Source organism: Dysidea avara, chromosome 3 (assembly GCF_963678975.1).
Source record: "Dysidea avara chromosome 3, odDysAvar1.4, whole genome shotgun sequence".
Taxonomy (NCBI): domain Eukaryota; kingdom Metazoa; phylum Porifera; class Demospongiae; order Dictyoceratida; family Dysideidae; genus Dysidea; species Dysidea avara.
In genome coordinates, this window is record NC_089274.1 from 33248716 (window position 1) to 33392894 (window position 144179).

The 144179-nt window shown below is 38.0% G+C and overlaps 3 protein-coding genes and 2 long non-coding RNA genes across 5 annotated transcripts; 4 read left to right on the top strand and 1 right to left on the bottom strand.

Annotated features, from left to right (window-relative positions):
* Positions 1-13856: 13856 nt before the first annotated feature.
* On the top strand, positions 13857-74909 carry LOC136250777 (uncharacterized). Its single transcript, XM_066043064.1, has 7 exons — positions 13857-13947; positions 18729-19096; positions 41898-42472; positions 57917-57972; positions 61824-61937; positions 65913-66259; positions 74468-74909. The coding sequence occupies exons 2-7, from the start codon at positions 18731-18733 to the stop codon at positions 74852-74854; spliced, it is 1845 nt and encodes a 614-aa protein (XP_065899136.1). The 5' UTR covers positions 13857-13947; positions 18729-18730; the 3' UTR covers positions 74855-74909.
* Positions 14252-15083, bottom strand: LOC136250778 (uncharacterized). The gene is made up of 3 exons (XR_010698715.1): positions 14814-15083; positions 14703-14753; positions 14252-14655 (listed from the first exon to the last, which is right to left on the bottom strand). It is a non-coding gene; the product is annotated as an uncharacterized lncRNA (long non-coding RNA).
* A 4726-nt stretch (positions 74910-79635) lies between the features above and the next one.
* Positions 79636-129821, top strand: LOC136251914 (uncharacterized). The gene is made up of 7 exons (XM_066044307.1): positions 79636-79715; positions 95853-96231; positions 97102-97667; positions 97997-98052; positions 103663-103776; positions 112860-113203; positions 129328-129821. Exons 1-7 carry the CDS (start codon positions 79711-79713, stop codon positions 129736-129738), a joined length of 1875 nt encoding a protein of 624 aa, XP_065900379.1. The 5' UTR covers positions 79636-79710; the 3' UTR covers positions 129739-129821.
* On the top strand, positions 113713-117225 carry LOC136251913 (uncharacterized). Its single transcript, XR_010699259.1, has 3 exons — positions 113713-113808; positions 116089-116138; positions 116194-117225. It is a non-coding gene; the product is annotated as an uncharacterized lncRNA (long non-coding RNA).
* Positions 129822-131468: 1647 nt separating the features above from the next.
* Positions 131469-133874, top strand: LOC136248469 (52 kDa repressor of the inhibitor of the protein kinase-like). The gene is made up of 4 exons (XM_066040248.1): positions 131469-131576; positions 131855-132118; positions 132574-133315; positions 133417-133874. Exons 1-4 carry the CDS (start codon positions 131469-131471, stop codon positions 133872-133874), a joined length of 1572 nt encoding a protein of 523 aa, XP_065896320.1.
* The last annotated feature ends 10305 nt before the right edge of the window (positions 133875-144179 follow it).

Here is a 144179-nt window from a genome sequence, read left to right on the forward strand (position 1 = left end):
CATGGGTGGAGTGCACAATGTCCTTTCAGAAAAAAAATTATAGATAACCAAAGCAAATAGGATGTGAATAATTAAACAGCCAGCCATTTAAAGCTCTTTGCAGAAAGATCAGAAGCCACAATGCAAAAAGAAAAAAAAAAGACTAACAAATAAAATGAAAAATTTATTTTACAAGTGCTTGATTTGCTGGAAGGCGCTGGAGAAGCAATTTTGGGTGATTTTGCAATAGTAATTTGAGTAGTTTAAACAATAAAGGTTGCTTTGGATTAGTAAAACATGGATACAAATTTCATTAACATGTATATAATACATACATTAAAGTACGATATCAATCTTCAACTCACCCTATAGTATGATGAAACAACAAAAACGCTGCTTTATTCAAAAGGTACAGTAAAACCTCACTTAGTGGCCACCTCTTTAATAAGACCACCTCGTTACAGTGACCACCTCTAGTAGGTCCCAAACATAACTAAGCAATACTTTATGATCTCGTTATTAAGGCCAAATTTTTTGGTCCCAGAGCTGACCCTATTAATGAAGTTTCACTGTATTGGTAAGCCAGAGTACCATTACATGTAAAAAAGTATCATTTGCCATAAACCTCAAACCTAATTATGTATAATTATGTTATATTACAGAAACCATTGTATTAATAAATATTGCAAACCACTTCACCACATCGTGTTCTATGATTCTACTACTATTGTGTACTATAGGCAGTACAGTGTAAGGATGGTACCATTGATCTATGTAACACTATAATGTTGTGGCTGCACATTCACTGTTATGCCAACAGGCTGAACTGCAGTCAAAACATATTTGCATTCATGATGACAAATGAGGTGCTATGTATGTAGCTAGTATACTCAATTATAAGTCTTTGCCAGGTCCACAGCATGAACTAACCCACATATATAGCAGAGTAAAAATTTCAGCATACGGCAAGATCTGTTTTTAAAAGATTATGGTATATATAACATTAATCACCAGTATACTAACGGATTTTTGTTAAAGCAAACATGTAGACAATTAGACAGACAACTCTTTGAGATAGCTATTACAATAATTTGTATCACTGCTTGTAGAGTGTGCTTTTCTATTTATATCATATTGAAATCCTGTAGCTGGAGCTTACCATAATAGTTGTAATGAAACATATGTAAAACTCATAGCTAGTAACTTTGTGAAATAGTACTGTAATTAATAGACAATGAGTGTTATTGCACACATGTACTTTAATATAAAAACTGTGTTAGTGCATATTTCCGGGTCACATTATATATGTGCACGGTAACAGGACTGTCATATTTTGGTGCAAACTATCTTAACATGTTAAGTTTCATCTGCCATCCTGTACAATTTCACATTTTCTCTACCCCGTTTGCAGTGAGTATATATATACGAATGTATTACAGTTGAAAGCTAAATTTTACTTTGCATTTAAGGATATGAACATAGTCGCAGACTGTTTAGGGTGCTTGTTAAAGGTGGACTTATTATTTGAAACAAACAGAAAACACCAAACCAAGGCGTGACATAATTGGTAGGTCATACAGATATCAGTTATTGTATAATAGCTGCTCACACATAGAACAAAGAAATACAGTGCAGTCCAGTCTATAGCATGCACCACACACGAGACTACAAATACAAGAGAGTTCATGTATTGTGACAATTGTAACCAATCATGATGATACTGAGGATTATAAGTGCTGTTTTCCTAGCCCTACTCTTAGGGGATACAGACAGAGTGGCTGGTGTTATGTATAATGCTACCAGTGGTTCTGGGATTGAAAGTGATGTGGATAAAGCGGCCTGTTGTAAAATTGAAGATCACTCCTTTGGGTCAATTGTTGATGCGCTCAATTTTATCTCTAATAATACCATCCTCTACATAACAACTGATGTTGAACTGTTTTCAAACATATTACTTGATGGTCTTGAAAACATTGCAATAATTGGGCAAAGAAATTCTACTGTAAAAATTGGTGGATTTGGATCAGTAAAGTTCGTATCTTGTATCAATATGACAATTGAAAGTATCAATTGGGAAAGGTGCAGCAACTTTAACAATGATTCAACATATCCAGGAATAGTTGAGTTTTATAATTCATCCAATGTTGTCATTCAAAGCTGTTCCTTCCATAATTCAACAGGGCAAGCTGTTGTATTGTCGGAAGTGTCAGGAGAAGTGTACATTAACAGATGTCAGTTTAAACACATTAACCAATATGGAGACCATGGTGCTGCTGTGTATTACTTAACTACTGCAGATAATCATACTCGATCTCAGTTGATGATAGACAAGTGTATTTTCTCTTCCAATGCATACACAAAAAGTGTTGTCTACTGCTCAGCTAATCGATACTCCAATTCTCTTCACATACAAAATTCTGTATTCACTCATAACCAGGGTGTACCAATTTACATTTCAAATCTCAGTCTACAACTTCAAGATGATGTATTGTTTGAACATAACATAGCAATGAATGGTGGAGGAATTTTTGGCAATAGCTCATTGGTGACATTTGCAGAGAAATCTAATGTGACATTCTATAATAACTCAGCAAGTGCTGATGGTGGAGCTATCTACCTATATAATTCCAAAATGAATTTTCAAGGAAGCTTGACTGCAACATTCAAACACAATCAAGCAGAATTAAATGGTGGGTCAGTGTTTGCTAAGAACAATTCTTTCATCTTGTTTAATGAAACTTCAATAGTACAACTTCAAGAAAATCAAGCTGGTGAACATGGGGGAGCATTATACTGTGAAAACAATAGTGATATATTATTCAGTGGAAGCACCATCACAACATTTAGAGGTAATAGAGCTAGAAGAAATGGAGGAGCTCTATGTATTATTGAACATTGTAGTTTGCTGTTTTATAGTAATTCAACATTGATATTTATAAATAATAATTCCTCTAGTGGAGGAGCAGTATTCTCATTATTTTATTGCAGGATGTCATTTAATGAAGTATCAAATGTGGAATTTAATAACAATGAAGCTACATATGGAGGTGCAGTGTATTCTAGAAATTACTCTGCCATAATATTTGATGGAAACTCAAAGGTCACATTTGATAGAAATATAGGTGAATATGGAGGAGCAGTTACTTCTAGGACATTTTCTACTATTAAACACAAGGGAAACTCTGTAGTGACTTTCTGTGGAAATGTGGCTAGCAGAAATGGAGGAGCAGTATTTACTAAAGACTACTGCTATGTCACAGCCAGTAAAAATGCTGCAATCAATTATACTAATAATGCAGCCTTAAATGGTGGAGGCATAATTGCTGTAAGCTATTCCAGTGTAATGTTTGATGACAGCTCAGCTGCAACCTTTAAATACAACAGAGCAATTGACGGTGGTGCTGTGAACACTAGAAGTCACTCTAATATATCGTTTGTTGGAAACACAACAGTCGTATTTGAAGAAAATCATGCCATTGAATTTGGAGGAGCTGTACGTTCTTATAACAACTGTGTTATTTTATTTGGTGACAGCTCACAATTGATATTTCATAATAATGCTGCTAAGTTTGCAGGAGCCATAGCTTTTGTGCTATATTCTGTTTTATCATTTAATGGAGATTCAACTGTTATGTTTAATTTAAACCATGCAGACTACGGAGGAGCAGTAACCTCTAAAACTAACTCTACCATAACATTTGACAATGACTCAATAGTAACTTTTAAAGAAAACAATGTTTCTAAAAATGTTGGTGCAATTACTGTTAGAGACTTTTCCACTGCCTTAATCAAAGGAAATTCAAGAGTGACATTCACTGACAACGCTGCTATAAAAGGAGGTGCAATAGGTTGTTTCTTTTATTCAATTATATTACTTACAGAAAATTCTAAAGTAAACTTTAATGGTAATAGGGCAGAAAATGGAGGAGTTATATACACCAGAGAGTATTCCAATGTATCATTTGAAGGAAATACAACATTACTATTCAAGACTAATTATGGTAGTAAAATTGGTGGTGTCATCTATTCTTTTGACAATTGCTTTGTCTCATTTGACGAACAGTCAACAACAATATTTCAAGGAAACAATGCCAAATATGGTGGAGTAATAGGCTTTAGGCTTCACTCTACTGCATTGTTTGCAGGTAACTCTATTGTTGTCTTTGTTAATAATTTTGCTAGTGAAAATGGAGGTGTTATTAGCTTTGGGAATAGCACCATAGCATTTGATGACAACTGTACAGTAAAGTTCATTGGCAACTACGCTACACACGGTGGGGTTTCATATGCTAAAAGAAATTCAGATTTAATATTTGGTGGGAACTCAATGGTTTCATTTAAAGGCAACAAAGCTAGTGGCAGTGGAGGAGTTATACACTCAAATATCAAATGCAGTGTCTTAGTCAATGTAAACTCAACAGTGAAATTTATTGATAACACAGCTCAGTATGGAGGAAGTGTATACTCCACACATCATTCTGATATGTTGTGTTATGGAAACTCTACAATAATCTTTGACAGTAATAGTGCAGAAACGGGTGGAGCTGTCCATTGTAATGACAACTCTGATTTGTTATTTAAAGGTAACTCAAAGACAACATTTTCTAACAACTTTGCCATACATGGTGGAGGACTACACTCTGGTAATTCTAATTCCACATTCACAGGAAATTCATTGGTGTTGTTTTATAATAACACAGCTAGACAAGATGGGGCAGCTGTACATTTGCTTTCTAATGTTCACATTCTGTTTAGTGAAAAAAGTTCTGTTACTTTTAGAGGCAACACTGCGATGCAACATGGTGGAGCATTATATTCATTTGACAACATTGTGGTAAGACTTAAAGGGAACACCACAGTAATCTTTCAAAATAATTCAGCCATACAATTAGGTGGTGCAGTATACTTGAATGATAAAGTTAGTATAGAGTTTATGGAAAACGTAAAAGCAAATTTTTATGTTAACAGAGCTATAAGGAGTGGTGGCGCTCTATATGCTGTTGACAAGTCAACTGCCATTATCACCGGTCACTCTTCCTTAATATTTGCTGACAATAAAGTCACACATTTTGGTGGAGCAGTACGTTGTGATGATAACTCTAAATTGATTGTAAATGGAGATGCTTGGGTAACTTTCACAAGGAACACTGCTGAACATGGTGGCGCTGCTTCTATCTTCCATTCCACTTTTTTGTTAGCAGAAAATTCCTCTACCTATTTTTACAACAATACAGCTATGAGGAATGGTGGAGCAATACATCTTGTGAGTAATTTCACTATAACATTTGATGATGGTTCCAATGCTGTATTTGACAGCAATTCTGTTAATCGATATGGTGGGGCAATTTATGGTGACTTGTCACAAGACTCTAAGAGCAAAATTGCATTTCAAAGTGATTTTGTTTATTTTCATGGTAACAATGCCTTTGTTGGTCCTTCTGCTTACATTGAAATACCATCATCATGTGATGAAGTTTGTCTGAATCAAAGTGTTTTGGGGTTTAATAAAGAAACTTTACAGCATAGTGACTTTCATGAACACATCCATACTCCTCCTAGTAAACTAGTTCTAGGAGATCCAGCCATATGCATTGATCAAGATGATGACGCAAACTGTAAAATGTATTTTGTAAGTAATATAATGCTTGGTCAAGAAATTATAATAGATGCCTGTGTACTTGATTATTATGATCAACCAGCTGATGGAACAGAATTTCTTGTAATTGGTGAGGATCAAGATCACCATTTTGATGGTTTCAAATCTATGCTGATATTTTGTGATACATTTAAAGGCATTAGTATAGTTGGAAATGAAATTTCCCAACCTGCCAACTTCTCTATGACCATTTCTTCGCATGAAGGAAGTGAGTCTAAGCTGAAGACAATCTTGACCACTGAGCTATCACCATGTCATCCAGGCTTTCACTATGATAATAAGACACAAAGATGTGTATGTTACAATGACACTGATACAGTGTTTTGTTCTGGCATAACATCTTTTATCAAAAGAGGTTACTGGTTTGGTAAGATTAACAAACAATCCACTGTATCCACTTGCCCAAAGAATTACTGTAATTTCACCTGTTGTGAAACTACTAATGGATTTTACCAACTCTCACCGGTGAGGATTAATCAGTGTAATGCACACAGATCTGGTACTGTTTGTGGCAGTTGTGAGGAAGGCCATACTCTGTCATTTGATTCTGTTGAATGTATAAGTGTTAAAAAATGTACAACTGGACAGACATTGTTGGTAGTCACACTATCAATGATATACTGGATAGTCATAGTAATGCTAGTGTTCATTATGACATACTATCATATTGGGATCGGCTATTTGTATGCTATTACGTATTATTACAGTATGCTGGATATTGTACTGGGACAAAATTTATATGCATCACATGAAATGTTTACCACTGTCAGCATTATTTCCAGCATTTCGAAAGTCACTCCACAATTTCTAGGACAACTTTGCTTGGCAGAGAATATGAGTGGAATTGACCAACAGTTCATCCATTATGTTCATCCGCTAGCTGTCACCATCATTGTAGCAATGATCTGTCAATTAGCAAGGATGTCTTACAGGTTTTCATCTTTTGTAAGCAAAGGAATAATTCATGTTATCTGTTTCCTCTTGCTACTGTCATACACCTCCATAACAACAACTTCATTACTAATATTAAGGCCAATGAAATTTCCTAACATGGATAAGGTTTACACATATCTATCACCTGACATAGAATATCTTCATGGTCGACACTTAACATATGTTATTGTTGCAGTGTTATGTATAGTAGCAATTGTAACTGGTCTACCACTTTTGCTTCTACTTGAGCCATTTGCCAATCGGAAAATCAACTTTACCAGGTTCAAGCCATTACTCGATCAGTTTCAAGGATGTTACAAAGACAAATATCGTTCATTTGCAGCTTATTACATGATTTGTCGACTAGTAATGATATCAATAATCATTGCTGACTCATCCAATAACAACACCACCCAGGTTTTACTAGTCACCACAAGTATAGTAATTGCATCTGTTCATGTAACGGTCAGACCATATTCCAGTAAAATTCTGAACATCTTTGAGGGAATTATCTTACATCAAATGATTTTGGTTTCTATGATTCCACTTGTTGAGAATTTCCATCATTATTTAATGATGACTGTTACTCTTACTCTAGTGGTGTCGCCACTTGTAGCATTCACTTCAATAGAATTAATGCTTAATAAAGAATTCATCAGAAAGATTATTATATATTTTACACCTAAACCTGACACTACTAGGGAAAATGAGTTGACACACATGAGTGATATTGGCATTGTTGTGGATGACAGTATGAGACAAAATGCTACAATTGTTGACATGTAAGTTTACAAGGATTTTGTATTGTCAGTGTTAACCTCCATGATTACTAGGGTGGATCCAGGGTTAGGCAAGGAGGGTGACCAATATAGCTAGCTATATAAAGTGTGTGTGTGTGTGTGTGTGGGGGGGGGGGGGGGGGGGGCACAGCCCCTCAGAAGTTAAAGGTATCTCATATATTTCAGGACCAAAAATTTTGATGCATATAGAGTGGTTTTATGCACAAATAACCTAATAAAATTCTTAGCGATCTTCCTGCATGTATGGAACAGTGACAATCATGCATCAATTCAGTTCTGAGCTTAGACTAAATTATGTATATACCAAAGATCAAGTGCATATAATTTGCAAAAAACTGGACACGTTTCCCTGTAGCTACCCCCCCTCTGGATCCACCACTGGATCACATACATGTACATGGTCTTTAATGGACCTTAATATTGTCATTCATTTATCTTGTTTTCTCTCTTGTGACTTGAAGATCTTAACTACCTTACTGGAATGTACATCTATTATTTTGCACAACCATACCAGGTAACAATGACATGCATGACAGGTTTTGTGCAAGTAGTATTCTTAGTTTAAATACTGCATTTAAATTTTACCAAGAAGTTATGATATAATCAACAAATGCTGACCCTTGCAAACATCAATTGTATACAGAAGTTTTTAAACTTCATTGTAGGTTATAATTAGTGGCTAGCATTGATTATTACACAAATATAATGCAGATACTGTAGTTTCTTGCAGCTGAACAATAGTCAACACATGTAATCAGTTTATTAGTATTGTACCGTATTCATGAACATATTGTCACAGTGAGAATTATATTATTATTATTATTATTAGTTGTTAAAGTACAGAACTCAGTGTGAGTATGATGTGTAAATTAATTAGAGATAAGATAGTTCTTAAATTGATTAAAAGATTCTGCTCTAACTACTGATGTTGGTAGTAGTTCAATTTTACGTACTGTTCGATTATATGAACACCCTTTCCCCCCAATTAGTTTGGATAATCGAGGTTCCACTGTATATCAAAATATACATGTCATGAGGAACACTATTTACGTAGAAAGTTTTAAAAATGTGCAATCTGTATGTAGCTCTAAAATGTGCATAGCAATTGTCAGCCTAAGAGTTTGTTACTGTTCAATTAGAATCATACTTGAACAGTAGAAGCATTTGACTACTCTATTTGAACCATCATTTTAGCATAAAATTCAAAGAGAATGGAGGACCTTTTCATGTGTTGTAACAAAAGTTTCCCTATGCTGTATGACTTTAAAGCATTGTATTCCTTGACGTTTTTGCAGTCAGTAATAGTTTCTGTAAATGATGCATTCCATATTTAGTGTAGCAGTAGCAGCATATGTAGCCCCCAAAATTAGCCAAATCGTGCACTTTTTCATAATACCAAATGAAGCAAATCCAAATATAATTATTGCTTCCATAGAAGCATGAACAGAGTTGCTGAGTATAAACTGAACACGAGTTTGATGAAGACTATGAAATCTGTGCGCTGTAAATTAGATACTTCTCTTATCTAAAAATTTCACAAAGGAAGGAAGGATAGTTGAAATTTCCTATGTACGTATAACCATTCCATATACAGTCATGCATTAGAGCAATAAGTTTCCTGCAAAAATTTACAATTATTTAAACCACTGGTATGTGTATTTGTACAAGCTGTAATAACTATGCATTGCATGATCTTTAGGAACCTTGTAATTTATAGCTAATATGTAGCTCATAATCACTGCTCAAAAACAACTCTACTGTATGTATACATTGAGCATCACTGCATGATTTATCGCTGTCATTCATCATAAAATTCTAGCAATATTTACTCAAATAAATTATATATAAATTGTGTCAATAAGATAGAATAATGTATTATGCAAAATATTTTCATTATAGAAATATGTTGGATTATGACGAATCTACTGACTACCGTGAATCTTTCATGGAAATAATGATGGAGATCGAAGACTAATTATCTAATGACAGACAATATATAATAGACTGCATATGTTATTGATTGATACACACATGCACGTATTGTAATATAGTAAGATAAAAACTTTATAAGATAAGTTCTGACGTTCTGTACTACTCAATATTGCATTTCTAAAAGAGGAAAGTGTTAAACTGGCAGTAAAAACATACTACTCTGGATTCACCTTTGATAAAAGATTACTGCTGGGGTATAAAGAGAAGAGATACAGGAAAGGAACTGAACACACTATTTAGTTTGACGTGTGAGTAACAACATGCAGCACAGTGCAACATTTTATAGTAAATGTATATTCATCTCTCAAGGAAGAACGGATGATATTTGGTTGATTCTGAAGGTGTTTAAAGAGATCATGCATGTTGTAAGATATATGAATCATGGGTTATTGTGTTGTTATTCTTTCATTCAATTGGCTCTGTTGATCTGATCTCACTTACTTAACATTACCATGAATAAAATATTGTGTAACTTGATCACAGAATATAGTGAACTTGAGTTGGTAGAAGTAAAGATTGAGTCACCTCAGGGGAGCACGCTCCCATAGTGGCTGCCTGGCTAGCCATAGGGCTCTTGACCTTGCTTTGATAGATGGTCAGGTGCCTTTCCCTTAATTTGATCCTTTCCCGATTAATTTTCAGCCTTTCTTTTGGCTATAGCACTTCAACATCTAGTGCTAGGGGTGGTGGCAAGGGGTGCTGGATACCCTGAGAAAAAAAAAAGATTGCATGATATATTCTTGGGAGACATAAAGAATATAAACTGTAACCATATATAATGTAGTTTGTCGCCTCAGCAACAAAGTTAACAGGCTAGCTTCTTGGAGTGGTGGGTGTGGGTCAGGAGCAGGGATCAAGTCGTAGCACCATCTGTCATCTGGTTGCATAAGTGCATGCCATAATTAAACACCACAATCCCCATATTATAGTAACTGGATTGAACTGTATTTGTCATAATTGTCCATTTGTTTCTTCTGTTGCCTGATTTGAGTAATTAGTCATTCCTCAGCCCATAGAGATACAACTAGAGAAGTTTGGAGAAACCAACACTGCTGGAGAAATTGCATGCCGTTGAGAAAGTTTAATTGGCTACACCAGAGAAACCTTATTGCCAATCTGGATACTGACAGCTCCTACTGCTCTGCTACAAAACCAGCTAAGTCACTAATACTGTGTATAACTGTAGATGTGTGTGTTATCACTAATGGGACTCACCATTAAATACTCCATGACCTAATGTTCAAACTGTGGTAATGTTTGCTGCGACTATATGTGGTTATGTGTTGCAAATGTGGTGATGTTTGTTGCAACTAAATGTGGATATGTGTTGCGATTATATGTGGTCATGTTTGTTGTGACTAAATGTTTGTAATGGTTGTTGCAACTAAATGTTTGTAATGTTTGTTGTGACTAAATGTTTTTAATGTTTGTTGCGACTAAATGTTTGTAATGTTTGTTGCGACTAAATGTTTGTAATGTTTGTTGTGACTAAATGTTTGTAATGTTTGTTGTGACTAAATGTTTGTAATGGTTGTTGTGACTAAATTTTTGTAAATGCTTGTTGTGACTAAATGTTTGTAATGTTTGTTGTGACTAAATGTTTGTAATGTTTGTTGTGACTAAATGTTTGTAATGTTTGTTGTGACTAAATGTTTGTAATGTTTGTTGTGACTAAATGTTTGTAATGTTTGTTGTGACTAAATGTTTGTAATGTTTGTTGTGACTAAATGTTTGTAATGTTTGTTGTGACTAAATGTTTGTAATGTTTGTTGTGATTAAATGTTTGTAATGGTTGTTGTGACTAAATTTTTGTAAATGCTTGTTGTGACTAAATGTTTGTAATGTTTGTTGTGACTAAATGTTTGTAATGTTTGTTGTGACTAAATGTTTGTAATGTTTGTTGTGACTAAATGTTTGTAATGTTTGTTGTGACTAAATGTTTGTAATGGTTGTTGTGACTAAATTTTGTAAATGCTTGTTGTGACTAAATGTTTGTAATGTTTGTTGCGACTTAATGTTTGTAATGTTTGTTGCAGCTAAATGTTTGCAATGTTTGTTGAGACTAAATGTTTGTAATGTTTGTTGCGACTAAATGTTTGTAATGGTTGTTGCAGCTAAATGTTTGTAAATGCTTGTTGTGACTAAATGTCTGTAATGTTTGTTGCGACTAATGTTTGTGATGTTGGAGTGTTGTAATGTTGGGTGAGGTACTGTGGGCTGTAAGTGCTGTTGGGCGTGGGTACTGTTGCGTAGCCACAATTGGGCATAGGTACTTTTGGGTTTAGGCACTGTTAGGCATTCTTAATGCTGGTATGAGCTATGTCAAAGATAGCACAAAAGAGTGTGCATTGCACAACTGGGACAGTGATAACACACGTTGCCCTTTCTAGCAAATGCACCTCATCTCAATTGCCCTACCTCCCCCAAAAAGTTGTATGTATATATGCGTATACATGTGCATGTGTCAATCAAAGTGAAGTGATGTTTCCATGTAGTTATCATGTGCAGTAATGTGAATAGAGCTCGGTGCTTTGAAAGGATGGTTTGTATAGGGGATACCATAATGTGCCATTGTAATGGTTGTACGACAATGACGAATATGACTATGATGAATACAACAATGATGACACGTAATGTGTGTAACATTGTAATGGTTGGTGCATGATACCACAAGGCACTAGCAAACTAAAGATCTGGGTGGAAGTCTTCTAAGAAATTTGCATGGGCTATTTGGGATTGAATGTTATAATCATTCTCAAAACAAGGAAATTTTTTAAAATCAGGCTTTCTAATATTAAATCTGAGAGTATTTTTGCCAGCTGCTTTTGCTTAGAATCTAAAATTACATATTCTAAAATTAAATTTAAGGGCAATTTTTGAGAGTTGAGTGGTTGAGTGTGTTATTTTGAAATCTAAGGAGCTGGATAAACTTATGGATTTTGGTATATTGAATAGCCATCACTATGTAGGATTTTTTGATAGTTGTACTATATATATATGTACCCAAGGAAATTTTAAAAAAACTGTTTGATACTGAATCTGAGAGCTATTTAAAGTTGTGCTTGCAGTTTTAAACCTAGAAAACCGGCAGCATTGAATCTGAGAACAGTTTTGATAGTTTTGTGTACATGTGTCATTTTAAGAACAAGTGTACTGCGTAGCTAGTAGTCACTCACAAATTTTTGGGAAGAGTCTCAGATTTTAAGGGGGAAAGTTTCTCCCTAACTGCCTTAGAACAAAAACTGATACATATAGCAATGTTTCCAATACAGACCCTTGCAGGACTCAAAAAACTAGCTATTATAGCTAATTATTTTGGAGAATTTTATATAAATGCATCTACACCTTCCACAGATATGAAAATGCAATGTAAATACACAATAGGTGAGGCAAACCTCCCATAAAGAGGTTTTTGCACTTTCAAGAAAAGATGCTAAATGAAACATGAAAAACCTCAGTAGGTGTCTAAATTCTAATTAATGCACTCTAATCATTGCAAAGAGTTTCAATTAGGTTTTGGTATGTAGAGAAATGATCCTGCCATTTGCCACTCACCATATAATTATTTAACCAGGGATAAGCAGGTAGCACAACTTCATACTGACATATTAGTTTTATGAGAAAGCAGTTTCAAGTAGCTAGCTACTGTAGGTACTAACTTTTGTGCATAGTAATAAATATCTCATCATGGTTGATGAGGTGCACATATTAGCATCCCTTTACCACTCAGTACTGCCTAACACATTGATATGTCACATTCTGTAAAGTTCTACATTAAAAGCAATCATTTTATTAAAGAAACCCAAACCCACAATCAGTTCCTCAATGCAAGTCTATATAAGAGTAAGGTAGGATGCAAGGTAGCAGCTATACCATAGGATAGTTAAACTGACCATTGTAAAGAATTTTTGGCAAAAGTCTCCAAAACAGGCTTTTGTTTCCGGTACATTGAGCAGTGTAGTGGGTCATTAGAGGTGGTGAATCATTAACAACTATACTGGTTTTTACTAAAATGATCTTAAGAATCCACATATAATCATTGCATTGTAGCTACATACTTGTGTACAACTTATGCTAACAGGTATCTGCAATATATATAACATCAAAATGGCATTATATATAGAAACATTCAGTGAATACTGTGTTACTCTACTGTGCCAGTTTGCAAGTGAATGTACTAAAATACTCTAATAGAGCAGTCTGTAATTATTTAATAGTATGCACTCTTATATTTACATACATCCTATGATATTTACACTTTGACATCTACATCCTATGCTATTTACACTTTGACATCTACATCCTATGATAATATTATTTACACTTTGACATCTACATCCTATCATCTTAATTTTAATATGTATACATAAATATGAATACATGTATACAAAGCATAAATACGTATGTATACATAAAACAACGTTTGTAGAATTCAGAGACCAAGATAGCTCATCATAGCTACGATTTTCTACTTGGCGCGTGAATTTCTTAGAATACAAACACGATAATTACGATAACCGCATTGCCTGGTTGAACGCTTTGGATCAGGTTCTGGGTTGAACTCTTTTGATTACGGCTCGGATTATGGTAAGTTTTTAAAGAATATTGTCATTTGTAATTTAAGAGTAGCATTCTGCCCCGATCGGCGAGGGCCATCCAGGCTGCCCACTGCCTGACCGCCAGTGACTCTGTATCTCAGAACAATGACCTGACGTAATTTTAAAAACTCTTGGGCACTTAGCTAGTATATGAGTTACTTCTATCCCAATGAAGCCCTACATCAGAGTAAAAAGCTGGCAGTATAATAAATTATGGTAGTCATATTGAATTAATAATCATATTGAAAGTAGGCATTCCAGTATCCGAGATTTTTTAATAAAAAAATTCTCCGTATATTCCCCAATAGAACCCTGGCACAAAATGACAACTCGTGTTTAACTTGGGATTGCTCCGTCATCTGAGCTCCAATGAGGATGAAAATCGCTGTGGGGTTTGTCCACACGCTGACCATCATGAAAATCTTAGTTTTATCGTGTGCGTTACATATAAGTACGTTTTGTGTTGTTTTGTAATCTTTTCAAGCCTTGTAATATATGTAGAATACTTTAAAACTTAAAAAAACGTACTGTCGGGTGGAAGGTAGTCACTGGTGCTTACTTTAAAGTGCGTAGTTACTTCACTCGGGTTAGCGATTTTCAGCTCCAGAGCAATTTTCTGATGGTTGAGTCATCAGCTCAAAAGTATGAACCACTTCAAAGTCGGCATAACAATGCCATAATTGAACCACAACTCCACCTTAGGTATTGTTGCATCATTGTGGCACCTCCACTTTAGTTGTTTACCTTTATAAGTTGTTAACTTGATGTTTTTACCAACTTGAGATAGCCACTTGCCTATATGGGTATACACCATTGTATTGAGAAGTGTGCAATAGGTGAAGCATATTTGCTCACCACAAAGTATACAAAGATCGCTGAGATCCAATAAGACCTGAAGTTACTCTCATTACATGTACAAACTTGCAGCTAGAAGCAACTGCAGTTTCAAGATAGTCCAGATTGCTAGATGGCTTCCTGATTCAATTGTGCCATTTTTCCCTTTAAAATGTATGGGGAGCCCTGGAGAAAAAAATGTACCTTTTTTAGTTTTTAAGCACTGTGCATGCCAAAGTAACTAATTCCAACCCAACAAACTATATATTTCTGAGATCGGCAATCAATACTCTATCTATTGAGCATATAAAAAGCCTGTTTTTCCAAAATTTAAAAATCGGGCTGGAATGCCTATTGAAAGGGACACGCCCCCAAAAATGCTTAAAATGGTGTAAAAACTGATTTTCGTGTAGTTTCGAAGTGCCTACAACATTACATAGTGGTACCCACAAAAAGCGGTCTGCTAATTCAGTATTCACAAATACTCCACCTTATTTTCATGGCTGTAGCTGCAGCGGATACATGAGCCCATGCAGCACAGTTTCTGAACCCGGTTCGTCATTTTAATAGGGGATTCCACTCTGGAACATGGTATAAGACCACTGTTTGGCGATTTCCTGTTTTTCATCAGAAAATTCCAAAAGTAGCGTAAACTATCGATTATCGTCAACTTTTCATCAAAACCATCATAACTTTGTAAGTGAACAGCCAATCAAGCTCCAGCTTTCACTGTTTGCTAGATTGTTCTTCACTCTGAAACCGATTTTTGAAGTGCTATTGGAAATGATTAGCTCATTACGTCAAAAAGCATAAAACCAGAAATGAATCAATTATCGTCAAAATGAATCTATTATCGACCGCCCAATACGTTTATCCTTGATGAGTAAATGGCTGAGGTTTGGCTTTGTTGTGGTGTTGTATTATTCTGTAATTACGTTACGGATTTTTGCGGTTGGCGAAAGCCACCCAACTATTCGTTTAGGACTAGTAGAAATTATACAAGAAACACTTTCTAACACTTGCCATGCAGTAAAGAAAACCACGTATTTTGGTCCTTGTTTAATCCGTATACTACTAATCTTGTAATATTACCGTTTACGTTACGCATGCTTCAATATTGTCGATAATTGATATGCGTCAATAATTGGTCGCTTACACTAGAGTGTGGGCGGGTTGGTCATTTCCATTATCCATTATATCCCTGGTACTTGCCACAATATAGTTATTTTCATACCTCTATACTCTCCAGGGCTGATACTCAGGCAAAGTTTGCTAGCTAGTTTGGCAACTAGCTGTCCTTCATCTTGTGATCATGCAGTTCCACTCAAGGATCAACTTCTTACTTGTAAACATCATTGCACCAATCTATCATGTACAATGTGGATAGCTACTGTACAAGTGCAGCAATCTTGAAAACTGAACTGCAAATCCTCAATATTTGGTTAATCAGATGAAATGTTGGTTAAATCGTTAATAATGAGGAAATGCTTGCGGCAGTAAAAATACATGCAGGCGCTGATGAAAAACAGAAATCATTAAATAGTGCAGATTCAGTCTTTATTGACTATAGCTACATAGCAATAATATTTCATAGCAAAATAAATGCTCTCCAGCAATGTCTCACTGTTAAATCATATCATTTAGGCCTTTAGAAATGCAACTGAAGTCTTTATAAGTACTGCAATAGCTTTAGAACCATCAAAACGATATTTATTTTTAGAGGCACCTATTTTGTAAAGATGCTGAGGTTGCAGTTTCAAGTGATTTTGCAGTAAAGAAAGGTAAAATGAGTGTTTTGTCACTAGTACTGTTTGTAGTGAGCACTTATTTGATTGATAAACTGATTTTGGTGTTACTTGGCAGCAGCTCATCAAGTACCATATAGCCTAAATATTTTGAGGGGTAAAATATTTGCTGATTATGCAGTATTGGGGGTTACCAGCAAAAAAAAAATCTTTGAAATATTTAGACCTCTATACATTTTGGAAGTGTTTGCAAATCTGTGAAAATTTAAATTAACCTTGAAAAAATTGCCCCTCGATATATTTAGGCTATAATTATTATTAAGGCTCTTCCAAAAAGGGGTTCCATGAAACCCTTTGAATCCCCCTGGATCTGCCCCTGTATATTTACACATTCAGTTGAAAAAAGCGCCATAAACATTGTAAAACTACAAGTTCAGAGAAAATTGAAGTATACGCATTTTTACAACTACAAATTTAGCAAAAAGTGAAGCCATACACACTATAAAACTACAAGTTCAGCAAAAATTGAAGCCATCACAGCTGACATGCTTATCTAGCCTTATACATGTTGTTTGTGACTTCAAGGTGTGGGGATAGAAGCCACCTGCAATCAACACCTTGGCCTCAGCTTCACCATGGCATCGGGTTGATATCAGCAATATCCTACTCATGGTGGGGTTTAACTATAACGAAAAACCCTCAGGGGTAGGATTGAAACTAGAGCCTGTTGGATCATATGTTGCATGGGCAAAACCTCAGAAAACCAAGTAGGTAGGTCAGTTTGGTAATGATAGGAGCTACAACTTGTATGAAGCATAGTAGGGTGTTGTGCAGTACTACAATGTATTACTATGCTCGGTATGCTGAAACAAACCTATTGAGTGCGGCTAAGAAACTGATTTGTCTGGAAGATCTCACCTTTCAAGCTCATCTTTAAGACTTTAATCACCACTCCCAGTTGCTGCTTTCACTCACACACATGCATGATGCCATCTAAGTACACATGATCCTTTATCACGTGACTATCATTATTATTCCACGTCATAAAAGACAGCCAGTCGGGCCTGTGCATCATAAGATCCAATAGGTATGGCCTAGCTAATGTACAAACATTATGATTAAATCATATAGTATAGAGGGCCCTACACCCTCTACTGTATATGTAAAGTGTTTTGAGGTAGAAAACTTTCATGGGCAAATATGGCAAGATTTGGAGGAAAACTTTTGTAGCTATAGACAGTTATTATAGCTGATCATTTGCTGAATTCAGAGGAAAAGCCTGAATGATGACACATAGGTACTCACCAATCTACAACCATGGTCAAAGGGCTAACCCTTGCAGCTATAGACAGTTTCATTATAGGAGTTGAGATATCATATGGTAAACAACTTCTAGTTTGGCAAAACTCACTGTTGAAAAATTGGTAAGAGCAAAAATCATTCAACCCATGAGCTGGACCACTTCTTCATGTGGCGGACAATGATACTCTTCTCCAATAATGTGTTCTATGGAAAGGTTTTACATTGGAGCTTAACCGAACACCTTTCTGCTCTGATCATGGAGAAACTCACCATATTTACTAAGTCAACACTATGAAACCAATGAACCTACCACCTAACCCACGCAATCATTGTGTCACTCTTACTAAGCAATATACAGGAGAAAAATTCCACAATTTTGTGGGGTTTTGACATCACTACTATAGACTGTGTTGAGTAATGGCTGCAGTAGTGGAGTAACTGACTGCTACCGGTAACTGACTGCTGTATTAGATCTTGCATTATTGATAGTCTTGTACCACCTTGGCCACCTCCTGACCCTGATAGGGGCAGTGCCAGAGTGGTCCATTAAAGGTTAACTATGTCTAAACATATAGTGAATGTAGTTTTATGCACCAAGTTGGCTGCTAGTCTGCAAACTACATGGTTTCACCTGCCAGTGTCTGCTCTGTTAATTGATTTTGGGAGGTGTACTCTATTTTCAGAGGGAGTTTCAGTCTAAACCAATGCAACCCCCCTGTATCTGCCACTGCATATCACTAGCTCATTAGCTATATCTCAATTGCCAAACTACTCCACATTTTTCTATATAGTGTAGTGTGCAATCTTTTACAAAATATTATGTATGTAGCCATGTGCATCCATGTATGAATATGTACATTATTACACACGTGGGTATTTAACATTACAGGGATGGAAAAACTTGCAGATAGTTTGTCAGTTAGAAGCCCTGTTGATGTAATAGATTCTAATACCAATGACAGCAAAATTAAAAACCAAGAAGAGCTAGAATTAAAAGAATTAAAAGTCAGAAGCAGCAGTACTAACACTATATCTGATGCAACAGTCAATAATAGGGCAACTGAACAGAGAACCTCCCCTGTCCTAAGCCTCTTAAGTGTCAATTACATTAATAAAATCAGTACAGCATTTAAGTTGTGCTGCTTGATACTATTGGTGGTGGCTGTAAATCAAGTTTCAATCATATTGTATTTTACTGATCAATCAAACAGCAACATTGTGAAGATCAATGGTATAGTGGATTTTAAAAGTTGTTCTGTAAGTTGTGATTCATATGCATATGTTCTTAGTCAGTAATTTTGAATTGCATATAATCAATAATTATACGTAGTTGCCTTTTTACTTGTGTATTTGCTTTTCCAAACACCATAAGCTACTACATGTACTAATTTCTTGATAAAACATAGCTTTACACAGACTAGTAGAAATATATCCTAAGAAAGTATGTGCTTGCATATGTATATGTGACCCAGTCTGAGAAAACCGGTCTTATCGCATATTTAAAAATGCCGGTTTTAAGTATTCAGTGTGTTTTAGCTCGCTAATGGTAGTAGCTACGTGTACCAAATTTTCACATGTTTTACACTAATTTCTTACCTTTAAAAGCATCCACAGTAGAAGTAGCCAACACTTTAGTTTCCCACCATTTTAGATAGTTTTTAATTGACTCTACCAGGTGAGCTCCAGAAACTGTGGGAGGCAGGGGCTGGAGGTGGGCAAGGGACTGTTTGAAATATTAAAGAGGAAGGCGTAGGGATGAATTAGGCCAAGTTATGAGCCATTCAGGCCTCAAAACTGGCTAAAATGAAAGGACATTTACAGCACAGGTCTATATTTAATACCACAGAGCTGTACAGCCACACACAGCCATCCCCAGGCTGGCTAGAGCTCCATTGTAGCCCCAGACCACTCGTATGGATTGCCACTGTGCTTGGGAAAAGCAGCCAGCAAAAGTAGACCACTCAAGTCTAGCTCATTTTGATTATGAAATTTGATAGTTTATTCATGTAGCTTTGTGTTCTTGGTGAAAAATCAAATCTACTGTCATGGGCGATAAGACCGGTTTTCCCAGACTGGGTCACATATACAGTATCTACAGTATAAGAAGTTATGCACTTACTAACAAATTTATTGTAGTTCTGATTGTTATTATTGGCTATGGAGTGTACCCTGGAGTTTTTATGGATGCCAAAATAAATTTGGCTTTAGTCTAATTAACAATTGTAACTGCCATATGGCAGTAAGGCATTGTAAACTATGCAAGAATGAATTTAGCTTTGCTACACCATGTTAGTGTGTTTCACAGTAAGATATCCTAATGCTGAAATGGGCATGCCCACATTGGGATAACCTGATCCTTTTTGGACTAGTGTGCAATTCTTGTTGTTGATTAATTCATAGTTAATACTGGTAAAGCAGTCCCACACCATTCAAACCAAGAAGCTTGAAACTTTTGATGGTATTTTCATGGACAGTGCCCAATGCCCCAAACACTAATGGTACAACTTCAATCCTGCTGTTCCACAAACTCTGTAATTCTATTGCCGAATCTACGTATGTATTTTTACTTGTGTTTGTCAATAACATGTCTGCCCATTATACAAGCCACATCAATAAGTTTTGTGCAACTTGATTGTTTATCCAAATCAGGCGTTCTAGCTGTAATCAAGACACACAGTAGTGTATCGTGAGGCCCAAGAAGCTGGCACTCAACACCGTAAGTATATTGACAGGAAGAAAGAAAACGAGATTTCACGCATTCGAAGCTCTGTGCTACCTTTACAAAATGAAACGATTTTTGCAGTGGACACGCCCTAGTCCACATATCAAATTTGAGCAAAATCACTTTAAGCATTTCCGAGATATGAGACTTCAAAAATTGGCTTAGTTTCTTCTTTTTACAAAAACTGCCATAAACCCTAATGCCATATCCAATTGCCTTGAAATTTGGCACACAGAAGGAGGGTATAAAGGCACATCTTGTAACCAAGTTTGGCTGGGATGCGATAAACAGTCAAGGAGTTATTAGCGATTGTTCATGAAAAACAACACCAATATGCTGTCACGGCTACAGAGTAAACCGCTTATGGGAAGAAGCTGAAAATCGGTACATGGATAAGTTAACTATTGAACCTCAAACCTTTTGTGATTTGAAAGAAAGTGAGGTAAAGATCATGAAAATACAATGAAAAGACCAACAGTGTGTAACAATTACATGATCGAGATTAGCTAATAAAAAATGATTACTTGCCATGCCTACCAGAAAAAATGTTCAGGGGAATGATTTGAATATTGGTATACAGATGGATTTCATCTTAGAATCCCTTCAATGGTGTAGAAGAATCAGACTTAAAGCAGCAGAGTTATAACACGAAATCCAACTCGGTGTAGCAAGTGCCAGATCATGATACTCTAATAGAGCAGTCAGCTAAAAAGTAAATTGCTCTATTAAAGCGTTCATCTATGTCTTGTAGAGAATTTAACACTGTTATAAGCCACTTTGTATAGAGCTCAATTACAAAAAAATCACTGTGTAGAGAGATTAGCTAGAAACAAGTCACCCTGCAAAGTGTTAAACTACATTTCAAGTCACCTTGTAGAGTATTCAGCTAGAAATAAGTCACCCTGTAGAGAAATCAGCTAGAAACAAGTCACCCTGTAGAGAAATCAGCTAGAAACAAGTCGCCCTGTAGAGAGATCAGCTAGAAACAAGTCGCCCTGTAAAAAGATCAGCTAGAAACAAGTTACTATGTGGAGAAATCAACTAGAAAAAAATCATCCTGTAGAGAGTTCAGCTGGAAACAAGTCATCCTCGAGAGATGAGCTTGATCAAGTCACCCTGTAGAGAGTTCAACTACATTTCAAGTCACCCTGTAGAAAGTTTAGCAAGGAACAAGTCACTCTATAGAGAGTTCAGCTAGAAATAAGTCACCCTGTGGAGAGTTCAGCTGCAAATTTCTCAATAGAGAGATCAGTTAGAAACATATCACCCTGTAGAGAGATCAGCTAGAAACAAATTACCCTACAAAGAGTTCAACTACATTTCAAGTCACCCTGTAGAGAGATCAGGTAACCCTGTAGAGAGATCAGCTACATTTCAAATCACCCTTTAGAGGGATCAGCTGGAAATAGATCACCCTGTAGAGAGATCAGGTGGAAACAAGTCACCCTGTAGAGAACTCAGCTAGAAACAAGCCACCCTGTAGAGAAATCAGCTATAAACAAGTCACCCTGTAGAGAGTTTGCTACATTTCAAATCATCCTGTAGAAAGATCAGCTAGGTTCAGTTATATTTCATAGAGTGTTCAGCTAGAAATAAGTCACCCTGTGGAGAGTTCAGCTACAGACAAATCTCTCGGTAGAGAGATCAGCTAGAATCAAGTCACCCTGCAGAGAGTTCAGCTAGAATCAAATCACCCTGTAGAGAGATCATGCAGCTAGAAAAAAGTTACCCTGTAGAGAGTTCAGCTGAAAGCAAGTCACCCTGTAGCGAGTTCAGCTACATTCCGTAGAGTGTTCAGCTAGAAATAAGTCACCCCGTCAGCTACAAACAAATTTCTCAGTAGAGAGATCAGTTAGAAGCATATCACCCTGTATAGAGATCAGCTAGAAACAAGTTACCCTGCAAAGAGTTCAACTACATTTCAAGTCACCCTGTAGAGAGATCAGCTAGAAACAAGTAACCCTGTAGAGAGATCAGCTACATTTTAAATCACCCTTTAGAGAGATCAGTTTGAAACAAATCACCCTGTAGAGAGATCAGGTGGAAACGTCACCGTGTAGAGACATCAGCTACATTTCAAATCACCCTGTAGAGAGATCAGCTTAAAAGAAGTCACCCTGTAGATAGAACAGCTAGAAATAAGTCACCCTGTAGAGAATTCTACTACATTTCAAATCACCTTGTGTGTCTACAAACCTAAATCAGCAGAATGGGCTTCGAGGTGTGCAATACTGCATGGGATATCCACTATAATACCGCGAACACCGCCAGCTATCTATCTCATAATCCCATAGAGTCCCCATGCTGAAAAACTTTTGCAACTAATAGGTGAATGTCTGACAAGTATCCACAAAACACTCTAATCACTCTAATCAGCACTTTATGGTAGAGCAAAGGCCAAAGATTAGGAGACATGGTTAATTATCAACTTCATCAAATTAAGCAGTTAAATATACCAAAAGAAAGCTTTTTCTTTTGTGACAAAGGCATGCCGGTAATACAAGTTTGTTACTGATGCTGTTTGGTAGCAAAAGTCATTTCTTTTTTGTCATAGTACACACAACCACTTCTTGTCCTTGGATCTATGAGAGTTAGAATGTCATCCATTGGTATAGTGTAGATATGCTGGGGCTCTGGGTACTTGAATGAGCTTGATGGACCATGTGGATACAGAAATGTCAGCTTCACGTCCTTAGTGTCACTACAAACTTCAAGCACACTGATTCTCTTCATGTAAACAAGTGACAAATCCAGCAATTGATTCTGGTGAAGCTTCATTTTTTGCTAGAACAACTCTCTCTTTCCAAAATATCAGATTATGAGTAAAATTGTATTTCCACTCTGCTTTCTGAGATTGGCACAAAAGAGTGCAGTTTTCTCGTACCATGGATTGTATGTGATAGTTGAAAGCAACGTCCCTGTTGTCTTTATTGTTACAATACCCAAAGTAAGCAGCAGGTATGTTGCTACATGCTCAATTGAACAACTGGCGTGGTGTCATTAGCTGGTCATTGTACTGCCTTTGCAAGTTATATAAGCTGGCTGCATTTGAAAACTATACAACTAAATAAATTGCAGCACAAAGGTGGTCTTTCAATACAAGTGGTCACTAATACAGGTTGCACTGTACTTGGACACCTTCATTGTGTAAAAAAAAGTTGGCATGGCCTTATCAGGAGTGGTTATTAGAGGTGTACACTCCCATATAGCAATACTTGACTACAAAATTCCACTACATACCACAACATATTTAATTGTATCTCCTGAACCCATTGTGGCCCCACCACAAAAATTTTACCAACAATAGACCGTAACCTAATTATTATTTACTAAAAAATTCAAAGAATTTGAAGCAGCACTTTTTGAAATATTAAGGATTAAAGTTTTTAGTAGAGCCCTTTTGAACCTTAATTAAATTGATATCCCATAGTTTATGGAATACTTGAATGTTCAATTAACAGTCTTTAATTGCTGAAAATCGTATTTTAAAATATTAACACAGTGGTGAGCTACAATTGATTTTGTAACTCAATACGGACCAATTTTTCATGAAATATTTGTGGTCATAAATCAGAAGCTATGCAGTGTATGAGGCTAAAAATTGGTATGGGTGATGAGCACCATAGGTACTACAAACACACCAAGTTTCGTCAAAATCCAAGAGGTGACTCTACAATTTCTCAGTGATTTGACATGGAATGACCCATATGAGATAAGATAAGGACAACATGTGCTTGATATCTAGATAGAGGGATGTCTATACTTGTGGCAATTGAGACTTTACGCCAAAATGTGGCATCTGTAAGCAGCAAGCTGCATATCACTAGAGTTGAAGGTTACCACCAAAATAGTCTGTTTCCCTCTGATCAACGAAAGTTTTACAAGCAATTGAGCTCAGTTAGTGAGCCAATGGATAATGGATTTCCAAAGAGTGGTGACATTGTTAAATTTTGTGGGGTGACACTACCCCACACAATGTTGGATTACATCTGTAGACTTAACTCTTCATAACTTATGTACTCAGGAAAAGCTTGTTCAAGACTGGTTGCTACTACTGCTAAAATGCCGAACAATTGGAGATTGTCTGGCCCAGACAGTGTACGTACATAACTCTGGATCAAAGTCTGCATAATCAGCTATAGCTTCTCAGATTGGTCACAAATTATTGACCAATCACTTGTCTTTCCAACATTTGGAAGTTAGTAACACCAATTGCGTCTCATGGATCTTTATGATGCATGGCCTTGGAAGCAAAAGAGCTGTAGGCAGAATAGCAGAGGAACCAAGGATCATCAATGGTGGATAAGCTGATAATGTTTCTCACTAAGCGCCACCGACACAATTAGCAGATGACATGAATTGACTATTTTAAGGTGTACAACTCCGTGCCTCACTCTTGGATCCTGAAAGTTCTCACCATGTATAATACAGAGGCCTTTTACAGAAAGTACATATGACTACATGAAGAGTAGCACTCACCTCGAATGAACAAACACTTATTCACATCAATTTTAAAATAGGAATTTTCCAAGATGATGCATTATCACCTCTGCTCTTTGTTATGTGTCCATTTCCCCTTACAACATTGTTAACAAGGTGTTTATCATTGATGGTGATGTCATATCTTATTTGCTGTATTTGAATGATCTTAAGTTGTATGTCATAGGAGGACATGGCAACTTTGGTGAATACTGTGAGAATATTTTCCACTGATATAACAATGATATTTGTTGAGAAATGTGCAACTTTGTCAGTGAAAAGAGGAAGTGTAGTTACTGTGACGGTATTGAGTTTATTTACTGACTGGAAACATCAGGGCTCTGCTAATCGACCCTTTCTAAAAGGTGCCTGGGTGTGGATGTTTTTAGTATAAAGTAGTAAAGTCTAGAGTTCGAGAACTATATAAACAACGGTTGCAGTTACTGAGTCGAATTTCCAGAATCAGATTCAAGCCATAAAGAATTCTGCTGTGCCTGTCATTCGTTATACCACTGGAATTGTTGACTGGACCTCGCAGGAGTGCCGATTGGATAGATTGCCTAGAAAGCAGATGACACTGTTTAAGGTTCTGCTTCTATGTGCTGATGTTGATAGGCTATATGTAAACCGTAAGGAGGGTAGTAGAGGTTTGCTTTCTGTTGCAGATGTTGTGTGTTTGGAAAAGCATTCCCTCTCAGTTTATGTTGATAAGAGTAAGGAGCCGATTATGGCAAAGGTTAAAGATCATTTACATATTAATGCTAGTTGTGATACTGTCAATAAATCAACTATAGTTTCAAATCATGCAGAGCTAATGGAGGAGTAAGGCATTACATGGCCAGCTAATGGTGGAACTTGGTGCTGATTCATTTCGTTGGTTGCAGAATGCTTACCTTAAACCAGTGACAGAATCTTTATATTAGTGATGGCACTAAATACAAATTGGTTGAGCTTTCATATACATCATACTGTGAGTAGTAATCTCTGTAGAAGATGTCAGATATACCCTGACAACATATTGTTGCTGGTTGCCCTTCCATAGCTCTATCTGTTTATTTGGATTGTCATAATGCAGTGACATCAGCTGTACACTGGAGCATTTGTGTCCTTTGTGGATTTCCCATTCCAGTGAGTGGTGGCAACACCAACCACACTTGGACAATGATGATGATTAAAAACTCCTGTATAATTTCAATGTTTATACAGAAAGGAGAATCTAATCAAAAAAATTAAAAAAAACAAAAACAGCCTAGCTGTAAAAAAGGGTGCAGCCTCCAAAAAAACCAGGGTGAAAAGGATGTGAAATCCAAGGTGGCGGCCAAAAAATGACTGTGATGGTAGGTTAATCACAAAAAAATTTAATAATGACAATTCAGTTGAATTTGCATTGTGTCCGCCACCTTGGATTTCACCCCGGCTTTTTTGGAGGCCACACCCTTTTTTTACAGCTTGATTTTTTAAAGTTAGATATCACTTCTTTTTGTAATTTCATACCTAAAGCCAGCCTATGGCCAGCTTTGGGTATTTCTTTTAAGTTGTCTTTTTCTTTTCTACAGGAATGAGGATTATGAGGGAGAAGATTTGTTTAGCTGCTGTACATGTATTTTAACAATATTATTTAGTAACTATTACAATTGTGTTGATTAATCAAAATATTTTGTAACATAGCTGTACTCTTAGACTACATGGTGAATGGTTTGTAGTTGAACTGTTACTCTCCACAGAATTACTCATAACCTAACTAAACTCTCTACAGAAAGAATTGCAACATAGCTGAACTTTCTACAGGATAGTTTTCTTGTAGGTGAAATCTCTACAGGGTGACTTGTTTCTACCTGATCTCTCTACAGAGTTTGTTTCTACCTGATCTCTCTATAGGATGACTTGTTTCTAGCTGAACTCTTTACAGAAGGTAATTTGAATTGTATGTAGTTGAATTTACTACAGGGTTTCTCTGGTTGATCTGTGTACAGGGTGACTTGTTTCTAGCTGAACTCCTACGATGCTTTGAATGGTCACAAGCACAGCAAAAAATAGAATACCAAACAAGCCATTTCTGGGAAGTCATACAAGCAATGGGTGAAGGGACACACATGATCACTTGGGATACCCACACACCAATTTCGTCCAATTCTGTGGGGGTCATGTGCAAAACTTTGGTGAACTGATATGGAATTACCCATACAGTAAATCCAACTAAATAAATTGCAGCACAAAGGTGGTCTTTCAATACAGGTGTTCACTAATACAGGTTGCACTGTACTTGGACACCTTCATTGTGTAAAACAAAGTTGGCATGGCCTTATCAGGAGTGGTTATTAGAGGTGTACACTCCCATATAGTAATAATAGACTACAAAATTCCACTACATACCACAAGATATTTAATTATATCTCTTGAACCCATTGTGGCCCCACCACAAAAATTTTACCAACAATAGACCATAACCTAATTATTATTTACTAAGAAATTCAAAGAATTTGAAGCAGAACTTTTTGAAATATTAAAGATTAAAGTTTTTAACAGAGCCTTTTTGAACCTTAATTAAATTGATATCCTATAGTCTATGGAATACTTGAAAGATCAATTAACAGTCTTTAATCGCTGAAAATTGTATTTTAAAATATTAACACAGTGGTGAGCTACAGTTGATTTTGTAACTCATGACGGACCAATTTTTCATGAAGTATTCAAAATATTTGTGGTCATAAATCAGAAACTATGTGGTGTATGAGGCTAAAAATTGGTATGGGTGATGAGCACCATAGGTACTACAACCACACCAAGTTTCGTCAAAATTCAAGAGGTGACCCTACAATTTCTCGGTGATTTAACATGGAATGACCCATATATATATATATATATGTACCACTCTGCGTGGGCAGTTCAAAGGCACCGCCAGTGCCATAATTTGTATATTGCACTGCTGCAGACCGCAGCGAGTGCATTATAACTTATAACGCACTGGTTGTGGTTTTGTAGACCACAATGAGTGCATTATAAGTTATAATGCACCGACCGCAGTGCAATATACAGATATTGCACTGGCTGCGGTTTTGTGCAGCATAGCACAAGTGCCGGTGGCGAAGACCACTACGACACCTCACCTAATAGGTGGAAAGACACTTCACAGATCACTCGAATTCTTTTATAGCCTGACATGTAAAGGTCGATTGTGGGCCATAACGTCACCAATACGTATAATGTTTACAAGCAGCCAATGGCGATCGAAAAAGCCAACGCGGGTGGCCACAACTCTAGTCTACATATATATAAACGTACTTATACACCTTACTAGTCTGGTGCCATCTTAGCCCAGATTAAACTGTAGTCCACTTCGACAATGACTCAATAAAACAAATATATTCTAAATAATACTAACCTTTACGTTCGATTGTGGTAACCAGTTTTGTCATGCCACCAGATTCGAGTTTAGCCAGTGTGAATAGTAAGAATTATACTAGTATCGTTTAGTAGTTAGGTTTTGTTTACTTAAACCGTCTATTTAGCTGCTTTTTTTCGCTCGAGAGAATCACTATGGCGATTAGTCTGGTGCTTAGTCTATATGAGACGCTGAGCACTACATGATGAGAGTCGAACAGCGAATGCAGGTTAGTGATATAACCCATAGCGTACTAGCTTTCAATATCTCATCGCTTGTTTGTTCCACAGCTACGGACTAATTATGGGAAAAGAAGCCTATATTACAGAGGCACTATATTGTGGAACGCTCTGCCAGCTGCTTTGTATCACGCATCAACTTTATTTCAATTCAGGAGTAGCTATTTAGAACAATATAATTGTAGTTAATATTAATTTGTAAATGTATGTAGTTTTATACATGTATGCTGTATACAGGGCGTAGCTGAAAAACAGCTTTGCTGATGCTACCTTCCCTGTTTAAATAAATTGAAAAAAAAAAATCTCAGGTGGCTGCAATACTGCAAGGGGAACGTCATCACAACGTCCGGCTTGGTTACCCACAATCGATGTTAGAAACCTGGCCTTTATAAGTGTTACAGCTGTCTTGTGAGACTCTCCCCACCTATTAGGTGAGTGGTACATAACAGTTATACAACGTGCACTCGTGCTCTGCCTGTATAAACGCACTTGCCTTCGGGCCTAACGGCCCTCAGGCTCATGCGTTTATATCAGGCAGAGCACTCGTGGCCGTTGTATAACTATATAATGTACCACTCTGCGTGGGAAGTTCAAAGGCACCGCCAGTGCCATAATTTGTATATTGCACTGCTGCAGACCGCAGTGAGTGCATTATAACTTATAACGTACTGGTTGCGGTTTTGTAGACCGCAACGAGTGCATTATAAGTTATAATGCACCGACCGCAGTGCAATATACAGATATTGCACTGGCTGCGGTTTTGTGCAGCATAGCACAAGTGCCGGTGGCCAAGACCACTACGACACCACACCTAATAGGTGGAAAGACACTACACAGATCACTCGAATTCTTTTATAGCCTGACATGTAAAGGTCGATTGTGGGCCATAACGTCACCAATACGTATAATGTTTACAAGCAGCCAATGGCGATCGAAAAAGCCAACGCGAGTGGCCACAACTCTAGTCTACATATATATAAACGTACTTATACACCTTACTAGTCTGGTGCCATCTTAGCCCAGATTAAACTGTAGTCCACTTCGACAATGACTCAATAAAACAAATATATTCTAAATAATACTAACCTTTACGTTCGATTGTGGTAACCAGTTTTGTCGTGCCACCAGATTCGAGTTTAGCCAGTGTGAATAGTAAGAATTAGACTAGTATCATTTAGTAGTTAGGTTTTGTTTACTTAAACCGTCTATTTAGCTGATTTTTTCGCTCGAGAGAATCACTATGGCGATTAGTCTGGTGCTTAGTCTATATGGCACGCTGGCATGCTGAGCACTACATGATAGAGTGGAACAGCGAATGCAGGTTAGTGATATAATTATCCCATAGCGTACTAGCTTTCAATATCTCAGGTGGCTGCAGTACTGCAGGGGGAATGTCATCACAACGTCAGGCTTGGTTACCCACAATCGATGTTAGAAACCTGGCCTTTATAAGTGCTACAGCTGTCTTGTGAGACTCTCCCCACCTATTAGGTGAATAGTACATAACAGTTATACAACATGCACTCGTGCTCTGCCTGTATAAACGCACTTGCCTTCGGGCCTCATGGCCCTCAGGCTCGTGCGTTTATATCAGGCAGAGCACTCGTGGCCATTGTATAACTATATAATGTGACAGAAATGGCTATATTTTCAGCTTATATTTTGAGCATATCAAATTGATATCAACACATAGGAGCATGACATAATTATCTCACATAATCAAGGTTAACTATATGTACAGTGCATAGGATGTAGGGCTAGTATTAGTACTAAGCAGTACTGGCTTTAGTGGTACATGGTTTGTGTGGTTAGCACATAGATGAATTAGTGGATTGTGATGCATATTAAATATTGCACTTAGGTGTTGTAATGTTTGGTCCTATTATGTTGATAGCCTTTATCCCTTATAAGGGAGATGAACATTCAAGTAATCAACATGAATCCATCACACATATATGATGGGGCTCAGTAAGACTCGCCCCAATAATTTAATGTGGGCAGAGGACAGCATTTGTTATCCCACATGGCTATTTCTGTAGAAAAGAAACAAGACAGGGATACACAAAGAAGTGATATCTTTACTAACACAATCAAACTGTGAAAATGGGATGAGAACCCCCAAAAACCAGAGTTATGAAATCAAAGGTGGCAGCCAAGAAATGGCATCAGTTTTCATTAAATGATTATACCATTGGTAAAAATGATTGGCAGTGCCAAACAGCTTTTTTTCACAGCTGATTTTTTGGCAATTGCACCCTTTTTCACAGCTTGGCTGTTTTTTTACTATCCTTCAGTACAATAGTTATGTACTGTATATTAGGGATCATGAAGGTTGGGCTTTTCTGACCAAATTATCACCCTAAAACCAGCCTCACAATACCTTCATGGAATTTTGGCAGTATTGGTGTATAACCAAGCCCAAAAGTGCCTTCAGTACAACCTAAAACACTTTCAAAAAGTTGCTATGAAATTAAAAAAAAATTTAATTAGTGAAATTTGTTACTGACTGATGCCTTCAGACAAGTGTAACTTGATATCGGCTAAGGGTATGGGCTTGATTTTTTCACTCTCTTCAGCCCGACTGGTGCCTTTTAGCATATCGCAGTACATACAATGCATGCTTCATTTACTTACCTGTGTCCTTCTTTGTGTCCCATTTATCTTTACTGACAGCGCAAGGTGTCGATTCATGGTAACGCCACATGATGGCTCCCTACATTTGAAAGAAATCGTCCGAATTTTCCGTTGTGGCTGAACTACTGCAGAGGTAGTGTTTCTTCATTTGTAACACTGCGTAACAGGCTGAACATAACTGAAAACAAAGCGTAATAGCCACTTCACTATTTCAGTAATTGATATTTGAGGCACGTGTTCAGGCGAAAACAATAAGCTGGCACCATTCTTTTTGTTCTAATGCGTATGCGTGGGTTCACCATAATAATGTTACAAAAAAGTAAACAAACAAGTATAAGTAAAAAAGTGAGAATTTCAAGGGATCATAGAAATAAAAAGTAGTGAAACAAGGGAGATCGCCTACACCTGCAGATATACGAGTGGACTTTAAATCCCTACCTCAGTCTATACCCAAGACTGAAGTATGGATTTGATGTCCACTTGTATATCTACAGGTGTAAGCGACCTCCCTTGTTTCACTTGTACTTGTAGATATGTGGTTACTAGGTAATTCTGTGTATAGTAAGATTAGCATGACACACAATTTGGCAATTCATCCCAATCAATGGGTTATTAATTAATAAACAGTACTTGAAGTAAGAAATAAATGAGACCATGTACGTAGCTATCCACCATACACATACATGCTTCAAAATTTTATTGTAGGTTGCTTGTCAATCGATGGTTCTTAGAATCATTAATGTATGAAATGCTATTTTAAAATCTTGCAAATCCCCTTGTATAGGGCAAAAGTATGTGTGCCATGTTAAATTTTAGGCTCACATTTGATTTAGATCACTATTAGAAAATTATGTGGGATAGGCTTTGTACATTAGACTATTAGATTATGATTCTGTGTTCGTGGAGTGTTCAGGTAAGTGCGACATGTTTTGATACACATTTCTGACACACAGAATACATGGAACCAGGATTGTAGATGGGTCAGTACTGTTGCCCAATTGACCCACTGACCCAAATAGTAATCTGTATGGGACCCAGATTTGACCTAAATGTGACCTGGTACAGAGGCATAAATCAGAAGCTAGATTTAAAAAGTCCTCAAGTATACCAAGCTCTGCTAGTTATATAGTCCTGCATTTATAGCATAGTTTTACAGACTATAGGAAGAATCATCTGCAAGAAACAAGTAGCTACCAAAGCACACATTATCAATGATCGATAAGTGGATGTGCCTCCAAGTAAGTCTACAGGCAGCTACGTACAGCCACCCACAATTCCCATAAAGTGGGCTCACTTGATGCCAGAATAGTTACCTACAAGCAGCCCGCTAAGTGGGTGGGATGCCATGCTTGCCCACAGAGAGTAGTGTATGATCCCATTAAGTGAGCATGGCTTCGTGTATCCTACAGACCGTAAAGCACATTCCTGAATGCTGGGCATAGCTTCACATAAGTTTCTTGAGTAGTATTCCCATCAGTTTGTTTATTTATGATCACTCATCTGGGTCACCCAGATATTCAATAAAGCCACTTGACACAGACAAAATTCAACCCGATAATCCTGGTGACCGGTCCCACTTACGACACTGTGTTCTATCATAGATAGTATATACTACTAATATCTATGGTTCTATATTCACGTACAATCATTTTCAATATCAGAAAATATGTTATAACATATCTACAGTTCTCCTTAACATATCTACAGTTCTCCTTACCATAAACTTCCAAAACTTTCCAGCTAAATAACTCCAAATTTTCCTATAACACTCCCTTAGCAACCCATACATTTTTTGCATAATTTTTGATGGGCTATCGATTGGTATAGTTTTTTTTAAAAAGCCCGTTGCCACGTTATTCTATTTAATGTGCACCCCACGCTACTATTGTTGAATCATAGATAATACACGAACATGGATTGGAAACGCCTATTAAAATATTTACCCATCCTCGTTACGGTTCGGTTTCGCGGCGGTAACTAACCAATGTAGTTGTCGAAGACTAGCTATTGACTAGGAAAAATGTAGTGTGTATAGTGTATATTTCGCTGTTGTTTCGCTAGTTTGATATTTCATGGCGTCGTCACATTTGGGGGGTACGCCCACCACTACATTAGAAGAACGAGTTAGCGTAGTTTATAGTGCTGTAGTTAATGTTCACCAAAGGAAAGAGCTCCAGATAAACTCAGCAAGAGCCATTAATATCAAGCGACTGTCCAATGACCTAGTATCCAGCTTGCAGACACCAGCGTCACAAGAATCATTTAAAGTGTTTGCATCAAGGCTTTACCGGCAATTGTTTTCTCCATTAAAACATACAGAGCCTATGACAATGACAAAATTGCGAGAGAGGATGTGGGTGCAATACGCTCACCAGCGGGCAACTGTATTACCTAAACTATGGTGTGAATTTCTGCACCAAATAAACCATCATGGTTGTGCAGATGAGCCCATGTTAACAGAACTAGTGAATGAAACAGTGCTGGAACAAATTATTAAGCGGAGCTTTTCTTTAGATACCACTCTGGTGACCGTAAATGAACCATGCCCAATGTCCAAAGATGAGGAAAATATTTTAAGGTACGCATGCGGATATGTTGCAATGAAACTCAAGAAAAGGTTTACAAAGGTTTCAGGTGAAAAGTCTGCTAGATTTATTGAAGGCTTGAGCAAGATGGAAATAGATGGCCCAGAATCATCATTTTATGACTATACAAAGGAATGGATTGTAAAGGTAAACAGGGGAGGATTGTTCAAAGTGTCAGATGAAGCATACTGCTTATTTGCTGCCATTGAGAATACAATGAACGGGATGCTTCATGAACATTTGTATAGTACTTGTGTAGCAACATTCGGTGATGAGGTAGATGGAGATACAAAGCAGGTAATAGTAACAAGCATATGTGAAGATGATGATGTTTTATTTCGATGGAGCTTACTACAGATGGATGATGATCCCACCAGTTATGACATGGAACTACTTACTCACATAGTTACCATATGGCTCACTATCAGAGGTCATAGCATATCGAAGTGCTGGATGGAAAAGTATAAACAGACTGAAGCTACATCTACAAAAAAGAAAAAGGGATTACGAAAGGAGCTTAGCAAAAGTGCTGCTTGATTAAATTGTATAATGTTTCAACTGTATAATGATTATATATTTATCATGTTCAATACCAACTATTTTCTGTAGGTGACCCTTATACAGTAAGTTATTTGGGAATTAGTTATACCTCTTCCGCTTGGGAAGAGGGGTCTCATCAATTTCTAAAGTGCCATCTTTTAGGCGAAGACTTTTAATCATCTCAGACCTTTGCAGCCTTAAAGATACAGCTGTATCACAAAATTGCTGAACTGTTGGGTTATCATTTCTTCCACCCTTGGATCTATGCTGCCCATAATATGCTTCAACATTGTCTTGATTAAACCTTGATGAATATAAGTATTGTACTCCAGGTTGTTTCAAGAGAAATGGAGCAACTTTTAAAAAAGATTGAACTGCACACAATATGATAAAGTCAACAAAGCAATACCGTACAATACAAAATTTTGGTGAGATAAAATTTGGTGCAAATATTTTGCTTGCAACATATTGTGAATATCAAAGTCAATATGCCAAGTTTTCTACTGCCAAAATATTTTGTATTGTACGGTAGTCTATATAGAGTAACCCGCAATTTGCAATCCTTCAATTGTTGCCTCACTTAGCAGCATTCTTCTTTTCTGGTCAGCAGTGAACCCCTCCCTCTTGCTCACACAGCTCTTCCATTCATCTATGTAGCCCAGCATTTCTGACTTCAACCACTAAATTTCAAGCAAATTATATTCAGTAATATTAGTTTGTGTATTCATTTTGTATACCTCAAAACGTGTGTCATCAATTTTCCTGTATGCTTTCAAATCTGGTTTCTTTTTGCAAAATTCCTCTTCCAAGTTGCGTGAGTCCATCATATCAAAGAATCTGTCAAACTTCCTTACAAATCTCTGTGTTTCAATTGTATCAGCTTCAGAGTAGTAATCCAAGCAATCTGCGACAGACTTACTAAGTACCTACATAGTATACATAATCATACTATAATCATAAAGGCTTCATACTTGAGCAGCCAAGTTGACTCTCATACGAGAGTATGAATTCAGATTAATGTGCTCCAAAGTCAGTTTTGTCAAAAAAGACATCCCAGAATCAAACCGTCGGTTGTATAAACTTCTTAGGTGTTGCCAGCTTATGTAGTGGTCATTAATCTGAAAAGGAGAGTTAACTAATCAGTTATACAGTGATTATATGTAGCTATACAAGTCACATATTCATACTCACCCATAGAGCTCTAGAGTAACTGTGTCCAAATGAGTTGGACCAACAGTTCCTCACTGTTTTGACAAGATGTGGAACATCAACAAAGAAATAAATGTGGCGTTCCTCTTTGCTGTATGGATTTCGTATTTTATTGGTGGGCTTTGATGCATCTGTATTTCCAGCAGCCAATTTGTGCATACGGAAAAATTTCCTGTTAGCACTACACCCATCACCAGTTAGCGACATTACTTTAAATCCAGCACATTCTAAGGCTTGGATGTTTTCCCAAATAATTGGAAATAGCTTTTCACCAATGATTCCAGCTGTAGGATAGTGTGAATATGGAAAACAAAGGCTGGTAAAAATCCCTATCACCATAACTGAAAACATTTGTTTAGCAACAGGCAGTGTATTCTGTGGTTGATCGATAGAATTTTCAAAGGCTGATAGATGGTTGTTTGTTGTACCTAAATCAACAAATCCTATAATTTTACATTGGTGCTTGTTGTACACAATGCCTTCCTTAATCTTCATCTCATCAAATGCCACAGCAACAAACTTTTCCCATTCTTCTGATGTCTTAATCTTTGCTTCATTCATCAACTGCATGGTGACTTCACTTTGTATGCCTGTCTCAGACTTGATATAGTGAGTATAATCACGGAGTGTGCGGTTGCTAGGCAGAAGTAGGACATGTTGTACGGCATCATAAGCCGCTGGAGACAGCATGTGTAGGTGTAAACACCAACGTACCAACATGGGATGCCATCGTCGCTGGGTTGGTACTTTCTGCATGTTTTCTACTTGCTGTTGCCAAAACAAGTGATGAAAACTGTTTGGCTCATACTGTTGTTTGATTTTTCGTGCATAATCCCTCATAATGTGGCTCAAACCTTCATGTAACTCATCATCTACTTGGATGGCTGAACTATCATTGCATTCCTTGATCTTCTGTTTCAAATAATCCACTTTCTTCCTTTCTACTTGGTACTTTGATCTTGTCAATTGTAATCTGTCCCTTAATTGTGGAGGGTTTAACCACCTGTCATTTGTTTTTTCATGCACTGGATGGTCCTGTTGCTTTAACCATTTATGATACAAAACTCGTAGAGTGGTTCTGTAGCCAACACACTCAGGGCACTTGGCACCCTGGACCAAAATGTGACACTTAGTAGATCGAATAGTTTCATCATAAACATGCCCATTCAAACAATGTAGACCATTTGTATCTAAAACTGCAGATGCTGATTGTGGTGTCTGTGACATAAAGATACCCCCTTTTGCTTTTGCCATTTGTACAAATTGCTTATCAGGATGACCAGGGCACACTTTAAATGAATCTATTTTATGCAGCAACCTAAGTAGTGAGGTGATGGTAAGTCTTTCAGGATCTCCTACTAACGCTGGGCACTCAACAATCTGGCCATGGACAGTCAAAGACCAGGATAGATCTGATGTCACTTTTAAAGAGTGAGATATAGTTACAGCATGTTTAGAGCTACATTGTTCTTGTGTCTTAAATAAAATATGTTGACAGTCAGATGACGAGTTGGTGTACCAATTACACAGAGATGATGGAAGCTTTAATTCTTTCATGTCATTGAAAGTATCTGGTGTTACCTGAAAAACATGTATCTAATCAATGAAAGAACTACAAGTAGCTATGCACCTGAACATTTTTATGCTTCAGTGGACGTCCAACTGGACGGCCAAGTAAACTTTGTTTTATTCTTTTCTCATGTTTGCGAATCCTTCCTATTCTTGCCATCACCTATTTGAAAGTATATAATGACTTCATAAGTTTACAGAAGACCTACCACATCCATTCCTAACATATCTATAGGCTATACAAAAAATCTAACTTTTACTATTTTATAATGACTTCAGTTAACTTCAAAAGGCCTCACGCCACTACAGAGACACTGCCAAATCTATTTTAATATACTTAGAATTAAATTTACACATAGCCTTTACAAAACAATTGCCCAAAGTTAAGCTATTTTTTTACCCATTATTGAGTATAGTACAGCTATGGAACGAAATTGCAATAATTTATTTAGCTAAAGCCACCTTACCCATTACAAAGAAACAAACAAACATAATGGAACTGATATTCTATGCTAAACATCACCAGGAAAATTGCTCAAAGTTTTACACTGACCTTGTTCTGTATTGAAACGTGATGTTTGGTGGTTCCTTGTTCAGCTGTTAGCTATGCCATAGGCCAATTCAGAACTTCAATTTGTGCTGATAATTACTGTACTAATTAGAAACAACTAACACTAATTTGTTGCGTACAAGAAAACAAAATGTTCAGCTGGAACGACTACAATTTCGTTAGCAACAAATTGGCGCACCGTAACGAGGATGTTCTATGACGTCACTACGTAAATAATACGGGCGTTTCCAATCCATGTTCGTGTATTATCTATGGTTGAATGATAGAAACGTGTCTAAGTTCGCTCTACAGGTGATTGTTGTTTATTTGATGATTGTTATTGATGCCACCTAAGTCAAAAAGAAGTTTACAGCTGGGAGTAGCCAGAGCACACCGCCAGAAGAAATGTAAAACCATAGATACTAGAATACATAATGGATTGGAAACGCAATACATTTTACGGTTACGTGCTCGATACGGTCACGTGATTTATGGCAACGTTACCAAGTGTACAAACTGCAGTTGTTCTTAACACTGAGACTACTATTACAGGTTTTATAAAGCGTTAAATCATTGCTAAAGGATTCAGCTATTTACTGGTTCGTGACTGAAGGTTAGTCGTTTCGTACAACCGAAGGTGTGAAGGAAGGAACGCGAAATTTGTGTTCAAAAACTACTGTGGGGGTTTTAGTGCATAGTGCGTATTACATACGAAGTTTTAGAAGTGCTGAACAGTTTCGCCACATAGTAATGAATACAAAATAATTATTTTTAGCACTGTACAGCAGTTACTTTCCGTAAGCGAAGCGAAAGAATGGCTACATGACGGTAGTGGCTGTGGGGGTTTTCCTGGCTTTGTGAAAACAAGTCTAGCGATACATGCTATACTAAAGAAAAGTTTATACCTTCGAGAGTGTAAAAAAGGTATGAACGAATTGAACAAGCCACCTGTTTTCGAGAAAACTCTGGGCGAAATCGACAATAATGTATTGTGCCTATTGAAAATGCTGCTGTGCCTCGTAAATGTCATCACGTGACTGTATCGAGCCCGTAACCGTAAAATGTATTGCATTATGTTCTAGTATCTATGGTAAAACACAAGAATGTTCCTCCAAATCGAATGAAGGTATTTCTGAAGATAAAACAAGTTCTATTATTGAGGAACATATAACAGACCCTGCTCTTGAACTTTCTAGTACTTTAAACTCTGGTGACATGTCAGAAAATGAGACCACAGAAGTGAGTACTGTTTCAACTGAAAGCGTTGTGCCTGCAACTGGAGATCATAGTGAGACAGCTGAAGAGATTGTACCCACTTTCAGTGATTATGATTCCCAAGATGATGAAGACTACACTTCACCAGCTGAAACTGCAACAGAGGATGAATTAATCCATGGCCATGCAAAAGACTGGGTAAACTCACTTGACAGAGACGATCTAATGTCACTGTCTCTGTTGCTGCACTATCTAATAGTAAACATTTTAGGCCTTCAGCTAACGTTTGCTGCTAAAGTGATAGGTGATTTAGTTGGAAAAAGTGAACGAACTGTTCGTGAATGGAGGGGAACCTTTTTATGCAATGATGGATCATTTCCAGGTTCACTGCAAGGAAAGTACCAGCGGACTGGAGTCTTGGGACAAAATGAGGAGTTAAACAAGCATGTGAGAAAGTATGTCAGGGAAAATGCTAATGTAAAAGGTAAACCCAACATGACCATTGCTTCATTTTGCCAGTGGGTAAATAACGAACTTTTACCCAATAGTGTGCTCGAGCCTGGATTTCCTCGCAAAATAAGTGTTGATGCTGCAAGAAGATGGCTGCACCATCTTGATTTTAAAGTGTTAGATAAAAAGAAAGGTGTTTATATTGACGGCCACGAGAGAGAGGACGTAGTTGCTTATCGTAAAAAGTTCATTCAGAAAATGGTATCAATTGGATTTATAAACAAAGATAATGCCCCTACACCTCAAGCTGCCCAGTGCCTACCAGAAGATTTAAGATGTCCACCTGAAGAGCAATTACAGAAAACTATTGTGTTATTCCATGATGAATCCATATTTTCAGCTAATGAAGACCAAGGGACACAATGGGGTGAAAAGGATAATTTTGCAATTAAGCCTAAAAGCAAAGGTTCCGGTATAATGGTATCAGACTTTATTGATGAGTTTAATGGTTACCTTCATCTTAGTGACACAGAATTTTCTCTGGCTGAACACACATATGGGAACAACATTAAAAAAGAAGCTCGTCACTTTTTTGGAATATGGAGAGAGTCGAGAAGGTTATTGGACCTCAGACAAATTCCTCACTCAAATGGAACATGCAATAAAAATAGCTGATATTAAGTATCCGAAAGATCTAGGATATCGTGTGGTATGGGTGTTTGACAACAGCAGTTGTCACAATGCCTACGCCGATGATGCATTAAATGTGAACAATATGAATGCCAAGCCTGGGGGCAAGCAGCCACGCTTACGTGACACAGAATGGGATGAGAGACCCCAGCGAATGGTCTTTAATATTGGTATTCCAAAGGGCCTTATTCAAGTACTAACTGAAAGAGGCAAATACAAAAAATCAATGAAACTTGAAGACATGAGGAAAGAAATCTCGACTCATCCTGACTTCATGAATGAAATGACCAAACTAGAACATTTTCTACATGATCGTGGACACATTTGCATCATGTTACCAAAGTTTCATTGCGAGCTTAACCCCATAGAAAGATGTTGGGGTCAAGCAAAGCGATATACACGAAGCTTTACAAATTACACTTTACCACGATTACGTACTAATGTTCCCAATGGACTTGATGCTCGAGAATATCAAAAACTATTTCCGCAAGGTAAAGCAGTACATGTTTGCATACCTAGAAGGCTACACAGCAGGTCCAGACTTAGAAAAGAAAGTAAAAGTATACAAGAAAGTATATAAGTCACACCGAAAGATAGGTGTAAACAGCTGACAAAATCCATTTTTCCATGCATACATTATATCCCAAAGTAAACAATCTATCCTAAAACCCTTCTGTAATTTTATTCCATGATAATTGTATGTACTGTACAGTAAAAACTACTATGATAGCTATAAATATGTGTGGGTACATACATTTTTGGTAATAACCATATAATTGTTAATGGAAATTGAACTAAAGCAGCAATGAACAAAATGCTGTGTAGAAAGTTTTCATTACACATGATAATCACATAAAAGGTATGGCATCAGTCACTATCAATAGGTACATACATTTTAAAGAAACATGGCAGTGAAATGAAGTTATCTACCACATTCTCATTAAAATCACTGAATTGCTTGTCACTGTTAGTGCACTGTAGAGCATAGATTGAGTAATGTTACCTGAAAATTTCATTACAATTGCACCTATGTATCACTGAGTGATGAATTTTAAAAATTGTGATACCATTTTGGAAGTTTATGGTAAGGAGAACTATATATCAGTATGATATTACAGAATAGGATGACTTGCACAAATATTGACTAGAAATCATCTTCATATTACCTTCATGCCTTCATGTGCACCTTGGCAGTATTGGTTAGGCATAATCAATTCCAAAAGTGCACTATAAGTTGCTATGAAATTTTTGTTTAATGAATTTTCTAGTGACTGACTGACTGGCCGGCCGGCTGGCTGGCTGACTAACTGACTGACTGACTGACTGACTGACTGCTGACTGACTGACTGGCTGGCTGGCTGGCTGACTGTTCCTTCAGACAAGCATGATTAAGCTACAAGTTAAATATTTTAGCTGTTAGACGTTGTTTCAGCCTGACAGGTGCCTTTTTGGCATACCACAGTATGTGCAATGCATACATCAACTTACTTTTGTTCTCGTTTGTGTATCATTTCTTTTCGCTGGTGCCAATTTGTGATGGTACATCAGTGATTTTGTGTTGCCTATCACATAATGAATAAAACAGAAAAGCCATCCATGTGCTTCCAACAGCCGAAGTAAGTAGATTGATATCATACTCCGTGTGTAGGACTTTTTACATTGCTTGTTGGTAATTAGTATAGGGACACGTATTTTGTCGTACAATTATTATAGTCTCATATGTCTGGCGACTGTTATGTAGAAGTTCCACTGTAATTCACACATATATGATCTTATGATATTGTACATATACAGGTACATGCTGGAGTAGAACAAGATATTGCATCTGACAACATGCTACTGGAAGCATGTGAATCCATCTCAAATGAAAGCTTGTGCTTAACATGTGATGATTGTGATATGTCAGAGGTAACAGCCCTGTATTCGGTATATAATGTTGGAGCAATGCTAGGAAACAGACACTGTACTGAGGATGGATTAAATTTTTTCTGCAATGCAGTCAGTTTTCTCTGTCATGATTTTCTTAATAATAACAGCAATAGTACATTATCACTAAGTGAAGAATGTGTTCAGATTCATGATAATCAGTGTGCTGCAGAATGGAGGATTGTTGAAAATATGTTTAATCTTTCACTTACAGATTGCAGTAGCTTTGATGATGGTGCTAATTTGACTGTATCAGACGCTCCAATGCTACCATGTCCAGATGACTTTGGAGTGTTTTGCGGACTATGTCTCCCACTATGCGAAAACCCTTTACCTTCAGAAGTTAGGACTATCTACACTGCAGTGACAATTGTCTTGTTTATCATTTCTCTCATAGGAGGAGTAATAGCTTTGATTACTAGCATAATAAAAAGGAAAAAAATGTGAGTGTTTGTGTACACGCAGTATACTACACATATATGTACAAGTTTAAGGAAAAATTAGGAATTTTAAGTTCGATTAGGGATCATAGAAAAAAAAAGTAGGGAAACAAGGGAGGTCACCCACACCTGTTGATATACTAGTGAACATTTAATCCCTAATTCAGTCTTGGTCTTGGGGTATAGGGATTAAATATTCACTATATAGTATATCTGCCTTCCTTGTTTCCCTACTTTTTTTTTCTATGATCCCTAATCGAACTTAAAATTCCTAATTTTTGTTTGTTTACTTTATTTGTATCATCAAGACACACGATAGTGTGTTGTGTGGCCCAAGAAGCCGGCGTGCCACACCATAGGTATATTTACAGGAAGAAAACGTCATTTTCACACCTTTGTATCTCAGTGATCCCTTATCCGATTGGAACCAAATTTGCTACAGAGTTGCCCGCCAGCTATGGGAGTCTACATTCCGAATTTGAAGGAAATCGCTCCAGCCATTTCCGAGATACAAGCTGCCAAAGTTTCAGTTTTTTTTTCTTCTTCGTCTTTTTGCACACTTGAAAAAATTGCTATAAAATGCAAACACATACTCCGATCGCCTTGAAATTTGGCACACAGAAAGGGAGTCCAAAGGCGAATCCTAGTATCAAATTTGGTGGAAATCCGGTAAATGGTTCAAGATGACCAATTACTCGCATAAAACAAGATCGATTTGTTGTCACGCCTACAGGGTAAACCGCTTCATAGAATAAGTTGAAAATTGCTATGTAGATGGAGTAACCATCGTAGGAGTGCCTTTTGGTAGTTTGAAAGGAATCGAGATAAAGACCATGGAGACATAGATATTAGAGTACATAGGAGATATGACACAAAACCCAACCTGTATCACAATTACGCGATCGATTTTTATGAATAAAAAAGTATTAATTTTTATGCCTACTAGGCAAACCGCTTAGAGCAATGAGCTGAAAATCGGTGTACAGCTGGAATAATCTTCATAGAAAGTCGTTGCAGTAGTACAGAAGAATCGGAGTACAAACCACTGAGTTATGATTCGAAAGCCAACTCTGTGTAGCAAATGCGAGATCGAGATACTCTAATAGAACAGTCACCCTAATAGAGCATTCAGCTAGTTTATTTACTCCATTATAGGATTCTATTACATTGCAAGTTATTCTGTAGGGAGTTCAGCTGCAAACAGTTAATCTTATAGACAGTTCACTAAGAAGCAAGTCACCCTATAGAGAGTTCAGCTACAAATATATCGCTGTGGTGATTCAGAAGAATCAGAACATTACAAGTCACACTGAAGAGAGTTCAGCTATAAACAAGTCAGGCACCCTGTAGAGAGTTCGGCTACACTCTAGAGAATTCAGCTACAAACAAGTCACTGTGGAGAGAGTTCAGCTATAAAGAAACTAGAGTTCATCTATACTAACAAGTTATCCTATAGAGATCAGCTGCATACAAGTAACCCTGTAGAGAGTTCAGTTACAGACAAGTCATTTTATAGTTTATACAATGTTCAGCTACAAGTAAGTCACTCTATAGAGAATTCAGCTACAAACAAGTCACTTTGTAGAGAATTTTGCTACAAACAAGTCACCGTGTAGAGAGTTCAGCAACCAAAAAACCACCCTGTAAAGAGTTCAGCTATACAAACAAGTTACTCTGTAGAGAGATCAACTAGAAACAAGAGAGAGCTCAGCTAGAAGAAGTCACCCTGTAACTAGAGATCTCAGCTGCAAAGAAACCCTGTAGAGAGATCAACTACAAACAAATCACCCTGCAGAGCGTTCAGTTTAAACAAATCACCCTGTAGAAAGTTCAGGTACAAACAAATCACCCTATATAGAGTTCAGCTACAAAAAAAAATCACTCTGTAGAGAGTTCAGCTACAAAGAGACCATCCTATAGAGAGTTCAGCTGCAAACAAGTTACCCTACTTTGAAACAAGAGATTTCAACTACAAGCAAATCACAATGTAGAGAGTTCAGTTATGAACAGATCACCCTGTAGAGAGTTCAGCTATACAAGTCACCCTGTAGAGAGATCAGCTAGAAGAAGTCACCATCTAGATAGATCAGGTAGAAGCAAGTCGCCTTGTAGAGAGTTCAGCTACAAAGAAACCATCCTGTAGAGAGTTCAGCTACAAACAAATCACCCTGTAGAGAGTTCAGCTACAAACAAATCACCCTGTGGAGAGTTCAGCTAGATAACAGTCACCCTACAGAGAGATCAGGTCACCCTATACAGAGATCAGCTAGAAGAAGTCACCTTGTAGAGAGTTCAGCTACAATGAACCCACTCTGTAGAGAGTTCAGCTAGAAACAAGTTACCCTATAGAGAGATCAGCTAGAAACAAGTCACCCTGTAGAGAATTCAGCTACAAACAGATCATCCTGTAGATAGTTCAGCTGCATACAAATCACCCTGTAGAGAGTTCAGCTGCAAACAAATCACCCTGTAGAGAGATCAGCTAGAAACTAGACACAATATAGGGAATTCAGTTACAAGCAAATCACCCTGTAGAGAGTTCAGCTAGAAACAAATCACCCTGTAGAGAGATCAGCTAGAAACAAGTCACGTTATAGAGAGTTCACTGACAAAGAAACCATCCTGTAGAGAGATTAGCTACAAACAAATCACCCTGTAGAGAGTTCAGCTGCAAACAAATCACCCTGTAGAGAGATCAGCTAGAAACTAGACACAATATAGGGAATTCAGTTACAAGCAAATCACCCTGTAGAGAGTCAGCTACAAACAAATCGCCCTGTAGAGAGATCAGCTACAAACAAATCACCCCGTAGAGAGATCAGCTAGAAACTAGACACAATATAGAATATTCAGTTACAAGCAAATCACTCTGTAGAGAGATCAGCTACAAACAAATCACCCTGTAGAGAGATTAGCTACAAACAAATTACCGTGTAGAGAGATCAGCTACAAACAAAACTCCTTGTAGAGACTTCAGCTACAAACAAATCAACCTGTAGAGATTTCAGTTCCAACCAAATCACCCTGTAGAGAGATCAGCTACAAACAAATCACCCTGTAGAAAGTTCAGCAGTTCAGCTACAAAAAAAAGTTTAAAAAGCCCCAAAGCCGGCGGCTTTGGGGTATACAAATACAAAAAGAAGTGGTATCTAATCAAAAACAGCCAAGCTGTAAAAAAGGTGCGGCCCCTAAAAAGGCCATGATGAAAAAAGATGTGAAATCCAAGGTGGCGGCCAAGAAATGGCTGTGATGGTAGGTTAATGGTAAATATTTTAATAACGACAATCCAAGTGAATTTGGTGCCGAAATACAAATTCACATGAATTGTCGTTATTAAAATTTCTACCATTAACCTACCATCACAGCCATTTCTTGGCTGCCACCTTGGATTTCACATCTTTTTTCACCATGGCCTTTTTAGGGGCCCCACCTTTTTTACAGCTTGGCTATTTTTGATTAGATTATTATGACTGGTGAACCCACACATACTGCATCAAAAGAAAGGATGGCGCCAGAATTAATGTTTTCGTCTGAACGGACGCAGTCAAGCTATCAAATACTGCTTCGAAAGCGCAGTGGCCATTACGCTTCACTTTCAGCTATGTTCAGCCCGTTACACAGTACTACAGACGAAAAACAGTAGAAGAAGTGCCTCTGCAACAATCCAGTCACCACGAGAATATGACAATTCGTGTGCCCCCAACTATCAATTACTGCTTTGAAAGTGCAGCCGCATTTACGGATTGCTTTCAGCTATTTTCAGCCCGTTACACAGCGTTACAAACGAAGAACAGTGTTAGAATCGTCTCTGCAATCAATCCAGTCACCACAGAAAATACGGACGATTCCCGTTTACAAACATACTGTAGGAAAGTCATGCATCGCGCTGCTGTGAATTGACACCTTGGGCTTTTTTACCAAAAAGAAATGGACACAAAGGAGGACAAAGGTAAGTCCATGATGTGTGCATTGTACGCACTGCGGTATGCCAAAAGGCATGTCTCAGGACGAAACGACGTCGAACAGTGAAAAATCAAGCCCATAGCCATAGCCGTTATCGAGTTGGCCAAATGAAAACCTATAAAAGCCTCAGTACGTATGTACAAAGGTGGAACGAATCATGAAGTTGTTTTAATGGGTTATCTAACTACTTGTACTGTATAATTTCCAAATGGCTCAGATCATGCAATGATTGCATGCTATTTGGAATTATATGAAGAAGGTGAAGTCGAGCATATCAATGATGTTTGGCCTAATTCCAAACATCTACAGCTTGTTGGTAGTTCAGTTCTACTTAATGCGCACCGGAAACGGCTTGCGCATGCGCAGAAACTGCCTTATAAATACCCAACCGTATGGTCACACTTCGACCTTTTGAAAGCGAGTCCATACTGGAAATGGGTGGGTGGGACCATTGATATGCTTGACTTCACCTTTTTCATATAATTCCAAATAGCATGCAATAATTGCATGATCTGAGCCATTTGGAAATTATATTTCAGAAGGCTCAGTCTCACATATCAATGGTGTTGTTTGTAGCTTCCAAGCTACTCCTTGTGAAGTCGAGCTCCAGTACACATGACCTCTATGTTTCAGTGGAACCTGAAGTTAGTATCGATCTTCTAAAGGTTGGGTCATTTATCGGACGGTAGTAAAACCTCCTGAAGACAGAGTCTGAGCTCCAGTCTGCTGCCTTAAGGATATCATTGTGGTGATACCAGCACCTGCAGCAGCTGAGGTCGAGGCGCCTCAGACTGAGTGGCCTGAGAAAACACTCACATTGATGCCAGCAAGCCTAAGCCCATTGGGCTATGGTTGCTGAGGATACAGGTTTGTGAGGCTTGACCAGGGCAACGAGTAAGTTGCTAACATTGCGGGGTCTAAGTGTAGAGGTTGCAGCCTCCTACTGTTTGAGGGTCTCTACTGGACAGAGCTCAGAGTTATGCGGGAAAGAAGGAAAAAATGATTCTTTAAGTGGCTTTCTTGCCTTGATTGCTTCGCCAGTGCTGCTGGGAGAAACACCACGCTTTCGGGGCTAAACTGTTAGTGGTCTATCTGCAAAGAGGCCATATCTGCAGAACGAGATGGCCTGGTTAATGCCAATAGCATTGTCAGCTTGAAGGTGAGGGGCTTGAGTGACAGAGATGCAGATGGTCCCAAGTTCTCCAAGTAATGTAAAACCGTCTGTACATTCCAGGTTGCTGTATAACGTGGCAAGGGTGGTCTGGCATTGAAAGCTCCCTTGAGCACCCGGCATATCATGGGGTGCTTGCCTATCGTAACACCATCTACCTGGTCGTGAGCAGAAGAGATGGCAGACCTGAAGGCATTCAGAGAGCTCAACTCTGTGTAATTCTGCCAGAAAATTTGCTACATCAGAGGCAGGTCCTGAAACTGGATTGCGACCCCTTTTAGCACACCACACGGCCCATTTTCAAAATTGTGAGTCATAGGAGTGGGCTGACTTGGCCCTCCATGATTGTAGCAGGAGTTTAGTAGCTTCTTCTGAAAGGCAGCTTCTTGAGAATCTTTCCCAGAGATAGGCCACACAGCTGCCATCTCCATCCGGGAGCTTGACGGCCTGTCTGGGACTGGGGCAATCAGCCTGGGAAGGTCCCACAACATCTCCAGAAGCACTGGATACCAGGTTGGCCCTTCCACACCAGCGCTATTAGCACCAACTGAGCCTGCTGGTGGCGCACCTGGCTCAGTACTCTGCTGATTATGCACCACGGTGGGTTGGCAAACCCCCTCAGAGGGCCCCAGTCCTGCTGGAATGCATCTGCTGCTTCCACCACTCCAGCTGAAGAAGCGAGGTATCTGGTATGTCAGTCTGGAAGCAAATAGGTCCACGTCCAGCGGCCTGAAGGCTTCCGTGATGGCTTGAAATATGCATGGGCAGAGCATCCAATCTGACTGTCTGGGATTCTATGTCTGCTATAGTGTTGGACACGCCTGGAATGTGTTGGGCTGACAAGGCAATGTCCCTGTCTAGAGCCCACATCCATAACTCCTTCGCCAGTCCTATCAGCTGACACGACACTGTGCCTCCTATGTTGTTGATGTATGCCACTGCTGTGGCATTGTCCAGTTGAAGGAGTACTGAGATCCCTGAGGCATGCTTCAGGAAGGTCGTCACTGCAAGTGTGGCTGCTAACAGCTCCAGGGAGTTGATGTGCATAGCTTGTTCCTGTACAGACCAAGCTCCCCCTGTGCGTGTCTCTGCACAGGTTGTCCCCCAGCCCATCTGTGAGGCATCAGAGCTGATGGTCACGTGCTCTGGTTTCTGTTTGAGAGGTTTCCCATTCCATTTGGATAGATGTTCTCTCCACCAGGACAGCTCTTCTAGAGAAGCTTGTGAGAGTGTTAGGTGGGCCTCGTAGTTCTGATCGTTGTCTGCTAAGGCTGCTTGTAGGTCTCTCTGTAAGCAGCGGTAGAATAGTGGGGCTGGGGGGATAGCTTGGGTTGCTGCACTGAGCTTCCCCAGAAAATGAGACAAGAGGCGGGTTGACAAGGTATTCATGTTGGATATTCTAACTGCCTCTGCCCGGATCTGCTTCACTTTGTCTGCTGGGAGAGAAACCAGCAGAGTGTTGGTGTTCACCATCTTGCCTAGGAATTCTAGTTCCTGATTTGGCGTCATTACCAATTTTTCGGTGTTGATGATGAAGTCCAGGCTTTGAAGGATGTGAGTTAATACCTCCAAATGCTGTCCTGCTTGCACTGCAGACTCTGATATAATCAAGATGTCGTTGATATAAATGACCATTCTGGTCCCCCATGACCTGAGCAAGGCCACTACTGCCTTCATTATCTTGGTGAAGGCCCACGGGGCACATGTTAGCCCGAAAGGAAGGCAGGTGAACTGGTAGTTTACTCCCTCTGTACTGAACCGGAGGTAGCATTGATGATCTGGATGCACTGGTACTGTAAAGTAGGCATCCTTCAGGTCCACCTTTATCAGCCAATCTCCGTGCCTCAGCAGGTCTCGGAGAGTGGTTAAGCCTTTCATTTTGAAGTAAGGGGTCTCTACTTATTGATTGAGGGCTTTAAGATTGATTACTGGCCTCATTTGCCCATTCTTTTTGAGGACCAGAAATAGGACAGAGTAGAACTCTGCCTGAGGGGAGTGACTGTCTACAATGGTTATAGCCCCTTTCTCCAACAGGGAGAAGACTTCCTCTCTTATTTGAGCTAGTTGCTCTGATGGGAAGGAAGGCACTCTTGGTTTCCTCTCCTGTACTGGCTGCCCTACAAAGGGAATTTGAAAGGCTGTGACTGCCTGTGGTACCCAGCTGTCCTTTGTCAACACCTTCTAAGTGTTGACAAAGTGGGCCAATCTGCCTGCCACCCTCAGAGAACTCTCTGTCTGAGGTGGCAAAATGAACCCATACCTTTTGCTTTGGCCAACATAGGATTGACAATAACAATTGACTTTGGCAACATTACAACATTCTGTGTACAAGGAACAGTTTTTAGTCATTTCTTCGGGGAGCTCTCTTCCCCAAAGGATGAGTCTTCTTGAAGTTGGCCGGTCGAGAGTACTGTGGCTGCTTCCATGGCTTTGGTCCTCTGCCCCCTCTTCCCTGACTCGGTGAGGGGGCCTGCCGAAAAACCTGGGTTGGCTTGGACTTTACTTTCCTAATCCGCTGTAGCTGTTGTAGGCAGTCTGCTGCTTCCTTTAGGAAATTCGGACCAGAGAGTCAAGGGGCTGCACTGGTCCAATCTCTCTCCTGAGCTGCAGCAAAAGGTACCAGTTCCCTGTTATACTCCTCCAGGATCCTGGATCTCCTCATTAGTGAGGTCTTGTTAGCTACATTAGCTAGGAGGGTGATCGCTGTCTCGACAGCGTCACCTATTTGATCCATTGATACGTTTAGCTCTGGGTCATTCTCTGCTTCTAGAAGCTGATTGAGTGGGCCAATGACCTCCAGGGTCAGTCCTTGTAGGGTGAACAGGGAACGGTCAGTTGACTTTACTTTACTCGAACACTCCGAAGCCATCATAGTATCGAGGAAGGGAGCTCTTATCAGCTCGTTCTGGGGTAGAGTGTAGTGGCTACGCAACTCGCGTCTCTCAGCACCAGTCATCTTACAGGTGAAGGCCTCGGTTAGAAATGTATTAGTCCGCTCAGTCACTGGGATGACGTTGATTGGTTTAGTTCCTGCCTCTGGATCATTGTCATCTAGCAAAGGGTCCCGGTTGTCCATTTCCTCGGCCCACATGGAGCTCTGGCTACTGGCAGGTCCAGTGTTTTGAGTCACCAGGCTACTATTGTTACTAGTGAGTAGCTGGTTAGGGGGCGGGACAGAATCATCTGCCGTTTCATCCGCAGCCCTTGTGTCAACTGGCTCCTCAGAGTTGTTGGGCTGAAACAAGCTCGCACGTTTCAGCCTGTCGACGTCTTGGCATATCAACGCAATTCCATCAGTCATCAGCTTCAGCTGTGACATGATTTCACTAACGGTAGCTTCCATCGAAGATAATAGAAACACAACAAACTTCATGAGCTTGAAAAAAGGTTGAAGTGTGACCATGCAGTTTATAAGGCAGTTTCTGCGCATGCGCAAGCCTTTTCCGGTGTGCATTACTGAACTACCAACAAGCTGTAGATGTTTGGAATTAGGCCAAACACCATTGATATGTGAGACTGAGCCTTCTGAAATATAATTCTTCAAAATCATGTATTGTAGCTATGTAATCTAAAACTGTATTGAAAATTTTACATGTACAATGTATTAACAAATGTATAGCTACAGTGATACGTACTATGCAAGTACATATTTGGAAATAATGTATTTGGAGGAACCAAGGCATATTTTATTTACCGTCAATTTGCAAGGGTGTGATATGAATAATATGTAACTTGGTTAGTGAATGTGGCTTTTAAATAGTAAATACTAGCTAGAGTTATATGGCTGAACACCAAAGCAATTTAGTCAATGAGATAATAAACCAGAACTTTCATTTATAAGGTAGAAATTAAGTGAGGTGAGCAACTGACGGTAGTGGCAGAGTGGTAAAGGGCTTGGGTATATAGAATGGAGGTCCCTGGTTTGAAATCTGGAGAAATTTTTTTCCGAGGTTTTTTGCACACGTTTTTTACTTCTCGACCACAACAGGTTTGTAACTTCATGTACAGACTGATTTTCAAGCTATTCCATCTATCAGATTATCCTGTAGGCATGGCAACAGATCACTTTTGCAGTTTTCAAAATCGTGCATAATTCCTTAGTTCGATCTGTACAAAAATTGGACTGTACATTTGCTGCACTATGTTCTAACTGCCCTCCAAATGTAATGTCAATCAACTAAAGCATGCGTGAGTTATAGTGAGTGGAGCAAAAAGAAGAAAAAGAAACAAAAGATGAAGAAAAACACAAACAAAATAAGACGAACTTTGACACACTATCGTGTGTCCTGATAATTAATTCTTTTGTTTTAATTATGTTCTATATAAGCAAACACACCATTTGTTATGTAAAGCACTGTTTTCAAAGTTGTACGGAAAATGAAACAAGAGCGGGCAAAGTCAAGAGGCTAATACGAATAACATGAGACGAAGGAGTGCTGCATAATTACGTGTCATGTATTTAGACTTCTTTGTGACCATCCATGAATCTATTGACACTGTTGGTTACATTACGTATAGCAGCTACGATGTGACCAGGACATGTATCAAAATTGACATATATTAATAATGCAATTCTTATCTTATCCAAAGGTGCAGGTTGAGAAGTATAGGTCAAAAATTGTGTATGTTAAAAATTGTGTATGTAAGACACACCTTCTGGAACAAGCACACTTCCCACTGCAAAGAAATCTGAAACTTTCAGTCAGCTAGACCCACTACTACACTGTATACCTACAGGAAGCCACACCTCCTGTCTACACAACTGTAAGCAGCGACAGTCCATGAGTGACACTCTGTCTACACTGCCGTTTAATACACAAGCTAAGAAATACAAGTTATATGGAGCTATACATGTTAGAAAAGGAATTAGTTTTTCAGACCTAAATAAATATATAGAAGGGGAAATTCATCCGGTTTCATACATAATAAAGAAAAGTTTAGGCAAAACACAAAAAAAAACACAAAACTTCTGTGACTCACACCTGGACCACCAGTGTAAAAGATTCGAGCCACAGAAAGACCAGGGCCCCCACAGCAGGCTGAAACCATTCCATATTTCTAAGTAGGTATGGCACCAGGCTAGGTCTGACCGGAACTCTACTTCTAATCTTGTGAAATAGTCGAGCTGCTTTACTTTGGCTGCTGTAGCATACATACGGGCAACAAAGGACCGGCCACAGTGTACGACTTCTGTGGCATGTTGAAGGAAGCCAACTAAGGAAAAATCCATTTCTTTGTAGCTTTTTTCCTCCCCATCCAATAGTTAAGGTCTTGACATATGCAATCAAGTTTCTTCTTTGGAGCCTGATGTCCATTCTGCTGGTGTCAGTTTCAATACCTAGGAAAGTTAAAGCTGTTGAGGGACCTTCTGGTTTTTCCATGGCCAAAGGAACACCCAACTCTTCACAGGTGCGCACCAGTATTGCCAGGTTGTCCTGGCATGAAATTGATTCTGGTGATCCCATAAGAAGGAAATCACCCAGGTAGTGCAGGCAGTTGGAATCACCTTGGTCCTTGGCTATCCAGGTGAGGAGGTCTGCTAATATGTTAAAGAGTTTGGGTGCCCAAATGGTAAGCATGTGTCTAAATAAATTTTGTCATGCCATTTCATGGCAAGAAGGTGCCTGTCAGCTGCGTTAACTGGTAATAGCCTGAAGGCACTCTTTATGTCCAATTTTGCTAGTAGTGTGGTGGGGCCTAACATTAGGATTCTTTAAATTGCATCATCCACAGTGATATACGACAAACCACACAGGTCTTTGGTATACCATCGTTTACACTGCTCCTTCTTGGGTAGGAGGGGTCAATTATTAATCACAGGTTGATGGTGCTTTGGTATTACACCAAATCGACTGATCTGGACATTAGGCAACTAATACTTTTCAAATAAACCTACCGCTCTGCAGAGTGTCACTTCTTTTTGTTCACAACAGCAGGATGTTGTAGGGTTCCTTGCAAATTTCTTCTTGCTGACTTGAGTTTCTTGCTCAAGAAGTGGTTATATCCAATATGAAAGCCTCTAGTAGAATGAATTGGGTGAGTTGTTGGTTAGGTTGGTGTGTGTTTGGATCATACAGCTCTTGAAGGAGCTTGAAGGGTTGCAGGGGTATTTTGGAGGTGATTTGTCCATTTTGGTAGCCAAGATGAGTAGAAGAGAGTAGTTGCCTCAGGCAGATCATTGTTTAATCCCAATGCTCTGACAAGTGGGGTACTAAAAAAGAGAAAGGGGTGTAATTTTTTGCACACCTATCAGGTATGTACATCAAACAAAATGAGGTACTTACCCCATACATGTTTTCCCACTGGTTTACATTCTTTCACTATTAACAATACATTAAAGCAAAAAACATTGGATGAGTGAGCATGTCTACATATGCCTCAATATGGGTACAAGTTATCAACCAACAATAAAGTTAAATATAACACATTATTAATCACAATACAATATGCGGTGGGGAATCTGGCCAGTCTCACTTAGGGAAGAGCGGTTGGGGCTGCCCATGGTTGCGGGGACAATAGATTGCCTTATGGTGTACATCTGCAGCTTGGGGGTCGGAAGTACAAAGTGAGCACTTATGAATGAACTTGCAGTTCCTGAAGGGGCACTGGGGAACTGGATCAGCATTCTGTTGGTAGCATACTTGGGTAGATGAATGTGTTACATGTGCTAATTGTCTGGTTGTAGATGTTGAGTTGGTATAGTGTGATTGCCAAAGTCCCAACTGCATTCAGCAGAAGTGTGGTGTAAGCTCAAGCAGTGCTTGCGTCTGCATATGGAAGAGTTGCCTTGAGCTGAAAAGCTTATATGCCATAAAGTGTCAACCCACTTCAGGTTCTTCCTAGCTGCTGCTTTTAATCGAAAGGTGCAATCATAGCCCAGCCAATCGTCATCATAACTGGATTGTGACACTTGGATTATCAGGTCAGCTGCTCGCTTGGGTTGAGATTTTGAGACAATGGCTGTTAGGTCCCAAAACATTGCACCCATTCTAGAATGTTTGTGATAGTTTTGTAAATGACCTGACTGTATCCTGTTAGCTAGTTTCCCAGGAACTTGAGGAAGACCTTCACCAATCATCAGAGGTGGTGGATCGGGGTCCTGGTTGCTCTGTAAGGTGGAGTTGAGAAGGTCATTGTAGTCTGTGACCACTTGAGCAGAGCCTTGCTGCTGTGATTCCATTGATTTTGGTCTTGATGGAGGATTATCTTCAGTACCACCACTTGTTTCAGCCACAAAATTGATTGATGAGAGTTTTGGTAGACTCCCTACAGCTGGATAAGGGGAAAAGGGGATGGCCGGTTTATTTATTACTCTATAAAACTGCCAACGAAGTGTGGAAGGTGGTGGTTCTTGTAGCATTACCCTATGATTCCATACCCCCTACTCTTATCTTATACCATCTTGGACTATTATTGCTCTATACCTAAAGGCTACACCACCACTGACTCATTTACCAACTGACACATGGAACGAAAGGAACAGGCAAAGCCTATTAAATTGGGTGTACTACAACAATTAAATACCAATACAAAGTGCTTGTTACAACAATTAACCTGGCAAAGCATCTGTGGGGTCTTGTGCCTGGGACTCCTTCTCGGGTACGGAGCTTTTCTGCAATGATCCACAATAACTGGAAAATATCCCTGCGAGTTAACAGGATGTCCTTCTCCTGTTGCATACCATCATTTAGCTTGTCGGCACTTTGAGGTGTTTCCTCTGCTGCTCTACTGCTACAGGTTTTCTTTGTGCTTGGACCCCTCTTCTGTGATGCCTGTCTTTTTCTTGGTATAGTAGAAATGAAAATCACTTGATTTCATGAGGAATAACTAGAATTAAAGAGCACATGTTTGACACTCCAACCCAGGCACTTCACGCAAAAAGAATGAAGTTGCGCCACTATTACTCTGTGCTAAAAGCAAGGTCATGCAAATATTCCCCACGCCAGAATTTAAATCAGGTCACTAAACGCATGCATGGTGGGTGTGCCCAATTCTAATACTCCATCTCAACATTAACTGTACTTAAAGGTGTTCAAGTTTTTATTAAAGGATGATGCCTAGTGGCACAAAACATTATATGAAGCACCATCCTTTCAAATGCCTTACTAACTGCGATGAATGTTTATTATTCATTGTGCTCCAACAAATCCATTAAAACTGTGGATAGACCATCAGATAAGCCTTTGCAACATTTCTCCAACTTCAAACTCTGCAGCAATGCTAAGGGAAGTTTCTCTTTCATAGTACATGTATATGAAGCATCGATGGTACCACTACATGCTATGCCATAGACAGATTAGTACATGATATGACACCGTGTTTGGAGGTAAAGCATTTCTTTGGAGAGGTGCAAGGTTTCATCTCACAAACATGAGGGTAGAAGGTGACGAAGTTGAGTTCTCTGAATAGTTGTTGAAGATGGGTAATGATGAATTACCAGTCAAGAGAGATCAGCCATTTGGAGAGATGCATCACCAGTTCAGTAGTGACATCATGCAGTCTTTGGTGACTAATTTAACAGACACTCTTGCAGATCATGTGATACTGCGTCCAACTAATGATGAATTGAGGTTAAATAAAGCAATTCTGCAGCATATTTCAGGTGAGACTAGAACCTATTTTAGCTCAGATGACTACTGACGATGATGATGAGGAGAGGGCACAGTATACTATCCAATTGAATTTTTAACAGTTTGACACCATCTGGAATGTCTCCCCATAGGGTTTCACTTAAAGTTGGTGCAGTTGTGATGTTACTGAGGAATCTCAACTTACATGATTGTCTATGTAACGGTACATGCTTATTGATATGCCATCTAACATAAGAACTGTACTAACTATGAGTGCATTCCCTCTGTGTTTGTCATATTCTATGACCATCAATAAGGTGCAGGGACAGACATTTGTGAAAGTCGGCATTACATGGAGTGTCCATGCTTTTCACATGGACAGCTGTATGTGGAATTCTCTATAGGGCCTGTTTCCTTGATGACATTTGTGTGCAATTTAAATTATACTATCTTCGCAGCAGGGAAAGCATCATGGTATCATACATTGTGTATACAACCAGATTCTTTGCTGATATTATTCCTATATTTATGTGTGCATGTACTAATTGTATTGAATATAAGTTTTTGTATAATTAAAGTAAGGCATATTTAGTGGCTATATACACGGGGTAATATTAGAGTTTAATATACCTATCATTTGTAACCTCCAACCCCAGTACATGCAAGCGAGATTAATATAAATAGGGATATTACAGACAAATTTTCTTGGCTTTAAACGTGGCTTTTAGTAGGAGTTCAGGTGACAGCCACACAAATTTGACAAGTGATGTTAATCACCCGTTTATCGTGGTGGGGATTAATTTGTGTGACATACTGTTCTATATAGATGGTAGTAATAACATTCATTTTGCATGGGTACACCTAGTAGGTATTATTTCAAGCATAATAGGCACAAGTTTGGAGAGGTCCTCTACAGTTAAACAAGTTGCAATAAAATTATCTATTCCATTCACTGAACTTACCAATCTCCGTATGATAATGGTAAATTTAATATATACAACTGTTGCAGTGATTACTAAAGTTTCATTTTATATCATTTACTCAAGTTTGAATAGTAGATGTTGTCATTTACAAAGTATTCTAATGGAATTTTGCAATTTATGCTACAGCTATAGAGTAGTTTTTAAAGCTTATATTGAGTCATAATTGAAAATGGAAAAGCATATAATGAAGCATAATAGGCAAAATTCCAGAACCATAATATGTAAAATTAAAAGTACAATAGACTCAAGCCTACGTAGTTAATAGATAGACTCTGAAACCTAATAGCTGGGCACATTGTTGATCTCCAGTGCTCCATTTGTGTTTGCCTTGATTCCAAGTTTGCCTTTAGCTATCACCTGGGTCAGTTAAACCTTTCACCCTGTTATTTCACATTATTTCACGAGCTTGGAACAACCAGCATCCATCACTAAATCTGTCAATTTTTCCAGTGCCAGGCACTTGAAAGCCTAGGGGCTGCATCACCATAGTAATATATACAAAACCTAAACCAAGGAAATACGGCTAATGTGAGTAAAGCTTGAGAAAGCTGTTGCAGCTAAATTTTTGTTCATTAATAGAATTTTCTGGGCAATTTGTCACCACGAAAGTATTTGTACTTTCTGAAATGAAAATATTTTTACCATGAAGAGTATGTACAGTAGTTAATCATGCTAACTTGACATGCATGTGGATATATGTAATGTGCTACATTATGTACGTAATCAATATGTACTGTAATTAACATTTGTATTTTTGTAGGCTTAAATATCCTTTAGTATTTGTACTTTATGGAGCAATTTCTTCTCAAATAAATGGTGAGTGCCACAGTATCTGCATGCATGTTGCACGCATGCATAGTATGTATGTTGATGTATGAAATAACTTTTCAAATATGTGCTGATGCAGTGTCAGGACAAAGTGAAAGTAGGGTGAACATCATGGACATTTTAACTGTTTTTTTATCCTCTACCTTGCATGCCTTTCCGCTATCTCAGCCATTTGTTTCAGCATTGGGGTCACCATTGTACCGTAGAACTGATAACCACCCACTGACAGTGACAGAAGTACAGCATTGTAAAAGGGCAGACAAAGTAATTCTACGAAATCTCTTTTACAGGAGCTTTTGTGGAAAGGAAATCATAAGGACTTCTGTCAAAACATAAATGGTCTTCTGTAAATGAATGCATGTAATCAAACTTAGCTAAGTTGTCATGAGACTTCACAACACAAACATCTATCACTTGATGCACTGGGTATATATAAGGTGGATGTCCGGTATATAGATATCACAAGTAAAAGCTACCACTTGACTATTGACCAGGGGGGTAGGACAAGCCCACGTGAATTTGCAATAGTATTGCGCAAACACTGAAAGAATTTCGTGCGAGCCAATAGTCTCTGTACAAAAAGAAGAGGAAGGGGTGCGATACATATTTCAGTTCTACTTTGTTTGTTGTTTGCAACGGTGTGATCTTGAATTGAAAAAACCCAGGCAGCTATTGTCAGCAGGTTTTTTTTGGTCTTCAGCTTACAGCTGGCTGGCCCCCTCACTCTTTGGCCTGCTCCACTGCCCCTGGTGTGGATACCAGAATTGTTTGCCTGTAATATCTAGTTGAAAACTTAAAAAACTCATTGCATGTCCATTGGCTGAGAAGTTTAAAATCATGTGAATTGTGGTGAGGATTGCAAAACTTGTAAATAACTCACACTACTTGTGCATGCTCTTATTTCAAGCATGTGCTATTTACTTCCTTGGCTCTGTGACTGACTACTGTGAGTCTTCATTGTTACAAAACAAAAACTAATTACCTAATTTATTTAAAATACAAATTTTTGCATGGTTGATTAATCACTATTTTAGCTAGGGGTGGTATTGCACGTAAGACTGTGTGGACACCTAGTTTTTAGGAGCACATAGCATAACATCAACTTGTTTCCATCACTAGAGGTTTCTGTACCACCATTTGGAAGTTTTTATTTATTCTGTTGCTTTGAGTAATAAAGTATATTATCAAAATGCTTGTTACTGTATAACATTGTTGGTTACACTTTTGTGTACTACATATCAATGGTTTCTTTAATATTGGCTCAATAGAAAATCTGTATTGGAATATCGGATATCAGTATTTGATGTTGCATTGGTAAAGCTTCATGTTATTGTTATGGTACTGCTCAAATACAACGTTGTCTGGCGAGAGTGCAAACAAATAAAAATTGAAAGGGCATGACACCTGTTTCGTTTGTGAGTATTCATCCCATTTCATTTGGGATAAATACTCGTGAGCAAAATGGGTGTCACGCCCTTTAATTAGCAAGTTTTTAATCGCTCACCCTCTTGCAAGACAACGTTGCATTTGAGCGGTATCATACGTATGTATGATTCATAATAGGTGTACTTTAGTGGGATTCCTTTTAAATATATTTTTGAACATATGTGTCATATTTGATCTGAACCGCACAATGGACAAAATCATATTAGCATCACCAATGACTAGAGCTAGGCTAAGCAAACTACGCAACGCTGATTTTGAGAGACACCAGTTTTAATAGTGCAGCAATCTCAAATGGCAATTTCTGGCCTTTGAAAGGTACTAATCAATTGGATGGCTGGCCGGCCAAATGTTTTCTGTGTTGATTCTGCTGCATATCAAAAATAAGGATCCAGTGTAGGCTTGTAATTTTGTCTTTAGGGCTTCAATTGTCATCCCAATTCATTTTGAAGCCTATCTGTTCATTCATCATCCCCTGTATGCTACCTCCACCTCTGTATGAACATTAGTGAGACTACTGCACTCCTCCAGAAAACTACAAGCAGCTACATGTACAGGAAATGCTCTGATAGGTAATAAACTGGCACATTTGTGGTGTATATTTCAGATGCATGCTCACTACCCATGGCAAGTTACAATGGCTTGAAAATTTATCTTAAAACTATCATGAACCACAATTGTGGGTTCATAATAGGGATCGCCCATGTTTTTTGCAAAAATCCTAATAGAAGGCACACCTAAAAACCACCTTGAAAAGCATCCTTCAACTCAAAACAACCCTCTGGTGGTTCTTTGCAATGAGTATAGGCCCACTAGTAAGTATCAAGTGAAAAGGAAACAGTATGTGTATCTCAGACAAAACTGAAATATGTCCGGCGATCCGTTTGTTCATATTATTAGGCCAATGAAATTTGATTAGCAGTTTCGCGTCATCGCCCGCATGCTTTTGATACACCCGCATGGAATTTCATTATTGGTATTTCACATCGAAATACTCTAATAAAGCAGTCACTTTTATTCTAATAGAGCAATCAGCTATACTCTAATGAAAAAATCACTTGTTTAGGAGTTACAGAATTAACTGAATATTCTAGTAACGTACTTTAGCTAATGTAAGAGTAATCAATGTAGATCTCACTGTTTTTTGGCAGAAATCTTCATGTTTGGATGTGTGTTGTGCATAATGAATAATGAATAATAACATCAAATTTTCAAAAATCTGAGCGAGAAACTGGTAATCAAGTTTCATTGGCCTTATTATTCATAATATTATTATTATTATTCTTTCATAGGCATAGCAAAGTTTACAAGGAGAATCCTGGGATAAAAAGTAGCAAGGCTTGCTGAATGGATCATTGTACGTGTCCATGACCTATTTTTCATTTTGTTTTTGGATGGAAACAGCCCAAACCGGGCCGTTTCTTCTTGCCAAAACGCCATTACGCTCGAGAAGCCATACAAGATCGCACTCAGAGTTAAGTTTTTTGGTGTGCGCTACTTGTGGCTAATAGAATCTGTCTTTATTAAACTCAGTATAGGCCAGGAAGCTTAATCTGGGCTGATGATTTTGTTGCAAGGTGGTTTTTTTCGCTCCGTGATTGTTGTACGTGGGCGGGTTATCCAGATTAAATACTCTAATAGAGCAGTCATGTAAATACTCTAATAATGCAGTCAAGTGTATAACAACAATCCTTGCACTGAATTTGACAGCTATTAAAGGCACCAGTAATGTAAATTGTAGCTCATATTGGGAGATTCTCAGTCTGTATGCACATTGCAATTTGATCAGTTTCATGTTTGTACTGAAACGTTGACAGCATTACTATGCAGAATGCAAAATTACACAATTCACAACAGTCTTCTTCATACTCCATTACTGAATTAATAAAAAGTACACAAACTAGATGAATAAAAATTTGGAAATTTTAAAATAGGAATAGGGATCACTGAAAAAAAGCCACAAAACAAGAGGGGATTGCTGGGGTGGTAATGTAAACCACAAATCCCTATTTTGACTCACCTCAAAATGACAGAGCATGTAAGTAAAGATTTATGACAGAGTCAAAATAGGGATTTGTGATTTACATTACCACCCCAGCAATCCCTTCTTGTTTTGTGGCTTTTTTCAGTGATCCCAATTCCTATTTTAAAATTTCCAATTTTTTATTCATCTAGTATATATGCAATTTGGATTGGTTATCCACATAAGATCTAGTCACATATATACTCAGCTTCACATGCTGTTTTCTAAGCTCAAGAACTGCACACCTACATTCTTATGTTTGTACCTTTGTATGTACTTTATTTTGTACATAGAAATGTACACATATTTAGTATGGACATTTGTGCACAGTATATGTACGTACATGTGTATAATTGAGTTTATACCCTTGCAGTGTTATTTACAGCCCTACCCATCATATTTGGAACAGGCAACCTATTGTGTTCCCGTGATAATTTGTTGGTGGCTGCTAATCCCGATGAATCAACATTGTTCTGTCATTTGCAAGGTCAGCCATGCTTATACACTGTAGTGTCAAACCTAGCAATGAGCTACACAAATCCATCATATGTATCTGAAACCTGTATGAAAATATTCCACCATATGATTGTGTCAAGAAACAAAATTTCACTGTTTTTACCATTTTTATTTTCATATCATAAGTGTTGTGGAACTGGGAAAGATGTGTGTGGCTGTGTGAGCATATCATGGACCAAGGCAGTGGCTCATAACAGAGATCGCCTATGTTTTTAATAGAACACTGACCTAATTAGAAAGCATCCACAACAAAAGAAGTTTTATTTGTAAGAAGTATACCGTATTTTCGAGGGATAAAACTTTTGTGAAACTGTGCAAAATACGATTTTCATGTTTTTTAATTCACGAAAGTCTAAAAAGCGGGTAATAGCTATGTGTATAAACTGAAACATTTCACAATTATATTTTCACGAAGCTATCATCACTCACAAATTCACGAAAGTTTCGTCCCTTGAAAATTTCCGGCTATACAGTAAGTCAACTAGTGCACTTTTTGGTATAACACTACATTGCCTTTCATACTATGCTTTTCCATGTCCATGACCTATTTATACGTAAGTGTGTATTGTAAATGACAGCATCTATTCTGAACTCACTTAGCCATTGGTCTGAGCATATACAGTGCAACAGAGAACACAACAAACTGTACTTATGTGTTAATGATTCTCCAATCTACATGTTCATATGGAAACCTATGTTCTAATCACAGTATGCTCCAGAGCAACAGTGGTTGCCTACCACTGACTGCATGACTTGTGATCACTTACTGATCAGAACAGCATATATGTGGTACCGGAAGCCATACATACAATTGATTGGTGACCTCAGCTATCCACTGCCAATGCATCTAAGCTGGATATTTTGTCCATAAAATCCCAGTAAAAAGTTTGCACAATCTATGGATGTCAAGTTTTCATTGAGTGGCCCCAATGAATATTTATGTTAATAGCATTTTCAATCTATGAAGATACTATTCATTTGGGCAAAGAACTATGAATTTGTTTTTCTTAACTGGGATGAGCCTTAGCGAGCCCCACCATATGAGGATAGCTGTGAATCCTGTGATGGATTCATGTTGCTTGCTTAATTACTTGACTGTTTGATTGCTTGAATATGTAACTATGTTCATCTTCCTTATAAGGGATAAAGGCTATTAACAAGTAGACCAAACATTACAACCACCTAAGTGCAATAGTTATTTGGTTTCAATATGCATCACCACCACTAATCCATCTGATACAAACCATATAAACCATATATAGAACTAAGTATTTTTCAAGGTATGTAATTTCATGAATACTCACTTTCCATCACTTTCGTAATCTTATTTTCACGAATGGTACTGATGCAGTGTATTGGGATACCTAATATTTTTTGACCATTTTCACAATTAAAATTTCACGAAAGATATCCCATTTGCAAAATTTGCAAAAATTACACCCCTCAAAAATACCATGTATACAGTAAGTGATACATGCCTGGTTTAAGATGGTTAATGCGTGCCGGTTTGTAATATGGGTGAGACGAGTTTATAAGGATATGGTGAAGGCATTACCCAAAGGGCTCTACGGATGTTAAACAGCCGAAAAGCAACACAGCTGGCCTCCTAGGCTACCAGGTATAACGAATTCCTTCGAGTTGAAAATGGGGCGTGCCCGTACATACGCGAACAAAAATGAAGAGCAGCTTTGAGGCTTTGCCTGGAGAATTTACGTAAGAAAATGTTATAGATGATAAAACAGTTAAGAAGATATTTCTGTGCATTATTAGTGGGTTAAAGTGTTTTGTTCGAGGTACGCCTCCTTAGCAACGTAATTACAAAATTACAAAATATTTTATCAATTACAAAATACATGATTCAATTATGTATGTAGCAACAAAGTAAAACCCAATATAAATATTAGTTTAGTACACTGTTAATTAATTCCAATTAGGTTTGTTTGCTGCATAGCGTCTGGTTTTTAGAAGTAGCACAACATCAACTTGTTTGAAAAAGACATCTACCAAGAAATGTTTTGACTTCCAATGAGCCCAGCTACCTGTGACAATCTCACCAAAAGTATCGATTGAAGTGAGAAAAAACCACTCAACTATGAGTGGTATGATGAGAGTATAATAAATGGTCTCCCAAAGCTGTTAGAAGGTTGGATTCTGTGCCATACATTGGTGCTTCACCTAGTGATGGTGTGGTGCACACCTATAAGCAAACAAGACAGCTCCAAGCATTCTGTTACAGTACCAATTTCAGCTTTTTATGCATGGTCACTAAATCAGCATTGCTACTATTGACCTGTATGTGGCTCGAATTAATTAAAACCAAGGCATGTGCCAAGAGCTACATTTTGGGTGCTCCACTAGCATATTAAACTAAGTAAACAGCTAGCTATACGATATAACTAAGCAGGTAGTTTTATAGCTAATGATCAGTCAGTGAGTGCTGTTCAAAGTAAGTTTACAGACAGTAAAACATGTTTGCTATAAATAATGGGTGTGGCTCCATACATACCTACACACCTTACCAATAAATATGTGTGGTTCCATGCCTACAGACAATCACATTCTCCTGGTAAGTGGGCATGGCTCACAAAAAAAGCTGGCTTGCTGCAAAACTTGTATAATAACTGTGTGTTTATATAATCACATTGATTTGTGCACTAAATAATAATAATCGTTGAGTATGTATGGCTCCTTGTAAGCCTGCAAGCAACAATGGACATGGATTGATGCATATCTACAATCTACAGTGCGTCTACTGATAAATGGGCATGGCTCCACGTATGACTACAGACGTAACGCATAATCCCTATAAGTGGGTGTGGCTCACAAAAGAAGCTGTTAGAAGGTTGGATTCTGTGCCATACAATGGTGCTTCACCTGTCTGCATACCGATTCTAGAGTTGTTTCTGTCAGTAGTTTATCCTGCAGGCATGACAAAAAATCGCACTTGCAATTTTGGAAAATTGCTCATAATTTGCTGTGCTTCTATCAATCTGTACACAAATTAGAAGATAAATGTACTATAATATGCCCTTTACACCCTCCAAATTTGAAAAGAATCTTGCATGAGTTATGGCAATTCTTGTTAGTGTTGCAACCAGAAAATTAACAGCAGAAGAAGAGAAATACAAAAAAAATAAGATGAAGCATGTGTCTCAATCACCACTGCACCAATTTAGCTCAAACTTAGATGTCCCATTCTGAGGGATTTTTTCAGAAAAAAATAGGCTATTTCCATTGACCCATTACTGAGGTGTGAAAATGTGAAAATGGCATATTTTTTTTTGTTCCTGTAAAATACACACTTGTCTGTTGTGTGCCTGAATGTATTGACTTTTCTTGGCCGCTTGACACAATATTGTGTGTCCTGATAATTTCATAGATCTACCAATGGAAGTTCTAGGTTGTTCTTGAACATTCTATGCGTGTCCTATTAGAATTCCTCAAAAATGTGCACTCTATTAGAGTATTACAATGATATTACCAAATATTGAAATATAACATGCTATACAATATATTTATAACTCTGTCTTCATCATCATTGTGATAAGAATGTGAGTAAAATCAAACCCTAAAGTCAGCCATGGGCTGATTTTGGAACAAAAAGAAGTGAAAAGTTGAAAACATCCAAGCTATGAAAAAAAAGTGCAGTTTTCAAAAGCCTGGGTGAAAGAAGTTGTGAAATTAAAGGTGGCAGCTAAGAAATGGCTGCAATGATGTTAATGCTTATAAACTTTAATGATGTCAGCATCATCACATCCATATATTTGCTGCCACTTTTGGTTTTGCAACTTTTCACCCAGTCTTTTGAAAGTTACATCATTTTTCACAGCTTGGCTGTTTTTGAGTGAATATATATACGTATATAATTATGTGCATCTATGTAGATTATAGTGTATACACATGTATACTATTGTTTATTACATACAAAATTATTTGTTATTTTCAGGGCTTGTTATTCTGAGTACTTTTACAACATTTTTCCTCTTTTGGTTTCTCCATGTATCACATGTGTTTACCAGTTTGGCATTTCCTTTCAAATATAATATTTGGATGAGTTCCAAGAAAACCACAAGGCGGGCTTATGTAACAGAAATGGTTCTTGTAGCAATGTGTGGAGTTTTGCCAAGTATTGTTATTGTATTCACTAATGGTTATCAGTTTCGTCTCGGATTTCCACCATTTTGTGCCCCTACCAATATAGATGTGCTATTTTCTATTGTCCTTGTCCCACTAGCTCTAGGATCTGCAGTTGGATTAAGCCTGTTGTTTTCCTCATTTTGGATTTTACACAAGGTAAGTATATGTATGTACACAGTATGTACATGTACTAGAGCAATTAGAAATTATTAATTTGTAAAGTTCCAGTGATGGAAAGTAGGAATACGAATGATGGCAGCTATTCTATGTGGGAAAATCCCTACCTTGGCATTGAACAGATGGTGGTAACATGCCAATGTAGGGATTTTCCCACATAGGCCAGCTACCATCATTAACAGTTTTTGGTTCACTACTTTTATCACTGGAACCCTACTTTAGTTTTAGATTAACACTTTTTAATTGGACTAGTTTATAACTTTTTTTGTTATATCACAATGTCTCAAAATTCACCAAAATTGATTTATAACAATTTTTTAGGTACAATTTGAAGCATTTTAACTAAAACACCAACTTTTAGTCAAAAGTATTTAAAACAGGCTATCTGAAGTTAACAAAACCCTCTTTTGGCAAAATTTTTGTTGACTACAGGGTTAATATTATAGCATTTATAAGCAGTACAAAACAGCCTTTAGCCACCTGGAAACACTTGGTACAGTGGTAAGACAAAAGCTCTCAAAGTAAGAGGTACCTGGTTCGATTCCCACTACAGGCAACTTTTTCGTTTGTTTGTTGTTGTTTTTTTACCACTTTTAGGAACACATTTTAATGAAGGCCTTGGGTGCTCTATTAGAGTATTTGAGCATTCTATTAGAGTATAATTATTGATCTTTATCATGGTTTTCAGCCCCACTCCAAGAAGGATAATTTTGGTGTGATATCATTCTGAGGGGGGGCTAAGCCCACCCCCCCTTCCACTGCCTATGTGTTGTGCCATCTAACTAACAAAAATGTTTATGCCTATCATGTAACAGAGTAACAGCTAAAATGCTGTTACAATGTATTTTAAAACAATTTTTGGTCCTATATCTTGTCACATATGATTTGAGGAATGATGAAGTGCTGAAGGAAGACACTTGTCGGAACCAGAAAAGGCACATGCCACTTGCGAGTTTGTTTTAAGTTCAATATCCGGCTGCTTGTAAGTATTTAATGCTGTAATTGATGAAAGACAATTCCGTAAAGGTGATTTTCATTGTGTATGATATTTCTGTGATGGTTTTTAGGTGCAGCACTTTAGGTGGCGCCCGTCATTTTGGGGGAACCCTACTAAATTGTACTGTTTGATATAGCCATATATTTAGGTTTTCACTCATATACCGTATAGCACAAAATGTTGGCGGGAGAAAATTTTGGCAAATTTGGCAAACTGAGATGGATTCGCCAATTTATTTTCTGCCAACTTTTTAAACCGTCATTCTTGAGTTATGTGTACAGTCTCATGAGAAACACTCTAGAGCGCGCAACCGAAACAAGAAGAAAGTAGGATGTCAATTCTGAATTACTTTTCTCGCGTACAGGCCTTCCAGACCCAAATGGACCACTTTGTGGTAAAGTACCGTCGTCGTCCATACAAACTGCGAGTGCCAGAGTCTCTAAGATTGTTGAAAGTCAGTCAGTAGTGGCAGGTGGAACACTTTCTCATTTGAGGAAACCCTATCTTTATATGACTCCAGGCCAGCAATTTCAAACTGGCAAAAGAGCCGTGCATCATGGCGTCACAGCTTCTATTAAGTATTTTAAAAGGAAATACCATGATCTTCGTTTGACGGAATCCAACGTGCGAAGGTTGAAGCATCTTTACCTAGATAAAGTACCCAAATTGGAAGAGCAGAATTCGAAGGATTCAAGTGATGATGAAACGCCTGAGGAAGTTCAAACTTTGCCTCGTAAGAAGCAAGGAAGACTTCTACTGATTGGTGATGAGTTAGACAAAGAAGTCCGGGCCTATATCAAACATATGAGAGAAGCAAGTTCAGCAGTAAACACAGAAGTTGTTATTGCAGCTGCAGAAGGCATTCTCATGAACCATGATTCGAAGAGCAAGATTTAGTTGACTACTGCATGAGTATCTACTTAAGCAAATGGGGTATGTGAGAAGAAGGGCCACCACCTCAGGAAAGGAAACTGTTGAAAATTTTGAAAGCTTTAAGGAGGAATTTTTGTTGGAAGTCAAAAACACTGTCTGCATGGATGAGATCCCCAGAGATATGATAGTGAATTTCGACCAAACCGGCATACATTACATTCCAGTGATGCCATGGACAATGGAAAAGGAAGGAGTGAAGCGTGTAGAAATCGTTGCAAAGGATGACAAATGACAGATAACAGCTGTGTTTGCTGATACATACACAGGGGATTTTTTTGCCACCACAGCTAATATACCAAGGAAAAATACCTCGTTGTCTCCCACAGTATGAATTTCCACCTCAGTGGAACATAACTTACACAGAAAACCATTGGTCTAATGAGCGCACCATGAAAGAATATTTTCTTCAAATTGTTATTCCTTACTTTAGTCAGAAGAGAAAAGATTTGAAGCTTCCTGATGATTACCCAGCCTTGCTCATATTTGATAATTTTAAGGCTCAAATCACACAAGATTTACTCACGTTTTTAGATGATAACAACATCAATGTCATTCTTATACCTGCTAACTGTACTGACAGATTACAACCTCTTGATTGCAGTGTCAATAAATCAGCCAAGGACTTTTTACAACGAAAATTTCAAAGGTGGTATGCCAAACAAGTGTGTGCTCAATTGAAGCAAGAGTCAGCAGAAAGAAAGCCAGTCAATTTGAAGTTTAGTGCTGTTAAGCCTTTAAGTGCAAAGTGGATGGTCAAATTGTACGATCATCTAAAAGCAAAGCCAGACATCGTCCGTAATGGCTTTACAGAAGCTGGAATTGGAATTGTTAGTTGCCTTGATGATATAGCTGAAATATTTCCGTACCTTGCTATATAGCTGGTAGTGTTGATGTTATTCTAGTAGGCATTAATTATTAGGCACAGTTATGACAATAATTAGCATTAGTTTTGGTTACAGTTAATGAATATTATTGTAAATATGAATGTCACTGTACATGTATTTACATGAATTAATAAATGAATAATCACACAAGTAGAAAGTTTAACAATTCATAATAAAGGAAATGGTGATATCTGCTTATTATCTAAGCACTTCACCAAGTGGGATCTTATTAGTTGTTGGCCAAACTTCAGTTTGCAAGTATTTACCTTGAAGGCAATTGCTGTTGCAAATGCTATGCTAAATACTCCACAATCCTTTGATCCCTTCTGCTTTTGACAGCACACAAACTTAACAGCAACACTTTCCTTTATCTGAAACAAAGCTTGAATGATTGTCTTTGTTTCTTCATCAGCAGTGTTAAACAGAGAATCATAAATCTTAACCTCACCACTCTTACAATTGATGGTGGATGCAACAATCCAGTGATGCCAAGCTGAACAAAGGATAATTTGGACTTTTTCCCTTACTTCATTTTGTGACTATTGTGCTACCTTGCCTTGTGAAAGAGTTGAATGAAAGCTATTTAGCTCTTTAAATTGCAACTTAAGTATCTCTTGTGCATAATTTATTGTGCGGTCTGATAGTTCGTCTCCCATAATTATAGATTCACTCCCATAATTATAGATTCACAGATCCAATTTTGAGTAGCTACTCCTGCATTAGGCTGACACTGCTGAGTAGCTAATCCTGCCATAGGTCGAGGTTGCTGACTAACAACTCCTGCTGTAGACTGACACTGCTGAGAAGCTACTCCTGCCGTAGGTTGACACTGCTGACTGGCTACTTCTGCTGTAGACCGACACTGATTAGTTAACTTCTCAGAACTGCATGAGAGTTCAATCAGTTTCTTTGTCTTCATCCCCTCTGCTGATGTTGATGCAATAAATGTCAAAAAGCATGGTATTTCTATACCCCCTGCAGTAAGTCCGATGAGTAGCGACATCCACCATTTACTGCACACTTGATCTCACCACCATGCCTAAAAAAATGGAGAATATCAAAGAAATTCTTCGAGGAATATGCCCAACAACTTTTAAATCGTCGCCAATCACTTTCTTTACTGCTACAGCGTGAGTGTCATGTGCATTTTCAACTTCACGATGACAAACGAGAATTTCCCCATAGACTGGGTTCTCCCATACAACCATGTATTCATGGTAACCACAAATCATCGACTCTATTACAAAGGAGAATGCCTAAGTTACCGGTCCATCGGACATAACACAGCCACGAGGTCGCTTATGTGCAGTAAATAGAATAAAAAAGGTTTTACTATTTGCCAACTTTTTTTTGCCAATGATTTCAGAGTCATGAATTTGCCAAAATTTTCTCCCGCCGACATTTTGTGCTATACGGTACAGTATTTCAATGTACGTAGATTTGTTTCAAATATACTAGTGTGAACTTGACTATTTAGAATAGAGGCAACCTAAACCTCATTATACTCACAGGATATATCTAGTTATTAACACTATTTTGTCTCCTTATTGAGTTGGCAACGCAGCGATATCCTGCTTGTGATTTATCTATAACTTCGTAGGCATCAGGACTCCATGTGTATCACATTGGATATACACTGTCAGGCAAGGTAATATACTTTCCTCCTGATCAGATAATTTGATATTCAGATGATTGGCGTTCCACTGTATTTAACTCAGATAAATCCTTTATTTCTGGTATGTACCATGAAACCACCTAACTTCAAAGGAAATTTTAAACCATGGCTGGCCATGGTACATTTAAGTTTAACCATGGCTGGCTATGGTTTATTTTAAATGTACCATGGCCTTGATATCTGATGGTTTGTTTTTATAACAATCCTGGCAGCATTCAATTGTGGGAGTTTATTATTGCTCACGGGATGAAACCCATTCACCCAACTTTGCATCCTATAGCCAGGGCCGCCCACAGGGGGGGGTAACTGGGGCATTTTGCCCCGGGCCCCAGCCTGAAAGGGGCCCCAGGAGGCCCCATGAAGGGCCCCCTGAATACCTGTTTAAAAGATCGATATACTCTAATAGAGCAGTCAGATCTAAATACTCTAATAGAGCAGTCACAGTATTCTTCAGAGGAGCAGTGTAGCAAGCTTATAGATAAGGAGATATGGTTGGTGATGGGTAGTTATTGTCATTGCCAGCAGGTTGTGACCTTTTTTTATTTTTATTTTTTGGTCTTCACCTTACAACTTGGGTCAAGGGCCCCACTTTAACTCTTTGCCCTGGGCCCCTTAATTTCTCTGGGCGGCCCTGCCTATAGCACTCAGACAGAGGCGAGTCAACACCCATACTACCCTATGAGTTGACAAACAGAACAGTGTTTGAGTGATGTAGCAATTATTCTGATGCCCTTGTATACTGCTGTGTCATATAGAGAATGATCAATGTATCTATGCTGTGTGTGTTCACTAAATGTGGTGAAATTCTTTAAAAGTCAATCAAAACACGGGCACGTTGATCATTCTCACATGTCACAGCCATTATGCTATGAAAATGTTGTATATTCATATGTTGTTGAATTGAGATTTAGTAACACAGTATATCATGGGAAAAACGTTATGTATTTTCATACGGTTTGCAATAGGGGAGTTTAGCATAAGCATCTGGGAATGTAATTAGTGTTAATTGCATATTGTGCAACCACTGGATGCTCTGGATGCCCATAAAAATGTATTGAAGCCATTGGGTAAACGATGATAACTGACAATAAAATCTCCATTACTCACAAAGTATACAGTAGAATTTTCTGTACATAGATTGATTTCCCTTTTATTTCGTGGTTGTCTACTGTTAATAGGATAAAGGGCTAGCAAGTTATGGAGCCGCAAAGTTAAAGATTTTACAAAACAACACTTTCCAAGGCTGATACTTGTGAGTTTCTACTTGAAAACCACTCTAAACTGATGGGCAAAGCTTGGTAATAGATAATTTCTTTGATTTCATGGAGTATGAATGCTACAACCGTGTCAGCTGAAAAGCGGAATTCCACTAAAATCTGTAAATTTATTTTATTTTATTAGATTCCGAATCCAATGGACTATTTTTGATATGCAACCACCAAAATGTGTAGAAATCAATGTAGTTTCCAGTGCTGTTTACAAGACTCCTTTTGTTTCCGTATAACAAAGGTTTTAGTGTCCATGGTCATTGGTTTCCCAATGGTTCCTATACATTTTTATGACACCTGCAGATATACTAGTGGACATTTAATCCCTAATTCAGTCTACCTACCATGACTGAATTAGGGATTAAATGTCCACTAGTATATCTGCAGGTGTAGGCAACCTCCCTTGTTTCCCTACTTTTTTCTATGACCCCTAATCAAACTTAAAATTCTTAATTAATTTTTTCCTTAACTTGTTATTTAAAGGCCTTTTCACACTTAATGCACATTGAATGCAGGTTCAGCTGTGGTCAGTCTGAGAGTGGATCGAATGCATCAATTCATTTTACACTACATATGCAGTAACTGAAATTAAGTTGCTTTCATGCACGTAAATTAATTAATTGACAAGTACACAAAAAAATTTGGAATTTTCAACTAGAGTAGGGACCATAGCACATCGATAAAAAGTACTGAAACAAGCTGGAGTAGTGCACGATATTAAATCACAGTAAAACAAATAAGAAGTGTAATATCCCTACTGTGCATTTCCATAATAGTATCTTGAGCACAGTAGGGATATAACACTTCTTATTGTTTTACTGTGATTTACTATCATGCACTACTCCAACTTGTTTCAGTACGTTTTATCGATGTGCTATAGTCCCTGCTCTAGTTGAAAATTCCTGTGTACTTGTTTGTTAACTTTTTTTGTAAATAATTATTATGACTGGTGAACCCATGCATACCGTATCTGAAATGACGCTGCGCACCCCAGCTATATCAATTATCATCTGAAAAGTGAAGTATCCATTACGATTCGTTGTCAACTATGTTCAACCCATTACACAGCATTTAAAATCAAAATCTGTTTGAAAAGCACCTCTGCAATCCCTGCATAATGAAAGAAAAAATAGTGTCGCATGCCCCAGTTATATCAATTATCGTCTGAAAAGTGAAGTATCCATTACGATTCGTTGTCGGCTATGTTCAACCTGTTACACAGCAGTACGAATCAAGAACTGTTCAAAAATCACCTCTGCAATCAAAACAGCCACTATGAAAAATGCGGACTATTTCCAATACAAAGGGAAGCCATTACGTGCTACCGCCAAATCAACACTTTTTGCTGTCAGCAAAGATGAATGGGACACAAAGGAGGACACTGGTAAGTCCATGAAGAATGCATTGTACGTACTGCGGTATGCCAAAAGGTACCTCTCGGGCCGAAGTGATGTCAAACAGTGAAAAAATCAAGCTTGTAGCTATAGCCGTTATCAAGTTACGCTTGTCTGAAGGCATCAGTCAGTCAGGCAGTCAGTAGAAAATTCCGTTAAATCAATTATTTTTAAAATTCCATAGCAACTTGTTGAAAGCGTTTCGGGTCGATCTGAAAGCTTGTTAGGGCTTAGTTTTACCTAACCAATACTGCCTCATCATCAGTAGGGAAAATTGAGGCTGGTTTTGGGTGATGTTACTTTTTGGGCTATGCCTACTCCTTTGTGGTCCCTACTATACAGTACTATCGTACTGTATGATTATGTAATGAAATTTTAAATGGCGTCGGTCATTGCACTACCTTCTTCATATTCCTTGAAGTCAGAGAAGTATTTACAGCGAGGAATGTTGTTAGTATAACTTACAAAATGTTGGGTGCCAAGAATTCTTATGAGAAACCCTGTACCAGGTACAATGTTTCAGAAGGATACACTATTCCTTCAACACTTGCTCATGGTCACCGTATTGCTTCCACAAGCCTAGTACAACACTAGGTATGCCATCGCTTTAGTCTTGGCACAATAACCATGAGATATCTGGAGACTGTACGGCGCCCCCTTGCTAATTGAGCTAATGTGTGTTGAGTCTGGCTAATTCACCTCTCGAGGTGGATTGACATGAAACCAGATTAAATGCACATTGTGATCAATCTGGCTCAGGTGTGAAATGGTTTGATGCGGCTTTGATACGCATTTGACTGTTGTGTGAAAAGGCCTTTCGTGCCATATTTGTAACCTCATTGTTCAATGGCACTCACATGATGTGCTTAATTCTAGACTAGAACAGACACCCACTGACACACACACACACACACACACACACACACACACATACACACACACGTGCGCACACACACATACATTATGCTAATACATGCGTGTAAATGACTAGGTAATGCATATACTTGTTTGTAACGTAATATTCTTGACTATGCAGAAGCTATCCAGAACAACTAGATTTTCACTCAAGAATTTTTTTGTCACACTTTCTGTTCCTGAAACTAAGTTGTTGATTTTGTTTTTTTTCTACTGGATTGCCATATTATCAATATCACACACTATCAGCTTTGTACTTCGAAATGGTGACAGAGCACTGGAGAAGGCACAAGATTTTGTTAGTTGTTCAGCTGGTGGCTATAGAACAGAATGTAGATCACTAGAAGAAAACTTGGTGGATGGAAATACGATTGCTGGCGTGGTGTTGGTGATGATGATGAACACATTATTGACATCTGCTAGCTGGGCTAATCTGTTCTTTCTGATTCAATTTCAAGATTTAAAAACATTGTATAAAAAATTGACTAATAAGTGTGGTTTTGTTTGATTAATATTGTATTGGATTTCATGGATGAAATAGATAATGCATATGTCTTAACTGTATGTCACTTCAATTAATTAACATACGTATACAGGTAGCTAACAGTATGTGTTTATTTATTACAGTCATATATAGTATTTTGCGTTATGTTTGTTGTTATGCATTTCTTTAATTTACGTTAAGTCAATCATTTCTTCAAGATCAGGGGTGGATCCAGGTTGGGTGATACTGTACAAGCAGCAAGTAGACTAATCTTCAAAATATTAGAACTCAAATAAGACAGTGAAATACTCTAACAACAGTCACCACAAGTGACGTAAAAGAATCCTCATTTCTTCTCATGTGTTAAACTTTCATAGTAAATATGTCCATATAGATAATAGCAAGAGTTAATAATATAGAGAGGATAATAGAGTAAAAGGGATAGGAAACGCAAGCGATTTCCGGTTTGATTTCCGTTACGCGTGACTTGAGAGGACAAGACAGTTATGTGCTCAAGCATGGGAATTAGTGTTCTAAGCAGCGTAAATAGTAATCCAACAGACTACAGCAAGTATTTAGGCCTTTGTGAGAGATTTTGGCTAGAGAATTCAGACCGTAGATTTTGTAACAAAGCGTATCGCGTTAACCATAATTGTTACACGCTGTCATACTTTCGCTCATGGTACCTTCATGCCTCGTCCATACCGCTTCTTTTATAGCCGGTTCCACTTTCGAATCTTGTGGTAAGCTAGGCGTGTCACCAACACAGTCTTTTGCCGCTGCGTTGTACTGCAAGGTGGTTTAAACTTTTGGTAAAAAATGGAAGATACTTAGTCGTTTCTTCAAGCAACAGTTCCTGTTTTGCTCTGATAATTCCTCTGGTTCTCTCTGTTAAATGGTAAGGAATAGGTTTATCACAGTTAAAAGGATAGAATATATTTACGAAGAAAGTAAAGTGGTTTAAAGTAATGTTTGGGCCGTTTTTTTCACTTTCAAGCTCCTTTAATTTTGCGCATAACTTCCTTGAGGGTTGGTACCATCCTAGTTCCCTCGATTGCTTACTTGAGTTCATTGTAGCGAAGTTTCACAGTTGTTGGTAGCAAAATTCTGTCGTTACAACAATTTGTTTCTCTTTGATACAAGCGCACCAAGCGTAACGAGTATGTTCGTGACGTAATACACGGAATTCCAATAGAAATGTACGTATTTTGTGTCGTCACGTTATTGCGTTTCCTATCCCCTATGATATGTCTAAGACATATGCCATATGTAAATACAATAGTACAATTGTCGAGCTTTTAATATGTTGGGCTATGACTGTTCTTTGCATACCAATGCTATAGCTGCCAGTTGAGTCATAAGAAAATCTCAACTAACAAAGACTTTACAACTCAGCCACATTTAATGCATAGATAGATATCAAATTATAAGATAAAACTAACTGAAAATGAGTCAAGAATGTTCTAGGGATTTACACCCCTCCTTGTTCCACATACCTGCTACTTTGCATCTATACTTGCATTTCACCTAACAATACTTCTGGTAGCCTGCAAGCACAAGTGTTTCAGGTATATGTTTCTGACTCCCTGCTTTAATGTACATTATGCTTTTAGCTGTTGTAGACTCCCCATGGGATTGCTCTTCAAGCTTGACATGTATTGTGTATTTATTTTATACTGTACCTCCCAAATCGCTACCATTACAAGATAAAGTTAAATTAGTTGATCCCTATGAATGACCACTTCTAATAAACTTCCTATTCCCATTCTTCATCTGAGCATATAGGTTCCATTTATTCCATTGCTCCCTTGAGCTCCTACTGATCAATAAACTCGACAATCAGCGTAGTTGCAGGGTTTTCACAGAAGAATCAAACTTAGATAAATATGTATATACAACCTGGTATGGTACACCCATGCATGCATTCTGACAGGTAATTGAAAAAAAAAGTGAGACTTTCATAAAACTATACATCTAGTAGATCTCTCAGTTAGTGCAAACAAAAACTATATATAAGAAAGTGAATATTATGTCTTACAGCAGTCCAAGGAGATTGTTGGGATAGTATAAACAAAATAAGTCCACTCATTAACTATATTAATTTGTAAAATTACTACTGCTGCCTACACATTACCCACCTACCCATAAAACGCTGCTTGTATGACTACATATGCAATGTAGCTGTATTATTACTACACTGTGTAGGGTTGTGCAATTATATCAATTACACAATTAATTGGTTGTAGCACTAATCATGATATGCAATAACCCAAAAAAATTGAAATAATCGAGTAATCAATAACAGTACATTCTCCATAATTATATATAACCTACTGTAAACCATATCATTAACAATAACTATTCAACATGTTGAACCTAGTATTGCTTAGTAATGAATTAAAGAACTTTGTGGAAGCCTCATGTCATGAAATAGAGACGAGCACCTGTTACACCTTTCTAATTAAATTAAGGCATTCAGTTCTACATATTGTCACCTATTTTTATGTTTCAGATGTTCTGCCCACACACATTGCTATGTCTCACTGTCTAAATTATTGTGACATCATGCAAGTCTTCGCCATATGCATTGTTCCATCATATCAATGTCTGGAGAGAAAACCATCATAAATGATGAAATGTGTATAATATACAACAACAAAAGATGTGATCATGAGTCCTCAGTCAACACGTGACCACAAACAGGACATGTTTGGCAAGTAAGAGAAAAAGATAAGAAAAATAACTCAGACAAACCAAAATAAAATAAGCTACAATATTAATGTTAAGTTGGTTAAAAAATCAGAGCATTGGCAAATTAAAGAGACTTCAACAAATAGAATTTTTAGCTTATTACATCATTATATTATAGTTATAGAGCACCTTAAGCACTTGTTTTGAAGTGCTTAAAAGTATTTGTTACTGTCTGTGCAGCATTTGTGCTTGTGCTGGTACTTAATTACTTATATTTCAAAGTGCTTATAAGCACATTTTAAAGCACAAAAGCTGCCAGCTCTTATCAAAAGTCTTTGATCCAATGAGCTTCTCATTTAACAGCCATAAGGTGCTATCAAATGTGAATAATTGTTCTATCAGGTGTACCTGTAGAACAATCATTCAGTGTAGCAGGGAAAGTCTTCAGGCCTGTGAGGTGCAGATTGAAAGATGAAACTTTTACCGATTGATGTTTGTTCATTATAACAATATTAATAGTACTTAAAACAATAGGTGCATAACTGCATGCACCATTATATATGTTTGTTAATAAAGTAATTATATCAAGCACTTAAATAGTAGTTCACTTTGTACTTGAAGCATTTACTCAATTGCAGCATTTGTGCTTGTGTTTGTACTTAAGCACCTGTGTGCTTCAAGCCCTTGACCTAAGTGCTATATGTCTGGACTATAGAGGAAGGAACTGGAGCTGAAGACTAACCCCATGCAATGTCTGGGAAGGAGGTATTCACTTCTAATATTAAATGCTTAATTGAAATACTCTAATAGAGCATTCGGCTATATAACTCTAATAAAATAATCAGGGGGTGCATGTGAGATTAAATAATGAGCTGCCTGCATTGGTTTCCTGATCTGAAAATTAACAGTATGTGGCAAGGCCTAGCTATTTTGAGGTCAGAAAATCTTTATGTATTGTCACACGTGGAATACACAGAAATCTATATGCTTTGCTGTGTCACCAGTGTACCTGTTAAAATATTTCACAGGATTTGTTGTAATTCATGATCAAGATATGATTTAAATTAATTGGCAGTTTGGAATGCCTCATTTTGATCATAAATATTTGAATTATAAATTAAGGCTGATTTTCCAACATCCAGTCACATTTATAAGTACCCCTACAACTTGATCAACATGGTCCAAAGGTGTCTGGCTCGATCAATCATCTAGATAGAGTCTAGTATTGTATGTGGTGGCATATACTGATTTAATGCCTCAGGAAAATAATATAATATGTAACATTATAATTATGGACCTGTCTGTGTATAGTCTGGTATTGCCCACCTATTCACAAAAAGTAGCTAAGTCTTAAGCCATAATAACTATAATCTCCAATGGGTTTCATCTGTCAAATATTCAGGTGTTTTTATCAATAACAAGCTATCATGGAATAATCATATCTCACATGATTCTGCTAAAGCTACCAAAGTTTTAAATTATTTGCACCATCTTGCACATGTATAGCTGCCATACCCCCTCAAATCCCATGGCCTTCAGGGTACTTGTTCTTCCTGTTCTGCATGGACTGTATGGAATCCACACACCCATTAAAATATTCCTACATTGGAAAATACAAAGTTGTGGTAATTACTGGGTTTGTGGAAGTAGATTCAACCTTCACACTTTCAAATGGTCCAAGTCCTCAGAAGAAAGAGTTACATTGGCCATCACTGTCTACATGCCAAAAATATCTTTCTCTCTCTCATCTAAAGTCATCCTTAAAGTTTTCTTTGATTTCATTATGTAATATGTATCCTTTAATTTAGTGTTACTTTTGTATTTTTGAAACCATCAATACTGATGTACTGATAAAAGCAAAACAATTAGCTATAACACCTTGGTACTGCATGAGGCCAAAGCTAAAGCAGGCATGGCATTGATGGCAAGGAAAATACATTCTTTTTGTATTGTAGCTGTATTTCTTTGCATTGTGTACCTTGTTTTGTGTTTGTGCTTGTAGGTAGTACCTTCTTTACTTACCCTTTTATACCTTTAAAAATAAATACTAAGGCGAAAGGGAGGGCGGCGCCAGACTACTGTGATGAGTTCCAGGCCTGGTCACTTAAGACCACGTGAGTAGTTAATTACTTGGTTCAGTGAGTACCGTGACAGTACTGATACTCAACCTGCTCAGAAACTCGTGGTGGATGCTGTAAGTGACTATCTCATTTGTGGTTTACCTCATCATTGTCAGATATACTATAATTAGCGAGCTAGTTACTGACCTGCTTACTACGTGATCGTGGCACCATAGGGGGTGCCTATTATCTATGGTGGCACCCACTAGTTGCGCTATAAGTGATGTTATTATGTATGGTCAAACCAAGGGTCAAATCTTGTACTGCGCACTATTGGTTCGTGTGCCAAAGTGCCGATAGGCGGACACCTGCCCGTCATCAAATTCATAACTGTGGTCAGCGCTGTCAAGGGGGGTGGCACTCTAATATGTCATATCATAGATAATTATCTATGATCATATGAAGAAGTTTGCTACATTATTTTGCTTAATCACGGAACACTAATTTTCACAAACTAACCTGCAAAACTAATTCACAGTGCTTTTGTTTCATTGTAACACTAATGTAGTGAAGGTTAATGGCTGTCAAGACATCAAAATAGCTCAGAGCGTTCCTTTCCAAATATCCACCTTTCAATTCATCATAGAAAAAGTAAGTGATTTTCAACCTTAAAATGACGACCTTAAATTTCCTTCTGCTATAGCTCATCTTAATCGCTATTCACTGCTATTTCCAACTGGTTTGGAATCTGAGGTATCTATCACGTGTCACAGGTTATTACGCCTTTTATTGCATGCCCCCGAAACGCCCAATACAAAATGTATGAGAAATTTGCTACACCCAGTTGGTTTAGGCCATTTTGACGAGCCTAAATTTCTGTGAATTGGACTTCTTTTGGCATCACTGTACTCACAGAGAGTTGCTCTACACGTATCAAATTTGGAAAGTTACTAAACAGACTCAAGGTAAGCGGTACACAATAATTAATTTAATTTTTAATGGTTTTTCAATCAAAATGTATTGGACATGCCTGTTCCAGCTGACATTTTTGCCATGAACAAAAGTATAGCAAATGTCTGCAAACTTCTTCATATGCCTGTATTCAGATCTATATCCTCTGTCAAAGTGGTCTCACTCGAGAAATAAGCCTTGACCCTTGACTTTTCTATAAATTTGTGTTTGACTTTTGACCTTATTCTAGTATATTTTTTGGAAATTTACGTTCAGGTCAGTAATTGATCATAATAAACACATCACAAATCATGCTTGTCCTTTGACCAGCTGCAAATTTCTAGTTTGACGTTCACTTTGACCAAGGACAACGATTGATTGATTTATTGTTTATCCTCACAGTAGTTGGCAAAGCCGTCGATCGGAGTATGGGAGTGCCACTCCCTTGCTTGTAGACTGTAGAAGGGCTAATGAGTGCGCTTTTTGGCTTGTACAAAAAGTACAGTATTAAATTTTTAAAAGCCTGTTTTGCATATGCTCCAATGTCTAGTCTCGTGTGGTCAGGCCTAGTTTTCTCTTTGTCATTGGGTAGGGAGAAGAATCCCACATTTGTCTTGATAATTGGATAGGGTTAACATGATGCATTTTCAAATAGTAGTCACTTGTGTCTATGAACCACAAGCACAAACCAATCAATGTCTAAATCCACTTTGGAGTCTACCAATGATTGAAGGCATGTCCACACGAATTCGAATTAGGAACCGGATGCAAAACGAATTCAGGCAATGCGTATTGAATCCGAATTGAATGTGTCCATACGCATTATCACGTAATGCGCATTATTAAATTTACTAGTGTGATAAACGGATAATTAAACGGTTGAGAAAACACTCATTTGCGCCAACCAAGAGAACAGTGAGTTTAACGATAGACTGAAAGGAATAGCTCGTAGTAACGCTTATACTTTTGTTTATAACGTACCAGAAGGATATTTACGAATAGAGTACGAAAAACAGCTGATGGTGCGTGATGGGTATGGGACCGTTATTCTTTCAAACTCTAACGGCTAGATACGATGATGAAACACGTCCCTGCGCTTTTATCACACCAAGCGCTTCTGTATTTCTATCCTGTGTTGTTTACAAAGGTCACGCGCAAACGTGTCAAGCCCTCACGTGCTGCATTATTATGACGTAGCAAATCCCGATTCACAGCCAATTCGTATTCAAACCACCTATGGAGGTGGATTCTTGTAATCCACATTCAATTCGAATCACCCTAATGCGCATTCCGTGTGGACGCGAATAATTCGAATCAATGCGCATTCAATTCGCATTATTTTTGTCGTGTGGACATGCCTTGAATCACTCATAAGTCTTTTATTGATTCACGGGTAAGTGGAGCCTGGTTATTGTTTTATTACAGTGGAGTTTAAGTGCACGGGACATAAATACTGCACATACGTACGCTACTGCTCATGCACAACATCACACTCGCTCGCACATGCAACTTTGCTAGAGATTTTTAAAATTGCTAATTAAGGGGCGTGGCAACTGTTTCGCTTGCAATTCTTGTTAACGAAACAGCTGCCACATTGTCTCACGAGCAAAAGTTGCCACGCTCCTTAATTAGCGATTTTTTGAATCTCGAGCAAAGTTGCGTGTGCGAGTGAGTGTGACATTGTGCTTGGGCAGTACCATAGCTACTTGTGATGTAACCTGTAACTGTGTGACGTGTCAAGATGACAGTGTGATTCGAACGAAACTAGACTGTTTTTCCCCTGCAAAAGATATGAGTAGCACAGTGCAACAGAGAACACAAGGAACTGTATGTGTTAATGATTCTCCAATCTACATGTTCATATGGTATCCTATGTTCTAACCACAGTATGCTCCAGAGCAACAGTTGTTGCCTGCCACTGACTACATGACTTGTGATCACTTACTGATCAGAACAGCATATATATGGTACTGGAAGCCATACATACAATTGATTGGTGGCCTCAGCTATCCACTGCTGATGTATCTAAGCTGGACATTTTGTCCATAAAAACCCAGTGAAAAGTTTGCACAATCTATGAAATGTCAAGTTTTCAGTGGGTGGCCCCAATGAATATTTACTTTCATAGCATTTTCTATCTACAAGTACACAGAGCATTTTCTATCTACAAGTACACGTGCCCTGTTTTCGCAGGCCCGGTCACATTTGGAATTTTCAAGGACCATAGCACATCGATAAAAAGTCCTGAAACAAGCTGGAGTAGTGCACGATATTAAATCACAGTAACACAATAAGAAGTGTTATATCCCTACTGTGCTCAGGTTACCATATATATAATGGAAATGCACAGTAGGGATATAACACTTCTTATTGTTTTACTGTGATTTAATCATGCACTACTCCAGCTTGTTTCAGTACTGTTTATCGATGTGCTATGGTCCCTACTCTAGTTGAGAATTCCAAATTTTTCTATGTGCTTGTTTGTTAACTTTTTGTAAATAATTATTATGAATGGTGAACCCATCTGAAATGACACCGCGCGCCCCAATTATCGTCTGAAAGGTGAAGTGTCCATTACACTTCGATGTCAGCTATGTTCAACCTGTTACGCGGCATTTCAAATCAAGAACTGTTAGAAAAGCACCTCTGCAATCCACGCATATCGAAAAAAATAGTGCCCCGGGTTATATCAATAATTATCGTCTGAAAAGTAAAGTATCCATTACGCTTTGTTGTCGGCTATGTTCAACCCGTTGCACAGCAGTACGAATCAAGAACTGTTTGAAAAGTGCCTCTGCTATTAAAATAGCCACTGTGACAAATACGGACGATTTCTGTTATGACAGGAAGCCATCACATGCTATCACCAATTTGACAATTTTCGCTATCAGCAACAATGAATGGGACACAAAGGAGGACACTGGTAAGTAAGGCATTGCACGTACTGCGGTATGCCAAAAGGCACTTGTCGGGCCGAAGCGACATCGAACAGTGAAAAAATCAAGCCCACAGCCTTAGCCGTTATCGAGTTACGCTTGTCTGAAGGCATCAGTCAGTCAGTCAGTTACTCAGTCAGTCAGTAGAAAATTCCATTTAATAAATTATTTTTAAAATTCCATAGCAACTTGTTGAAAGCGTTTCGGGTCAATCTGAAAGCTTGTTTGGGCTTAGTTTTACCTAACCAATACTGCCTCATCGTCATCAGGGAAAATTGAGGTTGTTTTTGGGTGATTTTATTTTGTGGGCCACGCCTACTCCTTTGTGGTCCCTACTATACACTACTATTGTAGTGTATGATGAAAATGCAATTCATTGGGGCAAGGTACTATGAATTTGTTTTTCTTACTTGGGGTGAGCCTTAGCAAGCCCCACTATGAAGATAGCTGTGATGGATTCATGTTGATTGCTTGACTGTTTGATTGCTTGAATGTACCTATCTTCATCAGATTTATTCGGGATAAAGGCTATCAACATGTAGACCAAACATTTCAACTAATAGCCACCTAAGTGCAATAGTTAGTTGGCTTCAATATGCATTACTAATCCATCTACGTAAGTGCTAACCATACTAGGCCTTTTCATTTGTGGTAACTTTGTAGGGTTACTTAATTAACTGCTGGAGTACATTTTGTCAGCCATAATACCACAACCTCAATAGGCTCCATACATTTTAACCCTTTTTAAAAATTCTGTGGTTGTGTAACCATACTGTATATCCTAATAAACAGTGTACTAGTAAATAGACCAAAGCCTGCTCTACATGCTGGTGGTGGTCTGGAATTATTCTGTCAAGGCAATCCTGAGTAATGCTGACATGGTTTTGTGGTCAAAAAGCGCTATTGATATTCATGAATGGTGCAAAGAGATAGATTTACCAGTACAATAAACTGGTAAGGACTCTTCTTTGTAACAAAAATAAGCACTTTAGGTAGTAGCAAACTTACTAATCATGGTTTTTAACAGTATTGCTAGCATTATTAGCCCAAAAAACCAATTAACTTTATCACTTAATTACAAAAAAATTCCTGCACTGATTAATCCCAGACCACCATCAATATGTAGGGTAGGCTTTGGTCTATTTAACAGTAAACTGTTTATTGGAATATACGGTATGGTTATACAACCACAGAATTTTGAAAAAGGTCAAAAATGTATTGAGGCTTGGAGTATTTTCATGGAAGACTGTACTCCAGCACTTACATCATCAGCGATTAGTCCGATTGCATACCTTCGGCCCAAAAATGAAATGGCTTTGATGTATGTAATTTTCATGAACGCTCACTTTCCATCACTTTTTGCAGTTTTATTTTCACGAATGGCACTGCCTGCAGTGTATTGGGATACCTAGATATTATTTTTGGCCATTTTCACAATTAAAATTTCATGAAAGATATCCCATTTGCAAAATGCATAAAAATTGCGTCCCTCAAATAAATACCACATATATGGTAGGTGATGCGTGCTTGTCAACCTTGATTTTGTGAGATACTGACTGGTATGTAACATTTATATAGTATAAATTTGTATGATATGATGTTATGCCTATTTAGTGCCCTTTGGGACTTCCATTTCCATTCTGTTTCACTACAGGCTTGTCTCTTCAACGCTATGCATTTACCTAGTTTTATTTATGCTTGAACTCAGGCCAAGTGCAACAATAGTCCATTTTCACACAAGGGCTAAGGAATGTGATGGTTAATAATGCGATTGAACAACATCCATTGTCCTTTAAAATGTATTGAAGCCTATGGGAGTGAGGTAAGAAATCTTCACAGTAGCCTAAACTGTACCATGTATTCTTACTACGAGAATGAAATTGTAATCTTCAGGTTGTTAGCATCATGATGGTATATAGTTTGTGGAGTTTCACTGCATTGTAAAGCAGGAAGTAGCGACTTCAGCATGGTAGAAGACTCGGTGACTTTGTTTTCAGTATCTAGAAAGTCTTCTTAGTGAGAAAAACGTTGTTACTATGTTTCTACAAGGCTGCGAACAACACTATGCGATTACAAACAAATCATCCTGCGGATAGTTCAGTAATAAACAAGTCACCATGTAGAGAGTTCAACTACAAAAAGTCACCCAGTAGATAGTTCAGCTACAGTCAAGTCACCCTTCAGCTACAAACAAATCACCCTGTTGATAGTTCAGTAATAAACAAGTCACTGTGTACAGAATTCAGCTACAAACAAGTAACCTTGTATAGATTTCAACTAGAAACTAATGTACAAATTCAAATTTTATAGTCCTTGTTGAATAGTGCTGGAACTAATGAACAAAATGTGCAGTGATATTGTCGACCTGTCAATTACGTATGACTTTTTTTTTTAATTGTTATTTCAACAGGGAGGCGACATCAGCCAAAGCTGTTTTTCAGCTACACCCTGCACACAACATACGTACATATAAACACACACATGTACAGTGATTACTTATGTACAAACTACATCACTAAAATGTTCTTAAATAACAATTTCGAAATTGAGTAAATGTTGTTGGGTCATATAAGGCTGTTGGCAAAGCATTCCACAATGTAGTTACACGACAGTAGAAACTGTGTTTCCCGTAATTAGTATTTATCTGTGGAACAAACAAATGATGTACATTTCTGCTTGCACGTCCTGTGATGCTGATAGTATACTCAAACATATTATGGAGATACACAGGAGCTAAACACATATCACCCCATTACAGTGGCGGATTTAGGAATCTATAAAGGGGGTTTCCAGTTTAGAAGGTGGAGATATACACTGACATGAGATATGCAAAAGTTTGCACTACATTGTCTGGTTTGGTAAGGTGAGACCAAAAAAAAAATGTCATAGCCCATTGATAGTACATAAAATACCTTAAATAACTTGCTACACACTGCTTTAATAGCTGCTGTGACTGCTCTATTAGAGTATCTCGATCGAGGCGCACGCCGCAATAATTAAAACATTTAATTGTTACGCAATCATTTTTCAAAGGGGGTTTCCGTGGAAACCTTGAAACCCCCCTAAATCCGCCACTGCATTACACAGCATTATGAATCAAGAACTGCTTGAAAAGTACCTCTGCAATCAAATTAAGTAGCACCAGTAAAAAAACACGGATGATTTCTGTTATGAAGGGAAGCCATCATGCACTACCACAAAATCAACGACACCTTTCACTGTCAGCAAAGGAATGGGACACAAAGGAGGACACTGGTAAGTCCATGAAGAATGCATTGTACATATTGTGAGGTAGACACTGCAGTATGCCTCACCTTTGCCCTTGTTTAAACTTATCATCCCAATACACCATCTCTCCCAATACCTCTATACAAAGTCCCCCACCATTTTTATTTTGTGATGTAATTGTGGATAGGGCTCATAGACCATCATGACTGAAAGTAAAATTCTAAACAATGTCGTGTGTTGAGAACTAGCTATATTAGATCAAACACAACATATCTATATACCTGAAGCACTTATAAAAAGTTTAAAGGTCACTATAATTAACCTTGTTTGGACAGAAATTTGGTAGCAAGTTAAATTGAAAGTAGTCTAGTAGCAAGTTTATTTAGTGTTTCGTTTCAGTAAATATTACTAACTAGCCAAAGTAGTTATTGAGCTCCAGAGGATCTGCCTGGATATTTAGCTCAAGGCTACATGAAACCTAGTAAATACATCTCACTTACACATTGAAGCCAAAAGTATGTGTTATGTTACTCTCTGTGTGAAAGGTATATCAAAATCGAAATAGTGTTTTCTGAAATGCATATATATTAGGAAACTAAAGCAGATTTTGCAATCTCATCACTGCATTCATTAACACTTGCTTGAGTGGGAGATATATTGTTATTGGTGGCTTTGGCATTTCAAACTGATACTTTTGGTGAGATGGTCACAACTAGCTGGTCCATGTTAGAAGTTAAGACATTTCTTTGTAAACGTCTTTTTTTGAAATGGTCTTTTTGTTTTGGCTAAGGTTAGTGTGAGTTATGAGAGCTGCATCATACAGTATGATAGTACTGTATAGTAGGGACAACAAAGGTAAAGGTTTGGATGTGACACATGAAAAAAATCACCCCAAAACCATCCTCACTTTTCCCTGATGATGATGAGGCAGTATTGGTTAGGTAAAAGTAAGCCCAAACAAGCCTTCGGATCAACCCGAAATGCTTTCAACAAATTTCTATGGATTTTAAAAAAAAATTATTAAATGGAATTTTCTACTGACTGAGTGACTGACTGAGTAACTGATACAGTAATTCGATAATGGCTAAGGCTATGGGCTTCACTGTTTGACGTCACTTCCGCTGGGCATGTGCCTTTTGGCATACCGCAGTACGTACAATGCATTTTTCATGAACTTACCAGTGTCCTCCTTTGTGTCCCATTCATCTTTGCTGACAGCGAAAGGTGTCGATTTAGCGGTAGCACGTGATGCATGGCTTTACTTTGTAATGAAAATCGGCTACTTTGATTGCAGAGGTACTTTTCGAACAGTTTTTGATTCGCAATGCTGTGTAACAGGTTGAACATAGCTGATAATGAAGTGTAATGGATACTTCACTTTTCAGACAATAACTGATAGCTGGGACGCAAGGGGCCATTTCTTTCTTTCAATGTGGTATGCGTGGGTTCACCGGTCATAATAATTTTATTTTACAAAAAGTTAACAAACAAGTACACAAAACAAACTAGTGTAGGGACTATAGCACATTGATAAAAGTACTGAAACAAGCTGGAGTAGTGCGTGATATTAAATCATAGTAAAACAATAAGAAGTCTTATATCCCTACTGTGCATTTCCATTATGGTATCTTGGGATATAACACTTCTTATTGTTTCACTGTCATTTAATATCGTGCACTGCTCCAACTTGTTTTTATCAATGTGCTATGATCCCTACTCAAGTAGAAAATTTTTTTTTGTGTACTTGCATTTATAGCTTTACAAGTAACATATCAGTGGCAAGTAGAGAAGAAAAGATAGGAGAAATTCAGGGCTGCATTTTCATTCATGTTAAACCCCCTATCCTCCCCAAGCCTGTTTCTGTATGTTTACCTGCTATTCAGCTTGAAAGGTAAAAACTTGTGGCCATATCTTTATGTATAAGTGATGATTGTTAAGCCTTATTTAGACTCTATATAGGCTGTTTTGGGCGGGTAATAAATCTCATATACTCCACCTTGTTTTTAGTGTACTCCATGCCTTCAGGCACAATATAACATGTGCTCAAAACTAGGTTTATCCAATCAGTATGCAAGTTTCACATGCAGTGATGTGACGAGGGCACTTATTTTGTCACATGAGCATGCACAGTTGTCATGCCGTTACTATTATCACAAGAAAACCAGCCGCTTTTGCCGAGCCTAAAGCAGAAACAACCATGGACGAGGTAAGTAATCTGAGTGTAATGTGAAATAGAGTCTAAAGTAGTTATACGAGCACAATGTGGATGTCTATGAAATTTATAAAGCCTCAGGCCCTTAGTAGCACCCTCGCTTCGCTCGTGCGCAAACTCCATGTGAGGTATAGTGGCTGATTTACTAGAGGTCGAGAATGAAGCTGCAACACGTGTTCACACTAATAACCGACCTAATGATTTAGAGTCACGCATGTGCAAATATCACAACAGTAAACTAAATATAGTAACAAGTGCATAATGTCTGTCAATCCTCAACACTCCACATTGTACCCTTATAACTATTATTTAACCTGTGCTGCTACAGTAAGCTTGTAGAGACACAAAGTCTTTCCGGCTTTTGTCAAATGCCCAAACCCTTCAGTCCAAAAATTTTAGAAGCTATTTACTTCTGATTTTGTGCACCTACCAGCAAGATGTAATTAGTAAGACTCCGTGTACACTCTTAACCTTTGTGGAGATCAATGTACAGTAGCTGTGCAGTTGACTGTGTAAACGCTACAAAGCAACAAAGATGCATGATATGTTGGGTGCCTGCCTGCCTGCCTGCCTGCCTGATAATGACTAAGGCTATGGGCGTGCAAAAAAGTAAACAAACAAGTATGAGAAAAAATTAAGGATTTTAAGTACACACTTAGAAATCATAAAAAAAAGTTGGGAAACAAGGGAGGTCACCTACACCTGCAGATATACTAGTGGACATTTAATCCTTAATTCAGTCATGGGTATATATAGACTGAATCAGGAATTAAATGTCATAGGCAAAAAGTCGAGACACAAAGGAGGTTGCCTACACCTGCAGATATACTAGTGTAAATTTAGTCCCTAATTCAGTCATGGGTATAGTAGACTGAAATAGGAATTAAATGTCCACTAGTATATCTACGTGTGTAGACAACCTCTCTTGTTTCCCTACTTTATTCTGTATTAAACTTAAAATTTTTCGTTATATTTACAAAGTATTCACTATCAGTGAATATATTATATAGTGTACATGTCAATCACATCACTTTAACAGTAGTGGAACCATTTGGCATTGACTGAAAACAGCAAGTTTATATATAGTCTGGTTATGAAAACCAAATATCAAGACACACGGTAGTGTGTCGTGCGGCCCAAGAAGCCGGCGTGTAACACCCGTGAGTATATTGACAGGAAGAAAGAAAATGCAATTTTTGCACCTCCGTAACTCTGTACTGCCTTGATGAAACAAGACGATTTTTGCTGTGGACACTCCCTCCAACTTCAGCACTCCACATTCCAAATTTGAGCGAAATCGCTTCACGCTTTCCCGAGATATGCGACTTCAAAAATTGGCTTAGTTTCTTCGTTTTTTTCTTCATATTTTTCTTCCTCTTGTCGCACACTTACAAAAACTGCTATAAAACGTGAACGCCATATCCGATTGCCTTGAAATTTGGCACACAGAAGGGGGGTATAAAGGCGCATCTCGGTACCAACTTTGGCTGGAATACGATGAACAGGCAAAGAGTTATGAGCGATTATTACGAAAAATAACACCAATATGTTGTCATGCCTACAGGTTAAACCATGTATGGGAAGAAGCTGCAAATCGGTGGGTGAATAGGTTAACTATTAAACCTCAAACCTTTTGTGGTTTGAAAGAAATCGAGCTAAAAACCAGGATGATACAATGAAAAAACCAACACTGTGTAACAATTATGTAATCGAGATTAGCTAATAAAAAAATGACTGCTTGCCACGCCTACCAGATAAACCGCTTGGGCTAATGCTTTGAAAATCGTTGTACAGATGGAGTAATCATCTTAGAAAGGCTCATCAATGGTATAGAAGAATCAGACTTAAAGCCACGGAGTTATAACATGAAATCCAACTTGGTGCAGCAAGTGCAAGATCGAGATACTCTAATAGAGCAGTCACCCTAATAGAGCAGTCATCCTAATAGAGCAGTCACCCTGAAGAGAATTCAAGAGATCAGCTAGAAACAAGAAACCTGTAGAGAGATCAGCTAGAAGAAGTTACCTTGTAGGGAGTTCATGCAACTATGAAAGAGATAGTTCAACTAGAAGAAATCACCTTGTAGAGTTCAGCTACAAAGAAACCACCATGTAGAGATTTCAGTTACAAACAAGTCGCCCTGTAGAGAGATCAATAGAAGAAGCTACCTTGCAGAGAGTTCAGCTACAAAGAAACCATCATGTAGAGAGTTCAGCTACACACAAATCTCCCTGTAGAGAGCTTAGCTAGAAGAAGTTACCTTGTAGAGAGTTCAGCTACAAAGAAACCATCATGTAGAGAGTTCAGCTACAAACAAATCTCCCTGTAGAGAGATCAGTTAGAAGAAGCTACCTTGTAGAGAGTTCAGCTTCACCCTGTAGAAAGATCAGCTAGAAGAAGTCACCTTGTAGAGAGTTCAGTTACAAAGAAACGACCATGTAGAGAGCTCAGCTACAAATTAGTGACCTTGTAGAGACATCAGCTAGAAGAAGTTACCTTGTAGAGAGTTCAGCTACAAAGAAACCATTCTTTAAAGAGCTCAGCTGCAAACAAATCACCTATACAGAATTCAGCTACAAACAAATCACCCTGTAGAAAGATCAGCTAGAAGAAGTTACCTTGTAGAGAGTTCAGTTACAAAGAAACCACCATGTAGAGAATTCAGCTACAAACTAGTGACCCTGTAAAGACATCAGCTAGAAGAAGTTACCTTGTAGAGAGTTCAGCTACAAAGAAACCATTCTGTAAAGAGCTCAGCTGCAAACAAACCACCTATACAGAATTCAGCTACAAACAAATCACCCTGTAGAGAGATCAGCTAGAAGAAGTTACCTTGTAGAGAGTTCAGCTACAAAGAAACCATCATTTAAAGAGTTCAGCTTCAAACAAATCACCTGTGGAGAGTTCAGCTACAAAAAAATCTCCCTGTAGAGAGATCAGCTAGAAGAAGTTACCTTGTAGAGAGTTCAGCTACAAACAAATCACCCTGTAGAAAGATCAGCTAGAAGAAGTCATCTTGTAGAAAGTTCAGTTACAAAGAAACCACCATGTAGAGAGTTCAGCTACAAACTAGTGACCTTGTGGAGACATCAGCTAGAAAAGTTACTTTGTAGAGAGTTCAGGTACAAAGAAACCATTCTGTAAGGAACTCAGCTGCAAACAAATCACCTGTACAGAATTCAGCTACAAACAAATCACCCTGTAGAGAGATCAGCTAGAAGAAATTACCTTGTAGATAGTTCAGCTACAAACAAATCACCCTGTAGAAAGATCAGTTAGAAGAAGTTACCTTGTAGAGAGTTCAGCTACAAAGAAACCATTTTGTAAAGAGCTCAGCTGCAAACAAATCACCTGTACAGAATTCAGCTACGAACAAATCACCCTGTAGAGAGATCAGCTAGAATAAGTTATCTTGTAGATAATTCAGCTGCAAACAAATCTACCTGTAGAGAGATCAGCTAGAAGAAATTACCTTGTAAAGAGTTCAGCTACAAAGAAACCACCATGTAGAGAGTTCAGCTGCAAAGAAATCACCCTGTAGAAAATTCAGCCACAAACAAATTGCCCTGTAGAAAGATCAGTTAGAAGAAGTTACCTTTTAGAGAGTTCAGCTACAAAGAACCATTCTGTAAAGAGCTCAGCTGCAAACAAATCACCTGTACAGAATTCAGCTACAAACAAATCACCCTGTAGAGAGATCAGCTAGAAGAAGTTACCTTGTAGATCGTTCAGCTACAAACAATTCACCCTGTAGAGAGAGCAATTAGAAGAAGTCACCTTGTAGAGTGTTCAGTTACAAAGAAACCACCATGGAGATTTCTGTAATCAATATATGTATTATATATATATAATTTGTACATTTACTGATAAAATATTTAAAGTACATCTACTTCATCTTTTCTTCTCCCTGTGGTAAAGAAAAAAAGATAGGTTAAAAAAGTCCCAAAGCCGGCCATAGGCCGGCTTTGGGGTATACAAATACAAAAAGAAATGAAATCTAATCCAAAACAGCCAAGCTGTAAAAAAGTGTGCGGCCCTCAAAAAGGCTATGGTGAAAAAAGATGTGAAATCCAAGGTGACGGCCAAGAAATGGCTGTGATGGTAGGTTAATGGTAAAAATTTTAATAATGACAATTCAGGTGAATTTTGTGCCAAGACCAAGCGGCACAAAAATTCACCTGAATTGTCGTTATTAAAAGTTTTACCATTAACCTACCATCACAGCCATTTCTTGGCTGCCACCTTGGATTTCACATCTTTTTTCACCATAGCCTTTTTGAGGGCCGCACACTTTTTTTACAGCTTGGCTGTTTTGGATTAGATCTTGTCTACAAGAAAAAAAGCCACTTCATCAATCAGAACCACTACTATTTACATACATACATGATATGTGCTACATTGGTTAGTAGGAGAGGATTTACACACTTTGAATAGCATCTTAGTTTGTGTATGCCATTGTGTTTAACATATTTCTTATGTATTAATTGGAATAATTTTGTTTAACTTAGAGTATGAAGAGGAAGCCATCTTTCTGTAGTTTCGTTTTCTGTTTCTACTCTGTAGTAGAGTTGTGATAAGGTTTCTAAGTTAGTCTATGTCTGAGAATACAGAGTGATTCGGGGTGTATGTGCTGCTTAGATATTCTCATTGAAAGCTGAATAGAAGAATGTAGAATCCGGATTCTCAAGCTCCATCTTGGTAGTTGACCCCATAATATTGTCAAAAGTTAATAAAGTTGGCATGTGGTTACATGTTGACTTATTTGTAGCTGAACTCACTAGGGTGACTTGTTATGTAGCTGAACTGTCTACAAATAACTTATAACATAATTGAACACTACACAGGTTGATTGTAGCTGATAATCTCTCTACAGGGTGACTTCTAACATATGTATAGGGTGACTTTTCTGAACTCTCTACAGTGTGACTTGTAACCTCTACATAGTGACTTGCCAATCTCTCTATAGAGTGACTTGTAACATAGTTGAACTCTCTAAAGGGTGACTTAATTATAACTACAGGGTGACTTGTAACAAAAATTATGTACAGAATGACATTTTGTAGCTGAACTCTCTGAAGGTGACATGTTAAGTAGGTGAACTCTCTACAGGGTGACTTGTTTGTAGCTGAACTCTACAGGGTGACTTGTAGCGTTGCTGGACTCTCTACATGCTGACTTGATCATAGCTGAACGAACTCCACGGGTTCACTTGTTTGTAGCTAGACTTACTACAGGGAGACTGGCTGGCTATGTAGCTAAATTCTCTACAGGGTGATTTGTAACATAGCTGAATTCTCCACATTGTAACTTGTCACATAGCTGAAAGATTTAGTAGAGTGACTTTTTATAGCTGAATGCTTTAATGGGGTGACTGCACTATTAGAGTATCTTGATCATGCACTTGTTACACCTAGTTGATTTTCATAGTGTAACTCTGTGGTTTTTTAACCTGATTCCTTGTAAATTACTGATATAATAATTAATCTACTTATATACCTATTTCCATTAAGTGGTTTGCCTGGCATGACAAGTAATACTTGTTTATTAACAAAAAGTTGATTGTTACACATAGTTGGAATATTAGGTATATATCATTAATTTTTATCAAAATTTCTTTCAAGCCACAAAAGGTTTTTGCTACTATGGTTAGTCCACGTACAGTCAAATTTTCAAGTCCTTCATTCAAGCGGTTTACCCTGTAGACACAACAAAAAAATGCATTTGTAATTTATAAAATTCACGCATAACTGCCTTGTTCTTTATTTGATCTGTATGAAAATTGGACTGTAATACTGTCTTGTTTCCCTCCAAGTTTGAACTATAGCACAGTACAAGTTATTGTAATTTTGCAAAAGAGGAGTACGAAAATGAAGAAAAATGCAAAAAAAAAATAGACATACTTTGAAGGTACAGATCAGAGGAGATTGGACGCGTTCATGTGAGCTGTACATTTTCATTGGAAAATCTTTGTTTCAAGACAATTTTATTAAAACTATAGTGCATTTGAAAGTTTATGTATTTCTAAATCTAACGGTGTGGCGATCCCCAGCGAACCCTACTGATTTGGCTGGTAACAAAGCCAGAGCTTAAAGTGCCAATAAAATAAATTATACAAAATCAGTTTTATTGAGGAAGGTAATACAGCGATCTCAGTGTAACGCAGTGAAGGGTCATTGTTTTATTATAGAAAACGTACGTGATAAGCCTAGTGAAGTTTTATGCACCAAATCACAATTTGTTAATTTCACCCCGAATCTCAAGTGCCTTGAGAAAACAAAGTACATAGCCTTGAAGCCTACGTGAAGAACAATCTGAATATCTAACGAACCCCAGTGAACTCCATAGTTTTTCAGTTTAGTATTGCGACTATTGAGGGTCACGTGAAATACCAAAGAAAAGAATGCTATTAAGAGCAATATATTTAAGTAGCGCTTATAGCGCGTCCAACCTCCTCTGGGTGCAGATTATCTAACAGACTACATGGTTTTGATCCAGCCAGCCATCTTCATTTTCAGAACCTTTGCAATTTTTGAACACTGGACCACTTTCGCCACAGTTGGCAAGTAACTGTAGTAACTTTGTGGGATTCAATCCCAGCAGAACTTTTGTTACAGAGGAAGAAGAGTTGTTTTGAAGGACATTCAAAGAACCATCATGATGTGATGTATAGTAACTGTGTGCTGTATGTAAAGAAAGGCACGTATCTTGGTGATGGCTGGACAGCTTCAGCTACAATGTGGTATAGGAGATGCCTCGCCCCCACAGAGTTCCACACCACAGCAAAAATGGTTCAGGAACTATTGAGCTATGTATGTGTGAAAATGGTATTTTCTTGGTTGCTGTAAAATACACACTTGTCTGTCAGGCGGCTGCACTAGCTATACTTAGCCACACTATACATTATCATGTGTCTTGATTAATGGATTGTTTTACAATTCCTTCAGAATTATTATGGAACCAAGGGGTAATAACACACTTGTCCAAGAAATTTCAGAATCTCATACTGATGGTAACCAAACAGTTTGTGGGGAAAACATTGCACTCGAAACTATTTCATCTGGTAACAAGAATGGTGGTGTATCTAATGAGACTGATAAAAAATCACCCACTCCGGATATTGAAGCAATGGCAAATGATAATAAATACTCTTCATTTGTAAATGGCAATAATAATATACGGCATAAACTATGCATGGCAGTTTTGTTCTTATGTGCAACACTGTCGGTGATAGGAGTGATGCAAATTCCCATTACACTGTTTTATACTGATCCGCCATCTGGTACTGTTGAAATAAGCCGTATTGCGGATTTTGAGAGTTGTCAGGTAAGTTTACAACTCTATATAGGCTTATATATACGTTTGTGTGTGATTGTATAAGTGCTTTGTTTATTTCATCTTTAAGGAACTATACTACCAGGACAGCGGGGGAGGAGGGGTGAGAGGGAGTGGGCACTGTCAATGTGTATAATTTATTATGAATAAACGTATACAGTGTATGGGATACCTTTTGTAGTAAGCTATGTTCTTCTGGCTTGGCTTCATAACTTGTCTTCTTTATTTAATTTTCTTCTCAAACAACATGCAGAAATGTGATAACTTTTGCATGTGTAATCCAGTTAAAGTACATGTTTATTGTTCATTATACATATAGCAAATTTGTTTACAAAGAGGTTAAGCACTGACAATTGTTTGCGTAAACATTTACCAATGGTTAAGATTATCTAGATGGATGTTAAATTGTTTCCAGCCAAAGCACTATTGTGTCATTATTAAGCACTCATAGATGAGTTCTTAATACCAGTTAAACGTTCAGCTTTGCCATGATTAGATATAATATACAGTATGGTGTATGAGGATAAATTAAATTTTAAAATTGTGAGTCATAGCCTATAGTAAGATGGGAAAGGGATTATAGATTGTACATAAACTCATTATTCATACTTTACAATTTGTATAAAAAAATTTCAAACCTTAGAATTTACCACTGATAATTTGGTAATATTCAAAATATAATGGTGACTGTGAAGTAAAATAATATATAAACTGTTGGAATTCTTTGAGGAGTTAATCAGTGGTAGCAGTTTGTTGTGATGTACTATTTACGAACATCAGTAGCTAGTTTCTGGTTGACTAGCCTTGGGAAAAAAATTTGATCTTATTACCACATTATTATGTATACGTTTCTATGCATAGATGAATTCAAAACTAGATCAGCAAATCAGATCATCTACAAACATATTAGCAGGAGTATGTCAGTTTAAGTTAAATAAAAGTACAGACTTGTTCAATAATTGTAGTAACATTGCTTCAAATCTGAATCATGTATACAGCCTTGGAGCTATATTGCAAAATGATAGATGTGTGGAGGATGGAGTAGATTTTTTCTGTGATGTTATTGATTTTCTCTGTGATGGTTCTACTAATAGCTCATTATCGCTAAGTGAAGAATGTGTTCAGATTCGTGATAATCAGTGTGCTGGAGAATGGAGAGTTGTTGAAAATTTCCTTAATCTTTCACTTCCAGATTGTAGTAGTTTTGATGAAGGTGCTAATCTGACTGTATCAATCACTCCACAATTACCATGTCCAGATGACTTTGGAGTATTTTGTGGACTGTGTCTCCCAATTTGTGGTAGAACATTTGCATACAGTGATAGTGTTGTAACAGCCTACAATGTGTGGCAAATTATTACGTTAATCATTGGTTTGACTGGAGGAGTGATCACCTTGATTGCGAGCATTGTAAAGCACACAACAATGTGAGTAGTCTAATTTTGTACTCAAGCCTTCTACAAGCGATGAAAGCTCCATAGAAAATGTAATAAATTTCTATGTTGGTTTTAATTATATCTAAGATATGCTGCACGGTTTGAGTGATATAAGTAGTTTAGAAACATTATATACACCATTATTATGTAGAATTGAATCAATTATTTTCACAAGTGATGACCTACACTGACTTTACACTCACACTGACACTACACTTTTGTTCATATATAATAAATATGCACACCTGCACTGACTTTCCTTAGCTGCATGCACAAAACATGATCATGTGTCTTGATGCTGTGCACACTGTATTTCTCAGGTTTCATTATCCATTGATCTATGTGATTTATGGAACAGTTGCTGTTCAGGTAACTGGTAAGTACAAACAAGTTGTGGCTGATACACTGTGCATCTGTGGTACAAATAAAGATAATTTGCATCTATTTGTTACTCATTTTGCATGCCGCCCAAAATTCCACTTTTGAAATTCTTCCTACATGACAAAAAATCACCTTTACAGAATAGTGTTAGTCCATATAATCAAGACACATGGTAGTGTGTTGTGTGGCCAAGAAAGCCGGTGGGACCACACCGTGAGTATATTGATAGGAAGAAAGAAAACAGCTTTTTCACATGTGCATAGCTCCATGGGCTCCTTCTCCAAAGCATACCATTTTTGCATCATAGCTGTTCGCCAGGTATTTCCCACCTATCATCAAAGCATTAGGCATGTCTATAAAAGCAATCCAGTGGTAGCACTCGTGTTTGCTGGGGTGATTGACCACTCAGCACGGCAAGGGCTATCAGCCTTCACTGGCTTGGGTGATTAGTTGTACTGGCATGAGCAGCATGGGTTATTAGCCTGCACTAGAGCATGTGGGCAACTGTTCTTAATTGCCCACAAAGAGTGCTTTATTGCACAATTAAAGCACTCTTTGTGGGCAATAAAGCACTGTTTGCTGGCGTAAAGTGCACTTTATGAAAATTATTAAAGTATACCTTTTCCTTTGATCTCACCCACACATAGTTCTATAAAATACATTTATAAGTCTGTCTTCAATAATCATTGTGTCTATATATACGTAGAATAGAAGAAATGTGAGTAAAAACAATAATTCCTAAAGTTAGCCATTGGGGCCTTATAAAAAACAAAAAGTAGTAAAGTCCACACAAAAACAGCCAGCTGTGAAAAAGGTGCGGCCTTAAAAAAGCCTGGGTGAAAAAAGTTGTGAAATCAAAGGTGGCAGGCAAGAAATGGCTGCAATGATGTTAATACTAATAAATTGTAATAATGGCTGTGTTTTGTTAAAATTTATTAGCATTAACACTATTGGAGCCATTTCTTGGCTGCTACCTTTGATTCACAACTTTTTTCACCCAGGATTTTTAAGGCCGCTCTATGTTTTCACAGCTTGGCTGTTTTTGTATGGTATGTAATACCACAGATTATTAATCCCTCACAGCATTAAATATAACAAAACACTTACAGGTGGCTGGATATAGAATTTTTTAAAAATGCCTAACTTTAAATTTCAGTCTCACTGCCTGCCTGCCTGCCTGCCTGCCTGCCTGCCTGCCTGCCTGCCTGCCTGCCTGCCTGCCTGCCTGCCTGCCTGCCTGCCTGCCTGCCTGCCTGCCTGCCTGCCTGCCTGCCTGCCTGCCTGCCTGCCTGCCTGCCTGCCTGCCTGCCTGCCTGCCTGCCTGCCTGCCTGCCTGCCTGCCTGCCTGCCTGCCTGCCTGACCACAGGCACAAGGCTAGAGGCCAAACAAAGCAGTGCATGGCCACCATTTTATGCCACAATAACAACCTCGCCAGTGGGATATGCCTTTTGGGGTTCCGATTAGTGTAGGCCCTCTGCGCCTTGTCTTTTCTTTTATTTTTGCTTGTCTTCTTCATCCAACAAAATCATATTGAGGAGTTAATTTTCTGTATCAACCCTTTCTTTCAGCAGCATATTTAGATGCCACAGAATTATTTCAGAATTCAAAAGCATTTCAGTCCCGGCGCTACTATAAGAGGTATACTAGTTAGATATCTGTATTATCTGCACCTTCGCGATTGGGATCCCGTTTGTGATAGCAACAAATCTAGATTGACTAATAGCGATAGAGTATGGAGACCGCACATCATAACAATCTAGCTATTTACTTAACAGTAAACAAGATGACCTCATCCTTTATTGGTCTAGCTATAGCTGCACACCCCTTGGCTGACTTGAGATATGCTTTAATGCAACAGTCACTCTAATACAACAGTCATGTATGATATTCTAATAGAACAGTCACAAGTTACACCATAGCTTGTTGTGCTACAAAAAAAATCTAAACAAGCTAGTATTATTTTAAAATGAAGTAGGGATCTATACTATAAAAAAGTAGTAAAACAAGAGATAAATGATGGTATTACAGCATAGTTCGGTGGGAAAGTCCCTACTTTGGCACATTAGCTATAGCAATTATTTTAGTTTAGTGCCAAAGTAGGGACTTTCCCGCCAAGCTAGGCTGTATTACCACTTGTTTCACTACTTTTTACTGCATAAATCCCTACTTCATTTTTAAATTGACAATTTTTTTAAAATGCTAGTTCCATGTTAGTGGTTTTAATTGCAAAACTCAATGGAAGCATTTCTTGTCACTTTAAAGTTGTTTTTGAGCTTGATTGTACTTAATCAATACTTCCAGGGAACCACAAAAGTAATGTGGCTAAAGATAGGAATTAAATTTGCACTTCAGGTAATGATCTTCCTCGTTTAAGTACTGTTTGTAATTTTCTATATATACACGTTTTACTTTTCCTCACACTCTGCATAATTTAGTGAATTACTTCTATAACACCACATTGAAGGAAAGAATGGTGCCATACACATAATTGTACAATGTAGATTTCAGATTTCAACAGGTTCTGCCTACACAGCCCTATACATGGAGAACGAGGTATGAAGCTAGCCTAGAACAAATCTGCTTACGTACTTTGTCTGTTGGTGGCATGGTGCAAAATTTATGAGCAATTTTCAACACAAAGCCATGGGATGAATAGAAATGTGATACAAAGGAAGACAAAGGTACATGCATTGTACATACAACAGTATACCAAAAGGCACCTGTCAGGCTGAAGTGGTGAGAAAATCAATCCTATAGCCATAGTCATTATTGAGTCAGGTTGTAGTTAATTAATAATTCCGCTAAATAAAATTTTAACATTTGTGGCAATTTATTGAAAGCATTTTGGTGCACTTTTGGCTTGTAATTGCCAATGCACTGTGAAGGTATTGTGAGGCTGGTTTTCTGGTTAATATTTTTATCTGATTATTTTTACATCTTCACAGCTTGTGTGTACGAACCACAATCAATTGGTGTGCATGCTGAAGGCATGCCAGTAACTGGTGGTGGCTGGCATCCATGAGTGATTATTATTAACATTGATAAATGGGAATGGGCTCACTGGAGCAGTGGTAGCTATGTGAAATGTGCAAGTTCTATCAGAATCAAATTTTTTGGTTAAGTGGCTCCTTAAAATAGAACTTGATTATTCAGTGTTTGATTGTGATGGTGGCTAGGTAGTGAAAGATCTATAGATGGTCAACAAGTAGTAGCTGTAAAATCTTGCAATTGTGCTGAAGTAAAAAAAGTGATGCTGTTCTACTACTGAAGTTCTTGGATGAATTAACTTGTGGTGTGCTCCTGATCTTGTTGAACTGCTGGCAAAGGTGATGCTGTCCTTGATGTTGGAAGTTATCTGATGCTAATAATTTATTTTTGTGATTTTGTATCATTTGAGTTCATAGATATACATTAGTGGCAGAAGAAAAAAAATTGTATGTTGAGTAGCAAAGATACAAGTAGAAGGAAAATTAGCAATTTTAAATTGGATTAAGAATCAAAGAATAAAAAGGTAACAAAACAAGGGAATAGCAAATAGTCAAACAAGAGTGGTTGCCTCCACTAAACATCATACAGTATGGTAGTACACTATATTAGGAATCATGGTGAGGTATCGATTTGCGGTAGCGTAATATGGCTTCCCTGTGGCTGTGGTGGAAGCTATTACGCTTATTACCCGTATTTTCCATAGTGATTGTTCTCATACTGTTCTTCATTTGTATCACTGTGTAATGAACTACCTGCCTGCCTGATGCATTCAGGCAAGCGTAACTCGATAACAGCTGAGGCCATGAGCTTGATTTTTTCACTGTTCGACGTCACTTCGTCCTGAGCTGTGCTTTTTGGCATACCACAGTACGTACAATGCACGCATCATGGACTTACCTTTGTCCTCCTTTGTATCCCTTTTTTTTTGCTGACAACCCAAGGTGTCAATTAGTGGTAGCGCAATCCATGACTTCCGTACAGTACATTTATAAACAGGAATCATCAGTGTTTTCCAGGGTAGCTGGATTGATTGCAGAAGCAATTCTAACACTGTTCTTCATTTGTAATGCTGTGTAACGGACTGAACTTGGCTGAAAGTGAAGTGTAATGACCCCTGCACTTTCGAGGCAGTAATTGTTAGTCAGGGTGCGCGAATTGTCGTATTTTTGTGGTGACTGGATTGATTGTGGAGGCACTTCTTCTGCTGTTTTTTTGTTTGTAGCGCTGTATAACAGGTTGAACATACTTGAAGGCAAAGCGTAATGGCCACTGCACTTTCAAGGCAGTACTTGTTAGTTGGAGCGCATGAATCATTGTATTTTTGTGATGACTGGATTGATTGCGGAGGTACTTCTTCTACTGTTTTTTGTCTGTAGCACTGTATAATGGGTTGAACATAGTTGAAAGCAAAGCATAATAATGGCCACTGCACTTTCAGAGCAATATTTGATAGCTTGAGCATGCATTCAGATGAAAAATTTTGGTGCCATCCTTGATGCAGTATGCGTGGGTTCACCAGTCATAGTAAGGTTGCAAAACAGTAAACAAACAAGTTTAAGGAATTTTAAGTTCGATTAGGGATCATAGAAAAAAAGTAGGGAAACAAGGGAGGTCGCCTACACCTACAGATTACTAGTGAACATTTAATCTCTAATTCAGTCTTGGTCCAAGAAACTTGTATGTATATGCATTAATGAACTTGAAAGCAATAAAAGATAAATCCATAGGGTGTGCATTGTATTAGCTGTGAGATGCAAAAATCATGGAAATAATTGGTAGCTGAAAAATATTGGAGCTTTTTGGTAATTTTAACTTACTCAACTCACTATGGACCTGCAAGATGGCTATATAATTTTTAATAATTTCTATACTCATAATTATTTATTAACTTTTTATAACAAACATAACTGATCATTATACCACATTAGTTACCACATAGGTGGGTTATTTTCAAGGGGGAAAATATTCACAATTTTGTGGTTGACATTTCATTTGAGAAAATTTTCTTTTGAATTGATGCTAGCTAGTTATAGATTTTTGGTACCAGTGATTTATGAAATTTTATTTCCCAGATTATTTGTTTACAAATTTTTAATCCTTGAACATACTTCACTATCTGGTTCTCTTTCATTACATATGATTACATATGACCAATAATATGGGAAATGCTCTACCTTTACACATGGGGAGGCATGGTACAAAAATTATGGACATATCCCATTTCGGTTTTAGAATAACATAAGCCATATATATGTCATTGACACACTAGTGGTCAAAAGAAATGGGGCACAAAAAAGAACAAAAAGTACATCTTATTGTGCTGGCATTGTGGGCCACATTGAATAACAATTGTACTCAACCAATGCTACCAATTAAGTCAACATGAAGGAAACATGACAATGAAGTCCAGTCAATATTTTTGGCAATCTTTGTGACTCCTACTATTTGTACATGGGCACATTTTTTTTCAAACTTCTTACACTTGTAAATATTTAGCAAGTTACAGTGAGTAAGTACTACTACAGAGAGTTCACTTTTGGACTGTACATTTAATCTGCATACACTGGATAGCTATGTAGTTATGTATGATGTGTGTTTGCAAATTTTTCTTTTCAGTTTTTATTCTATCCTTTCCTGTCCTAATTGGATCAAGCAACCTATTTTGTAGCCATGATAGTTTTCTTGTTGCTGCTAATCCAGAGGAATCAACTGTGTTTTGCAAGCTGCAAGGTGCATTTGTATAATTAGTATTGAAATTTTACATACGTACATATGTATGTGTTTGTAAAATGTTTTCTGAAAATGAATCTTCAAAGTCACCTGTGAACAACACAAACTGACTATTTTACCGCATTTCCTTGATTAAATGTCAAACTTTTAATAGTTGCCACATTTGAATAGTGGCCACACTGTGTTCTTAAAGATAGAGCATACAGTAATTTAAAAAAAAAAATTTAATTTCAAGACACACGGTAGTGTGTTGTGAGGCCAAGAAAGCTGGCAACCACACCACGAGTATATTTACAGGAAGAAAGAAAGTAGCTTTTTCATGTGTGCATACCTCCATGGCCCCTTCTCCAAAGCACACCATTTTTGCATTATAGCTGTCCCCCAAGTAGGGTACACCACACAGAAAAGTTGATTAAATTTGCAACAGCCATTTGCAAGATATGGACGTTCAAAATTTCATTTTAATTTCTTCGTTTTTTTCTTCTTATGCCGTATGGTGGCTACAGGGTCTTCGATTTCTTTTCGCACACTTAGCAAAAATTGCTATAAAATACAAATGTGTAACTCAATTGCCACGATCTTTGGCACAAATGACCAGCATGTACTGGTGGATTCACGTACTAAGTTTGTTGTGAATCTGAGTAATATTCAATGAGTTATGAGCATTTATTCACGTAAAAAAAGACCAAACTTCTGTCATGGCTACAGGGTAAACCAAGCATAGAAATAACTTGAAAATTGGTGTATAGATAGGCTGATCATCGTAGCAGTGCCTTTTGTTAGTTTGAATAGCAGTAGAGTTACAGTGACAAAGTTATAAAGCAAAAACTAAAAATGGTGGGATCGAGATACTCTAATAGAACAGTCTCCACGGGGTAAAAAAGGTGTGCAAAAAATGTCGAAAAAAAGCTTACCAGAGTTCAAACCAGGGACCTCCATACCTAACATCTGCATCCTTAACCACTGAACCACTGCTACCTTGGCTGATCACTTCACTTAATTTCTGCTTTATAAATGAATTTCTAGTTGAAACCTGCTCATAATCAAACGTTTGCAATTTCATAGATCTACCAATAGAAGTGCTAGATTGTTCTAGAACATTCTATGTACGTTCTTTTAGAAGTCCTCAAAACAATGTGCACTCTATTAGAGTATTGCAATAATGTTATCAAATATTGAATTAAATCATGCAATGAAATACATTTATAAGTCTGTCTTCAATAATCATCATTGTATCTACATAGAAAAGAAGAAATGTGAGTAAAAACAAACCTCAAAGTCAGCTATAGGCTGGTTTTGGGGCCTTATAAAGTACAAAAAGGAGTGAAATCCACACAAAAACAGCCAAGCTGGAAAAAATGGTGCGGCCTTAAAAAGCCTGGGTGAAAAAAGTTGTGAGATCAAAGGTGGCGGCCAAGAAATGGCTGCAATGATGTTAATGCTAAAAAAATTTAATAATGGCTGTGTGCATTGTTAAAAATTTATTAGCATTAACATCATTGCAGCCATTTCTTGGCTGCCACCTTTGATTTCACAACTTTTTTCACCCAGGCTTTTTAAGGCTGCACCATTTTTTTCACAGCTTGGCTGTTTTTGTGTGGATAAGGCTTTACAGCACAAATGCCATCCTTGAATAAATACCACGGCTATTATTTGAGTCTGTAGTCCTTGATTGTTCTAAAGAGTTTTCTGTTTATTCTTGGATTAGGAAAAGGTGAGGTAGACTATCCTGCAGTATTATTCTCATTAAGGACGAAAGCAATAGTTGTTCTACATGTAGAGACCATATTTTTCATCTTTAGTACACATTGCAATGAAACATGAAGTAATTAACTATGTACTGTTCTTATAGCAACAATTTTTGTTTGCTATACTGAATGGTCGTTGCACTTTAAAGCTGCATGTTATAAACACTGCCCTTGAATAGTAGCCAAACTGATTTTGTACACTAGGCTAATAGGCATTTAACCAAGTAAATGCGGTATGTTAATAGGAAGCCAGACCATTTTGTTAGAATACAATAAATTACCTGTTGATGTTACCAAACTTATGGTCTATAGACCATATACTCTAAATGATTATGGTACAAAATAATCAGTACCATCACATAACAATGTAAGAATGTTTAGGCAGAAATTTAGGGTCTAAATAAATGTGTAACTAGAAAGCAGGGTTTAGGTGCTGCACTGATATTAATTTTGTTAGTGTGAATAACTAAACGTATTGTGTTTATAATTAAGTGTTTATAATTAGGATGAGTAATATAGCAATGTAATAGTCTTCATGTGTTGGTAAATTCATGTTTCTGTTGTGATTTACTGTGGTGGCACCATGTATGGTTTCTATGTATTATTGGTGACCAGACTTTGTAATGTAAAGGTAGTGCTTACATACAATCATTTGTATACTGGTGTATAGCTGATTTGTAACACTGCAGCAGCCTTTGATCTAACTACACACCATACCACAACAATTATTACAATATTTGCAGCACACTACAATGGGTACACTATGTACAGTACGCAGTATTAGTGACCAGATTTTACAACACTGATCCAAATTGTACGTCATGTAAAATCAAACTAGCACCACCATTGGCTACGTGGGTTTATAAATTGTGAAATGAAAGGATCAAAAGTGGTACCCAAGAAATTGCTGCAATGATGCAAATGTTAACAAATTCAATAATTGCTGTATGTTAATCAAACGGTATGATATCCTCCCAAAATTGATGTGAGCCGCCTAAATTACCCCCTTCAAAAATCATCCATAGAGACATCTTATGCCACGAAAATCACCTTTTCAGAATAATATTAGTCCATCTAACATGAAATACAGCATTAAAAACATTAAAACACATACTGGTGGCCAGATATAGAATTTAATCACCAAAACTTAAAATTTGGTCTGCCTGCCTCACTCACTCACTCACTCACTCACTCACTCACTCACTCACTCACTCACTCACTCACTCACTCACTCACTCACTCACTCACTCACTCACTCACTCACTCACTCACTCACTCACTCACTCACTCACTCACTCACTCACTATTATTATTATTATTCTGTCCCTAATGGCACTCCCATCCTCCCCGATCTCTAGCTAGAAGTTAAACCTATTTTAATTTAAAAGACAAAAAGCAGAAAAAAGCAGCTAAACCTACAGAGCCTACACAGACCTACGAAAACACTGTATGAACCGCCAGCATACACACAGCAAAACCCCCAGGCAGGGGCCTTAAGACTCACTCACTCACTCACCCACTCACTCACTCACTCACCCACTCACTCACTCGCTCACTCACTCACCCGCTCACTCACTCACTCACTCACTGATCACAGTCAAAAGCCTAGAGGCCAAACGAAGCAGCACGCGGCCACCATTTTACACCACAATAACAAACTCACCACTGGGATGTGCCCTTGGAGTTCCAATGGGTGTAGGCCCTCGGCGCCATGTCGTTTATTTTATCTTCAATCAGGCTGCTTGTCTTCTTCTTCGTTCAACGAAATTATATCGATGCATTAATTTTCTGTTTCAACACTTTCTTTCAGCAGCATATTTAGACGCCACAGAATTATTTCAGAACTGGATTTCAGAAGCACTTCAGTCACTCTAATGGTGGTGTTACAGTGTAGCTCAGTGGGAAAGTCCATACTTTGGCACATTAGCTATAATTTTGTTCAATGCCAAAGTAGGGACTTTTCCACCGAGGTATGTTGTAATACCATCATTCATCTCTTGTTTCACTACTTTGTATTGCATAGATCCCTACTTCATTCCTAAATTAACAATTTTTAAAATACTAATATTAATAACTAGGTGTACCTGCACAAAATGTGCTTGATACTAAGACAATTGTTATGTGCTATTGTGTGAATACACTTAAATTTGAACATTACTGATGATCAAGGAGTAATCACATCATTACATACCAACAAAGACATGATTACGCATAGCTACTAATGTGCACACATAATTTCTTCAATGGTGTGTGCATCAACAAAGAGTGACTGATGTCGTAGTTTATGTAATGTAGGTTGGCCTTGTGCACTGCACATCTGTGCAGTACTCATGCAGATGGCTTGTCAAGATGCATGTGTACACAGTCCTCATGAAGGTGGTGTATCAAGATGTGTCCCATTACAACCATGCACATACACAAAAGAGATTAGCTTTTGAATGGCAGACAAATGCCACAATTGGGATGTACTCTACTTCATTTGGATGATGTTGCATGAACTACCATAAAGTGTCTGAGTGTGGTATGAGGTTTACCAATAGTTGGTACATCACCACAATGACTAATTCAACTTGCGTTTCACATACAGTGGTTTATATTTAGTTAGATTGTGTTGTTAGAGTAACTGAATTGGAGTTCCGTTTCTACATCCTAGTCATAGTATTGCTGTGTTGTTTACTTAGTACATGACAATGTGTGTATGCAGTGTAGCATTGAGTATGGGTATTCAAGTTAATCGGCTATACTGAGCAAGAAGGGGTATATTCAAGTTAATCGGCTATACTGAGCAAGAAGGTCAACACCAGCATGTGCATTTGGATAGAGAAGAGTTGCTTATTATAATTGCTCTCAGAATTAAGATATCAGTATAGCCCAGGTGAATCCTTCATACGAAGAGCGGTTTCCCAATTAGAGGTCGTGTATGTTCTATTAGGGTACACTGTAAGAACGATTTTGTCATTTTAACAAATTGTTTGTTACATTATGATGAATGTTCTATTAGGGTAGTTAAAGTAATAGAGCTTCTGGAAGTTTCAGCTGTCCCTGTAGAGTTAACCAAAGGAGTGAAAATGTGTCTCCCTACACATTGAAGACTGCAATAGTAACTTCATGATCTTGTCCACAATTCGTCGCATGGTAAGGTAGATGTATGTTCTATTAAAGTAGTTGAAAGGTGATCTTCCGTTCAGTTCCTCGCTCACAGTAAAACCATCCTGCAGGGTGCAGAGTGTCTTAGGCGAGTCTTCCTTGTGTAGTCTGTTAGGCAGCCTGATTGGAGTGATCATCACTCTCTAATTTGCCACACCCACTACAAAACTGCTTTTTTGACTGTTTCCTTCTCCCTTGTTGCTGGTAATCCTCCGTTTTCGTGTCACAGTAGCTATATGTAGTACACAGCGGTGTAGGTCTCAGGACGTCCATCCTTGTAGTGGACAGTGCAGCAGGGTACAGAGTGTGTGTGTGTGTGTATTGTCAGCGAGTCTGCCCATGTAGTCTCTGTCAAGTAATCTGATAGGAATGATCATCACTCGTAGACTTGCCACACCCACTACGGAACTGTCCTTTTATACTGGTGGATGTGTTTGCCAGATGATAGCGTACACACCAGATCACATGATCAAATTCGCTGATGTGATTGGTTAAATCATGAAAAAGTGATTGATCCTATCTCACTGTACCGTGGATTGCGCGTCCATTGTCATAACTTTTTTTTGGGTTTGACCAAATAGCTGATCAAATGTGAGTAATTCCATTCAAATTTCATTCTCATTGGCCCATTTTCACGTGACACCATAGACATTGGTGACCACAGATGTGCAATCCGCAATAAGCTTTCAGATATTAAATTTTAACCATGGCGTCATCTGATTTCTATTAGCAATGCATGAATACCAGAACGCTGTATATGCATATCGTAAACTTATAATGGCTTTTGACAGTGATAAGTATCTCGCAACCAAGGTTTGCATGTAATTATAGACACGAAAACCACCTTATGACGCATTGATTTGGATGGGTAGTCGGTCTAGTGGGTTTGAAGCTAATCGGGGGGAAATCTGGGAGGAGTTTGTGTTTGAAATTTTTATGGCCTCGGTTTTTACGTTTCTCGTTCTGTTGTCCACAGGGGAAAGAAACGTCTAGTGTAGGCTGGGATGGGGAAGGCTGGTAACACGATAAGCGTCTCCAGAAAGTTGTGTGGACGAGTTTGTGTCTTCCTCAGGTAGTTACGGTGGTTTAAAGGTGTTTCTTGTAGTTTATCAAATCTCCACCAATCCTGGATCAAAAGATTTGTCTCAAATTTTAGATTTGAATGGTACCAATGCGATTGTAATCCAATCAAGAATGACAGAACAGTGCTCAAAAAACACGTGTGTGGGCGTTATTGAATTAATATATAGATTATGTATTAACGTTAATACTGTTGTAGCCATCTGCTGCCTTAATTTCACCACTTTTAAACCTGCCGCACTTTTTTTCACAGTTGCTTTGGTATGCATGATGCATATTGTTCATGCAAAAAAAACTATTTAGCAAACCACCAAGACAGTAACATTCCCTGGACAAAGTTCTCATCAACAGCCAATATTTGAATAGCTTTAGCCAGAACCTTAAGTGCTTAGTGTTCTTTTCTCCTTCCACCTACAAATATTAGTCCCTTTGGGTAGATCCATGCATACCCCATACCACAAAACAATAACACACCCAGTATCTTGAATTGTAACCACTTCACACTTGAGTGTCAGGCATCATGTTTACAAATCAGGTACAAACGTAATGGGTGTGCTATAACTATTACCTCTGTACTGTAAATATTTTATCCATTGTAATAAATGCTGTGTACTGCAAAATTTAGGGTTACACTATGGTGTTGGGTCCTCACAGATCTGCTCTATTACATTGTGTAATCAGAGTACAATATAATGGTTGGCCACCAGCTATGTTTAATGCTGTTTACAAATAAATGCAGCCATTGGTAGGAAATTTGTGGCAATCAATTCTTAATTGTTAGCTTACAACATGTATTGAGATAGTTATTATTATTATTATCATCGAATCATTACCTTTCATTATCAACCGCTGTGTAAAGTCTTTATCCCATTGAAGGATTGACTTGATGTTCATGCTTAAACTAGAGCAATTATTGAATTGTGGATTACAGTTTATGTTTTTTCCCAAGAGAAGAAGAGGAAAATAATCGTACAGTACAGCAGTACTGTACAGTAGGGATCGTGCAGTTTTCTTGCCCAAAAATATCACCTTAAAATCAGCCTCAAATTTCCTTCATAACAGCTTGGCAGCATTGGTTAGGCATAGCCAAGCCCAAAAATGCCTTCAGAGTGACCCCAAACCCTTCCAACATGTTTCTACATAGAATTTTTAAAGATGTTCTATTTAACTGAATTTTCTACTGATTAACTAACTGATACCTTCGGGCAAGCATAACTCAACAATGGATAAGGCTACGGGCTTGATTTTTTCACTATTCGACATTGCTTCATCCTGAGACGTACCTTTTCACCAACTACAATACATACAATGCACGAATCATGGACCTACCTTTTTCCTCCTTTGTGGTCCAGTTCTTTTTGCTGACAACACAAGGTGTCAATTTGCAATAGTGCGATACAGCTTCCCTCTGGCTGTGTCATGCTTTTCACCCACATTTTCCATAGCGACTGGATTCATTGCAGAGAAGTTTCTTGTACTGTTCTTCGTTTGTAACGCTGTGTAACAAGTAGAGTATAGCTACAAACGAAGCGTAATGGCCACCTCACTTTCCAGTGCGTAATTTATTATTGGGGCGTGCGTTCAGACGCAATTTATTTTATGGATTGCCTGGCACCTCGCCTGGCCATTCTTTCTTTTAATGTGATTCAGTAGTCATAATTGTGTTATTTAAAAAGTGAACAAATAAGTAGACGGAAAAATTAGGAAGTTTAAGCTGGATTAGGGATCAAAGAACAAAAAAAGCAAGAAAACAAGAGAACAGCTAAATCATTGTGAAACAAGGGAGGTTGCCTATACCTGCAGATATACTAGTGGGCATCTATAGGGATTACATGTCCACTAGTATATCTGCAGGTATAGGCAACCTCCCTTGTTTCACAATGATTTAGCCGTTCCCTTGTTTCCCTGCTTTTTTGTTCTTTGATCCCTAATCCAGCTTAAAATTCCATTTTTTCCTTCTACTTGTTACAGTATTTTTATAAAGTGGAGATATGATGTTGAGTTTAAGATGGTCATTTCGTGGTTAGAATGTGCAAATGTTGTTGAGAGTGGAACAAAAATGCCTAAGTGTTCTGCATGCAGTAGCCCTGCTGAAAAATATGTAAAAAAATCTTGGGGAAAAGCTGCATTATAGATTGGCGTTGTTATTTTTAGCATTTTGAATGTTTTTAGCATAAATTTTAGGCTGTTTTCAAGCCTTCGAATTGCAAATATCCTGAAGCTTCCCCTAAAATTCTACTTTATATTACAGCCATACAACAGTAGTCATGCTGTTCCCTACTTGGCCCCCCTGTAGGTAAGGTCTAGAATCACCATTGATTATAACTAATTCCACACTACCATTTGTATCACATTTATCCAATGTACAAAAGATAATGTGGCATATGTAGGGATACAAACTGAAACTGTACATCTGATAACCATGTACATATTCAATTTCATGCAGTACATGTACATTCATTCAGTTTATTATTTTGAAACACTGCATCCTACAAATTGTACACGTATTACTGACAAATGCAATTTATTCTCAGTAAAAGTATGTACATCAATTCAGTGATAAATAGTTGAAACTGGTCTCAAATTCAATCTCAGAGCGTTCCATTTTAATGGGCGGGGGGGAGGTATGTCCCCAGACCCCCTTGAAAGGTTTGTGCTTTGCACCCAAGGCACTATGTCTTATAGCCATGCAATGTTGCAGCAAATGTCCAAATAAGTTTTACTCTTGAATAGCCATTAATTCTGTCTGAACAATAATTTTCCCTTATATTGTAGTCTGTTAATATTGTAGTAGCTGGCTAGAAACCATCAGCCAACATAATGAAGTCATGCTACAAGTGACAGACTGTTGATTGATTGCACACACCTTTTTAGCCATAAGTAAACAACATCTGTTCATTGTCTTTGCTTTTGTATAAATGTTCTACACGTTCATCCAAATCATAATAAGAACATGCTACCTTCACCAATCCTCAAGTCCATGAACGCCTCTCACCTACATATATTAACATTGCAATATATGTATTGTAGTCTTCATACATGTGTATGTATGTATACATACTGCATTATAATATAATTATTTTGTTATTATTTTTCTCTGCACTTTAGGGTTTGTTCTTTTAGGTGGTGGAACAATGTTTGTCATGTTCTGGACATTTCACGTGGTTCATGTGTTCAGCAGTTTGGCGTTTCCTTTTAAGTTTGAACATTGGCTGGATTCCAAACGATTCAGAAGGCTGGTTTATGTAGGAGAAATGACTGTCATATTGATCAGTGGGTTTGTATCACCTACTATTGTGTCAATTTTTAGTGATTATAAATTTGCTGGCTTTCCGTTATTTTGTGTTCCTAGTTCTGGACCAATAACGTTTTATTTATTTCTACTACCACTTACACTGGTATCCACAATTAGTTTGTGCCTATTGTTTGCTTCATTTTGGATTTTACGTAAAGTAAGTGCATATTTACATGTATGTGAATTATTGTACATGTAACGCTTTTGGTTGATTGTTCAGCAGCTGCTAAAACTCTTATCACACTTTGCAAGTAACTGTATCTTGACAGGAATGACAACATGTACAATGCCTTAGTTTAGTTTATATTTACATAGTTACATTGTATGCACACACATATTTATTTAGCACTATAATAAGAGTATATCATATCAAGACACACGGTAGTGTGTCGTGCGGCCCAAGAAGCCGGCGCGCCACACCGTGAGTATAATAACAGGAAGAAAGAAAGCACAATTTTCACACCTATGTAGCTCTGTGATCCCTTATCCAATTGGAACCAAATTTGCTACAGACGTGCCGCCCAGTTATGGGAGTCTACATACCAAATTTGAAGAAATCGCTCGAGCCATTTCCGAGATGGGTTTCGTTACTTTCACATCGTTTGATGCCCTATGTAAAATTACGTAACAACACTGCGCTATAGGTACTTTTATAAAATAAGCACACTGACGCACTTTATCAAACCTCGATTCTGGGGAGAGGTGACAGCAGCCAGTGGCCTGTGATGACGTGCTACTAAGGGGTCTGCCAGGATAACAGAAGTGAGTTATGTATGTATGAGTATGTATCACATCACCACCAAGATCACCACTATTTGCTTGGTTGTAATGTTTTATGCTACAATGCTATGAACAGAATTCTTAACATAGACATGGTGATAATTCCATTAGTCCAGATATATTTCAACTTGCCTTGGTCAATTATAGTAGAGGGGCAGAGGCTTAGATTGTCCCATGCAGTTGCAGTGGTGTTGATGGTTTTGCAGTGTTGTTAGTTGAACTAGACCTACAGAATCCCCCCTTCCCCTTAGAATTGCCTGTGAGCATAACTACGTAGCTGATGGATAATACTATAGTACAATTTCTGAAACAATATTAACTGTAAATTTACAACAGGAAAATTTTTACAAAAGTAAAATTTGACAAATTGGTTAATTTGTCCAATAAGCACCTCAAAAGTCAGCATTTAGACCTGTTATTTTTTGCTTTTCGTCAAATTTTATTTCATCAAAGCTGATTAATAATATTGTGAATTCTTCAAATTTTTCTTTCGTCAGTACTTCCTGTTGTATCTGTAAAACTTTGTTAAATATCTGCATACCTAATCATCTGTGCAGCGCTGTCTGCCTTTCATTTGTGACAGTTAGCTATAGTGTGTGGGTCATGCCATTCTACAAGTGTATGTTATATATTACTCCACCATTACTGAAGCTCAAAGCAGCCACTGAAATCAATTTATTGTCATGCACAGTGCTGTATAGGTTGAGTAGCTGTATTGCTTGATTAAACACCTTAAATTAATTTTTAATATTTCATTGAATTAGTTAATACAGAAATATTGGCATTAAATTACATTTGCAATCTTTGCTGATAGTACAGTCTCGTGCAAGGTTTTGTATCCTGCCCCATGTTGCGCATGCAGATAACCTTTGTTATTTTATACAATTAGGCACGAGCAGCTGTTACTTCATAACATAAACACAATGGACTGCTTATGTTGGGACTGGTGGGATACAGGGAATTGGGGGATTCACCCATTTACCATAGGGACCTGCAATATATTAGTACAGACTGTCCCAATATTAAGTAAACTCAAGAGGGTTATCATTTCTGCCATTTGTTATCCAGCGTGTGCAAATTCAACTCTTGCTCGTGATTAGATATAATTGAATCACTCCAGTCTAACAGTTAAATTTCAAGTACATTTACTGCAAAATGGTGTTACACTGCACACAATCAGTAGAGTCTGAGTTAAAATACAAACCAAGTGAATCGCCTCTGTTGGTAGGCATCAAATCATCCTCCATAATCAGTAGCAAACAAATTAAGGTACAGCAACATGTGTGTGCCTTCAAAATACCAACTATATTGTTACAGTATGTACTAAATTGAAATCGTTTACAAGAACTTTGTCCTGTACACTGTCATTGTAAGGCATGCCCACAGAATGTGGACCATGTCAGCGTGTCCAAATTTATTTAGCTGGTCTGCACTATATTGAACAGCGACAATTCAGCACGTGCACTATTCTCTTTCCCGACATCAGGACCCTTTCCCCCTTCACTAAGGCTTGAAACATGCTATTACTATGTAAAGCTGCTCCTGTACAACTGTAACTACTGTATTTATTAGACTGAAATGTTGTTTAAAAATCCATTGCTTTCGTATCATGTACAGCACAGCATGTTTTGCACTGCTAGGGACATTAAGTACGTATAGGTTTCAGATGAAGTGATCCAATTCATGTATGGTAACCCAGGGGTTTAAATCAAAGGTAAAGTGCAGTTGTGATTCTGTGTACAGTGAATATGTATGGGGTTTGTTGGAGAGTCAACTACGGAAAGGTTGTGAATAATACTTAATGGTGAAATCGTACTTAGAACAAGTAATGTCCCCTCTGTTGGAGAAGCGACAAGTTCCTGGTGATAACAATCTGACTGAGTGTACAAATGATAATTATGAAGTTGTAGATAATGACACTCTTGAACTGTCTAAACTTACATGAACATTATTGTTAGTGTCTCTATTGATTATGCATTCCCCCTCCCCCCACTGGATGCATCAATAATTACTGACTGTCCAGTATAATAAATAAAGATATAATGGTTTGGTTCCAAATTCAGAAAAGAAGACCAAATGGTGTGTTTCCTAGTACATATAAAACAGTGAAATTGTCGGACCACATAGGACATTTGAAATAAAAGCTTCAGGATGTTTTAGCAGGTCAAGCATTACTACGAATAAGCCACATTCCATTCATAAATTATTAGGGCTACCATCTGAATGTAATAGAGGTAACATACTGTACACGTTCTGTTACAGAAAGAAGTTACGGTAATATTGCATCTACTATAAAGATGTGATAACAAAGGGTTAGTTATTTGTAAATAAAAAGATGTGATATTTAAACAGCAATAATATGATCAGTTACAGCATGTACATAAAACTTGGAACAAAAAGTTATTGAGCGATGTACCACAGTGTAGCATCACACTATTGCAAATGCTGCAGCTCTTCAGCAAAAAAGTCACCCTTGATGATAGAGTTCTATGTACAATATGAGGAGATACTGGCCAATTTCACCTTCTGTGCGAGTAGTCATGACTGACCCACAATTAGACGATGACATCATTGCTACCTGCATTAACAAAAACAAACAAAACAATTACTATTGTATTTCATTTTACAGAGTATGTCTAAAAAAAACTTTGCAAAATGACATTTGTATTAGGAGAACGGCAGAATTCTACATGGAAAGTCACTACTGTCATCAAAATGAAGAAGTGAACACATACATAGCTACAGATAGAAACTCAGTCATTACTGATGTGCGTAACATGCGTATGTGGGTAAAACCCAGTGGGTTTTTCCCTGAATCATCTTGGTGCTGGATGGTTCAAAATTTTTATGTTTTGATTTCTTGTTGCTAGCCCTCACTCTCCATTGTTGTATTTAGTCTTTCATTATATTCTATTCACTTATGAATGTAAGTTTTCAGGTAGTCGTGCTCCTGGACTTACGTATGGTTATTGTCTTGTATCTATGGTTACTAAGTATGTTGTTGGTTGTTTGGTAACAATGATAGATAGCCTGCTACAGTTGCTAGTAGTGGTGCAAAACCCAGATGTTATAGATTACAATGGGCAAACAGGGTGTGGGTTATTTGGAGTATGGTGGAGGGGGTTAGACTGTGACTTCAGAATCACCTGTTTAATTGTAGTGCTAGGCTTATAAAACAAAACACTAGGGGTATCACGTATCACTTACTAAGTCAATCTCAATCTGTGATTGTGGTCAAACTCACAGTCAACAGTCAAGACTACAAAATATCACTACAGTGGGAGATGGGAAGAAGTGTTAAAACTCAGAGTTACCTATAAATAAATATTAAAACTTACGAGATAGAAAAACTTAAAATGTTTCAAAGCTCTGTAACAATTTCACTGTGATTTCAATGATGTATCTTTCACAGTTGTAGATCAGAGGGGTAAGACAAGATCACGTGCACTACAAAGCACTAACAAAAATGTTTTATTAAACCATAGTCATACTACCTGTTGAAAGTAACAGATCATACAACAACGATTGTATTGTAATCATTGATGCCTACTGTTACTGTTGACGTGAAAGTCATGAGACAAAGTGGCAGTAAAGAGGGATTTCTAGGGGTCTGGGCATACTCCCCAAGAATTTTGAAACATAAGTGTGCCAAGATTGAACCTGGAAATGATTTTAGAGAATGATTGAGATCTGGAAATAATTAGCAAGTTGAAGGGACAAAATAACTATGTATATAATTATGTGCATGAAAGCATTGATTTGATGAATGTGTTGATTTTCAGTTTATAGTGAACTGTAAGAAAGAAATTAAAACTAGTAATTTTTAATCAGAGTAGTAGACCATGAAATAGAAAATTTTTGAGGAAATGGCTATCTCAAGATGTATCTTTAGACTTTTAGTCAAATCCCTGTGGTAAATTGTAGAAGAGTTAAGAGGTACAATACGTAAGTATACTTTCCTGTAGTAAACCTGGCTATTTTGTCTAAATTTTAGAACTAGCCCAATCACCATTTGCAACTAGCCAAAAGTCATTTACAACTAGCTTTTTGGCCACAACTAGCCCCCTTTTTAGCCCTTTCCATGACAGCAGCATCTTTCCAATCATGAATCACGCCATTGCAAGCAACAAACTAAATAGAGCAAAATATGTATCAAGCCCCTTCCTCTACTTTTTGTACAGGGTCTATTCAGTTCACATGAAATACTTTAAGTACTTGTGGAACATTATTACGCATTCACGTGGTCTTGTCCTACTCCCCTGGTTATTATATAGTTAGCATGTATTAAGAAATTTTAAAGCACAGGACTGGTGTGTTTGGTAAATGGATATAATAAACCTAAATAGCTTCAACACTTAAAGTAACAATGAAGGTGTACGGATTTATATCTAGCTGGCTCACATGGCCCAGACAGCAGCTTTCTTGGTTTACTATAGCTAGTTATACTAACTTTTAAAAATGCTAAATGGCCACATTGGATGTGGCCAGGGATGAAAACCTAACAATTAAACCTAAAACAGTAGACAAAATTTCAGGAAGATGCATTCAAGTCAGGTCAAAAGCTGTAAGCCAAAGGCTAAGGTAAATTTTGTCTTTGACGCAGATCATCCAATAGTGAGTGCTTGTGTGACACCCCAGTGAAACAAACGTACACTAGGTCCCTATTAAAAGATGGTCACCAGTAGGTTGAAATATCCCTGAAGTAAATTATCACCATGCTTACATGTGCTAAGAATTCTGTTCATAGCATTTTTAAAACAGTACACTCAAGGATAATAATGGAAGGTTGCAGAGGTGATGTGATACATAATGCATACATACCTCTGTTATCCTGGCAGACCAATTAGTCGCACATCATCTTCAGTCATCACAAGACTGGCTGCTGTCACCTATTGAGTTTGACGTGTCTCAGTGCTTTATCAATGTGCCTATAATGTAGTGTTGTTACATAATGGTATGTAGAGGTGCATCAAACAATGTGAAAGTAACAAAAACTGTTTCAGAAATTGTAAGATTATGTGAGTTTCAGACCCCTGGGAAAGAGGCTACAGTATTATCCATTAGCTACAGTTATGCTATTCCTCTAGTAAAGAATACTTCAACTACGAACACTGCTGCAAAACCATCAACACCACTGCAACTGCATGGGGCAATCTGAGCCTCTGGACTTACTATAAATGACCAAGGCAGGTTGAAATATATCTGGAGTGAAGGAAATTGTTACCATGTCTGTGTTAAGACTTCCGTTCATAGCATTAATAGCAGTATTACAGCATAAAACATTACAACCAGGCATATTAAAGTGATCTTGGTGGTGATGTGATACATACTGCTGCATACATTACTTACCAGGGGCGGATCTAGGAGTTGGCAAGGGAAGGGGCACAAACAGGCTAAGTTGTAAGTGGTTGGGGAGAGCCAGATTCTCTAGTTCAGTGCTGCATTTTAGTAGTGTTTCACTGTTGATTTTTGCCATTTTGGCCTTTTCAGATAGTTGTACAGTCTTACAAGTTGTTTTAAAGGCCCTGAATGTCTTAAACAACTGCGACGCGATAATTATTTTTAGAGGCGCTTAGTACGAAGGTGCTGAAAGACAATTTCACGGCTAGTTTGACTTTGGTTCGCTTTGGTTTCAGGTGAATTTGTAATAAATGCTTGTAATATGTGCATATTTTCATGAGTTTCTTGGCCTGACAAAGTTTAGTAGCTATTTTAATCAGAAGTATGGCTGGCTCCTCCACAAGGTTAGGGAGGGGCATTTGCCCCAAATGCCCCATCCTGGATCCGCCATTGCTTACCTCTGTTATTCTGGCAGACCCCTTAGTCTCAGAACACTAGCTGGCTGCTGTTACCTCTCCCCATTAGATTCTATGTATCTGGTTTGATAAAGCGTGTCCTCGCGTGTCTCAGTCAGTGCTTAATAATTATTTTATTAAAGCGCCTCTAACGCAATGTTGTTACCTAATTTTACGTGAGGCATCAAACGATGTGAAAGTAATGAAACCCTTTCCGAGATAAGAGCGAACAAAATTTTGCTTTATTTTCTTCGTTTTTTCTTCTTCATCTTCATTTTGCACACTTCGCAAAATCCGCTGTAAAACACGAATGCGTACTCCAATCGGGCTGAAATTTGGCACACTTGAAAGGCGGATCTCAGTACCAACTTTGGTTTATTTTTTTTAACCTGGGCTTGATGGACTGCCCTTTCCTACCACCCCCAGCACAGATTGCAAGTGCTACTTTGGTAGGAATCCGATGAACATTCACGGAGGTATGACCAATTATGTGCGTAAAATAAGGTCGAAGGTCTATCACGCCTAAAGGGTAAACCCCTAGGAGGAATGAGTTAAAAATTGATATGTAGATGGAGTAACCATCGTAGGAGTGCCTTTTTGTGGTTTGAAAGGAATCGAGATAAAGACCATGGAGATATAAACACAAAACCCAACCTGTGTCAAAATTACGCGATCGATTTTTATGAATAAAAAAAACTATTAGTTTTCACCTCTACGCGGCAAACCGCTTAGAGCAATGACCTGAAAATCAGTATGTAGCTGGAATAAGCATCATAGAAAGTCCTTGCAGTAGTACAGAAGAATCGGATTACAAACCACTGAGTTATGATTCGAAAGGCAACTACGTGTAGCAAATGCGAGATCGAGATACTCTAATAGAACAGTCACCCTAATAGAGCATTCAGCTACGTTTATAACTTACTCCATTATAGAATTATATTACATTGCAAGATATTCTGTACGGAATTCAGCTACAAACAGTTAATCTGATAGACAATTCAGCTACATGTAAGTCACCCTGTAGAGAGTTCATCTAGAAACCAGTCACCCTGTAGAGAGATCAGCTAGAAGAAGTCACCTTGTAGAGAGTTCAGCTACAAAGAAACCATCATATAGAGAGTTCAGCTGCAAACAAATCACCTTGTAGAGAGTTCAGCTATGAACAGATCACCCTGTAGAGAGTTCAGCTACAAACAAATCACCCTGTAGAGAGATCAGCTAGAAGAAATGACCTTGTAGAGAGTTCAGCTACAAAGAAACCATCATGTAGAGAGCTCAGCTGCAAAAAAATCAATCACTCTGTAGAGAGTTCAGCTAGAAGAAGTCACCTTGTAGATAGTTCAGCTGCAAATAAATCACCCTGTAGAGAATTCAGCTACAAACAAATCACCCTCTAGAAAGATCAGCTAGAAGAAGTTACCTTGTAGAGAGTTCAGCTACAAAGAAACCACCTTGTAGAGAGTTCAGTTGCAAGCAAATCAGCCTGTAGAGACATCAGCTAGAAAAAAATAATCTGTTGAGAGTTCAGCTAGAAGAAGTCACATTGTAGAGAGTTCAGGTACAAAGAAACTACCATGTAGAGAATTCAGCTGCAAACAAATCACCCCGTAAAGAACTCAACTACAACAAATATGCCCTGTAAAAAGATCAGCTAGAAGAAGTTACCTTGTACAAAGTTCAGCTACAAAGAAACCACCCTGTAGATAGTTCAGCTGCAAACAAATCACCCAGTAGAAAGTTCAGCTATGAACAGATCACCCTGTAGAGGGTTCAGTTAGAAACAAGTCATCCTGTAGAGAGATCAGCTAGAAGTATCACCTTGTAGAGAGTTCAGCTACAAACAAATCACCTGTACAGAGTTCAGCTACAAACAAATCACCCTGTAGAGAGATCAGCTAAAAGAAGCCACCTTGTAGAGAGTTCAGCTATAAAGAAACCACCATGTAGAGAGTTCAGCTGCAAACAAATCACCTGTAGAGAGTTCAGCTAGAAACAAGTCACCCTGTAGAGAAAACAAGTCACCCTGTAGAGAGTTCAGCTAGAAGAAGTCACATTGTAGAGAGTTCAGCTACAAAGAAACCACCGTGTAGATAGTTCAGCTGCAAACAAATCACCCAGTAGAAAGTTCAGCTATGACCAGATCATCCTGTAGAGAGTTCAGTTAGAAACAAGTCATCCTGTAGAGAGATCAGCTAGAAGTATCACCTTGTAGAGAGTTCAGCTACAAACAAATCACCTGTACAGAGTTCAGCTACAAACAAATCACCCTGTAGATAGTTCAGCTGCAAACAAATCACCCTGTAGAGAACTCAGCTACCAACAAATCGCCCTGTAGAAAGATCAGCTAGAAGAAGTTACTTTGTAGGGAGTTCAGCTACAAACAAATCACCCTGTAGAGAGTTTCAAACAAGTTATATCTATAGGGAAAAATTAACATGTAATAAATGTGTTATTATATATATAATTTGTACATTTACTGATAAAATCAGAATTAGTTAACGTATTTAAAAACTTCATCTTTCTCTTCTTCCTGTGGTAAAGAAAAAAGATAGGTTAAAAAAGCCCCAAAGCTGGCCATAGGCTGGCTTTGGGGTATACAAATACAAAAAGAAATGAAATGTAATCCAAAACAGCCAAGCTGTAAAAAAAAGAGTGCAGCCCTCAAAAAGGCTATGGTGAGGTCAGGCGGCACCAAAATTCACCTGAATTGTCATTATTAAAATTTTTACCATTAATTTACCATCACAGCCATTTCTTGGCCGCCACCTTGGATTTCACATCTTTTTTCACCATAGCCTTTTTGAGGGCCGCACTCTTTTTTACAGCTTGGCTGTTTTGGATTAGATAGTATAAGCAGGACTCTTGAGAGCATGCAGCGCTTGAGGGAGAGTGCATATATTTCAGTCATATCCTGAGTGATGCTACACCCCAGTAGATGAAACAAGCAATTTGTAGTGAAAAAGTACCAGTTAGTGATAGAAATCGGTGCAGTCAGCATTCAGGTTTAGACGAATGTACACCATTCTGAAGTATCCATGCTAGGAGGAAGGTGACATTGAGTTATGTTTTCAGGTACATTATGTTAAGATGATAGTAAGTCAATCTAGGTGCTTGTTATTGGGCTTGTTTACCATTATACCTGAGGATTTTGGGGATAATGTGAAATTATGGCAAGCATAGTCACAAACCATAGTACATCCCACAGTGCAGCACCTTTGATCTTTACCACAGGTGTATATGTGATAGTTATACCATGGGAACGAGTGCTATGCCTGATATATACGCACAAGTACGAGGGCTGCAGGCCCGAGTGCGTATATACAGGCAAAGCACGAGTGCCCGTGGTATAACTAATATGTTCTACTTTAGCATGTAGACCCACCTAATTAACAAAACTTTTAGTTGCTATACCCTTCTCTTATATAGGGAACCACGTAAACTGTGATTGTGGGATTGAATTTTGCCAAACAAACTGTGATTGTGGGATTCAATTTTAATACATTAAAGAGTAGTTTTTGCTAATATAGCAATTTTAAGAGACTAGTATGTTACTTTAATTGCTACATTTACAAAAGTAAAAAACAAACTACTATTGATGTATTAAAATTGAATCCCACAATCACAGCTTGCTTGATTTTTTATATAAGAGAAGAGGATAACAGTATAACATCAAAGAAATTTGATGATTTCTGGATATAGTGTGCACTCCCACAAGGTGTGCAATGTCTCAAGTTAACAAGATATACGCACTGGTAGCAGTGCGTATTATCTTGTTAACATTTTGAGTCAGTGCGATATGTGATATATATGCACTGGCTTTCCTTTGATCTGAGGTGTGAAAGTGGTACATATATAAATACATACATCAAGGCACATGGTATTGCAGCGCCACAGGTATATTGACAGGAAGAAAAGAAACATGTTTTTAACAAATGCATAGCTCCAGGGTCCCTAATCAAAAACACATGATTTTTGCATTATAGCTGACGGCCACCTTTGGCACCTCACATTCCAAATTTCAGCAAAATCATGTTATATGTTCGTGAAATACAAGCCCTCAAGTTTTTTTCTTTGCTTCCAGGGACCTATTTTTTCTTCTTTTCATACAGTTCAGTATAAAATGCAAATGTGCAGCTTGGTTACTCCTCGACAAAATGTGCACCCTGTTAGGGTATTATAAACAAATAACATGTTAGCAAATGAAACCGTATCACTACAACTGATCCACATGACCTGCTGACCCAGATAGCAATCTGGGTCAGATCTGGATTTCACCTGGATTAATTTTAAGTGAAGTGTGCATTCTGTGCAACAAGGCTAACTAGCCAAGAGCAATGTTTTGGGTAATCGACTAGCATATTGAGTTATATAATGGGTAGCTATATGATATAACTAAGTAACGATCAGTTAGTAGGCATGTTTCCACATCTGTTTACAGACAGGAAAACACATTTCCCATAAGTGTGTGGCTTCATGCATACAAACACACAGTATACTGATAAATCAACATGGTTCCACATATGCTGACAAATAGTATCACACAGTACTGATTTTAAAATGTATGATGGTTAACTTACACCGATACCGATTTTTAAGTTATTACCACAAGCAGTTTACCCTTTAGGTGTGACAAAAAGTCGACCTTTTTATGCAAATAATTGTCTGTAGCTTTATGAATATTTATCAGATTTGCACCAAACTTGGTACATGATTTTGCCACAATGCATTCTTAACATGCACCAAAGTTCAAGAAAATTGAGATACGCATTTGCATTTTATATGGGTTTTTGTAAAGTGTGCAAATAGAATAATCTAAGTCCCATCACCCAGCTCTGCAGTGTTTGCTTTACAACTTAGCAAGATCCTATATTCTTGACCACTACTGGGGTAATTGGTAACTACTGACATGCATTATGCCAATCAGGTAAAAATGCATTTTCATATGGTGTCCCAAATTGTGTATCTAATTTCCTCATACAAAAGCCACATTTGAATAAACACCTGTCTTCAATTATAAGCCAGGGGTGTTTCCAGCACATTTGGAAAATAAATTCCTGGAGGTCTGGGAGTCTACTGTTGGTGACTTCAGTACTTTCCCTTGCTGGTGCTATTTCTTTAAACTTATTTTAGAGCCCTCTGAAGGATGAAGGTATTACTAGTAATCACGTGAGTTGTCCATGCAAGCCCACGTGTATGCAAATATGCATCAAACGCCTGTTTTCCAATCATTTTAGGCCTTCACTACACTTGCTGATGTACTCAACACACTGTACAAAGGTTCTGTATGCTTACTGTTTCAATTATAGTGTTCTACCATAACTCAAATTCAATTGAACACTGGGTGTCACTTGCACCTTTCCCAAATAAATGGTTTCTTTGGCCTGGTCAAAATCTTGGAATGAAATAGAAGCCTACGAGAAAACATGATAATTATCTGATATGTTGGCATGTAAATACTATTGCTGATTTAAGTGTAAAAAATGGTATGGAATGTGTGGCCTGGAGTGAGAACTTGGCTTGTTTACATAATTCTTTGTTTTAGATAAATGCCATTGAAATACGTTGGGTAAAAAATGCTTGCAGCATAAATAAATTTAATCGTTTTAGTAAACAGTGGAGGAAGACACTAATTGAAATATCTATTATTCACTCAGTCATGGAGAGTAAGAATATCTTTGTTTTGTTTTTGTACCATGAAGCAAACATTGAGTTATGTGTGTTTGTTTTATATGTTGTGGTAAAATGTAACTTTATTGTCGCCATTTATAAGTTTGAACAGCCTTCTTGTTTGATAGCATGGGCCAAAAACTATACCCTGATGAATGCCCCAGTTTATGGTGAATAGAATGACATGAGTCCCAACTCTGTAGTCCAGGATTTATGATCAATTAATTGAGCACATGTAATTTTTTTCCATACAAGCACTGTACGAATCGATTGTTTTACTTTTCTGGTTGTCTATTGTTATAACTCCGAAAGCACTTACCAGGTAAGGCTGAAACTTTAACAACCCATTGGCTTTTCCTTCTAAGCAACAAAAAGTCATAAAAAAATGAAGTTTGAGGGAAATGCAAACAATTCAGTTTTTTGCTCAGGGGTCACATATGACATAGTTAAAGTAATTATAATGAACGAGTATAGCATGTCTTGTGTTGACACACACCAAGGTCAACAAATCCAACTGTAGTCCCCTTTTCCCCCAAGCTGCAGGTAGCCTATTATTGGCCATCGCTTTCTATACCTGTAAGCGTACTGTTGTGTGAACATAACTATCATAAAAAAAAAGAATTGTATCCCTTTTATCACTTAGCGTTAAGTACAGAGAGGATGGGAATCCGTTTCTGGAATTTATTAAGTGCACAAGTAAGAAGAAAATTTTGGAAATTTAAATTGGATGAAGTACCAAAAAAAACAGTAGTGAAACAAGGGAATAGCTAAAGAGTAGTCCTTACTTCAGTCCATGTAGTTATTCCCTGTAACGTTTATTAGGTATTTAAGCTTCCTAGTTCAGTCTATACCCATGACTGAATTAGGGATTAATGTCCACTATAGTATATCTTCAGATGCAGGCAACCTCACAACTTTTGATCTCTAAAATTCCTTGTTTACTTTTTGTTACATTATTCTGACTGGTGGATCCATGCATACGGCACCAGGCTTATTGTTTTTGTCCGAACAAGTGTCCCAACTATCAAAAGTAGCCATCATGCTTATTTTCAGCTATGTTCAGCCCATTGTACAGCAATACAAACAATGAACACTGTGAAAAGGACCTCTGCAATCAATGCAGTCACAACAGAAAACTCAAATGAATGATTCATGTTACTAATGCAGGGAAGCCATCACACAGTGTTACCGTGAATTGACACCTTGTGTTGTCAGCCAATATAGATGGTACACAAAGGAACACAGGTAAGTCTGTGAAGCATGCATTGTATGTACTGGATATGCCAAAAGGCACCTGTCGGGCTGAAGTGACATCAAACAGTGAAAACATTAAGGCCATGGCCTTAGCCATTATTGAGTTACACTTTTCTGAAGACATCAGTCAGTCAGTCAGTCAGTCAGAAAAAGTCCACTACATAAAGTTTTTTTGTTGTTATTTTTTTAAATTTGTAGCAACCTATTAGAAGCACTTCAGGTCATACTGAAGGCCGTTTTGAGCTTGGTTATATCTAATCAATAATGTCAGGGCACCATGAAGGTATTGTGAGGGTGGTTTCTGATTAATATCTTTTGTGAGGAGGTGCAAACCTCCATGATCCCTATGCAGTACTACTGTACTATATGATATCTGACTTCATTGGTTTGCAATCAAATTTCAGGCAGTGTATTCTGAGGTACAATAGCCACACATGCATACACAAACTCATAAACACACATAAAGGTACAAAGAGACTGGGAAAACTTGGGTGTAAGCTAAATATTGGATGGTACCACAGATGCAAAATTTTGTAGATTATCCTAAACATTTTCCAATAGTGTAATTTGGGTATTAGTACTGAAGTACATATTACAGTATGTATACCATATTGTACCGGTTAATTGCCTCACAATATTAACTGCATGTCCCTAAAGTATAGTCATACCACAGCGACAATCGTTTAAAATGTCGCCCTTGAAGAGCTGCAGTTTGTACCTAAATATGCTGCTGTTAGTGCATGTTTGAAGTAGAAACCAGGATTATGTACTGTCTTCTTAATTGAAATATTGTTTTGAGATGAACCATGTGGATTTAATAAAAATGATTGAGGTCAGTCATTTAAAGATTCAAATAAAATCTATGGATATGCTACTACTACACAAACGTGTAGTAGTTAACCTTGGATAGCAACCACCTTCATATAGTTGGTGCATGCTTTTCCTTGCTGAACATTATAGTAGCTGAAGCTATTATGCTGTACAAGTACACAGAAAAATTTGGAATTTTCAACTAGGGCTAGTTGAAAATTCCAGATTTTTCTGTGTACTTGTTTGTTAAATTTTTTTTGTAAATAATTATTATGACTGGTGAATCCATGCATACCGCATCTGAAATGATGCTGCGTGCCCCAGCTATAGCTATAAATTATCGTCTGAAAAGTGAAGTATCCATTACACTTCGTTGTCAGCCTATGTTCAACCCATTACACATGCAGCATTTTGGATCAAGAACTGTACGAAAAGCGCCTCTGCAATCCATACATACCGAAAGAAAAAAGGTGCCGCCCGCCCCAGTTATATCAATTATTGTCTGAAAATAAAGTATCCATTACCATATCAAAACTAATGTCAAATTTACCAGATTCTGCAAGGTTTTGCCTGTTTCCGGTAAAAATTACACCACCTCATAAACAAACCACTATATCTTCCAGATACTTCAGTTTTATGGAAACACCGTTTGGTTTATCGAATTCATTAATGTCATGCGAGTCCTGTGGTGTATTAGATTTTGCTCTGAGATGAACGGGAAGGACAGAAAGAGCCTTGTTCTGGTGAATTACACATCATCAGGTATGTAAAAAAATGCTGGAAAAACAAGGTTTTTTGAGTACTTCTCTGTAAAATTACCAGTTAAACACTCAACGGGTGGATTCTTAATCAGTATGCTTCAACACATACAATGATACCAAGTTTTGGGGATTTGGTGGAGGATAACAGTCTGTACTTTTGGGATTTGTCCACCCGCGTAATCAATTTCTCCAATAGGCTATTGTATGGAGTGTGCATTATACCGTAATCAACAATGAATAAGTGACACTGTGGTAACATTACAACTCCAGTATGGGCGGCATTGTATACGGCATTTCTTTCATTGTATAATGTGCTGTAGAAATTATGGGTGCTAATGCCTGTACTTTTGTGTTTTCTGAATATATTACAAAATGCATGTATTTTGTATTGGACAAGGGAATTACAAGGAATGACAAGGTGTTTTTAATCAGCTTGTTTGACAAGCCTGAGGTAGTGAAAAGGTTATAAAGTAGATATTACATCTTTTTAGTGATTAATTCTTTAGAATTAAGGGTAAAACTTAGAATTTTGTGAAAAAAAATTTTGACCATTGAAGTTTTGGCTGTGATTTGACAAAATATTCAGAGTAGTTTTGATATGCACTTTGTTGTCGGCTATGTTTAACCCGTTACACAGCAGTATGAATCAAGAACTGTTTGAAAAGTACCTCTGCAATCAAAACAGCCACTATGAAAAGTACGGATGATTTTCATTACAAAGGCAAGCCATCACGTGCTACCACCAAATCGACACTTTTTGCTGTCAGCAAAGATGAATGGGACACAAAGGAGGACACTGGTAAGTCCATGAAGAATGCATTGTACGTACTGCAGTATGCCAAAAGACACCTCTCGAGCCGAAGCAATGTTGAACAGTGAAAAAATCAAGCCCGTAGCCTTAGCCGTTATCAAGTTACGCTTGTCTGAAGGCATCAGTCAGTCAGTTACTTACTCAGTCAGTAGAAAATTCCGTTAAATTTTTTGTTTAATTCCGTAGCAACTTGCTGAAAACATTTCGGGTCGATCTGAAAGCTTTTTTGGGCTTAGTTTTACCTATCCAATACTGCCCCATTGTCGTCAGGGAAAGTCGAGGCTGTTTTTGGGGTGATTTTATTTCGTGGGCCATGCCTACTCCTTTGTGGTCCCTACTATACACTACTATTGTAGAGTATGTATGTCTTAATAACTATTTTAATGTTATGTATATTTTGCAGAATTACAAAAAACAGTCTAACCACCAAGCAACTGGATTTTCACTCAAGAAGTTCATTTTTACTGCATTTTCAGTTGCAGAGATAAAGTTACTGATAGTTTTTTGTTATTTCTGGCTAACAACAGTTTTACTGACAAATGCCATTAGCTTTCAATTGCGTAACTTTAATGCTTTTGTAGATGATTTATCAGCTTTTGTTGTTTGCACAGCTGGTGGATACAGTCCTGAATGTGAACCAATCAGAGAAATGTTGATGAATGGAGATGCAAACATTAATTTGGCTTTGCATTGGATTGCATTCACATTGTTTGCTTGTACCAGTTGGGCCTATTTATTTTTTGTGATTCAAGTGTCAGATTTGAAGACACTGATCAATACATTGTTTGAGAAATCAAAGACATGCTGGAAATAAATCTTTATAATTATATTGTTTATTCTACAGTTTGTATAAATACATTTACACTGTATACAGCGCTACTACTGTAGTTCGCTTTATTTTCGTGCAAAAGAATTCATGATAAAAATTTTCGTGTAAAACTATTTTGGATGATTTACATGAATGATTGCTCTATTAAAATTTTTGTATAAGAAATTTTGTACAAGGTTCGGCATACAAAAATTATTTTACAACGAAAAAAAGCAAGTTACGGTATACAAATAACTATATAGCAAAGCTTGCATGTGTATAACGATAAAATTCCCAAGGTCAACCTGGGACTGTACTCATTATCATGTTATGCACAGTATCTCATGCATATTTATCCATAAATGTATTTATAATAGTGCATAAACTAGTGCAATAATGTCTTTATAAAGTATTGAAATAGAGGTTGCTGAAAAGAAAGGAACAAGAGTGAAACAAGTCAGCATGTTTAACTATTCTAGGACTACAATGGAGCATGTCAAACCTAACACTTGAAATTATCACATAGATCTCTCTTCAGATTCAATGGACATTTAAACAGGCAATCAAGGGGCCCCTTTTGGGCTGGGGCAGGGGGAAAATACCCCAGTTACCCCCCCCCCCCCCCCCCATGTGGGCGGCCCTGGCCACTAAAATTACAGTTATATTTTAATATTCTGTCACTGTAATCTGGGGTTTCTGTCAAAACCATGGAAACTCACCTACTGTTATCAACAGTGCATTGCTTATTCTAACAAAAAGTATTGAAATCCCATCCAAAAACAGCTTATAGCTGTAAAAAAGTGCGCGTCCAAGTAAAGCAGAGTTAACTGCGACAAAAAGTAATGATATCATAATGCGGCTATGTGCGAGGTGTGCAAGTTGTAAAATTTATATTAGCTAATCAGATAATACAATGTTATTGTTAAAGTGTTAATGAGAACTATGTGCTGCTAGTTTAAAAGTGTGTGAGCATCTTCATAAATGCCACACAAATTTAATTCTCAATAAAGCAATATGTATAGATTCTCTGATAGCAATAAATAGTTTGAGTTTGGCCGCCTTTCCTGTATACGTCCAGGGGGGGTCTTTGGGGTCTGGAGACCCTCCCTTCAGGATATATATATATATTATAGGCGCTTACTAATAAGCGCATAATGATAATTAATTAAGCGTTGGCTATTACTCACGTGCGATATGGCTGCAAAGCGTTACAGGAGTAGTGATGAGGCTAGCAACGCCGGTTCGTGGACGGATTTCTGAGACATTGCCAGTGACAAAGAGCCAATTTGCAACGTTATTTTACAAATACAACGTCCACGTGTACAAGGTTAGTTACAGCGCAATGATGCCGACACGCAGCTGCACGCCAACTGAGCTACTGTGTGGCTTCGCCGCTAATTATATTTTTAAGGCTTCTATGAATTGCTAGATAATCCGCAAAACTAATTTTACCGCATCATCGCGTATCATAGCTAATTGTAACTAGTAGTGCAATGTAGCTAGCTAGGTAATTTAAAACTTACAGCATAGTTATGTACTTTGTATTGTCACAGCACTGGTAGTGTTGATGACGAGCTCGAGGCTGATGACAGAACAATTTCTGATGATGATGTGATTGTGTTGGATTCAGAAGAGGAATCTTCACAGCAAGATGATCAGGCCATTGTACTGAGTGAGGAGAGCAATTCAGACAGAGTCGGAAAATGACCTAGAGGGGCATAACACTAGTAGCAATGATGGCGTTGCAGTTGACACCACCAGTCATCTATCATGGTCCACTCGGTCAGAGATTGCTAACAGCAGTGATCTTCCCACTTGTGATGCCCAACAGTCTGCTAGTGCTGGTAATGACCAGACTCAATTAGCTATTCAGGATGCAATAAGTAGTGGGGATTTTGGAAAGATTGCACAATTAAAATTTCGAATCAATCTCGCAGATCAATAAAAATATTTTCTATTGAAAAGGTATTATGTTCTTTCTATCAACTACAAATTTCTCACTCATGTGATTAACAAGATTCATCGACATTTCCAACACAGATGGCTAGAGAAAAATCCTGGCTTGGTATATTCTGAGTCAGAAAGTGGAAGATACTGTAAGTATTGTGTTCTATTTGGTAAGACCGAGCCAACTGTGAAGGAACTTGGTGTTTTTGTAACCAGGCCCTTCACTAATTTTAAAAAAGCCACGGAGCTATTGGGGAAGCATTTTCGTGGCCTTGGAAATTCCAAAGGAAACAAAACTCATCAAAATGCAGTACAAGATGCAAATATGTTTGTTAGAAGTATGGAAAACATTGATGCAAGAATAGATTTCCAACTAAACACCGCAAACATCAAGACACCAGCTGAGAACAGACTGAAGCTCCGATCAGTAGCAGAGACAGTATTTTTTTGTGGAAGGCAAGGCCTTGCTTTTCGTGGTCACTGCGATGATAGACCTTTTGTTGAAGAAAACCCAAACAACTATCATGGTAATTTCTTGGTTTGCTCAAGTTTCGTGTACAGGCTGGTGATAAAGTTCTTTCAAATCATCTTGAATCTGCTGCTGGCAATGCTATATACACCAGTAAAACTATTCAAAATGATCTCATTTCAATTTGTGGTGACCTAATTCGTAACAAAATTTTAGAGAAGATTCGTCACGCATGTTATTTTTCTGTCCTAGCAGATGAAGCTACAGATGTGGCCAATGATGAGCAGCTATCAATTAGCATCTGCTATGTTGATGAAGGATCTCCAACAGAAGTGTTTATGGGATTTCATAAATGTGTCTCGGGGGTTACTGGACAAGCAATTGCCAATGACATAGTTTCACAACTATAAAAATGGCAATTGCAGTTGCAATTTCTTCGTGGTCAAGCATACGATGGAGCTGGAGCTATGGCTGGGAAATCTAAAGGTGCAGCTGCTTGTATAACCGCAAAACACCCTAAAGCATTGTACACTCACTGTGCTTCACACAGACTAAATCTCTGTGATGCCAAATCTTGCACTATCAGAGAAATCAGCAATATGATGCAGTCAGCTGATAAAGTATCACGATTTTTTAGCAATTCTCCAAAAAGGCAGTTGGCTTTGGAGAAGTGGATTGACAATCTGTTTTCCAATGAAAAGCGTAGGAAGATAAAGGAGATGTGTCGTACTCGCTGGATTGAGCGACATGAGGCTTTTGAAAGTTTTGTGGATTTATTTATGCCAATAGTATGCTGCTTGGAGGAAATAGCCAACAGTTCTCCAGCAGAATGGAATGCTGAAACCAGATCAGATGTCCAGTCACTGTTTTTTACAGTGTTCAGATTTTCATTTGTCATAGCTTTGGTGGCTACACAGAATGTGCTGTCATACATCAAAGGGCTATCCGTGAAACTTCAAGGTCACTATGTCGATGCAATTCGGGCTCACAGAGATATTCAGAATGTGAAATTCACTTTGGTTAAGCATAGGTGTGATGTGGAGAGATATCATTCACAAATATACAATGAAGTTACAGTATTATGTCAGAGTGTCGGAATTGAAGAATCGGTACCAAGAGTTACTAACAGACAGCAAAACAGGCAAAACCTTCCATCCGATAGTCCCAGTGAGTATTATAAGCGCACAACAACAATTCCTATGCTAGATCACCTGATCATTGAACTAAATGTTCGGTTTACAGAGTCTTCATCTCAATTTCTCTTACAGTTGCTCAACTTTTACCATCAGAACTAATTAAAAACCTCACAAAGACCAAGAATTCAGATTTTGATGAGTTAATAAAGTTTTATGAAGATGATTTACCTCTATCTAGGGGCTTTTCTGCAGAATTAGAGTTATGGAAAAACTACTGGTCGTCAAAAACATGTAAAGCTGATGCAGAAGCCTTAAACACCCCTGAGAAGGCATTAAAACAGCTTTACAAGGATTTGTATCCTAACATTTATACGTTGTTGACATTCGCTGCCACTGTTCCAGTCACTAGCTGTGAATGTGAAAGATCCATCAGTATGCCCCGATTAATCAAAACTTCTTTAAGGAGTACTATGACACAAGAAAGACTAAATGGGCTAGCAATGATGCAGTATCATCATCAAATTCCACTTGAGGCTGATGAAGTAGTTGAGGAGTTTGCCACTCGACAGCCAAGGAAACTTCTGTTGTAATTTACCTGCATGGGGACAATTCAAATGACATAGTAGTAATCCACTAGGCTGTAGCTACCTATAATTGTACATAACAATAACATAATAATACAGTCAATAGACATTCAATCAAAGTACATTAGTATAATATATGGATCTTTGATGTGTACTCATACCAGGCCATAAATTTGTGTCAAATTGCATCAAATTCAATCTCAGAGGGTTGAATTTTCAAATTTTTCCTGGGGGGGCATGCCCCCAGACCCCCCTAGAATGTTCGTGCTTCGCACACTGTGCAGTGACTTTTACCTTTAGACCCCCCCTTCTAAAAATCCTGGATCCACCCCTGACGGCAATGCTACGAACAAAGGAAAGGTGGCCAAACTCAAACTATTTATTGCTATCAGAGAATCTATACACATTGCTTTATTGAGAATTAAATTTGTGTGGCATTTATGAAGATGCTCACACACTTATAAACTAGCAGCACATAGTTCTCATTAACACTTTAACAATAACATTGTATTATCTGATTAGCTAATATAAATTTTATAACTTGCACACCTCGCACATGGCCGCATTATGATATCATTACTTTTTGTCGCAGTTAACTATGCTTTACTTGGACGCGCACTTTTTTACAGCTATAAGCTGTTTTTGGATGGGATACTTTTAACAAAAGATCGAGATACTCTAAAATACTCAGAGCAGTCAGCCACTCTAACAAAACAATCTCATATTCTGTCTCTTAACTGCAATAACAAAGTGAACAGTCCTAGAGCTTTCAAATTAAAAAAATATCATGTTCCCAGAATGTCACCTAAATCATTGTCTTCCTCTTGTATAGCTGTATGCTTCACTCCATGTATGACTTTCATTGCTATATGTTCACCCAGACTCTTTGACCTGCTCCACTTCCACTGATTTTATTGTACCAAGTTATTATTGCTCTACATGGTTGTGTAGACAGTTGCTAGATCCAGAGTGCGTGCACTTTCACAGTTAGTTTATAAATTCAATAGATTTTGGAGTTTGTACAGCAAGAAATTTGTTTGTCAGTTAGCAATAAAAGTTTCTTAAATTATCAGACTGATTTGATTTATAAATTATAATTACCCTCTGACAATTGGCAACTACCATTCTTCCTTGTCAGAGCAGCATACAATACAGACAAAATAATGAACATCTACAAGTACAAAACTTAACACATGGATACAAAACAAATATACATTTCCATTCCTAATGGTCAATTTTTCTCTTTTGTAGCTAAAATATAAGGGACTGAATATTTATCTATATAATTATTGTGTTAAATATTAACTTGATACCTTGAAGCATTCCAGAGATATGACCAATGTATATAGACAATGATACATGTTATTTTATTTAAGAAAAGGACCAAGAATGTAACTATCAGAAATCTCTTTTATATAATTATTAGATAGTATAGGAATAGAAATTTGTCCTCAAAGTCATGGTAGCTACACCAAGCCAAGATAGATCATTTTCAGTCATCAGTGTTGCAGAGCAAGAATTGTCCCCAAAAAGCTTCTTATGTGTAGTCATGCGTTAAGAACATAATTGGAAGAATTGATACCATAAACGCAGCATTGAATGATTCATTTACTTCAGACTCTCTTATAATAGCATCACATCAATCTGCTAGCTGACAACTTTGCAATGCCTACTACTTCATGTGACACCAATCCGTTCACATTTGCTGAGATTTTTGAATCTTTGGTCCTCTTTCATCTGAACTCTCTGGATCCTAGGAAGTCCACAGGTCCAGATGGCTTGTCTTAGGTTCCTGAAAAAATAGGCTACTCCATTGGCTACCTTATACTCTTAACGCTCATTGCAAAGTGGGGTGCTCACATATATACTCCAGTTCATAAAGGTGCATGGTGCTTTGGACAATCCTGGCAACTTCAGACCAATCTCTGTTGTGTCTGTTCTTGCTGTTTGTTTGTTTTTTTCACGTATTTGTTCAGTCATTTTTATAATTTTGCTTTAAGTTATATTGTTGCATTTGTATTCATGTATATTTGTTTTGTATGCATGTGTCAAGTTTTGTACTTGTTAGCTAGCTATGTTCATTAATTTTGCTTGTATTTTATGCTGCTCTGGCAAGGAAGAATGGTAATTGCCAATTGTCAGAGACTCAGAGGGTAATTTATAAATCAATCAATCAAATCAGTCTGAAACTTTTATTTCTAACTCACAAAGAAGAAAATTTCTTGCTGTACAAACTCTAAATATTTATTGAATTTATAAACTGACATGCAATAGCTAACTGTGAAAGTGCACGCACCGTCTGGATCTAACAACTGTCTACACAACCAGAGCAACAATAACTCGGTAGAGTGGAGCAAGTCAAAGAGTCTGGGTAAACTTATAGCAATGAAGGTCATACATGGAATGAAGAATACAGCTATAAAAGGGAAGACAATGATATAGGTGACATTCTGGGAGCATGATTCCCACCATAGATATTTAACCCCCCATCTATGTTCCCACCTAGCAAGATATTTTTTTAAATTTGAGAGCACAAACTTTTCACCTTGTTATTAAATATACATTAACAAGCTACTGGCAGTCAGTGGCAGTTAAGGGACAGAATATGAGACTGTTCTATAGAGTGGCCAGCTGACTGCTCTATTAGAGTATCTCGATCTTTTGTAAGTTCGTATACGAAGTTGCTATTGTTCCGGCAGCCGGAAATGTTTTGTCAGTGCTATTGTTCCGGCAGTCCACTAAATTTCTCACTATCAAGCACACTAGTTGTATGCTATGCCACGAGTATTCGACTTTAGGGCACACGTCTAGTAGGTCGCCCCGAGTATTCGACTTTAGGGAATGCGTCTAGTAGGTTGCCCCGAGCATTCAACTTTAGGGAACGCGTCTAGTAGGTTGCCCCGAGCACCTGATTCAACTTCAGGCCGGGGACGCGAAAAGTAGTTCTAGTGCTAGGATTAGGGTTAGGGTCGGGTTCAGCTTTAGTTTCTTCTTCACCTTCAATATCTATTACATAGAAGTTACTCCACTCGTAGACATATAAGCATAGATATAAGGTACAAACTAAAGGAATTCGGTAGTTGGGAGCCACGTAGCACAATGGGTAGGACTCTGGGCTCAAGCACTGGAGGTCCTGGGTTCGATTCCCAATCAAGGAATTTTGTGTTTTTCCTTTTTTTTTTCGTTTGAGGACCTTTTTTGTCTACATTTTATATTCACGTGACCAGGGCTAGGGTCCGCAATCCGAAAAATTAACTTCTACAAATCAATCCCCCTATCATTGTGGGATGTTCATTGTAGTATCTCATTGCTTGATCCACCATGAAACCGGAGGCACGATTGTTGTCTTCACAGAAATATCATTTTCAGTATCTCACAAGATGCAAGATTTATTTTTAAAATTTCGTGCTCAACACAAAGGACCGGATGAAACTTGCTACTTAGCCAAATCGTATCCAGAGTTGTTGTAGTTGAAAACTACGCACAGAAATAAGTAAATGGTTTGCTGGGTGCCCGGCACAGGGTTGCTTTCTTTGAAAAAACAGACAAAGAAATACGAAGTTTCGAATTCAAACTGCCCTACCACCCAGGGCAAGAGAAGCCAACTCTTCCTCATAGTGTTTCGATACGGTTGGGTGCATGGTCTGTCTATGCTGTTAGTTTGGAAAAGATCTGAGACTTCTCACCATTTGGGTGACGAGCGTCAAAATGTTTTACAGCATCAAAGAATTGTGTTGCGAATTCTACCCATTTCCAGCGCTTCTGCAGCCACAACAATCATCAATTATAGACTAAAACTATGGCAAAAGATGTCCCTGAACGTTTGGTAACAGCGGTTGTCAATTATTATTTCATCCACAGCTTCTACGCCTCGCTCTGAAGCTATTCATCAAGGGAGGCAGCAAAATCGTCCAAATTTGACTTCACCTCTAATGCTCCACAACAGCTTCAAATCTTCACTAGATCACCCTACATCACCATTATGCTGCAAAACATCCCAAAACAAACCGAAAAATGCACAAAATCTTTCATTTTTTATTCGAGCTGGGTGGAGCTGCTGGTATACTGCATCATATGAAATCACAGAAACACCAACTTCTACTACTACCAAACGTTTTGAACCATCATTTATCGTCATTCTAAACAAAATTAAGTGACCAGTGTGGCATCAGAAGTACCGGAAAGCACTTTGGTACCATTGAGAGAACATATCAAAACATATGTATGGGATTTGTAAACTCAAGCATTTTCAGGTGGTCAACATTAAAAGTTTTCAAACAATGGGTTAAACCTTTAAAAATTAAGAATTATGCATTAAATAAATCTAATATCTGTTTAATATCCTTTTTGAAACCTTAACTTGGTAAAACAGGCTGATCATAAAATCTCATCATTCCTTGTCATTTTTTGTCCAATACAAAATACATGTATTTTACACTACACGCTAAAACACTAATTTACAACCTTTAACTCACAAAATTTCTACAGCACACCATACAATAAAAGAAAGCCCTTCAATTTCTCTATCCAATTCCGACCGTACAAATGGGAAAATGTCGCCATAGCGACAGTTATTTACTGCTGATGATGACATAATACGCGCTCCATACATTAACCTATTGGAAAATTTAATTATCTCGCCGGGAAAATCCCAATTTACAAGTTGTTATCCTCAACCAAATTCGCTAAATTTGGTATCATTCTACGCAGCGAAGGATGCTTAATAAGACTCCGACCGTACAAATTGTTAAACAGGTTAGTTTATAGAAATATGTTTAAAAACACGTGTTTTTACGGGCATTCTGAACACGGAAATTTCGCGGTACAAGGCTCCTTTCTAGCTTCCCCTTCGTTACTACACAAAGAACTTACACCTGAATCGAATCGCCTTTCATCAAGGAATCTGATAAACCAAATTTCGTGTCTGTCAACCAAAGTACGCGGAAGTTATGGCGCCTTGTTTAGAGGACGGTGTTATTTTATACGAAACGGGCGTAACCCATTCGGAAATCCGGAATATCTTACACAAGTTTTGATATGATCCCTTGAAATGATGCACGAAAATTTTGACGTTCTTCACCCAGATGGTGAGAAGTCTCAGATCCTTTCCAGACTAACAGCATAGACAGACTATGCATCCAACCTTATCACATCACTATGAGGAAGAGTTGGCTTTTCTTGTCTTGGCTGGTAGGGCAGTTTGAATTCGAAAATTCGTGTTTTGTTTTCTGCTTTTTGAGAGAAAGCAACCCTGTGCCGGGAACCCAGTGAATCATTTGCTTATTACTGTGCGTACTTTTTAACTACATTAACTCTAGATAATATCTAGCTAAGCAGCAAGTTCTATCCTGTTCTTTGTGTGGAGCCCGAAATTTTAAAAATAATTTTTGCATCTCACGAAATACTAAAATCGATAGTTCTGTGAAGACAACAACCGTGCCTCCAGTTTCATGGTGGATCTAGCAATGGGATACCACAATGAACATCCCACAATGGTAGGGGGATCGATTTGTGAAAGTTGATTTTTCGGATTGCGGACCCTACCAGGGCCACCCACAGGGGGGGGGCAACTGGGGCCCCACCAAGGCCCCCGAATACCTGCTTAAAAGATCGATATACTCTAATAGAGCAGTCAGACCTAAATACTCTATAAATAGAGCAGTCACAGTATTCTTCAGAGAAGCAATGTAGTAAGCTTATAGATTAGGAGATACGGTTGGTGAGGGGTAGCTATTGTCATTGTTAGCAGGTCATGACCTTTTTTTTTGGTCTTCAACTTACAGCTTGGGTAAAGTTGTGATTCAGAATGGAAACCTCCTTGCCTCTGGGGCCCCACCTTAACTCTTTTGCCCTGGGCCCCTTAATTTCTCAGGGCGGCCCTGCACGTGACTACCGGAACAATAGCAGCAGCCAATAATATAATATTACTGATCTCATGTTTTAAGGAGGGGAAACTACTTGCTTGAGTCCTCTTCTGCATCAATAAACCATCTTTAGTGCAAAAATAACAGTTGCTTGTAGTATTTATTTTATTTATTTATTGTTACTGGGCAGACGGCAATTGCCGATGCGCCCAGGGGGTGATCAACACCCCAAAGAAATCACACATACAAATAAGATATATAGCAAACAATTAGATAGACAATAAGTAATTAGTATTGTGTACGGGATCTCCCAGCTCCCGGTCCCGGTTTTACCGGGAAATCTCCCGCTCCCCGGTTTTTTTTTGTTTTGTTTTTTTCCCGGGCTTGATGGACTGCCCTTTCCTACCACCCCCAGCACAGATTGCAAGTGCTGGACAACTGAACAAAATTAAGCAGACAAATGGGATTCCACAGTCACTAAGTCCACTGACTGGAGTCCTGGTGTAAACACCAATAGAAGACCGTGCCCCACAAATACACTGAATTGCCGAGCGCAACAACGCAGCCAACCCAGAACCACAGAATAATCATCTCCCCACTTTGTGGCCAGAAGAGAAGCAAGTCGCTTATAAAAAACAGTAGCCTCATGGGCTAAACCACCAGTGGCAGCCAAAACAATTGGAGTGAAAGTGGCATGCTCCACTTCTCGAACCCGCTGACCATAAGCACAATGCTTAATCTTTTCATGCTTCCTAAAGGTGGACGACAGAGAGGAGGAACTATTAGAAGGAGCAAAAGGGTTAAAAACACGGACATCAATGAAACATCTCTCCGAACGACCACCCCAGAAACCGTTTACAACAACATCCAAGCGAGCCGAATCCTGAGTATTAGAGGTGGCAAGAGGGAACTCATCAGAATGCTGAACTGGCTGTAACTCTGGCTCAACACACACCTGGGAGCAAACCTCAGTAAGAAGGGTAGCAGTAAGGTCCCTAATCTCGTTATGACGCAAGGAAGGTAAACCCCCTTTGGGACAGGACAAAGCATGCTCAACAGAAGAGGAGGTTCCGCAAGCACAAAGGGAAGGAGGATGAAGTGGGGACCAACCATACCTCAAAGCCAAAGCATCCTGGAAAGCAGATCTATGGAGAGTGAAACCATGCTCACTCAAAGGTAAGGTGGTGAGCCAGCTTGAAGCACCTCTAACAGTAGCCAAGTCCATCGCACGCCTCAAGGAAGGCCCAAGTTGTTGGTATAGCTCAGCAAATTGTGTAGAACAGTGTTCAGATTTGGCTTTCCTTAAAAGGGCCTTTCTGGCCTGCTGAGAGGCAACAGCCTCAACAAAACTCAAATCATGATTCAATATACATTGGCTAAGAGGTTCCGTGACATCACGGGATGCAGCCAACTTACTAACACATCTTCTTGTGGGGACAAAAATACCCAGGCCTCCCCACCGAGCAGGACGGGCAAACAGGAGCCGTGAACTATCACTGAGCGGTGAACAACCAGTTAAAGTAGGAATAAATACTTGGCGAATCATATCTTCAAGTGGCTGAAAAGCATCACACACACAAGGAACTGTTCGAAAAACAAACAGCCAACGACTGGATAGACCATGGGTGAAGGCACAGTATGCAGCATGGGGCTGACTCTCCGCAAATCTTGATAACCTCTTAACCTCTGCAGACCAGCCCTTAACCTTCTCAACAACAAAACTATTCACATAACTATCAGACCCAATAGCAGCCCCCAAATAAGGGCGGCCCTCCATAGATATTCTAATTCCAGAACCACTGAAGACTGAAGCAGCATCCTGCTGCAAATGTCCCTTGATGATAAGCCAAGTTTTGGTCGCGTTAACAAAGTACCCAAACGAAGGGCCAATTTCGGCACACAGACAGTCCCACCACTTACGCAAAACAGTCAACTTTCCACAAGCACAAGCGTCATCAGCATACCAAACCTGCTCCACTCCCGAAGGGAGACACCTCAGAAGTGGAATTGTGGCCAAAGCATAAAAGGACATGGCCAACGGATCCCCTTGGGTAGTTCCCTCTTCCGACAGTATTACATCACCTGAAATGAATAAACTAGCTGGAGACCGGTAAATATTAATCAAGATTGGAGCAAAGGGTGTGCAGAGCTATCTAATGTTGTGTAAAGCAACTATCCTGTTCAACGAGTTAAAAGCATTACTTGCATCCACAAGTAAAACAGCATCACAATCCTCATTACCAAAAAGCTCACGTACTGAATGAACAGCAGCCTCCACACCCACCATTTGACTGGCACACATTTGCAGAGGACCAGCCACAATCTGGATGTCCTCTCTGATAACGGAAAGGACTGCCTTGGCCACAATTCTCCTCACAACTTCACAAACTCCAATAGGCCTCATTCCTGGCCTCTTGTCTAAAGCAATCAACCTACAAGCCACAAAAGGGGAAAGAATTTCTGGGGAGATAAATGAAGTACAGATACGTCTAGCAAACAAAGCCAAAGCAGCACACAACTCACTTGAAGCTGAGTGGAAACCAGTGCAGAGACGTCTCCAACAGCGAGCATCCACACCAGATGGACCAGCCGCACCCGTGGTCCGGAGTGCAGCAGAACGAATGACACAGCCATCTAAAGGGTCAAATATTACAGGATGGATGACAGGTGGATTAGTCCAATCAGGCAGTAAACAGTTCACATGTAAAGGCTGTGCAGAAGGATGCTTAGACTTAAGGACATCTCTAACTGAATAAGTTGTGGAATCAACAACAACATTGTCATTCAAATTCAGAACTCCTCCATGTCCCTGTTCATCCAATAGCTGGAGGGCAGCCTGTTGTGCCATATTGGCTTGATTGAGATCCGTTGTGCCATGCTAATTGACCCTTTAGATGGATGAATTGCTAATTGTGCCTTCACCATATCCCTTATTCTGCACAGCCTCACTTCACTGCTGAGTCATCTTCAGAGACACGTCACACCTACAATATATAGTTACTTTCAATATAGCTAACTTAACTTGGTTTTTTGTGTAGGTTGTGTTTTAGTATTGTGGTTTTCTGATGCCAGTTAAACTCCCTTGCCTGTGTACGTATGCATAAGTACGAGGGGTCCGCCACTTTCTCGAAGGGCGTACGAGATTTCGAAATCACAGTGATTTCTCTGAAATCAATGATTTCATTAGTGATTTCATGATTTCAATTGTGATTTCGTGATTTCAATTTTGATTTCGTGATTTCCGTGATTTCACCATTGTTGACTCTCATGGAGCTAGAACAGGTCCAGAAGCTTCGTCATCAGTAAACTGGATGGTAAAAGTTATATCTTCACTAGAGTCTAGTTCGTAAGCAAAGATGCTGGGGCCAAAGCCGTCTGGCTGAGATGATTCCAGGCACCAGTAGCGGTGATGGTTTGTGGTTGTGGTCGTACGGTAGTGCTGATGATTAACAGGCAAGCTAACAGTGTAAAGAGGCTGTCTAAAAATGAATGGAAGCCGTCCCAGAACTTCGTGCATAAGTTATATTCTAACAAGGGTAAAAAAATAATAGGCGTGGATCAAGGAATGCCGCACTGGCCTAGTTATAGCTAGCCGCCGGCATTTTTACGAGGCAATCCACGACTTATCTGCAGCCTATCAATACCATTATCCTCTTAGCCACATAATGTTCAACTAGACACCACTACCCTTACCACTTCATCCAGGTACTTAGCTACATGAACCGGCATTCCTTCTTTCCAAGAGCTGTCATCGCCGGACTGGAATAATTTGCCAACTTCAGTGATTGAGTCAGAAAGCATGCATTATCAAAAAGCTACTACATACTTGTGCTGTAAAGTAAAAATGGTATAGGCAATGTTAGGCATTGTCGAGTATCGTCTTTACCGGTAGATATAATAAAGCAGTATTGTTGTTATCTTGTGTATTTTTTCCTTGCAGCATTACTCACGTCCCCTTGGCACATCGGCATGCCCAGCAATAATAATAATAAAAGTAGCTGATGGTGATACATGTAATTAATTAAGTATATTGGAATTGGTTACTATTACATGGTTGCGTGTCATCAGTGGGTCCACATGATTTCAGTTACACTTTTATCACTGAGTTATGATGAATTTAAAACAGTATCTTTGGTAGGAGATAGACTTGGACTCAATCAGTAATGATTAGGTAATGAAAAAGGTGTAAAATTATTTACAAAAATAGATAACAAACAAGTACACAGAAAAGTTAAGCACAAAAGAATACAAAGACTAGCAAATTACAAACTATCACACTAATTACAATAAACTAAACTACTTACAAGCTACACCTACTTAACTACATTATAAAACCTAAACAAAATCTATAATGTCCTCCGAGCAAAGAGCATAGTGTCTGAGGACCATTTTGGCATTGTATTTCCATAAAGTCACTGATTAGGTAATTGTTCTCCGTAAAATTTGT

What these genes read in the sequence shown, in the direction of transcription:
- LOC136250777 (XM_066043064.1), top strand. Translation starts at nt 18,731, where the DNA reads ATGGAAAAACTTGCAGATAGTTTGTCAGTTAGAAGCCCTGTTGATGTA. An exon ending in TGGATTTTAAAAGTTGTTCT is followed by an intron (nt 19,097 to 41,897) that starts GTAAGTTGTGAT and finishes GTACATATACAG; the next exon opens with GTACATGCTGGAGTAGAACA. An exon ending in ATAATAAAAAGGAAAAAAAT is followed by an intron (nt 42,473 to 57,916) that starts GTGAGTGTTTGT and finishes GTATTTTTGTAG; the next exon opens with GCTTAAATATCCTTTAGTAT.
- LOC136251914 (XM_066044307.1), top strand. An exon ending in AGTTGCTGTTCAGGTAACTG is followed by an intron (nt 98,053 to 103,662) that starts GTAAGTACAAAC and finishes TTTTCTTTTCAG; the next exon opens with TTTTTATTCTATCCTTTCCT. An exon ending in TGTGTTTTGCAAGCTGCAAG is followed by an intron (nt 103,777 to 112,859) that starts GTGCATTTGTAT and finishes TCTGCACTTTAG; the next exon opens with GGTTTGTTCTTTTAGGTGGT.
- LOC136248469 (XM_066040248.1), top strand. Translation starts at nt 131,469, where the DNA reads ATGGCGTTGCAGTTGACACCACCAGTCATCTATCATGGTCCACTCGGT. An exon ending in CCAACAGTCTGCTAGTGCTG is followed by an intron (nt 131,577 to 131,854) that starts GTAATGACCAGA and finishes CTATTTGGTAAG; the next exon opens with ACCGAGCCAACTGTGAAGGA. An exon ending in CCTTCCATCCGATAGTCCCA is followed by an intron (nt 133,316 to 133,416) that starts GTGAGTATTATA and finishes TTTCTCTTACAG; the next exon opens with TTGCTCAACTTTTACCATCA.